The 132,024-nt window shown below is 41.4% G+C and overlaps 1 protein-coding gene and 10 non-coding genes across 18 annotated transcripts; 1 reads left to right on the forward strand and 10 right to left on the reverse strand.

Annotated features, from left to right (window-relative positions):
• Window positions 1–16,589: 16,589 nt before the first annotated feature.
• On the forward strand, window positions 16,590–85,182 carry chl1b (cell adhesion molecule L1-like b). 8 transcript variants are annotated; one of them, XM_037101972.1, is made up of 29 exons: window positions 16,602–16,742; window positions 22,204–22,308; window positions 52,923–53,115; window positions 54,748–54,765; window positions 57,124–57,232; window positions 57,433–57,623; window positions 58,219–58,341; window positions 59,046–59,216; window positions 59,526–59,552; window positions 59,723–59,834; window positions 60,008–60,189; window positions 61,614–61,745; window positions 63,536–63,676; window positions 64,581–64,692; window positions 64,984–65,150; window positions 65,232–65,397; window positions 65,506–65,630; window positions 65,992–66,093; window positions 66,418–66,615; window positions 66,834–66,904; window positions 67,701–67,923; window positions 69,877–69,992; window positions 70,238–70,442; window positions 70,575–70,697; window positions 73,786–73,965; window positions 76,096–76,167; window positions 79,421–79,552; window positions 80,501–80,573; window positions 82,858–85,182. In XM_037101972.1, the coding sequence occupies exons 3-29, from the start codon at window positions 53,016–53,018 to the stop codon at window positions 83,060–83,062; spliced, it is 3,576 nt and encodes a 1,191-aa protein (XP_036957867.1). In that variant the 5' UTR covers window positions 16,602–16,742; window positions 22,204–22,308; window positions 52,923–53,015; the 3' UTR covers window positions 83,063–85,182. The 8 variants fall into 8 exon arrangements, with proteins under 8 accessions (XP_036957866.1, XP_036957869.1, XP_036957874.1 ...); XM_037101971.1 differs by lacking the exon at window positions 22,204–22,308 and having other exon boundaries at window positions 16,590–16,742; XM_037101974.1 differs by lacking the exon at window positions 22,204–22,308 and having other exon boundaries at window positions 16,590–16,742; window positions 63,539–63,676.
• A 4,216-nt stretch (window positions 85,183–89,398) lies between these two features.
• On the reverse strand, window positions 89,399–89,471 carry trnak-uuu. Its single transcript has one exon. It is a non-coding gene; the product is annotated as a tRNA-Lys (tRNA).
• Window positions 89,472–89,733: 262 nt separating this feature from the next.
• trnav-gac lies at window positions 89,734–89,806 on the reverse strand. The gene has a single exon. It is a non-coding gene; the product is annotated as a tRNA-Val (tRNA).
• Window positions 89,807–90,417: 611 nt separating this feature from the next.
• trnaf-gaa lies at window positions 90,418–90,490 on the reverse strand. Its single transcript has one exon. It is a non-coding gene; the product is annotated as a tRNA-Phe (tRNA).
• Window positions 90,491–92,971: 2,481 nt separating this feature from the next.
• On the reverse strand, window positions 92,972–93,044 carry trnak-uuu. The gene has a single exon. It is a non-coding gene; the product is annotated as a tRNA-Lys (tRNA).
• A 405-nt stretch (window positions 93,045–93,449) lies between these two features.
• On the reverse strand, window positions 93,450–93,522 carry trnaf-gaa. Its single transcript has one exon. It is a non-coding gene; the product is annotated as a tRNA-Phe (tRNA).
• Window positions 93,523–93,842: 320 nt separating this feature from the next.
• On the reverse strand, window positions 93,843–93,915 carry trnak-uuu. Its single transcript has one exon. It is a non-coding gene; the product is annotated as a tRNA-Lys (tRNA).
• Window positions 93,916–94,728: 813 nt separating this feature from the next.
• trnaf-gaa lies at window positions 94,729–94,801 on the reverse strand. The gene has a single exon. It is a non-coding gene; the product is annotated as a tRNA-Phe (tRNA).
• A 360-nt stretch (window positions 94,802–95,161) lies between these two features.
• On the reverse strand, window positions 95,162–95,234 carry trnaf-gaa. The gene has a single exon. It is a non-coding gene; the product is annotated as a tRNA-Phe (tRNA).
• Window positions 95,235–95,549: 315 nt separating this feature from the next.
• On the reverse strand, window positions 95,550–95,622 carry trnak-uuu. Its single transcript has one exon. It is a non-coding gene; the product is annotated as a tRNA-Lys (tRNA).
• A 404-nt stretch (window positions 95,623–96,026) lies between these two features.
• Window positions 96,027–96,099, reverse strand: trnaf-gaa. The gene has a single exon. It is a non-coding gene; the product is annotated as a tRNA-Phe (tRNA).
• Between the last annotated feature and the right edge of the window lie 35,925 nt (window positions 96,100–132,024).

A 132,024-nucleotide genomic window follows, 5' to 3' on the forward strand; every position in this document is an offset into this window, starting at 1 on the left:
GAAGTTTATATATAACAGGATGAATTACTAAGTAATCACTGACCAGCCCTATTTTGCATACGGCTGCGCTGGGAAAAATAGACTTTTTTATGTTATTGCTACCATAAAGTAGGATGATACTGCTGCTGGAGTTCATTAATAACAATCCCAGCCTATAACTCTTTAAGAATTATGATGTGTTTTATACATTCAGGAGCACATTGCAACAACTGTATTTTTACTGGGGCAATTAAGGACAAGAACCTTGCTCAAGGGCGTGAATATGAGTGGCTCTCTGGATTCATCTCCCCGGTGTTAAATCACTCGTCTATTGACCCTGTGTAATACCCCCTGCTGACACAGTAAAAAAAAAGGGGGGGGGGATGTTAATTATATATTCAAGAGGAAATGGTGGGGGAAAATAATGGGATACCCCAATGGCAAGGGGATCTCAAAGTCGAGGGGAGCTTAAAAAGAATATTGAATTAAAAAACATCACTCTTTTTTTTTGATGGTGAGAGTACCCTCAACCCCAGGTGTTAAATTATGACGCTTGATCATTTTCGGGGATTTGACCAGATTGACACTGGGTGATGTACTTTTGCACAGTGAGACCTGGATGTCAGACAGAGCTGTAAAACAGCCGGTTCATCCATGTGCATACATATTGAATTAAATCCAGTGGGCTCCGAGGATGCCGTTAGTCCAAGAGGGATGATTCCTGCTGTGTAGGAACACATACAGCCAGAGGAGGGAGACTGAGACAACAGAACAGGAAAAGAGAAGCGGTGCTGGTTAAAAATTGTACTTCTCGGTACAACCAACAGAGGGGAGCAGAGCACAACTTTTACCAGCAGGTTCATGCTTTGGTTAAAAAGAAAAAAAAAAGGGACTGCATTTTGAAACCTTTGATGGTTTCAGTGGATGTTAGTCCATGAATCAATTTGTGTCAGGCTCTGAGCGCAGAGGGGACATCCGAGGTTATCTTTTCGCCACGATTCATCTTTAGATTCCCATTATCTTCCGAGGATTAAGATGGTGTTTGACAAAGTAGACTGCCAAACATTAATCCCTAAGCTCATCACTGATCTTACCACCGATGCAAGGTCACACTGTGACACAAATTATTAGCACAAATCTTCTAATCAAAGGCCACTTCTTGTTAGAGCAATCAACTCTTAGAACGCACCAGAGCAGTATGGAATTGAAAAGAGGGACAAAAAGAAGATTAATTGCTTGTTGGGGAAAGTAATTTTTCTCAGTGTGTTTTTTTTTTTTTTAAATGACTCCCATCCCAAAGCAAAGTTGAACAATAAGTTAGCTTTAAAAAAAAGACATGAGGAATTATTGAAATTATATCAACGAATACAAATATGTAGACAAATGAACAGCTTGTGAACTTTGCCTCATTAGTTTTGTTGAGCTTTATTGGAGTTGCATTTGATTGATTGATTGATTGATTGATTGTAGAGTTTTTATTATAATAAAACCTTTTTTTAAATGTTCTTTCATTCATGATGAGAGTCACCCAATGACACCTTCATTTCATGTCATGCCTCAAGCCATTTTTAAATCCCGCGTCATGACAGTGATGTCTCGACCCACTTTCACCTTTCACAAGGTCGCATAAAATTTAAGCTAGCTCTGCACCTCTTCGCTAGAACGAGAACAATACTAAAGTAATTAGCCCGTGAATGAGCCGCACAACACGCACAGCGGACAAACCTCACCCTTAATTGAACTTAACAAGGCTGCACATGCCATTAGGCTAGCTGTCTACCTAGCTCGGTGGGGTGTGGGAGTAGACACACCACATTTTGAAACTCAATAATGTATTTTTCCTCAAGAGAAATATTCAACAGCCCTCTGTAGTTGCTCAAACCAAAACGAAATAGCTAGGATTGCTAACACTGTCTCTTTACTTTGATGCTGAGTAGCCTAATAATCTAAACTCACTGTTCTGGCTAGCAAGTTAGCCTTGTAGGTAGTCCATATCCTTGCTAAGCTATAGATTTATAGACTTCCTGTGTGTTTACTGGTAACTGTAGCCTACTGTATTTACAGCAGCTGCTCAAAGTCCATTCGGAATTACTTTGACATTGTTGTAGCTTCAGCTAGAAGGAGCTAACAGGCTACATTTGGTAGCATTGTTGATCTTGCCATTTCTCTTAGAGGCTGGAGAATGTGATTGGCTGAAAGTTGGGATGGTGGACTAAATGATGTGTAGCATCTACACAAAGAGCCAACTGATAATCCAAATTGCTCCTTTGGCTGATAGAAACCTGTTAGTTACCGCCCCCTTCTTGTGAACGAAATAAACATTCTCTTTATTAATTAGCCCATTTAAAATATAAAATGAAACTATTACTGGAAAAAACTAGTTCAGTCAGCATTTCAATACGTGGGTTCGATCTGCTAATTTCTGTGATAAATATTCATTACGTGCACTGAAGTGGGAAATAAGTAGACGCAAACGCGGCGATGGGGTGGGTCTCTGTACAGAGCAGGGGGAGAAGGATTTGCGGAGGGGGCACTTCATCAGATCTTCATCCGAACACAAAGAAGCGAGACAGAAACTCGATTACTGGGAAATGGAAGTCTCCTGTCGTGTGACAGTGACAGTGTTGGGGGGGGGCGCGACTCCGAGATGATACCATCACAGTCCTCCTTTATTTCGCTTGATGAGGAGGAGATGCCGCCTCCCCCGGAGCCGCCCGAGGGCATGCTGATGTCATCTGCCTGTCAGACACAATGACAGGAAAGCCTCGCCGCTGCCGGAAACCGCGCGCAAATGGGCGAGCGAGCGACCGTGCTGGTGGATTCATCAGGCCCGACAATGAAGCTGGTCAAGGCGGCGAGAACAGACAGGGAGGGCATTAGCATTTCTTTCCGGGATACTCGAGACTTGATATGCGCCATGATATATCCTGTGCAGGAGATAAACTCTGCACCGCCTCTGGTGAATCCATACTGCTTTTCATTAGCGCTGGTGTGATGCTGTTTGGAATTCACATTGCGATATCAGATGCTGCTCTCCGGTGCATATGGGGGTTGTTTTTGTGGTGGTGGTGGTGGTGTTCTTCACTCATGCTCCACCCTTGATCCTCAGAGACACAAAAGCTCCTGCGAGACAAAAAAAGCAAACTTCTTCAGAGTATTTTCGGAGGCTCATGCAAATCGTGCCATGCTAACTGTGTGTGTGTGTGTGTGTGTGTGTGTGTGTGTGTGTGTGCGTGCTTCTGAGGACTTTGTTGCACAGACAGATTTATCAGCGGGGCCTTTTGTGACCCAGCCTCGTCTCCCGGCCTCCAGCAGCTAGAATGGAATCGAACACGTGGTCTATCCAGATTACACCTCATTTGAGACCTACAATAGCAGCATCAGAGCCTTTAAATGGAGCTCCGGGTCGTCAAACCGTCACACCGCTGACAGGTCACAGATGCACAGATTGTTAGCCGACCCCGCTGCCCGTTCAAGCAGACCGCGGGATGAGACACCCATGAATGCTTATGCGAGTGATTTCTTCCGTGATAAAAATAAATCTCAATCTCCAAACCTCGACCGCTCACCGCTGCCAGACAACATTTAATGAGATGCAGCCAGCTTGCTAATTGACTTCCTGAATTCCATGTAGCTTGTATCTCCATGGCAACGAAACCAGCCATCTCCTTTCATACGCTCGGGAAAAGTAGAGAAGTTTTTCAAAATCCGCCATTCACGGCGTCCCCTTTTCTTGTCTGAATAATGCGCCGACGATTACCGCTCAACTCTGCGCTCATTCCAAACTATTAAGCGCTAATGTTATTAGAGGAATAATGGGGTTTAATCAATGCAGCACATGATTACGCAGATTCTATCTGTTGGGAGCATGAGTATTAATGACTCAGATGTACAAAAGCGAGATTGTGAGAGGACGAGACTTGCGAGGTAAGGTCATTAAAAGAGAGACTGCAGCCGGCGGGGGGGAGGAGGAGGAGCGGGGCTTGTCGGAGTGTCTGGCTCCCCGCTGACACCAACATGGCCCTCTCTGTTCTCTGTCAAAGTGACATCAACCAGTCCCCGAGTCAGCGCTGCCGGCCTCCCGAAGGCACCTCTGTGGATCCCTCCGCACTGACACACTGACCCCCACATAGATCAGATCATGTGTCCACATCAGACGGGTAACAAGATCCAGGATGTCTCGTCCTGCTGCGGGGACACAGGAAGTAAGCTTTCGCAGGAACACGCTGTAAATTGCACGGGAACACGCTGCAGACACCGGCTCCTCCAAACAAGCTCCTGATTTGTATTTTGGTTTGCTAAGCTTGGCTTCCTCCGCTCAGGTTGGATTCTGACACCAGAGTAAACATACGGACTTCAACATTACGTGTGGTACTTCATGTGGAGTTTTTTCTCAGCTCTGGTGTCGGGAACCTATGGAGGGTCAAAAGATATAAGCGGCTGGGTTTCGACAATTTACTGTTGCACTTCATAAAGTCTGGGGTCTGCCACAGAATGAAATATAAGGAAGAATGATTGAATTTGAGGCAAAAGGTCAAGATATCCTGGCTTTGTGTGTTTGTCTTTGTGGATCCTATATTTTTCTCAGACTGATAATTGACAGAATTTTGTCATTAGATGTCCACATCTTTCAAACCCACATCTCCAGTTTGTAACACAGGCTTTCTGTTAAACATCTGAAGTCTCATGGCCAAAAGCGAGATAACCCTGGTGACATAACAATGACATGATCAGGGTAATTTTCTCAGACTTGATAAAGCTCCTTCAGAGCCACAGAAGACAGCGTACAACTGCTTTTACCAGTGTTCGCTTCAACAAGGAAAGGAATATAAAAACGAAAAAGGAAGATAAACAAAATATAAGTATATAAAGTATAAAAAAAGTAACCCTTCAAGAAACATTGTTATTCAGCAGACTGTATGCATCTGCAGTCACTCTGTAAACAAACAAGAATGGGCAGACACACAGCTAATTCATAAAAAGATAAGCTTACTATACCTTACAACTGTGCTCTGTATGTGGATGTACAGTTAACATCGCTCTCAGCCAGCTGTCTCTGGAGTTTATATGCTAACAGTAGGAATGATTGCAAGTCAGGAGTCGATATTTTCCCAGTCAATGGTCCCAACTTCAAATCTAATTGCGTCCCAGTGCATTGGCTTTGGAGAACATGGGCGTCTGCGGATTTTTGTATGGCAGGCCTGTGAACTTTTAACAACTGCAGCAGCTGATTTTTACAGATGGGGCACTTCAAAACAGACGGCAGGTTTTTACCGCATGCTCGCAAAAAGACTTCTACCAAGCATTAATCAGCTGAACAGAAATGAACGCGGCGACTGCAGATTTATTGTCGCGGCACGTTTCACAACACAAACACTGCATAAAGTAGAACGTAATTAAAAAAAGGTAATTGTTCACTGTGTGCACCGTCGCACCTCTCTGGGACGCCATCTGTGATTATGTCGGGGAAGTAGGGCTTCGTGGATCTTACTGAGTTTCCGACTTCTGACTTTTGGATTCCATCGCACTCATCTGTTTTGGAGGTTGTTACGGGCTTTCTAAAATAATAATTATAATGAGTGCTAGATAATGTAGGCTGTCTACCATCTACATCACTCCTACTGAAATGACTGCACTGTTTGTTGGTTAAGCTGGATGAAAAGCCAAACAGAAAGTTACCCAACAGAATAAAACATGACTAATACAAAAATGAGGTGTCAAAATGAACACTGTATTTAACAAGCTGAGAAGTAGTCCCAAAGGCTGGTAAACTGCTTTAATAGGTTTACAGTATGAACCCATGCTAATATACACTACAGTGAAATTAAGATCGCTCCATGCTCTTCTGAAAGGAGTTCACATTCTTAAATTTGCTTGACAACCCTTCAAACGCAGGGAATTTCGGGGAGCTGAAAACAGGGTCAGGGTCCAGAAAAGGTGGAGGAACACTGATGCGGTGTCTTCTAATTGCTAAAATTGTTTAGCCACCGTATGAAAATGTCACTTGTCATGCTTAATAATGTCACGTTGATACAGAGATCATCGTGTCACGTCGTGTCGGGCAGTATCTAATGCAAATGTCTGGGCATACCATACAGACAGCTGCTTGTAATTAAAGATGGGGGAGGAGTGAATACTTGAGCGAAGTGCATGACTGCGAGCACGTTCCATATTTAATTTTTATCATTATCTTAGCAGATAATCAGAGATGTGTGTGAATCTCCACTCTGATTAATGCTCCAGATATTAAAGGAAGAGTGTGAAGACACAGAAGCAAATGTGAAGGATTATTTCTATTGATTTCCATTGTTTGTTTTTAATCAGCTCCAGGGCTTTAGTCTTGATTAGATGGGGTTGTGGATCTAAAGTCATTGATTTGTTGCTAGACTCCTTTAAAGCCACTCTGCTGGTTATTACCAATCCCCCCCCCCCCCCCCCCCCCCCCCCCCCCCCCCCACCGCTCCCCTGCGGGCAGCATTTGCCCCCTCTTCCAAACATGTTGTCGCCCCCTCCGATGGCTTCTCAAGACATTTAATTGAAACAGACAGAATAACACCCCTGTTATCCCGTGGGCCCGATTCTATTACCTTCTTCTGCACCTCCCCTGAGAGCAGAGTGTTGCCGCAAAGCAAGTGTAACACCGGTGCGACGTTGACACCTTCAAATCTCATATTGGGAAGAGTGTACAGCCTGCAGTGCCGGTCAGAGCACTGAGAGCTGTTTTCCTTTTGTAATAAAGCTGCTGCATGACATCTTCCTTATCAGAAAACCTGATGATGTTGTTTATCCCCAGCATCCATTCACACAATAATGAATTAATATACAAACATCGCTGTGTGTAAATGTGTGTCCCCGAGATCTGATACGGCCATGCTTGTCAACCTATCTGCCCGAGTACAAGCGGAAAGGCAATTATTTGCATGATCACCCAGTCATTGTGTTGCATCCAACCACACCGAAATTTAATTATCTAATGGTAAATTCTTTCACACGAGAAGAGCCCTGACTCGGCCCCCGTCTTTTCTCGCCGCGGTGCTCGGCTGCTTTCACAACACAGCATGGTCAGTTGCATTTCAAAGTCTAAAGTTTAAAGTGTGACTAAAAACAAGCTGCTACACTTTGTCAGGTCAACAGGGGCAAAATGTGGCAGTTAACGTTACAGCAAAAACACCGATACATTCACATTTGAACGTATCATAGGCTACATACAAAATTGATATTTCCTTAAAAATGTGTCATGTCACGCTCACATGTCATGTTTATGACCTGACTCATGTCTGAAGGTGGGGGATGATGGTGGAGCCAACAGGGCTGGCAAGCCAGTGACCACTGTTCAAGATGACAATTTCAAGGTTTGTACGTGTGAAACCACTGGAAGCTTGACAGCATTTTTGGTGAGAAAAAAACAATGTTGAATTTTCAAGCGCAAATCAGATATTTTGTTGGGCAGTTAGGACATCTCCACTTGTGTTTGTGGCAACAAAACCAGATATTATGACAGGTCGTCAGGAATTGTTCGAACAATTTCCAGCCTTGTTCATGGCGACCAAAATCTGATGTTTTGACAGGAATGCAGGACTTCTCCACCTGTGTTTGTGGCAACACAATCGGGTGTTTTTGACAGGATGTCCAGATGATTGCCAGATGTGTACGTGGTGACAAATATTTCACTGGGTGAGTCAGTATTTAACAAGACCTCGGGCGGGCCACCTATGGCGACCAAAGTAGGTATTTTAAGCCAAAACATGTTGAGGATAAGCATTGTCACAAGATAAAAGTGAGAAGACTGAGCACAAAGAAACATAAAGTTGCATCAGACAGAAGTGTTGAGTTTTCTACATATTTGTGGTTTTACAGAAAAGGACATTGCCAGTATTCATTGTGGTGGCTGGGCTGGGTCTTTGCTTTAGAGCTTCGGTGCAGAAATGGCGTAATTTGTTTAGTGCAGAGTTTCTCCTCTGCTCATTTCTCTTCGATGATAATACATTTGATGATAGATTTGGAGGGTGGACCCTGAACTCCAGCAGAATCAATTGTCTCATCTCAGTGGTCGCGCAACAGAAAACCGAACTTGTGCTCGCTCATATACACACACGTGCTCGCATCTAATGATAACACTCTGTCTTTATCAAGTGTTCCAGCAGTTATATTACTGTAGGAAGAGAGGCAAAGCTTATTCCCCATTTCCTCCTTTGTTAAATGATTGACGGCCCTTTGGCACCAGTCTCCCATCTCAGCTCAAATTTCATAGCTGCAATATTTGGATTGCTATGGAAACAGCTTTCATACTGTGAGCCCCCACCTCCCTCTGCCTCCATCCAGACACAACGGTATCTCCCAGCCTTTATTGGGTGAGAGGATGCTCCTTGTCACTCTCATAAAGAGTAAGTGATTCCGCGAAGGCATATGATGAAGCTCTACAGGCAGAGCGATGCAGCGTCTCTGGGGAGAGCGCCTACGCGCAGAGCAATCTGCCACAGGAAAACGCCCTCTCCCAACCTGCTGCTGATATTAATTACGAATCGAAAAAGCTACGGCTGTGCCTCCGGCGCTTCCTGTGCGATGCCGGGAGGGGCTGCGAGACTGGCTCGACAGGAGCCACAGGGAGGCTACAGATGCTGCGCACACATTCTTATAGTCGACAGTAGGAGAGGCTCTTGCTTTATTCCTGTCTCGTCGCTGCAGGTGGACTGGTAAGAGCCCAGCCAAAGGAAGCCTGAGCAGAAAAGCCCTCATGCAGTAAATCACAGCTGCCCTCCATGATCAGACAGCATGTGATCAGCCAAAGATTCTCCCGTGTCGAGTCCCATTATGTATTCCTGTGATATAGCCTACAGCACACTGTAAATAAAAAAAAAATTGTCCAGAACCATCATCTGTTGTACAACTGCTTCCTATAGGAGCCTCTTTATGTGTGCTATAGCAATATTTCATTCAGCCTTCTAATGCCTACAAGGTAAGAAACGATACATTAATAAATAAACTGTATTTGCAAGAGCATACGCCCAAAGCAATGTAATCTATTCTCTGTATTCTCATCTGCGATGCAGGGACTCAGTGGAATCATGACGTTATATATTCAGTATCTCCTTATTACTACAACCATGGTTTTGGACTACAAAACAGGAGGAACACATGTTTTTGAGAGTGAGATGGTAAAATGAAGACCACCACCGCGTGTGTGTTGGTTATTTGTTGCAAGAGCCAGGAAATACTTAACACAAAGCCTGGTAGCATGGGAAAACAGCAGGATCCAAAGTTAAACCAATCATGCCAACAAACCATCCCTTAAAGGTCTTGCAAAAAACATTACACCCTTGAGCCAGCGATGTCATTCTGTTTGGTTTCCAGGAGAGAATACGGCAATAAAAATCATTTCTGCCAATATATCCCCAGAAGTCCTACACACTGCATGTTTAATTCACAACAGGTTAACCATCTGCTCATTACTTCTGCACAAATGATCAGAGAGCACAGGTTTTGGTCGTACTGGCACAATGGTGCCACACCCGTAACTGAAGGGAGATGACAAACCAGACGCTGGTAAGTAGTAAACGTTGAATGTTTTCGCTCGACTCATTTTGGAGAGATCCAGGCCCGCTGGTTCCCCCTGTTTCCAGTCTTCGTGCAAAATTAGAATTCGTCTGCCCTGACTACAGCAAATGTATCATTTTTGTAATGATTTTCATCCTGTCATAGTAGGGGAAACAAGTGACATTATTGATGGGTTTGTTGTATTCAAGTGTCCCAGTAAACCCTGACTGATTGTTAATAAGCCAGCAAAAATAGTCACATGTACATCTTGCAAACCACAGACATGTCACAACTTAACTTAAGTTCACTTTCCAGTTTTATCCAGTGGATCCACACTTGCAGATGTTCATACACTGTCTCAAACAGCTGTCTCTCACTTGGCAGCCGTCTCTGCCTTTTCCTCCTCATCTTGACATGAAAGTCTCTCGTACAGGTGATGCAATGTGATGTGACACATCATACCTACACGTATATGATACATATGAAACATATGAACATTTTCTACCTGTGGCTCCACTGATACAATACCGGGACACCAAAACTGAGGCAGCTAAATGGAATTCAGCCATTATTATTTTCAGTGTCACCACTTGCTCTTGTCCTTTTTCAACATGATAAAATGTGTTTTGTAAAAAGGAAGATTTCAGTGGTGGTCAGCATACGGCAGCGTCATCCATTTTCCATACAAACGAGTCAGGACATAATCATCATTAACTTCAATCTAATTAACCATTTGTAAACCGTTAAATATTTGTGATATCTCTGTGTTTATTTGATTGAACAAGTGTGTTATTTAGTATATATATTCTTATCAGTGCAGCACACACACACACACACACACATATATATCAGTGTTTGTGGACCTGAGGGTGAACTCACAGCTCCGAGCACACGCACATTTGATAACACACTCCTTCAAAAGGAGATTTTCTCCCCAGTGGCTGCAGAGCTGACAAGCGGCATTTTAATCCCTCCTGACAACTTATTGTTTGTTTACATCATGTGGCTTCTGAGTTGTTATTTTTTTCTGTTTTTTTCTTTTCTTTTTTTTTGTTTTGCCTGTGCTACAGTATGTCGCTGTGTTTTCATTTTTTATGGAAGAAGCTGAGAATTTATCTCGCGTTTGGAGCGAGACAAACAGAGGAACTCCATAACTCTTTACCCCGACTGGAGTTCAAGAATTTGTCAAGTGTGGGTTCTGTGTGTAGCATTTTGTGTATATTTTTTTTTGCCCCTCCTTGCGCCGCCTTCTGAGGAGAAATTGATGACTCTCCTGTGTGGCCTGCGTTACATATAATGAAGCCACCGACTGCGCTGCAAGAGGCTGGGGGGAGGAGCGACTGAAGGAGCGGGCTGATTCGCATCATTAGACCACCAGAGCTCCACCAGTTCCTCCTTGTGATAAAAAACACATGTTAGCTGTTTGTTAGTTTAAGTGTGAAATGACACCGCAAATGCAATTTCGCATATTGGATCGTCACCATCTCCTTCACTTGAAATAAATACCAGCATCGGGGATGAAAAGCGAATAAACAAAATGCTCCTAATGGGAATGAATGTACGTGTTAAATCTTTTGAAATGGCCTTTGAAATTCTGCTTTGGATAAATAAAACACAGCGCGGCATTGTTAGGGGCTTTTTCTGCGACACAATCCATCTTAATTTTTGATGAAAGCCTATAGGCTGACTGGTATAGAGCGGCAAACAGCACACAGCCTGCATATTTACTTCCAGCTCATTTATTCTCATTATGCAGCCTCGGAGACGTCAATGAGGGGATTTCTGCCCCACAGTGATATTCCGTGATACAGAAGGAGAGAGGAGGAGAGAAAGAGAGAGAGAGAGAAAGAGGAGGGGGGGGACGCATCAGGAAAAACAAGACGGAAGCTGGGCGATGGGGGGGGTGCGTTCATTCAATGCTCTGCCCGTGAACTTTGACACCTTTGACAACGTAGGGTCTGTTTTCCGAGCCTATATGTTGACGGCACCAGCTCATTCTTCTCCCCCTCGCTCAGTCTCTCTCTGAAATCTCACAATCGCTGTCACGTAATGAGGCCCTGCCCTGTCTAGCTGGGGAGCTGCCATGATTTCATATGTGGGGTTTACCTCCCTGCAGTAATTATGGGTTTTTATGGCCCAAAACACGGCACCTGAGAAATGATGAAGTCTGAACATCAATAATTTATAAAGGAAGGAACATTTCAGAGCGAAAAGCTGTGTGTGCAGGGTTCATTATAACATGCATTACAAACATGTGGGTGGTAAACTAATGTTAATATCTATACATAACAATCTTATAGATCGGTGAAGGTCTTTTTTATTTAATTGTTTTCATATAGAAATAGCATTTACAACTAAATACATCAGCTCACTGATCAGAAGTTACAAAATGTTTTAATGTAGTTTGAATTACAGCCCCTAAAATCCTTTATACTACAATTTTTTGTGTTTCTCCACTCATGACAACACCTGTGGGTTACATTACCTGCAGTTTATTACCACAGCACACAAGTACAGCAGTACACTCCTTGAGTTTCTCCTTTGTCAGAAACACAACAGAGGAGCAGGAGCAGCAGGTGTATTTATTTACATTCCAGCTAAACAAACTCACATTGTTGAAATAAAGAAGCCGGCCGATGCCAAGCGTGATCTGATTTCGGGCTGTGTGCAGCTTGAGCGGTTTTCCGGACAACAGCAGGGCACAGTCAAGTCGGTTCCCTTACTGAAGGGCTGGATGTCGGTCTGTCGCCTGCAGTTCTTCACCCAACAGCTCACTTTGGCTGCACTTTGAGGCCGCTGACTTGTTCATTACATTACAACCCAGATTGTAAACAGCAACAGATTGTAAAGTTGGGATACTGCGTAAAACATGAATCATAAATGTGATGTTGCACCTCATCATCTTTATTGATTCATCAGAAACATCTGTTTTGAACGTTCCACAGGTGAACAGAAATGGTATGAAAGCGGCATCCTGGAGAGGCATGTGACTGTATAAAGGAGAACACTACAGCACATGGGCTCAGGAACACTTTGTGAAACTGTCAGCACTGAACACAGTTAATTTGCAAATGATTGCAGTTCTGTTTCTGTTCATGTTTTGTCATCGAGGTTGTGTATAAGATCTGTAAAGTAACTTGTAAATCTGTCGGATGAACAAAGGGGAATACAGGTAGTAGCATAAAGTAAAAGTACCTAAAAGTACAGCTGAAACTGCAGTCGGTATACACAGTTTGTGCCTGCAGATGATTGCAAAGTGTTTTTTTATTTTTACATTATGACAAACTTTTTCAAAATCACGGTTGTGGACGGATTTGATGAACAATTGTTAATCTGTGTGACCAATGGATTGCATTTCTCGTAACTACCTCACAATAAAACAAGTCCCTTGTTTCACCAGTTGAACACTTTAAATGCAAAGCAATAGCAGGATGCACAGCTCTGAGAGCGAACAGTGACACTAACAACAATGAGAACCTAAAGGATCTGCTGGACTGTCGGCCTCAGTTCTTGTGAATCTCTTTTGTAGGTGAAAGCAATTTAACTGCAGCAGGTCAATGGCTCCCTCTGACAATAATGAAAACTGCTGTGTGGTTAAGCAACAACAGAATTTAGATACGCTCTATCGCTATTGCTTGAATGCTGATCAGACAAAAAAAATATACTTTTACTCTTGCAAAATCTTAAGGATTACCAGTTTAACTTGTTTCAAAGAACATCTTTAGGCATTGTTTATTCAGAGGTCAACATTCCAAACACTGAGCCAACTCACTAAAATATAGAAATGTCTGTTATGAAATAAATATGGCAGAAAAATAGTGTTTGTTGAGGTTCATAAATATCCCATCAAACTATGAGGCCGACTGAGAAAAAAAAAAGTTTTCGGAGCCATATGTTTTTTCAGGCTGAACCCGTCTGTAAAAGAGGAACATCGTGCATCCACCTTTTGACCCGGGCCTCTGCAGGGTCACTCGAGAAGTGTTCCTAAGCTACTGTATCACATTTGATTTACCGCTTATGGATGAGGCAGTTCCGGCTGAAAAAAAAGGAAGCAGATGTTCCACCAAATCTAATTTAACTTGATAAGAGCACTCACTATAACACGGAGCACCTCACAAAGGTATCTTGTTACACTTATTGCTCGGTCAAGCCATTGTGTAATCCATTCAGTGTGATAATGATACCCTAAATCGGGTTATTTGGATTCGAGTCAATCTGTTCATTTCCCTTCTTTGCGTAACAGAGAGGTCTTAGTCTTGCCTTTGTGGTGCCAGTTGGATGGAGATGAATCCGCCGTGGACAGAGCGAGAAGTGGAGCTGGCCCAGACCTCTGTATTATCTGACTCTAGTACCTCTAGCCTCTTATGACCTGCTTTCCTGAGTTTCTGTTCTGTTTGTCTTTGGTAGATGGAAGGAAAACTTTTTTTTACCTGGGCTGCAATATATTCAGCTCCGTGTTAAGCCATAGCTGTCATCAAGGACAGAGTGTTCATGCCCAATTTTATAGGAATTTATGTATGAATATGTCCATACTGGATGTTCCCTTAAAATCTAGTGCTACTTAACAGTAGAGTTCTCCATTTTAATTGTAGCTAGGTGGAATGTAAGGCAGAGGTCAACTGGGTGAACTGAAGTAATGAAGTAGTTACCTTGTTTTACTCAACAACATTTGCTTTCTTAACATTCATTTCCTAACCATGTAATGAGTTTGATATATCTTCAATAATTTTTACCCTCAGCTTAACCACACCTTAGTTATCATGAACAGATACCATGCAAAGCGATAATTTTCAGTGTCAGTGCCTATCTAGTGTTAGACAGATGACAAGATTCATCAAAATCATCGCAAAGTTTGTATTCCATAGACATTTTCCAGTATTTTTAGACACCATAAATCTGAATTTGACTTCTTGTATGCCAGCAAATCTAACTTAAACTTGTAATATGCATGTCCTGCTTCAATATATGCTTATGAAATACAGTAAATTGGACTTAGTAATGGATATAGAATACGGGAACCATTAGTGTTTACATTGTGCCCCTATAAATGTTGCTGTCACGATGTAGTTTTATCTGTCACTGGGCATGGAAACGATCCAGTTGTCTTTACAACAGCGGCGCCAACAATAACACCACTTGGGAACGCCGGGGGGGTAAAGCTGTCTGTTGCCACTTTAATAAAGGATTAGGTATAATCTCTACCAAAAGTTTGTTCCTGGCAGCTCGGAGAAGAATCACTGTTTCTAAAATCAGGGCTGGTTCATTCAAATTACAGGACACCAGTGAAGGCAAACTAACAGAAATGGCCCGATAACTAACAGTGGAATAAATCCCACCACATGGTCGGTCCGGGGGAAGGAAACAAGGCTAATAGGTTCCATATCCACACTGAAACCCATCACAGACCACAGCACTGGTGACAGCTGTCTCCTGACTCTGACATATGAGCGGAGGAGATGGATGCGAGCAGAGACAGGTAGAAGCTCGACACTTTATCTAGAGAAAAGAAAAGAGTCGCCATTCCTGCACTTTGTCATTATAATACAGCATCTTTTAATTTTTGACCTTAAAGCCAATCACTTGGTAGCATTGTTGGTGGACAGCAAAACCGATATAAATTCACCCACTGAGTCAGGGATGACAGAAAGTGAGGCTCGCCACATGACTGGAAATGGTGAGCGGCCCCTCCCTCCTCGTCATTTCCAGGTTGGAGATCCACTCCATTTCAGTCCGTGGGTCTGAGGGTTATTGGATAAATTGATTTCTAGCCGACCTTTACTGCCCCGCTCCTCTGATGCAAAGAGTTCTTAATGATCTTGTGCTGTCAGAGGTGCTGAAATCACAGATCCCTGCAGAGGCTATTAGACTACTACACACGGGCCGGCATTGTAATGACCGGAGCGAACACTGTTGATGGACAGCAGGTTAACACAACAGCATGAACACTTGTTCGTGAAACGCGAGCCGATACAACAGTTATGCGGTAAATGCAACGCTCGGGACACTCAAAATGTTCAGCTTTGAAGGGACCAGAGAGATGTTCAAACTTATGGTAAGTTTCGGAGCTGTAACGGTGCAATGACTTTACATTTAGGTTGTTTTTATCGTTCAAGGGCATCTTAATGGCGTCTTATACAACATCACCATAAACCATGACCCATAAAATTACCACAGAGAGGAAGACGCCAGACGATACATTAGCTGAGCTACAACAGGCAAGTCTCACTTTTCACAGGTTCTGTATATCGTTATGGCGAACGACACGGGCGTTCCTGCAGCTTTAATGATTTAAACTGCTTAAATGTCTCCTGTGGTTAAGGCTTCTAGGTCGTTAATTAAGAAGTACATCATTTGGGCCTGCTGTGGTTACAGAGGTGAGCGACCGAGGACGAAATGAATGAGGAGTGTTTCCCGTCTGCGATCAGTTTACCCTAAGTTTTAGTCGACTTTTACTGGTAAAGTAAATGACTAACTTTTAATACAATCAAACAAGTATACAACAGGGGGGCTGATATAAATTAAGAATTTAAATTAACAGTGAATTAAAACAGCAGAATGCAGGTAGCTGCTGCACCTCATGAGATAACGGATATCAATGGAGTATCTTAAGTTCACTACGTAGAGTAAACACCTGTCAACACACCTGGACCTGCACTACTCTGGGTTGTTGGGCTATTGTCCTGTCATCTATGTCAGAACACCATCCCCAGCAGCAGCAGCAGCAGCAGCAGTAGTAATAGTGGAGCAGTAGTTTGCTCCTCTCCTCTCCTGTCCTCCGCCTCCACCCATTAAAACCTGCTCATTCTGAAGCTTGGGAATAATGGCGCTGTCACTGTTTTGGGAGGGGGGGCGCTTTAACCGGGTCACAACGCGGGGAAGTTGCTCACGGTTTTTCTGCGTTGCCATGGGGTTCTTGTAAAAACCTATTGACTGCGATAGGGTCCCTTCTTTTCTTTGAGTCTGTCTTTGTGGAGGAGGAGGAAAAAAAAAACGCTATTACTTTTTTTTTTCTTCCTCCAGAGGGGAGGAGGTGGAGGTGGTGGTGGTGGGTGGGGGAGCGATAGTAGCATCCAGGGGAGGAGGAAGGAGGGAGGGATGAGGAGGCGCTCCGCTCCAGACCAACAGCGAGGCGAAGCGGCGTCACGTCAAAGCTCCCTCTGCCCCTCTTCCAGCGGTGGGAGAGAATTCAACTTTCTGAACGGCTGCCGCGGCATGAGTTGCAGATGAAGGTAAGTTTACACAGCTTTATTATTATTATTATTTTTATACTATCGTCTGAGAAAGAAAAAAACAAAACAACAAAAAAACCCCCGTCTGTTTACACATTTTCCCCCTGTTGAGTGTTGTTAGTTGTTGCACTTGTGACAAAACGTAAGCTAGCTCTGAACGCGGAGCTGTCAGTTGGTAGCGTGATGTGAGCAGGCACCTGCACCTGACTGCGTACTCGTGGCAGGTGGTTGAAAATGTAATTTAAAAAAGACAAGAAAAGAAAAAGAGGATAAAAATGGGGGAAATTCTGTCCGAGAGAATTTTGTCACGACTCCTGCTGTAATGTCTTCAGTTTTTACACGAGTGGAATGATAACAGGGCTCACAGTTTTAACCATAACCAGACGGGGGGCTAACCTAGCTTGACTAGGTTTACCTCCCTGCAGAGGCAGAAGTACCCCAGTTTATAGCAGAAAATGTGATCGTGGAGCTTTTTAAATGAACTACATGTTGCAAGAACAGTGAAGTTGATAGTGTGAATGGATGCCATTCTGAATAGTTAATTTCCTCCTCATATATATATATATATATATATATATATATATATATATATATATATATATATATATATATATATATATATGAGTGAATGTAATGCCCGATAGTTATCTATGACTGGGGAACACAGTCTGCCCCCCCCTTTTTTTTATTTGCCAGCACACTGTCCATTACACTGTAATGATCTCAGCCTGCTCATCAGCAGCTCCCATGCTGAAAGCTGAACCGCAGAACTGAATCATACCTTGTCATCCAGCGTGCTGAATAGCATTATCTCACTCTCTATTGGCATAAATTTCTTCCTGGATGTGATGTGTCAGACACAAGGATAGTTATGTTCAGTGGGGGTGAGAAAAAAAAAAAAAATGCATGAGCGCACATCTGTGCAGAAGCCCCGCTGATGGTTGAAGCACAGATTATGACAGAGAAACTGCATGCCATTTCAGCATATCTATTCTTCTAGAGTGAAAATGTAAGTGCTGTAACAGCGTTCAAAGTCAGTAAAAGGTCGTGATACTCTCTGAGTTCTTCCTCTTCAGTTGTAACATCTCACAATGCAAAAAAAGAAAAAAAGCAGTTGTTTTCACAGACAAATGATGTCCCCTTTCTTTAATTCTTTTCCACAGTTAAGGAAATTGGTTGTTATTGCATGCATTGCTGTTGCACAAGTGTAAAATACGCATGGTTAAAGATCAGGATGACTGATGAGGCTTCGATGAGTGCGATTAAAATCACATTACGGCGACATTTAAATAAGATTGGTGTTGTGGTTGTTACCTATAGCTCTGGTAATTGATGGGGACGTGGATGGAACTGTTGTGCGTTAGGCTTGTGCACTTGACGTGTTGCATTTATAGACCGGATATATCTCTCACGATTAACATAGTGATTCCCTCAAAATGAATATTTACAGGCTATGCAAATTTATCATTCAGGCTGAGGAAGTGCTGCAAATTCAAATGTTTGTTTCCTTGGTGCTGTTGTGCCGCGCCTCAGTACAGATTATGCCTTTGAGGGAATCCCAGGAAACAGAAGTGTTTCACAGTTTATCCATAATTTGATATTTGTATTCCTTTTGATGCTTCTCTTTCATTGTTCACAACACAATCAGCTTGGCCTATATTGTTTGTAACACAGTTTGTGGTTCATTTTGAAGATTAAATATTGCGGTAAACACAGTCCTTGTAGAAATAGAAGTGCTGCTTTTCCTTATATCAATTCTGTGGCTGCCTATGTTAAACACATAGACCTGCTGAAGGTCAGACTGCCATTAGTGGAAGTAATCATCTCAAGCTGCTCTTCAAGAAGAGCGGATCCTAATTATGCCGTCCCCTGCTCATCCTATCAGGACGAGCCATAAGCACATATGTTCTCCAGTGTTCATAGCCAGAATTATCCCACATCAGGTAAGTTGTCTGAATTTAATTTCTAGGCCAAAGACAAGAGCCTCTAATGGCACTTGTCATCACACGTGGTCCCCAGCCTCTCTGTATTCAGGGCAGTGGTGCTTTGTGTCCAGAAGTAGGTCGAATGCTTCTCACCAAACAATTTGAGCGAGAGCCAGTAATTGGACAAGCAAAGTGTCGACCATATCCCAGCCGGTCCATGTCAGCCAGCCCTCTCACCACTTAATATGCAGCTCCGACCTGACGCATTTCATGGACCTTTTTCATCCTTTTAATCATTTAGATTACAAAATGCAGGAAACAGAACATCCTTTGTAGCTGCTGGCCAACTCATTCTTTATATGTTAATGTCTGGCATCCTCAGCCACAAACAAATGTTTGCTCATATGTTGAGTAACACCCAGTTCCGGTTACTTTTAAGTCAAGTCAGTTTTATCATAGGAAAAATATTCCAAATATGTATTAATGGGATTCACGGTCTGCACAGCATATGCACCCTTTATTCTTTGACCCTCAATTTGGCTGAGGAATAACTCCCTAAAAAACCCTGGAGAGACATGAAACAGATGTCGTGTGTTGAATAGACCAACATAGTAACACTACAATCAAGACGACAACATTCTCTATATATGTAAATATGAAGAATATGAATCTGTGAGGAAGGCAGGGATCTTCCAGGTGCTACCAAACAGACCTGAGGTATATGACCTCTGGACAGACATAAGAGCCAAAGCTCAAAAACACAAGAAGGAGAAAAGAGAGAAACAGAGGGAGGGAGGGAGAGAGAGAGAGAGAGAGAGAGAGACAAGGAGAGAGGCTGAATATCCTGGAGGAAGAAGATAAAGATCCAAAACCATCCAGGTACAGACAGCCATGGTAGAGAGAGAGGTATGGGGATGGCCAATCGTCGAGCACAAGAAAGAAGAGGGAGGAAATCGGGAGAGAAAAAGAGAGGGATGGACACACAGCTGTGATGCACATGTACTTGTGGGACGAAAAAACAATAGAGAGTCAGCCAGATGCTGTGGTTATCAGAAATAATACAGCACAAGACAAACATGTTGTAGACGTTCATGGCGTACAAAAGATTAGATTCATTGAGAAATGAGACCGATCCATTCGGCGGAAAATGACAACAGGTACAAAGAAGAAGCAGCTAGCTGAATGATAGGGTACGGTGATGACTTTTAAGTTTGGATTCAAAGCCTCAGGTGTTTTGATTTCACAACATGCAGCCTGTAGAGTTCATTTTAAGTCTGGATACAGACAGGAGCCCAGTATTCTGACAGTTTAGGGATAGTATTGAAGAAGGTGTAATTGATACTTTATTAAACTTTTGTGTCTGTCGAGCAGGGCTGATGGTCAGCATCTCAGTTTTTTTTAAAATCATTATTTAGGCACGGAGTATTAAGTGATCTCTTGTTTCTCAATATGGAACCTATTATCTGTCTTCACAGGCACATACAGATGGGTATCATCAGTGAAGCCAAGTCAAGAAAATGTTATTTATATAGCCCAAAATAACAAATCACATTGCCTCAGTGGGCTTTGGAATCCAATCAGTGTACAACACCCTATTTCCTTGGATTCTCTGATCCAGTAAGGAAAAACAGTTTAAACTTGGAAACTAATTTCATAACTATGTAGAATTTGACTAAGAATATAAAAAGAGAAAAGCAGAGGGTCAAGAAAAGAGCCCTGAGGTGGCCCATATTTCATATCAGAATTGTTTGTTGTTTTATTTTAAGAAACACACTGTTCTTTCCGGTGAGTAAGGCTCAAAACATTTGAGAGGCAGACCAGAGACGACAATCTTCTTTTCCAGTCAGTCTAGGAGTTTACAGTGACCTGTAGTGTTCAAAGCCGTATCAGGTCCAGAGTAAGCCGAAGATCATTCACCACTTCAGTGGAGTGACAGGCTGTGAAAGAACAATTTAAAGGTTCAAAAACATTACTGTATGATCTATGAGCAAAATGTTGCTTGGACACTAAGAGCTTTTGAAAAGAATGGAGGGTTAGAGACTGATCAATTGTTATGCTGGATCAAAGTGCGGTTTCTTAAGTCACCGTGAAACCACAGCAGTCTTGAAGGTAGTGGGACAGTGCCTGTTGTAAGTGAAACATTAACAATAGTCAATATTATTTGCTGAATTTCAATGAGGCATTACGCAGTATGATATCTGACTCTTTGCTGCACAGAGATTGCAACTCAGTCACATAGAAGAGTGATAAAAACACAGGAGCTTACACCTTGCTGTGTTGTTTTTTTATCCTCAGCACCAGCATCACAAAACACATTTGGAGGCAGGAAGTGTTTTGAACATGTGATAGATAGAGACAGGCTGTGATTTCGTCTTTAGTTGTTCATATAGGCGTGTGTTTGCCTTGCAGCAGACATTTTGGACAATATGTTTGTGCACTCTATTATCCCGTATGGGAAAAGGCAAGGGTTGAAAGTGTAATGGAGAGACACAGACAGCCCTTTCTTTCTGCCCACAGTGTACGTACCTGGCCTTTAACAGAGCAGACTGAAAGCTGTATGTATCAAGATTCAGCGCGGCTGAGGCGCCAAGTCTCAGTGAAACATGAGAGGACGTTGAGCCATGAAACACTGGAACTGAATTCTCTGTATTTGATGTGAAGTAGTTAAGTATCTGATACATTCGGTCTACAAATTTCAAACCACTCTGAAATGTTGATCTGTGTCTTGTCCGTGCCCATTCTACAGTGGCTGCATCTCTTATCAGCATCAGCAATGTCATTTCAGGCTATAATTCAGTCTGTCAGATGGAATCTGGAGTATCAGATGGCTATTAGAGATTGGAAAAAGCAGCCTAATGACTGTGAGCACAAGTGAATTGCTGTATCAGACTAATTGTCCATTTAAGCTGCCCTGTTATCACCTTGTCTAGAATTTGCTGCTGGTGGTGATGGATAAAAATAATTTTCTAGGTATTTCTAAGTATGCTGATCCTGCGATACAAAGTGTAAACTTAAGCTGTGATAATGACAAGCATTATACTGATACCTGGCTATGTTGACACGGTAGAGAGTGCTTCCCGGAGTAGCTGGCCAGGATGAGGAGAAGGTGTGAAGTCTAGCAAGTAACCAGGCCCTAATTGAGGTTCAGCTCAGGCTCAAGCACTACAAGCAATTACAGTGACGACTTGTGCTCCCTGTGCTGCAGGCAGAGTTGAGAGTGCTGCAGCGTCGCCGTACCTGAGCCCTCCTCTTTCATGTTAGTCACCGATGACAGCTGGGAAGGCACATTCTAGCCAGTATGTTCTGGAAATGTGTTTGGTTACATGAAATATTCATTCCCTTGCCTGCTCTCTGGCAGTGTGCATATTTATTTGCCAGATCCTTTTATGATACCTGTGACCGGTTCAGAGGGGAGGTAGAGGAGTGTTGGAAATGATTCCTTCCACGTAGCCTCTGACGGGGGATGAAGGAAGAGTGGAGATGCAAGGATAAGAGGTGCTGATCATCCGAATCAAGGTTTATTTCTTATTTAACAGGGCACTGCATCATTGGGGCCACTGGGTGAACATGATCAATGGCTTCTCGCGCTGCATGGACAATTAATCAGTAAAGTTAATACTGAAGGACAATCGGGCAGTGAGGTCAGTGTTATCTCATATCTTCAGTTCTTCTTTTCCCAGCAGGAGGGTATAAGAGGTCAGTCGCCAACACTGGTGATGTGCTCTGCACACATCTAAGCCTGAAGGGATACTTTGGCTTGTAATTGTCCTTTCTCTATGAAGCCAAAATTGTTTTCTTAAATTTTTACCATAAAACATTGTATCCAGACATATTCGTATTTACTGCCAGCTACAGGACTTGCTGTATTTTCAAAATGTCTTGTGTTTACACGTCATCATTCAGAAAAAATAAGACTCATTATTGTTCTGCCCAGGCAACAGCATTTACCAACATCTTTCACTTGTGTTGTTATCCTTTCCTCCAGGCTGTTTGTGAATGTGCTTTTCATGGAAATTTTCCATCCTTTATTGGATTCACTGCACAGACAGTGATGTGTACTGTTATTCTCCCTCTTATGGCTTTAGAATAGTCATTTCTATGACTATGTTTTATGGGAAGAATTTAATCCCACTGTGCATTGCTGTCAGCTTCAAACTCATTTTCCATATCATATTGTCCCAATTCTTGCATGCCTGCTCAGATTTATAACGGCACTGTTGAATCACAGAGTACATATCTTCTAAATTCAATGTTTATGTTAAAAACCTTGGTGAAAAGGGCAACACAACCATAAGATTCTCCAAGGAACAACAAACATGACAGCTATGTCGCAAAGAGTAAGAAGTTATTGCCCTTAAGTCACTGGGATACAGGGATGATTTCCATTTCAATTGCTGGCTCAATTTGGGATAACTCATGCATACAGAGGTAAGGCGAACAAAGAACGTAGGAATAAAAGTGACAAATGTAGAGAATGGAACAGAGGAGCGCGGTATCACTGGCTTTGTGTCCCATGAAGGGTATTGTGTGGGCCTGCATGGATAAGGTTGCAAGGGGACCCCAGGGACTTGAAAGTGAAGGGCACCAAGGATGAGGGAGGACACATTTGACAGGCAAGGGGACACAGAGGACGAACCAGGGCAGAAGTAAAACACGCCTTACATTCGTTGCTGTGATGCTGGTGCAATTTACCAGTTAACTTGATGGAATTGTCTCCATTTCCCACACCCTGAATTGCTTGTTTTTTTTCCAAATGGTGGTCACTATTCTCATATTTGATAAGCTGGAACCAAATATTTAGCATTTTACCCAATCAATGGTAATCCATTCTTCTTTGAATTATTGTTTAATGGTGTGTCAGTTGACTAATTTAATTAAACAGAATTATTAGGGCTGCAAGTAATGATTTATATGATTTTTTTTAATCGATAAAACGCTTGGTATAAAATGTCAAAAAAATTGTCAAAGCATACAAAACCTGTAACAAATCTGTTCATTTTAGAGGACAAAGAGAAACAGTTCCTTCTGCGATGTTTGTGGAACTGTAACATCTTGTATTGAGTATCAAAAACTGTCAAGTACATTTTAGTTGATAAGACACAGTATCTCCTGATATCTCATTATTTTGATTATTTCATTGTTTTATTTATGCGCAGTTCTTTAATATCAGCTGTAGTCTATTTTTTGAAAATAGATAAAGGAATTTTGTAAAAAAAACAAGCTACAGCCAGAGTTTCAACCATGCCAGCTGTGTTTTGAGCTAAACAAGGACACTGCCACCATGCTGATGTATTTCAGGTATAGCCTAATGTTTACCATGCTCACCATCCCAGTCCATTTAGTGCTAATTAGTACAAAACACAACAAAGACAGTCATTGCCATCCATTGAGTTACACTGATAGCAAGGCTAAATCAGGTTTGTAAGGAAGGAATAGGTTTTGGATATTGGCACTGGTAAGGTACGATGGTTATGACTGGGAGACAACATGCACAATACAGTCTTAATGTTCACATAATCTTGATGTGAAAAAAGGTCATTTAAGTTCACCAAACCTCGTCGTAGTTCACAACCTTCGGAAACTTGCATGATTTAAAATTTCACACAGTTTTCTTTGCATAGCCAGAAAAAAACAATCACTGTCAAAAATGTGATATATATAGATCTGTACTTGATCATTTGTATTAGATAATGTATCCCCTAAGTACTGTCTGAGTAGAAGTAGGTGAGTAAAATATGTCAGTGTGACAGTGTACACGGAGAGGACAGCAGTGCTCGATGTCCAGAGGCTTCCCCAGGGACCTCATTACATAGTGCTGGGCTCCACTGGGTGCTGTAAGTGGACTGCTGGGAGCCCCCTGCCAGCACAGCTCCATGTATGATGATTTGGTGTGAACATGTAAGCCCAGTGTCTGCTTTGCATAGTAAGAGACTGTTTACTGGCCCATTGAGGCCTGGAGTCAAGCACAGCACTATCCTCCAAATGGAAGATTAGAGAGCAGATCAAGCATGATTAGAATCGTGAAACAAAGAGGATGTGCCGCTGAGTGGTCAATAGGCTAAGTGGGCTAACACACGAGGAAGAGGTGTAATCCTTTTTTGTTTTCTGTTGGAGCAGGTGCATCGAGTCACTTGTTCCAAATTGTCAGTAGGGTTTGATTGGAACTGGAGAAGCTGGTAACATGGATTTCATGATATTTTAATCTTAATGGGGATACAAGATTTATAGACCTTTATTCACATGTAAAAACAGACTGCCTGGTCCCTCTGCATGTACTATAATTGGCCATTAGGTACACTAATGCAGTATTTTGCTGCAAGAGCAGCCTGTGGCAGTCTTTTAATGTTCGTGTGCTTACCTGTCTTCCACCTAACTGAAATTATCAGTAGTTTTTAAATGTTGTGAGAGTTTGTTAGTCTTTGCAGTCATCCTTTAGGGTCATCTATAAAGAGCCAGAACGCAGCATGTCTGTTTCTTAACGTACTTCCCCCCCCCCCCCCCAACACACAGAGCAAATGTTGAGTGAAAGAATCTTGCCAAGCTGGTAAGAATCCAAATTAATTCATCAGCTTGGGGGAGCTCCACTCTCCATTTTTACAAGTGTGACCCGCAGACCACCAGCTATGAACTGCAGACCTTCTTGACCTCATTATTTTTACAGCTCCAGATTTTTGGAGTTGAAACCACGACTTCTTGCAGAGCTCGTTTTTATGGCCACATATTGGATTGCAAATGATCTCACCTTGTAACATTTTCTGCGGTTTACAGTGGAGTTCTAATGAGTGTCGTGGGATGGATGTTGCCCACAAAATGAGAGCAGTCAAGATGTCTCATTCCAGTTAGGTTGAGCATTAAAATGGTGAGGCTAAATTGCTAAAAATTTAAGTCACAATTTGACTCACTCAGACACACAAGAGGGCAGTGGTTGGGGTAAATACTGTTTAATTGCATTAGCTAATCAGTGTGATGCAGCCTTTCCTGGAAACAACTATAGTACTAGAGTATGGCTAATTCTGAGTGTAGTGCTCATTAGGAAATGCCATCAAGTTTTGCTTCCACTATAATTAGAATTATTTTCCCTTTGGAAATGATCATGCAAACGCTGTGATGTAGCAGCTTGGAACACATGATAGTACAGATGGTAGATTGAAATGAGGTTTAACCTCAGTAGTTTTTGTGCAAGTTGTATCTGCCTTTGTTTATTTGAACCTTGTTCCTCCTTTGTTGTACATTAGAAAATAGATTATAACTTAAAAAAGCTTAGTTTAACAGTTTTATTCACAAAGTTCTTCCTAGGAGTCTTGAAATAGCACCGGAGCTGTGTTTCATGGCAGAAATACAGCTGCAGGGTCTTTCTACAGGCCATGATCCCAAGAGTGTGAACAGATTGTATTTTTGTGCATTGTGTGAACTACTGTGTATCTCCAGAGCAGAAAGACAAATACAGAAACTAGTACAGTAAACTAAATGCACAATGGAATGTTAAAGGGAGCACTGTAGGAAAATAATGATGACATTGTTCTGTCACAGAGGCAATGTATGATTAACAGCCAAATGCTAATTTACTGTGTTGGAGAATTACAGATACTATATGTTCGGGAAAAGAAGCAGATATTTGTTTCAGATTAATCCAGTTGATATTAAAAGGAAAAGATAGCGTAAAGATAAAAATGATGCCCTGCAGGATGGTCTGCATACATTCATCAAATTAGAAGCCTCTGATCTAGGGATGTACATTGCATCATGTATTCTTCTTCTTTTAAATTTGTTTTAGGCAGGCTTTAAACAATATTTTATGCTCGAGGAACATTAAAAAGAGCCTGATGAAAATATTAGACAAACAAGAAAAGGATGGTGAGATACTTTGTCAGCAGAGAAAATAAAACTGTGTCTGGTTCCTGTAAAAAACAGCAGGCATCTGTAGGCTATTGTGAGAATCTGGGTTAAATCTGGTTTGAGTTCATTGTATTCTTCAGTATTTCAGGCTCTGGTCAGGTTCAAAAAGGTCCAACTCAGTCACAGCCAGAATTGTTGAGCTCTATCAAAAATTCTTGAGTCTGTATGAACAAACCCTGCACCATTTCAGTGTGAGAGCTTTGCCAATTTGAAATGGCTTAAAGGCTTGAAGAGATGGCTTTGAGAAACAAAAACAGATCAATAGCTGTGATCCTACTTTGATATCCTTGGCTTCGGCCTGGAAATGCTCCCATCAGTCTTCCTGTGACATGTAACACAGGCTTTTCTTGTCTGGATGGATGCTCACTTCTCTGTGGCTTTCTGCTGACCCTTCTGGTTTCCTGTGGTGAGTCAAAAGCCAGAGGCAGTGTGTCATCTTCCCGGTAAGGGCATCAGGGTGGTCTTCAACTTCAGCACCATAACTCTTTGAGATACGGTACTGTAGGCAGTTTGTTGTCTTAAACATTGACATTTGCATTTAAATTGACTTCATGCCACCGTGATTTATTTTCTTGGAGAGAGTGACAGAGTTTTGTCGGCAGCTTTGCTTCTAATTCTCTTGCATCTGCCAGAAGTATGATAACGGAGGCAGGATTATTATTCGGTGAAATTGTAGTCTAACTTTGTTTCATAGTGTGCTACAACCACACACCAGCCATAGACCACTTGTATCTCACAAATTCTGTCAAAATGACATACTAAATTCTAGTCAGTCATGCGTGATGGATTTTCTCATGAATTAATTGAGGTTAACAAAAAAAAAAGTTTCTTCCCTTTGGAAAGAAAATTAAACTCAAAGAAAGTACAGGAAAGGTGCTCCAATGAATATTGAACATTTTACATTTCTAGAACCCAAGTAAAGACCACACTAGAACACACCTTTGTTACTACATAGTATGGGTTTATTTTGACACGTCAATGCAGATTGACTTGTAATGCTGCCTGACATGTGTTCTTGCAAATTCTTACATGTGTGTCTAGACTAAAATTGGCCTCAATAACACCCGGTAACTCAAGTGTCACTAAAAGGGGGATAACACCTGTTTTGCGTCTATCTCCACTTGAAAAATGAATTTGTAATCCGAAGTTCTTTCAAGTCGTGCTGATGTCACTTCTGTGATTTATCCACCTTACACAAATAGAGGAACAAGAGACTGCCAGCTCTGCAGGGGTCATGATAATTTCGGGGGCCCTGGTGCTCATGGGATGACAGTTTGACACAGGATGTTGGCAGAGATCACGTCAGAAAGCACGTATAATTGACACCATCAGCCTTGAGGGTTGTCAGTTTTCTGACAGCTGACAAATTCACGTGTGCCTTCCTTCCACTATAGATAACAAATTCATACCTCCTGTTTTTAAACCATTTTACACCTCAGTAATCCCTTTCTAACAGCTACTTGCACCAGCTGAGGCACAGTTTGTGCCCTGTGTCATGGATTTGTGGTTATGCTTTTCCGAGTGTGAAGTGGTTGAGGCACCGGCCAACATGCCCTGGAGAAAGTCTGTCCACAGGTCTGATTCTCCCAGGGTGCGTATCCTAGTCTTCCTGTTGAACTGGTGCAGTATAGGCCCCTTGGCTCTGCCGTGTGGTGTAACTCACCTGCTGGTGATACATTTGGATCATATCCCTGAGCAGTGAGCAGTCCCTGGTTCACCATTTCCAGCCAAAGCAAAGTTACAGATGGCTTTGCTTCCTCCTGGGGTTCACCAGTGGAAGAGGTGTGGAGAGTGTGAAGGTTACAGGCAGGTCTTCCTCTGTTGGTCCGTGTCGAATGTCATTACTAACACACGGAGGCCTCTTTAATACTCAAGCCCTTTTTTCCTTTACCACCTGCAGTGTGATGGGGCTTTAGCTGGGGTCGAAAGTGTGCCAGAATCAGTGCTATTAACCCTGTGCATTGTGCCTTTCTATGAAGGGCAGTCCACTGGCAGACACTTCCCCTGTTCATAATAGACCAGGCTGCATTCCTTCCAGTGAGCATGGACATACTTTGCTGGCTCTCAAAGAACCTTCAGGCAGATTTTGTAACAGTGGACACTCTTTTCTTCCATACACCACCCTCATTTTTCAGCCCTGTTAGGAGAAAAGATTCTCATCCTTTGGGTTTGTTACAGTTGCCTTAGTCACGAAGGAAACGACATCCTTCACTCATTCGCTACACGATCACAGTGTAAAGAACTATTCAAACGGAGCGAAAAACAATGAGAATTCTTTAGGGTGTGTGGGAGTGTGTCTTAACTTCACAAAGAGAGACTGATGCTCAGTTTGTTAAGCTGACAGAGGCATGTTAGCATCACAGTGAAGTGAGGAGGATTTTCTGGCAATCACAGCTTTGGTATTTTGATCTGCAGCTTCAGGGAGATGTAAAGTACAACAAGGACGCTGTTTGTGCTGTTTGAGTGATAAGATTTTATACACACTGTGTTAGTGATTACATGTTCCAAAAAAAAAATCTGTACTACTAATATGTATTATGTTGGTGTCACTCAAACATGTTAAACACTTCCAGATCTAATTTTCTTCTAACATCTTTTCTTAACTTCGGGCTTTTTATGAGCTTAGTTAATTGCTTTGAGTGATATTGGTCTAATTTACGGGTGCACAGTGTTGTACATATTGCAATTATTTTGGCAGATAATCAGATATGATGCATGGTAAGTGGGAATGATAATTTTTGCATCACAATTTAATTTTCAATAAAAAAACCTATTAAAAATTCTAATGATGTGACATTTGTTAAGGTCTGAACCAAACAAACATGTTTTATTACAAGTTGAGAACGCGATTTGTAGGCCAGGACATCTCTGCAGCACTACAGTACTTCTTTACAATGCTGTTTTGTAACACATTCTACAGTTATCAAAAAAGTGCAGCTTCTGCATTTGAGATACAGTAATTGGCCATAATGTGATTTTGCTAATATTTTGATTAATTGTGCAACCCTAGTCTAATTTATGCACATTGATACTGTCTAGTGTTTGAGCAGTAATATAAATGATGTACATGCTTTTCTAACACAGATGGTAGAACAGCTGTGATTGAAAGAATTAGGCATTAACGGATACAATAATCTACCAGATCTGGACCCTGCTCTGTCATTCTGTGACTGCATGCTGACTGCCCCGGAGAGGTGGAAAAACGCTAAATATGTGATGTGAGAAATATTCATCTACTATATGGAGACAGTCTGCGAGGTGATTCATATTGTATGTAGCTGGAGAAGCGTACTGTTGCTGGGAGTGCGTATATTGCCAGTAGAGTCACGTCTGTGTGCCTGTCCCTTTTCTGTGAATTGTGAAATGGGGGCCAATACTGATCAAGCCAACCATAAGCATTGCTCTAGGTGGGGGTATCCATTATGTTGCTCTGACTGAAAAGGCCCCACACTGGCTCCAACAGGAACCAGAAGGGGATTTGTTTTGCTCAATAAGTGGTGAAAATGGTATCAAAATGTTTTTTCCCCCCACACAGCAGCTGATTTATAAGTCTGCATGTCTCCAGTTTCCTGCTGCTGCGTTAAAGCAGGAGGTGGGGTCATTAAACTGATGACATAGCTCTGCCTCTCTGTCACTGTCAGTAAAAAGCACCCAGTTGGAAGGCTTGGGTTGGTCACTGGAGACACTTGGTTCATTTGTAGATGCGTTTTCTTTGGACAGACTGCTTAATTTTCAACACAAATACATACCATTACAAGACTGAATATGTTGAGTCCCAATGATTCCCAAAACCACATATATCACAGGATCCACAAAGACCTGACTGTTGCAGGGCCAGTGACTGGTGTTCCAGACCTTCTTTGTATGGTTGCAGTGAGGTTTATGTAACAAAACTACTTGGCTAGGTGAACAGATCGCGGTTTGGGGTAAAAACATTCACATGAAAGGGAGAAACAGAAAAAATGAACAGGTTTGATCACAGCTGTACGTGCTTCAGTGCACTAAGGCGATGTTGTTCTGAGCCATTTGGTTCTTTTTGTGTAAATGCAGCGAGACTACTATCTACAGAAGAGCATGTTGGAGGACCGCTTCCCATCTGACCAGAGCCAGGAGCTCTGGTGCCCAGAATGCAGAGCACAGCAAGTCCACAGCCATCATCATTAGAGCTCTACATCCGTGGACACTAATGGCTGTCCCTGTTCTGCTGGCTCTGCACTTTCAGAGGGCTCATCTGAGACTTGAGGGTGTGAACACGTGAATTAATTCAAGAGCGATGAATTCACCATTCTTGTTCCTTGCTTTCGAGCAGGATGCAGGCTGCAAAAACCTTTGGTAGCAAAGAGCCACTACGAGTGCATAAGTGGTGACGTCCTCTTTCAACCACCCTTGAATCATCAAAGGAGGCTAATTGGGGAGTTTGTCCTCGTTTATCTTCATTTAAAGTCTGGCTAAGATGGCGTTGTTTACTCGTTTCAATATTGAGAACGGGGGAGCTGGGAGGAGAGACAAACAGTGGTGGCAGTGTTAAACTGGGGGATGGGGCTGGTAAAATTGATGTGCTGTGGATGTGCTATCCCTGGACTCCTAATTGCATTTTAAGATTTAAAATGACCACATTAGGATCTTCCAAAAGGAAATAATTCTAGCATCAAAAGGTCCGGTAGTAAACATCTGCATGCATATTTTTCAGTGGAATGAAGATTTATTACCTCTATTTCTCAAGAAAGTGTTAAATGCAATATTTGAAAATCAATACAGGGCCATGACAGGGCACATTCATCAAGTTTGTTTATTTCGTCTGTCATGGTGAGAAGCTTTACTTGGCCATCTTTTTCCAATTACATGCAAAGGCGGACATAGTCTAACCCCCTCTGTTGTTTCTGTGGTGGCAGTATAGATTTTCAGCCGTCCAAATGAACTCTTTACAGAAGAGCCTGCAGTCATTGTGCTTGGCCTTTTCACTGGTTTTAGGCACAATCATCCCCTCCTCCAAATGTACACTTTACAAATCAATAAACCTTCGCAGTAATTCCACTCTGTGTGCCCCTGAGAGCTTCACTGTATATCAGAAGTAGAATTAAATCGTTGCGGTTCCCTGTTGCCTTCACCACTGAACAGGCTGGTTAATTGATGTAATGGTAGAGATTGCATGTTTTGTTATGGCCTGATATATTTATATTATTCTGTGTCAGCCACTTGACCAAATAGGATGCAGAAAGGTTTAATCTTTTTTTCTGATGGGTTTGTGTAGATTTCCCAGGGTTTTCAGATGGTTGCACAATTTATGATTTGACTTCTGGATCGAGTGCAATCCTTGCAAATGTTGTTGATGATGATTAGCCCAATGGCTGTGCTCTATACTACCTGATGCTGATCAATACCTATATCGCAGGCAATCAATACCCTATATGGAGCAGAGGCTGGGATCCCAAGTGCAGGTCTCTGGTTGGAATCTGACCAAAACCGACATAGAGGGACAAATACTTATAATGATTTCCAGGGGAAAAAATACTCCAAAGACAATGTATCAGCTACATTTTTTTTACTTTGATCATCAGAGAGGAGTGGTTTAGACAGTTACAGAGTGGGATTTACAGCCTAAGAATAAACTCAGTCCTCATGCTCTCATCAGAAACAAGCTCCCCTGCCAACTAACATCTGTTGTGTTACACATCTGTCTTTGTTAAGCCAATATCTGCCAATAATATCAGCCCTGTGATATATCAGCCTGGCTCCAATTTTTGTTTTAAATCATATTAGCTTTGATTTGTGACAATAACGCATAATATGATTAGTTTCATGGAAATGGCAAAATGAAAAACACAATTGTGTATGCTGGCAGAAGACTCCATTCACTTGTCCAAGGCTGTGTAATTGTTGTTTAATCTCGTTAAATGGCCTTCACCAAACTTGTCCTTTGCTGGTACTGCTTTTTAAATATGCACACTCAGAGTAGTTGCCAGATAAAATTACATGTGTTATTTAGACAGATTTGTTGTCAGGGTATAGACATAAAGGTAGAGTGTTGTTCTACAGGAACATTATTCATCTCTTGATGCCACTTAAACAAGTCACTTGCATTTGATCAAATCTGTTTCTCAATAACTTCATTCTGGATCACCAGTTCAGCACTCAGGCACTGCAGCCAACTGGTGATAGAGACTCCAATTAAGAGGTGTATGCTGCTAAGATGCAGTGTACCAGCCATTGTTCATCATCATTAGACATGGCTGGGGAGTATGCATAATGTATGATGTAGTCATTCCAAATGTAACACATAAACTGTTAAAAGCTTTGAGATGAAAGCTAGGATGTCAGACAGTGAAGAGCCTCCCCCGGACTGACCACAGACCCTGCTGCGCCCACAGCATGAGATAGAATCAGAGATCAATCACCGGCTTCGTTAATGGAGCCAACAGCAGAGGGGAATTCTGCTTGATTCTATCACCAGGTTACTAAAAAGTTGCAAGGTGGAATCCAATAAGCACTTCTGTCTTTATGATATCTTACATTTATAGATATATGAAGAAAGACTGAGCGCTCATTGAAGTGTATTAGCTATTTAGGTTCTGTTAACAACCTTCCTCTGTCACAGCTAGAAACATTCATAAACGAGGCACAGTCTGCTCTTATTGATTTGTTCTATTTGTCACCCAGTCACCCTCTATTGAGGCAAATGTTATTAACCTACTGTACAGTATTTATATCTCTATTCCATGTTTCAAACTTGCAGCAAAAAGACATTACTGATTTTTTAAACCATATGAAGATGTTTAAAAGAGTGAAAAGGGTTTATATTTTGCTGTAGTTTGTATTTTATTAGTTGCATTTTATTTGTCTAAATACAAATTGTAAAAGTTAAGAATTGTGCACAATTACTGAATAGAAACAACATGTTTTCTAGGAAAATGTACTGTTAAAAACTCTGTGCTGTCCCAACTTCAATAAGTCCAAAACAGAGCAATTCCTAAACCTCCCTTTAATAGAGTCTTTCAGGGAGGCACAGGAAGAGGAACAAATGCCTCCATTCAGTAGCGTCCAAAATGCTAATGCCTCCGGCTCTTAACACGTTTATAAGGGTTCCCATGTCACGACATGGCATAGTCCTCACTAATGGGGGCTGTGGCTGGGGACCGCATGAAAAAGCCAGACACATTACAGAACATGACAAATATGACAACAAGACCAGTGGTTTCCTGGGGAACGGTTCTTCCGATTCCCCCTTTTTCCTTTTTGAATATACACGCAAGCGTGTTATGTCACACCGGACATTTATTCACGATGACTGCTGTTTTGAGCTAAGTGTGGACAGTGACATTTAAAATATAAAGTCACTGGTGTTGTGTGGTGTGACTATTAAAGCCCACACATCATGTCGTCATGGATTTTGTGGGCTTGTAGAGGTGAAAAAAAAAGTGGCAAAAATGTGGCCGATAACACATGTGCTGTCACTGGAACGGTTGGCCATTCCAGTGGGTAATATTGAATTCCAGTAACTATCTGCTCCTTTATGTAAATTATGGCAACACAAGGTTCTGTATTGGAGAAACTTTCTACAAGCAAATAAATGAAAGTCAGGCAGGGTTTAGTGATTGCTTGGGAAAGTAATTACTCCTTATCTGTATTGGTGCTGGCAGGCAGTATGCAGTGCCAGGCCGCGGCCTCCAGCCCTTTTGGATTGATGTTATGTCAACTGCTCAAAAGGTAATTCTTGAGTGACATTCTGGTCAACCTGTGGGACATGTCAATGTTGTATTGACCACTTTGAATGATTAGAGTTCATCAGGCCTTTTTCTTAACTCCATTTTCAATATGTCATTTCATGATTGAAAGAACACAGGTGTTCCAAAGAGACACAACATTGGATTTGTATGTTTGAACTATTTAGGGGATGAGATGGAATCTCTCAAGACTTTACTCTCAATAGCGCTATTGTTGTTCTAATGGAGAATACATGCTAAACATTAGAGGTGTGGAAATTTCTTATTTTGAGATGCATCGCGATGTGGACATGGAGCATGCAGCTTATGTTGATTGTTAATTGTTCGACAGCTGCACAATAAAGTTACACAGTGACCGAGCTTTGAATTGTGGGAAAACATTAGGCTAACGTTACTTATGTTACTTGTGTTATGTATGTGGCAGGGAGGCAGAGACCATCTGCAAGTGTTGTTTTAAATGGACATCTTGGGGCACTTGTTGGATTTTATGACCTCACTGGGAACCACAAACTGGATGAAACACACACTGAGCGTGACTTCTGCCTTGAAACAATTACCATTAATTTTAGCGATTTTCACCTGAAGCTAACCTCTGCAGCTAAAAATTAGCGAGCCCAGCTAAACTCCAGGATCTGAAGAAGCGCTGTCAACTTTGGTGTCCAACTCTGAGAGAGGCGTGTGCAGCAGAGTCAATGGATACCTTATGTATAAACTACCATTTGAAAAGAATATTATTGGATTAATGTTCTGTTTAATGTGTATGTATCGAAAATATGCAGCTTTTATGTTGTACACTGCTGTAGTCTGATTTCTAGAAGGACTTTCTGAATTAAGAACACATATTTAAATGATGAAAAAGTAGCCATGTGCACTAAATTAGATCATTAAAGATGCCATACCCTGAGATGCATGAGAATTCATTTGAATTGTGACAGCTGAATCATAATCCCATCAAACCATGAAGCCAGTAAAGAATCACCCCTCTACTAAACGTTGTGAATGTAAAAGTGCAAACGGACTGAGCAAAGCAAGGACAAAAGACGGACAGGCTGTCATCAATGCCCCTTTTTGACAGGAGTAAGTTTTTTTGCCATGTAATTTTTGAGAGCAGCCACTGTTGGATCATTTATGTGGTTCAAAACCCTTAATTACACCCACCAGTCCACATTTGTGCTCAGGTGTATCAAATTTCCACTATCAGTTACATTCATTCAGTCACAGCTGGCTGCCCTTTGTTTGTAGTGCCACAGTAATCCCTTGCCTCGTGTTACCATAAATAACTATGAGTCCAATGGGAGTAAGGTACACAGATTTAAAATTTAGATAAAACAGCTCTGGTATTGGATCAGTACTGAGTAAAGGCAGATACCACACATTGAGGTATTTGGTAAAGAGGTTGAGATAGAAAAGGTTGGATTGATGCAGTTTTAGATTTATATACTTTTAATTCCTCATTCTGAACATATTTTTTTCACTTTCAAACCTAGACATGATGAGTTATAGGCACTGAATGTGTAAGTCATTAAGGTGCAAGTTTCCCAGCATCTCTAAAGACTGCCATTCAAAGCACTCTTTAGAACAATTCAGTCAAATGTTTAAGCAAAGGGACTTATATTGTGTCGTGGCAAAACCCATTGCTTAATCAATGCTACATCCTTTTGATGACCCACCTTTGCTTTCAGTGTCCCACAGTTCTTTGCTTACATGACACACCACATCCTCACCATTACATCATTGACACTGCTTTTAATCTGTTGACATGTACAACAAAAGAAATGATAGAATTGAGGTTGCTGGTACCTTCTAGTCCAAAAGAGCCCTTCAGTCTTGTGTTGTTTGCTTTTGGATGGGCTGTCATGGAGCTCACAATGCTGTGTGTTCAATCATCAGTTAACCTGATTACCCAGACACCACATGGAGCTATGGGGAGGTCAGCTGCACGCCTGACTCACCATCAGCCACACTGTTACTAGGATTTCATCCAAACCGCAAAATAAATCCATATTCCAGCCGTGTTTGAAATAACATTCATGATTTGAGCACACCTTTCATTTTCAGGACTATAGATACAGATAGTATGCCAGCCCTAATGACTTTTAGCTCTATTCTCTTCCCTCACCCTGTCTCATTGTAAGTTCGATTTTATGATTAAGCAAATTAGATTTAATCCCACTGAGTGCAGACTGCAGCATGGCAGCTAAATGCTGCTCTGTCAGTGCTCGAACATACACTGAGAATCTGCGGACACCAGTCCCCTTTTGCTCTAACCACTTGATACCTCTTGAGACCTGAATTAACTCCCTCTCTGCTCATTGGAAATGTAGAGCTTTTACCTCTCAACCTCCCACTGCGTAACCCCTTTTGCAGCATGTAATATTGAATACTAAATGCATATTTTGCTTGGCTTTACTGGAGGCTGCATAGATTTTTGTATGCTTTGGATTTAAAGAACCTGCTTGAACAAAATGAATGTTTGCTAAAGGGGGACTGCAGCAAATGTCACCACTCATGACTAATCTAATCTGGACAAATTTTATTGATTGGCCTACAGAGGACTGCTATAATCGTCTCCTCCATAGCTATTTGTTATTGAGCTATGACATGTGTGGATATGCGTAGATAGGTCTGGAATGGCTGATGTTGTTTGCTAACAGGATGCTAATGTTATTTTAATTCATGAGGGTAAAAAATTCTATTGCTAATAGTGGTGTCCTAGACAGTAATTCTTGCCCCAAATTATGATCTGAAGAAAACATTGAAGAAATGAAACTTATACTATTTGTATGCATTTTCAATACAACAATGTGCAAAAAACAGAAAAAACGTCACCCGTATTATATCACCTGAATTGCTTTGGACTTTTTTGCATCCTGATTGTTCTCTTCTTTCTGTAGTGAAAAATTGTTAACATAAAGCTTTATATGGTGATATTGGAATTGAATACAAAAAAAAAAATATTGTCAAGCTAAGTCAGAAATGAGTATAACAATACATGCTAGGATATGGGAAAAATACAGCAGTTCTCCTCTATGTGACTTTGAGTACAACAAACAGCAGACCTCAACCCACACACAGAAGACACAAAGCTATATTCTGTCTTCAGGCAGAGCTTTTGATGTTAGCCTGACAAAAGCACCAACTCCAAAAGCCCCATTCACTGCATTTTTTTAATGCCCCATGTGTCCTTTCAAGTATTGAAAAGATAACTTTCTGGGTGTGCCTCGTGTTTCAGTTTGAGACAGGCATTTGTTTCATTTGTTCGAGCATCCTTTCAAGTGGCACTAGCTCTAAGAAACACTGAGAGCTTTGGGCTCTTGATTTGGCGAGACAGCCCACATCTGTCCTGATGGTTTGATGTTGAGTAGATATTTCAGCACACATATGATGTCCTGTGGTTACAGTTCTCATTTTATGAATTCTTCCACAGTTATATCATTCTACTTTAAAATTTTTGTACAGAAACAATAAGATAATGATGGAAACCAGCAACATTTCTTTACTAGCCCAGATGAGAAAATTACCTATTTTGCCCAAAGTCACCAGGTGCTCTTTTATGCTCATCCATAAATTTCTCAGGTACACTGTTGTTTTATTGAGCTGTCCATGTCATTCATGAGGTTGTAGGCAAATGTCAGGTGCACTTCCTCAACAGGCCCCTCCAGCAACAGTGAATAGTTTCTATTGATTTAAAATTTTATAAGCCACTGCTACTTTGAGACCCCAAGTATCCTGTGCTGTGCTTGATGTTCCTGTGACATATGTAGCATGAAAAACGTAACCAGGCACTGATAAGCACAATCCATCTAGTGAGGCCAGAAGGGATATTTGCATTGTAGCATGGTTCTTGGTGTACTTTATAGAATTGTGCCCGTGGGCATGGGCTAATTGGCTATCAAGAGAGGCTCTGAGAAAAATAGGGCTAAGGGTTTCCCACCACTCTGTGCTTCCCAGGTTCCAAAGTGAAGACAACAGAGAAATTTGTGGTGCTGCTGCATGGCACATTCTCCAAAACAGGGACATTTTAAGGATAAATATTGGAGAATCAAGGAGTTCCTGTGTTGCTAAGGCAAAGCAACACATTCAGCCCACACACACACTGAAGTAGACCAGCCCAGTGTTCTTTTTATGTGCTCAGTGAATGGCCATGAGGATGAGGCTTGAAAAGTTGTGCGGCCGGCCTATTGACGAGCACGTCTGTGTAAAAACACACACAGACAAGGCCTTGCCCTCAACACCCCCAACAGTCCACACACGCACTTTTAATTCGTCTCAAATATTGGTCTGCCTCCTCATCTCTTGCTGTGCATCCATGTGAGACAGATCCCACCAACATTTTCCACCGCAGGATTAACTGTGTAGCGCGACGGGCTGCTCTGCCTCAGTGCTCCTGAAGGGCTGACCCCGACATGTGTGTGAAGAGGTGGCCAGCAGGCCACTCCTTAAAAGGCTATTAGATCCTTACGGCTTATTATGAGTGGGCGTGCAACTGAATTATCTGCCCTGCTTTCCCTTGTCACGGGGCTATAGGTGGAAAAAAGCTTGTTTTCTGGAAATAATTAATACTGCTTGTTGTCATAATAATAGTGAGTTGAGCACATTGCTTGTGTCTGGATTGTTTCCTGATGAACCCTTTTCTCTGACAGGTGGGCTGCTGCTGATTGAGAGATTATCATCTTCTCATTTATCTTCCTGCATGCAGAACCGTTTCTGTTTCATTACAGCTGAGCCAGCCTCTCTCCAGAAAGGGATTTGATTCCGGCTAGAGTGAGACTTTGCATGAGACTGTGCATGTATGTGCCTGTGTGTGTGCTGATCCATTCAACCATTTGGAAGGCTGTGTGTCTATCCAGGGTGTATCTCAAAGCAGAGCCAAGTCTGGTTACCATGCCTACACATTTTAATAAGCGACACCGCATTTATCTTAATGAATTCATTTTCAAGCTTATGTTTGCCTCTGTAGTCTCTGTCAGCTGTGTACACACTCTAAATAGCTGTAGAGTGGAGGCCTTTTCCATTGCTAAAAGTGACCGGAGGGAAATAGCTTATTGATTCTTTGGGGGAAACATGATTAAATTGAGGTCTAAGTGGACACTTCATCTGAACTTGTCTACAGAAGAGAAGATAAGAAAGTAGAAAGGAGCCAGTCTGCTTTTGTCCAGGTTCTGATCTAATATTTCCTCTTTGATAGAGCTTAATTCAGTGCTTCTTTCTACTTTTTCAGAAAGAGGTTGGCACCAATATTTTGACTTTAAGTCTAAATATATATATGAAAAACAGTGCTACACTGTTTTGGTTAAACATATAGGACCCGATATAAACTGGGCTCAAAGTAAAGTGCAAGGTGCAAAAAGGTTATTAGTCATAAGTGTGTTTTGCACTTATTACAAATGAATAAGTGACCCATTCCCTTACAAACCTACCTGGTGCACCCAGCACATTGCTATTTAAATGTATTTCTCTGTCTCTCTACAATGTGTTCTCAAGTATCAAAATATGGCAATGATTGATTTATTGCAAATCAGTGCTCAGTAGCAGCAACGTTATTCAGTTAGTACCCTTGAAAGTCCTGAGTTCGGTATCCAACCCGATCCAGAAGATCACAATGCACCAGCAGTGCTCTGACCACACCTCATTTAAAGTCCTACATGTCTGCTGGTGCACAGTCGTCGCAAGTACATTTACACAACATGGACACTGGGTGTGAAAGTGAGAACTGTGTTGGTCTGAAATTAGCAATGCTTTGCACTGGGCATACGATAGAGCCCATAATCTTGAAACTCCTGTCTTAAGTGAAGCTTTTCTTGAAGACTAAAATATTTAAAACGCGTTCTTTGCGCCATTGTGAACTTGCATTGCGAGGACCTCATTTTACTGTCATGCTGCTAATATCAATCGTGGCAGTTCAATTCATAACATTTTACATGATGAGTATAGCCTTGTAAAAGTGGTGTTTGCTTGCTTACAGTAGGCATTGTGCAGCCAGAGATGGAACAGACGTTGTTGTGCACATTGTGTTCAGTAGGTGTGCTAATCAGGACTAGAGATCCCCTGATCGCTGCCATGATATCTGAGTGCACCATCTGTGATGCTCGGATGGCCGGCAGTCTGGCTGAGAGAGCCTGATGACAGTCTGATCCGGCCCTTGTCCTCACAGGTCGGCAGTCAGCTCTGCCTTCACTCCACTGTGAGTGAGCTGTTTCTCTAGTCTCAAAAGACCTGGAAGCATTTAACACTTGCTTTCAGACACTTCATAAGCTTTGCCGCTATTACAACTTTAAACATTTTGTAGCTCAGATTGACCACAGAATGTGTGCCGCCCCCCCCTGATGTTTTTGATGTCCTTGATTTTGGTGTTGTTAGATAACGGTTTTTGATCAGTTTCTCTGTAGTGTGCTGCGCTGAATAACTCAGCTGTCACCGCAGATCTGGAAATAATTGAGGGGACTGTTAAAGTGCCACGGATAATGGAGAATTACACATAAATGTGGGCAATTTCCTTGCTGGAATTTTGTCTGTTTTTCATTTACAGTCACAGGTCAGAAACAGTACCAGTCACATCTCTGGCAGTAAACCGTAGGCTCCAGCTGAGTTCAAATAGAGTTTGTGATGGAATTCTCCGACCTGAAATAAACACATAAACACACATGTAGCCTGCTGCAGTAAACAGCTGCACAATGTATCAACCCAGGACAACTTTTCATCAGTGCCTAAGTGATCTGTGTGACGATAGGGACACCTGTTACCATGACAACTTGTAAGAAAGTCATAGAGAATGCATTGGTTTCCATACTGATCTAGAGTGCAGACAATACCTCACTCTGTATCAGCCAAAGGCAGGTTTGCTTCTTCTATCTGCAAGTGCCAGGTTAGAGGCTTATTGACCGTTTTTGACAGACTGACTAACAGACGAGTTTTTGGTGAAATGGGCCGTATGCCCAAAGTTCAATTAAAAGCCTCACACTGTGTGTTGCCAGCATATTTGCCACATGATGGAAAAAGTGTACATCAGTCTTTACACAAGCTCAGCAATCTGAGCATCCTTGAGGGATATTGATGGCTCTGCATTAACGCATTTTCTAACTTTTTCTTTAATGCTTTAACATTTATCTCATCTGAACAGGTTGAAGGAGATTTTCAGGTGCTACTTGAGCACATGCTGCGGAAAAACGGCGCTACATTTGGGGATTTTAGTAGGGCCGTAAACTCACTGAGTAGCCACCTGCATTTTTCTTTCTCTGCTCTCAAAGCTGACAGTGGGGGAGCAGCATGGCTTTAGTTTCAAACAAGCCTGGTGCTGTTCGTGCTTTTCTCCCATTCGACCTGCTCTCTCCCAACGGGGGCAGCAGGTCAAGAGAGCATTATTTTGATTCCACTGACACGATACGGCTGCAGCCCTCCATCTTGTAGTGGTCCGATAACATTTAGTGATTGCTGCTTGAGGCAGATAAGAGATGTGTCATGAATTAAAGACACTGTAAACATTTGCTGTGAGAGCGCAACGGATTATCTCATTTTAAATTGAATTTCTGAATGAGTCCTAGCCAAGTGAAGTCAGAGTGTATGCTCCCAAACCATGTCAGAGTGGGCAATTAGACAAATGACACATCAGGTGGTGGTGAAATATGGGGACAGTAGAAATAAGCGGGTTGATTATGGGAGGGTTTTTTTTTTTAGTTGCATGATCTGCTTATACTTTCTTCCTGACTTCCTTTATGGCATTTTAACAATCGGTTCAAAGTGTGAATAAACGTTTGCCTTCTTGCCTCTGTTAGTCATGTCCAAATCAGTGAATCAACTGGGCTGGAAGTGTGAATGAGCCTGAGTGGCCGGAGAGAAACGGGAAGAGGCTTTCCCCGGGGCAGTGCCCAGGACAATGTCAGGTTTGTCTGGCCCGAGTGCATGAACACTAAGCTTTTCGGAACTGGCAGGCCGCCCCGGTACCTACCCATCTCCCCCGGCTTCCAGAGCTGTCCAGCCCCGGAGCACTAAGCATTTGTGCAAAGTTCATAAGGCTTCCCTCTGTTTGTGTGGCCATAATGGCAGCTCCATCCTGTTGTAGCTCAAAGAGTGCTTATGGGCTCTGAGGGCCTCGCGCTGGCGCTGCAGAGGCGTGTGAGTGTTCTCAGTTACTGACTTTGGCTGAATGCTCTCATTATGAAAAGACCAGTGTCCCCCCCCCCCAACCCACCCCACCCTCCACCGACAGCTCAGAATCTGAGCCTCCAGTATCAGCACTTTTTAATCATGTTCTCCGTCTGCTTTTTAAACCCAATTTGCCAAATGAAACCCTCAAGTTAGATAAAGATTAAAAGCCGGTATGTTCACTTCACCCCGTTCATTTACTGAAATAATGAGTAAGGAAAGCTGCATCTGCAAGTTAAATCAAGATGATTTATATGTAACATAACAGAAAAAGCAGGCAATTTGCTTTAAATGGTTGTATTTCGTTGAAATAAATGCTTTTTTCCAGTGAAATGAATCAGTCCAAATTGTTCATAACAAGCTGCTAAATGACTTCTTATATCGAACCAGTTGTATATCCTAGGTACACAATCTCACCTCCACTATTTCCCGAGTGTCAGCATTCGTGAGGCCGTGTGATAATAACCTTATTTGTGGCTGCAAGTTCCATCTAAGCCGCCATGCTTTTGGTTGGTTTTTCACTACGGTTACGACCCACATCAGCATAATTCAAGCATGACCCTCCTCCCCCCTTTCATTTTCTGCCTTTCTCCCGGTTAAAGCCCGAGTCTCAGACTAGGGTCCACACCATACATCATCCAGAGTGGGGGCGCTTCCTCCCTTCCCCCTCATGTGTCGTGGGAGAGAGACTGCAGGTTTTTTTTTTTTTTTTTTTGCCGGGCTGGTGGAAGGCTCTTATCGACAGTCTCAGCACTCTCTGTGCACTGAGCTTCCCCTGACACATCACCCAGCCTCCACTCAAGTCCATATGTATAGTCCTGGAGTCATGTCCCTGTTCACCAGCATGGAACCGTCAGGTCCTCTTGAATCTAGTGGCATACTAAGAAAAAAATCAAACGTTTTCCTTCAAATATCTTTTAACAGTCGGAGGACAGGCGTGAGCTTCAAAGCTCTGACAGCACTGGACTAATGCTGGCCGACAATCTTCAGCAGTATTAGCAATTAAGGAGATTTTCACTGGCTGACAGAAGAAGATTGCAGCAGGAGTAAAACTTAACAGATTTTCACTCAGCAGGTGATCTGTGCTCCCCCCTGCTGCACTGTCCATATTTTTTCTTCAATTGATCATTGCAAATAAATACTTTTCATTGAGCCTTCAGGTGCAGCAAGCATCTTTCATGACGCTGAAGGGAGGGGGGGCGAGATGGAACTTGCATTCCTCCACTCTCCTTTGTACACACCCGGTGAATAGCCTTTAGATTGGGCTTTGTGGGAATGATTGTCAGTGGCTTAATGAGCGTCTTTGCCAAGCTAGAGGCTTTGGCAACATATGTGACTACAGTGCCTCTGTTCCTCTCTGTCTGTATGACACAACGCACAACGGGCTCAGCACTCTCCATTTCTCTGCAAATCTGATTTTACCTAACCCGTGGTTTACTCTTCTCGTGGATGTTATTACCTGGATTGGAATAGTTTCACCTCTCATGGGGACCAGAGCTAAGAATGAAGTAAAATCTTGTAAGTATCCCACAATATCTAGGGATGTGTATAAAGCTGTGGCAGTAGATTTAGGTTAAGCGTGTTTTGGTCTTTCCATGTGCTGGAGACACTCTGGGAAACATTCAGTAGGTTTTCCTTCTAGAAAAGCCAAGATGAGAATTGTCGGCTTATGATTCACATTCTGAATGAATTGAATCGTCAGTTTCATAAGGTTGTTTTGTGGCTTTTTGTAAATGAAACAAACACACTTGAGTGCAAAAACAGAACTCTGCGGCATATTGGAGAAACATCTGCCAAAACAGTTTATTATTGATCATTAATTATTCTCCTATTTTAAGTTATAATGTTGTCATGCTTGCCTTGATTGTATGAGCCCACAACAGCCACGGTCATTTTTAGAGAGTTTTGATCAACCAAGCGAAGAGCCAAATCAGCTCTGTGACTAAACAAAGTACTCTTCAGAACTTCACAAATCCACATACTGCAGTCTGTTGTATTTGCAGTCATACATGTTGTATTTTACAGAATCAGGTCAATAAGGTAAAGGAAAAATAATGAGTATGCAAAGCTAAAGTTAAAATGATAGTTACTTTAATCAGTGTCAGTTATTATTCTGTTATTGACAAAACAAAGACACATTTGTGGTTATAAATATTACCACACAAAATAAATACATAATTAGACCAGCTGGTTTCTGTCTAGATTAAAGCTCATCTTTCGCTGCACAACATGAATCAGGGTTTAATGAGATTCTCAAAGAATCTGCAGTCATATGTTCAGGACAAAAAGCCTTTAACTTGATAAGGTTTTAAATGGATTGGTTGTGTTTTATTGTGCAACAGACAAAACATATAATACAGCGTGTCAAGATCAATTCCTGAACCCTCACTAAATAAATCCAGGCGGTATCTGTGTGCCCTGAATTTAATTTAGCCTAAATAAATTATATTAACTTGGCACTGTGTTATAGACTGAACAGAATTGGAACAATGATTTAAAATATGGAATATTTTTCAAAGATCACCAACATTTTATTTATATCTATTCTACAAGGTCAAAGATTCATGTTAATCTTTCTTGAAATGATTTCCTGTCATTAATAATGTTGAATTAGTGGATTATTTTGTTTTGACGCTCTAGTGTAGTGTGTGTTATGTAGCCAAACTCGTTGAAGAGATTATGTTAAAGGCAATATGAATCTGTTGCAGAAAGCATGTCTCCTTTTTGTAACAAAAACTGTGCGATAAGATCAAAACATTTATTCAATTTTGCGGTCATTTAGGAGGCTGCATTCTTGATTTGTGTTGTGTTAAGCAGAGAGGTGTCTCTGTTTTTTAGCTCGCCCACACTGCTATAAATGAGTGAACAAAATAACAGAAACACCTGTCAGTATAACACTAACAATTCAGCAGCGCTACAAATCACTCTGAAACAGATTCAACTCAAAACTGAACAGCATGACGTTCATTGCAGAACTTTTAGACTGAGTTAGTTTTTGCTAGGTGTGATAAACTGGTGAACTGGTCGTATCCTTACTGCAACTTAATAACTTTGAGTCATTGGTACTTATTTCAAGAAATTACCCTAAACAATAACCTTAACAATGCTGTTATTGAGAGAGATCCCATTCGGAAGAACTCATTGGTAGATCATGTAGAGATTCTGCCTTGTCATGTTGAAAATATCAAGCTCCTTCCAATCGATTTGTCTCAACACAAGCTCAGCTCAACCCCGTTAAGTGATGGAGAGCCACAGGAACTGGGCCACACATCCGACAGCTTTGTCAAACAGCTTAGCCAGAGCAACGCTGTCCAGATGCTCGGCTCGAGCATGGAACAGGAAATTCAAATGCGGAGAACCCCTCATTTCACAAGCTGAAATTATGATTTTGGCTGCATGTATATTGAACACCTGAAGGGATTAAAAATGGATGAAGCAGCAAAGGTATTTCTGTAAAAATGTGGGTCTGCTGCTGCTCCGTGTGTGCTGTAGGGACATCAGAAATCCTCGGTTGTTGGCAGAAATAAATTGCTTTGGGGTCTGATGGAGGTAAGGATTTGGGATATAAGAGCCATCGATCATGTCTTGCTGTGGCACAGTTTCGTCTGGGGAAATTGCCAGCATCAGTCAGACGAAGTGAATGAATGTGGAGAGGGGCACGCTGTGTTAGTTCTCACAAAATAATATTCCAGTCCCTGCAGTCCAACTTGTGAATTCATCTCTCTGCCGGCTACTCAGTGAGGATCACACACTAATGTGATTATTGTCCTGGGCAAGGGCCACTCCTGTGAGACTTCAAAGAGCACATCAGAGGGAAAAATGAAAAAAAAAAAAAAAGCTGTAAGCTGTGATGCACACAGGTGCAGAGCACCTTCTGAAACATTTTCTCTGGCTTTAAACATATTAACAGGTTCAAAGTGAGGACTCTGACAGCATCTGTTATGTAGCTTTAGCCTACACAGCACATACACTCACATACTGTACATGATATATTATCATGATATGTGACATGCCTTGGTGATCAGTTTAAGTGGTTTTATTCAGCATATAAATTATTCAAAAGATTAGAATTAAAAGTCATAATCCGAAGCAGAAATGGAGATGCTACTATAGATGTATTCAGTTCAGTTCTCATTCCTGGTTAAGCCTGAATATTTCAAGTAGAACTTCATATTTTACAGAGAGAAACAGCTTTCAGACACACAGAAGAGTAGCTAATTAGCAGCAGGGAAAAGCCTTCATACGCTTTGTTATGACAAAAAGTGGAAAGCTTTTAGTAAAATGCACATCGCTGACAAGATGAAACCACTTGAGTTGTTTGTTCTCTCTTTTTTTGCAAATGAACTACATCATATGTTTACTTGCTCCAGGATGTCCATTCCCAGCTGGTGACATGACCATCCTGCTGTAGTGCTGTATGTAGTTTCATGAGGCTCTGCAGGGTCACTGTAGGTTATACAACACTCTCTCTCCCTGGTGAGAAGAGTTCATGTAGGGTTGTAAGGATCATTCTTCATTAGTTCATATAGAATGCACGGGTCAAAAACCCTGCAGTTCATCAGAGCAGCAGCTCTATATCTTTGTTTAATCGAGCCCTCATTCCTCCACACCTGAGAGCCTCTCCTCATTCCTCCATCCTCCTCCTCCTCCTGTCATGCTTCTGCACGACTCTAGTCTTCAGTCCCCTTGTCCTGCAAAAGCTACAGACCCCTGAAATATTAATGTGGTGATAATTGAACTGTCATGCCTTCTGAAGTGCGGTAAAATCGAGCCAAATCTCAATTAGACAAGCATATTATCTAATATTGCTCCCACTGCCTAATCTCATTTAACATCCTGTTTCTGTTTTTTTCTCACGCTGTTAATATTTTAATAATAGATGAATTGCATGGCTAAGCTTGTAGTAGAATACTGATCATGCAAATCATTGCCAAAGGTCAGAAAATAGTCTCCTGCAAGGAAAAACAAAACCTCTAAACACAGAGGGAAATTAATGTCTGCATATAAACCTTTAACATCTTCTACATCTTGTTTTGCACTGAGATGCAGACAGAATGTCACATTTGCAAGCTAAATGATTGGATCAAAAAGAGGGGTGAAAAACCTGCATTACAAATATCAGATGAAACGTGAGTCAGTTGGGGCTTAGTGTTAATCAGCTCGGCCGCTGTTTTAATTGTTCTTGAATGATCAAATGCGAATCAGCGTGGAGGCATTATAAGGACTGTGAGAGGGGCGTGTGGAGCTGCTGTCTTCCTGTCTCAGGTCTTTAGCAAAGAGAATATTTTAATCCAGCCTGACAAGACGAGGATCTGCTTAATCCTATTACAAGCTCTCACATTAAACTACAGTAGGCCCACACTTCTCTGCCTGTTGTCTTTGTGTGAGAAAGAGGCAGATGGTGCCAGCTCAAGAGCCTACTGTAGTGAACTCTGAATGGCTGCGCTTGGACCCCACCCCGTTACTAAACAACACATCCACAAGTGCGGAGAATGCTCAAGGACAGACACTTGTTGTTGTTTTTGCCCGTATCCTCCTTTATTTGTGTATTTATTTATGTTCCCTTTATATTTGTTATTTTCTTTCCTTTTGTAAATGTGTGTCTGGGTCTGAGTTAAGGTGTAATGGTAGAGCAGATGGCTGAACTGTAAGAGTCAAGAAACACACAGAGCTTGCCAGCTTCACTGCAGAAGTGTGCCAAAGTCAGTGGAAGCTGCACATTGATCAGGCATACAATATACAGTTGGAGGAAAGCTTAGACACTCTTGGACAAAAACCCAAGAGAACTGAACAGAAATAGGGCTGGGTGATGAAAAAAAAAAAAAAGTACAAAGTCTTGTCACTGGCAAGAATTTACCTGATAAGAAAACTGTATAATATATTGTCGAAATGTAACAGAATTAACAACCTCAGTAACCGAGCTATTTATAGTCAATTATATGGTATTTTCTTTTTTAAAATAAGCACAGGGGGTTGGTTGGGTATCAAGTCAGACCTTTTAGAGATCAGAGCTTTCAGAGTACATTTCCTCAGAGGAAACTATGACGAAATGTAAAGAACTGTGAAATACAAGGTAACTAAAAAGACAGTACTTCCATGACTTCATGGCCTCATTAGTAATAACTATACATTCAGTAGACAAGACTGTTACAAACAGGGCTAGGCAACAAAAGTCCTTTATGAAAAGACACTGTAGCTGGAATGTGAATCTGCACCAACGGGAAACACCACAAATGTATCCCCTGAAGCATCGCCATCCAGTAAAGCACTGGGTTAAAACTCATGGTCTGGACTCCCATGGGGGTCATGAGTTACTTTCCAGGGGTCCAAAGATGGATGTGGCGAAGAAATAAAGTTACTTATTTTAGACTGGGGAGACAATCTAGAACTATACTGCATGCTTTCACCTCTTTAATAGATACATCATATACATTTTTACTATTAGAATGGAAAATAACATGGTGCAGACCCAAGACATGAGTGAATGTTGTAGTCTAATAATCATGTGAAAAGTGTTTTCATTTATGTGATTTATCTAGGATGATTATGAAGTTGAAAGTTTGGAAGCTGTCTGGGTTCGCTTTTTATGGCGACAAAGACATTAATTATGATGAGAAAAATTGGGTTACAATGTCTTTGCATCCAATTGGTCTACATTCAAAGTCATTTGGTGTTGTTGACAAGGAAAAAGTTGTCATGGAGTGCTCTACATCTGTCACTCAGAGGGAGCTTTTAAGGCACGGAGGCAGACTTTTCTTGGCCCGCATCGCTTAATTTTCCTCTCCGTGCCCCCTCTGCCGCAGAGCTTCTGTCCCCTCTGAGCCTTGGCTAAGTCAGGTTAGGGTTCATATTGGCCTTCCCACAGTGAGCAGCTTTTAACCTCCTGCCAGCTACATCAATCTCAGACCGGTGTGATTGCTGCTGAGAGGGGCGGGGATTAAGAACAGCCTGCGGTCTGTAAATCAGGCGAGTCTGTGGGGGCCTCACTTGTGTTCATCATATATGTCCAATAGGCACTATACCCTATGACTTCAATGTAGACATCACCACTCGCAGCCATTAAACCCTAAGAGCGGACCTCCCTCAACCAGATGGCCGACTTGGTTCTCAATAAATGTTTGACGAGGGGAGAACAAATTAAATCAGAAGGCACATAATCAAGCACAGTGTGAATAAAGTGTAATCCATCTAAGGTGGTGTTAGGTTGGTAAAGGATTTTGACCACCACAATAGGACAATGAGAACACAGTGTCTTGTGGGGATTGTAACCCCCCTCACTCTGCTCTTAACCAGGCCAATCTTACCAACAAAGCACAAGCCAATTAGCACAAAGCCCTTACCTTTTGATTTTAATCTGAGTTTAGCAACATAAATCACCATGTCTGGGAACGACTGAAACAAAACAAAGCCGGAGGCATTTTCTAGATGACTTATGAGTCTGAGACACCAATCTTCAGTTTGAAATAAAGTCAATAGGCCTGAATTGTGATTGAGTGGGGCTGATGTGTATTATGTATAGCACACTCGCAGAGTCTGGAGCCGCGATGGTGACGCTGTAGGTGGGTGGGGTAGGGGTCACGAGTTGCTTCAGAAAGGCCAGCATTGAGTCACAGACAGAGTTAATACCATTAACATGAGACACGGTTGAAAAGTTCAGAGTGCACGTTCGTCTGAAAACAGACCTGCACCGAATGAGTGAAATCGACTCTTTTGTTCCCTGGTCAATTATTCAATTACATCTCTTGAACAGGAGTTTGACCTCAGTGTTTCCTATTGAATTTGTAAAAGACAGAGAGAAGATTAGAAAAGATTCGGAGCTTGAGTGAAACACCAGTGTGAAGAGGGAGTTCTGTTCTAGTCACTGCACAGCTGGATGAGCATGCACTAGTTAGAGTACATCTCATGTCCTGGGCACTACTTTTAACTAGTATTGGAGTCCTAGTGTGATTTAGAAATTACCACCCCACAACTGTGTTTCACCAGGGCCATTTGTACAGGATAAGTGAAGTCTGTATTTTACTCAGATTTACTGACATTATCTCCTGGATATGTATCAAGGCTGCGACTAACATCAGCTTTCACAAGCTAAGCATCTGTTCTTCAGCAGCCACAGCATCAGTATAGTTTAGAGTTGATTTTGCCACTCTGCATGTGTTACAAACACGTGGCTGTACTTGAATATACCTTCCGCTGTTCCTGACCTTCCCTGTCATCACTTTGAAACATCATTGAAGCCGATCTAACAGCACAGCTGTTGACTGCTGCTCAACATATTATGAGCCTCGATCAAATTTCTTACTTGTTCAGTTTTCTGAGAACAGAAAACAGATGTTTCAGAAACGAAATACAACCCCAAATCACTGACATGCCAATTCACACAGGACTAATGTCATTACATGACCTCTGTGTTTGGTGAAATATGGTACGTATTATGTGGTTGAATTTTACTTGACAAATTCCGGACATGGCAGATTCACACAGGATTAAGATCACAGACGTCTACTGAGATTATTACAAATAACTAGAAGTCTCCATGTAATACCAGTCCTGTGGAGATAGAGCATTGACATCAATTGAGAGGCAAAGTCCATTCTTGCCACTTTCCCTCATGCAATCTTGACCATGTTAGAAATGAATACAGTATTAACTACTGTATTTATTTGCTATAAATTAAACATATGCTCTTTGTCAATTTAAAAGATAATTTTGCAAGTTTGCAGTATGTTGTAAGGATAGTTAAAAACATTTTTTTTCTTGTGATCCCTACTTTCTCTTTAGAAACAAAGAGTTGATAGTAATATAGCACTGATCCTCTGAGTTTGAAAAAAAATCAGCCCTCTCTGTTGGAATGACTCAGAAGAAGAAAGTTATAATAGACATTGCTGCATCTTTACTGATTGACTGATTGAAATTTAAGATGAAATCATGGTTAAAAACAATCATGTACCCATCATGCATATATGAAAACAATTAATCTCAGGAAATCGTGTTGTTATTGGTGTAGTGTTTTGATGAATTAATATCTTGTTGGGATTGCTGATTTTGTTGTTGTGTAGTGAATATGCATTGTCTTCTGTGTTTTCTATAGTGTTGATCATTTTAGTAGAGCTCTTATACCTGTATCCTTCCCATGGAGTGATGATGTAAATGGGCTTTTAGCAAAATGCACTGCAAATTGAAGCTGTGTTCTGTCCCTGCCAAAAAAATTAAAATACAATAAAATAAATATTGACAGCCGCAGTTCGCTAACTGTTAGATGTGTAGTCTTACTAATGTATTTTCAACAGTCTCAACTTATGACAAACCGACTTTCTCAAGTTTCTCAAGTTCATTTCTGTCGTGCCATTTACTTCTATACATATTAATTCTGGAATAAAGTCCCATGGCGGACTTAGCCTCTATATTGGATGCCCCCTCAACACTGACACTTTAATTGCAATTACTAGACTCAATCAGTGTGATGCTCCTCGCATGTTAAACAAGTTCTGTTTAGTATGAACACCAGAAACTACCTGTCTGAATACTGATAGCCTCACAATTTCGCATTTCTCTAAAGCACTAACATTTTTTATATTATTTTTTCTTTTTGTTATTACGGTGTGTGTTAGCAGCTTCAGCTAATTACCCCGGCATGACCCACCGAGCTGGGTCACAGCCAACACGAGCAAGACTAATGAACTGACACCCCAGAGGGTTTACAGAGCCCCGCTGCAGACACTAAGATTCCCATACATCGCTCTCTTCTATCCTCCTCCTCCTGCACTCTGGACTGATCATGTGCTCATTAGAGTCCAGACTCTGGTCTGTTAGCTGGAAAATGATCCAGCGCTCTGTACTCTGCAGCCTGTCAGTGTGTAAGTGCAGACGGCTTACTCTCTCTGACTGTTAACTATGTATGCTATTTATGCCTAACACCCCTCAGGCAGCGATATCTCTGCAATAATAGATAAATGTGTAGCTGCATTGTTAATCTCTTTGAGTCATTGTTATCAGGAGCATGCAGGAACAGATTCAAACAGCACTGTGATTAAATCGGCTCAGTCTGAACTTTGATGGTAATTTTGATTTCAGTCTTGGCTTGCTTTTGGAGTTAAAGCCTTTTCTTTCTGTAATGCTGAACATCTGCCATGCATTAATAAATCCACAGGCGCTGTCATTAATTTATTTATTTATTTCTGTTGTCGCATAGGAAATATGCTTTCTGCAACAGACTCCCACCGACATCATACTACAAAACAATTTGAGTCCCACGGGAAGGGGGTGATAGCAAGCTTTAATGTGAATATTTCTTTGTCACAGCAAAATTTAAACTAGCAGAGAACAGAGTCCCTGTTGATGCAAATGAAAAACGTGCGGTGTGCCTGGTTATGCCTGGCTGAGCAGAGAGCAGTCGGGCTTCCAGTCATGGGGGATTTGTTGTGTTTGGGGTTTGCCTTTCTGTGTGCCAGCGCGTGGGTGGATTCATGGGGCCTTCTCCGTCTGTGCTGCTCTCACAGGTACCGCATCTTCAGCGCACCAGAGAAATGAACTGAGGACGCAGGAGAGAGAACACTCGTTTCTTGCGGACATCCAAGATTCACCGTGAAAACATGAGGTCGCAGAGGAGTCTGGGATTCGTCGCTGCGCTGGGTGTGATCACCTGTATTTGTGCCTTTCATACGACTGCAGCCATCGACATCCCACTGGAGGGTGAGTGCTCATTTGTCTTTGTCTCAGTGAGTGTTAAAGTAAGGGCGGTTCACTTAATTAACAAAAAAGATTCTCAATATGATATCTTTCAATCAAATAAATAGGAAATTACTTTGTCACCAGACAAATAGGGCTGTTGTTTCTTGGAGGACCACCTTCCTGTTAAATTTTTGAATGCACATTTTTAACACTGTTAGCAACACAAACAAAAGAAACCTTCAGAGCTATGTGAGACAATCTGTTTTTTGTATATTTGATGGACTGACCCTTTAAACCTTTACTTGTACGCTGTTAAACTTTGTAACGCTGTTCGGCTGTCTTCAAAATGCGAGTAAACTGAATAAACTTAAATAATTTGTTCCGTTTGCTCATTTGCTGAACTTGAGCAAAAAAGTGACATCAATTTGACATGTCTTTTAGTATGTTTACTATACTTAGAGGTGGGTGATCTTTTCACAAGTTTGAAATGCCCTGTAGACTATGGTCAGACTTGAAATAGCCCATGAATATCTACATTTGCACCATTAAAACAATATGTTGCATAAAGATCATTTTGCTTTAGGGACCATGTTGTTAGCTATAACTCACATTGTATTATTTATAAGGAATTGCCATGCGAAGCAGAGAATTAAAGGGGACATTAGATATTGCAGTCTCTATAATTTACTGAAAATTATGTTGTGGATTTCTTAAAGATCAATCACAATCTAAAATGTTCATATCAACCAAACCTACATGTACTTGATTTCCATTAAAAGACACACTAAGTGTACATCTTTTACTGAATGTTTCTTTTAACATACAAGAGAAACAAAAGAAAGTTTTCTAGAGAGTCTTAACCTGCAAACAATGCATGCTTCAAAATGACATGCTGGGTAGTGAACACTAGTAACACTACTTCTGAAATAGCTGAATGAATTTGAAATTAGTAACAACTTGTACCAATATGATATGAGGTTAATGTTTGATGTTTTACACTGTAACATTTCAGTTTGAGTCTGTTGATGCTGATATGATAGGCACTTAACTGTACTTCAACGCACATTATGAGCCTCAAGACAGTCATTGAATGAGCAAGAAGGTACAGTCAAGTGTATAAACAAGAAAAGGTTACGTACAAGGAGTCTCGTCTACAGACAACTTGTCCTTGGTTTAACTTGAAGTGCTTTTATCAGAGAAGCACTTCTGAATAATTTAGAAGAGAATAAATCGCACCATAGAGAACTGTTACACTCATCAAGTATTCTGTGAATGGAATATATTTACAGCTATTATCTTGTTTGAATCAGGTTTCTTGTTTCCATTGTGATGAGCTGCATGCATCCCAGTTTCCTTGGAAACACATATCAAACCTCTCCCTCTAAATTATTCAGAAACATCTCTTAGGGGCTTGATAAAGAACAGTTCAAACAGGTTTTCTGAAAATGCAAGAGCATTTTGGGGCTCACTGGTGTCAGAATATCTTTTTAATTCAGTCTTGTGTTTCGCATTCCTTTGTGTGTGTGTGTGCCTGTGTGTATGTCTGTGTTTAAAAGGGTTCATACAGAGAATCCGTGTGACATGAATGGATTATTCCCAAACTGCTGACTGTTTTTGTTTTGTTTATTCCCCCGGCTGCCGTGGATTTTGTAGTTTTAGGTCATGTAAACAGTAAGTTCACTCTGCCATACTGTAGCTGGTATTAGTGACATCCTCGACTGTTCTGTTAATCTCCTGGATCACTGTTGAGCACAGCAGCAGCTTTACTTACTGCCATATGTGTTTAGATCTGCATCTCATGTGTCATCAGTCATGACTCTGTATTGCTGCTTCTCTAGCTATTAGGACTCATGGCATGTCCTTGTTTCCTTTACACTTGGTCACACTCCTCTTAATGTTCATTGTGTACATTCCATGCTTGTCCCAGCTCTGTCATCATAAGATCATAGCATCAACATGGGAAAGAGTTTCATGCCAAAATAAGACGACTGATTCATTTAAGTGGCAAACCATCAACTGTATTGACACAATAATACATTTTTTACTTATGTTGAGTAAAGTTATTGTAACAATTCTATTACTCAAAATGTTTTGGTATAAAACTCTGGATATAGAGACATAACATAATTAACATCATTGTACAGTGGTTTTACTTATGTTGAGTAAAGTTATTGTAACAATTCTATTACTCAAAATGTTTTGGTATAAAACTCTGGATATAGAGACATAACATAATTAACATCATTGTACAGTGGTTCCAAACCTGAATGTCAAGATCATCAAAGGGTCCCTAGAATAATCTAAGTGGTCACACAATGATTTCTGACAGATAAATATGTATGTATGTATTTATGTGTAGTTATTTTTCCTCATTTATGTGTTGTACTGAAATATTGGAGACTTTCAATAACTTTGACTTTCTTAAAACCCTTCAATTTGAACAATCTGAGAAAACTATGCCCTTTTATATTAAGCCACATATACAGTATATCAACATGAAGTAGTTAGCTCTTAGTCATTATAAAGCACTTAATGCAATATATTGCATTACCATATCCTACAACTACTTAGCCATTAACAAAGCCCCTAAATCACCTCCTAATTACTGATTATTGATCGTGAGGAAGGAAGTCGTTGATGACATGAATTACGACCATGCTTTTCTTAGAATGGGCCTTTAAAGGGTGGTAATTAGATTTGTTGTTCTCCCTTAATAACACTTAAATATATATGTTAAATATGGCTTCTTCTTTAGTAACAAAGCACAAAATTCCATGTGTTAATATTGTCCAAATACTTGTAGCTGGAATCTTTCTAACTCAGATTATGTTCCCCATTCTAAAGTGAAGTCTTTCCCATGACTAATTCACGAGTAGAACCTGTCTGGGTTGATAAGTGTCAAAACAACTAGTGAATTAGTTATGAGTGAGACTTCACTTTAGTTCTGAGTAAGCCAGGCTTATTTCAGTGTTATTTTGACACTGTTAACACTTGTAATTTGTGTTTTATAACATGGTAAAAGATTTATGAATCCGAGATTGATTTTAACCTTTGTTTTTAACATCAAAACATTTTTGATGCAACTTTTTTTTCAGCACTGACAACACTGTTGTTAAACAATCAAATCTAGATTTGTAAAGGATATTAGGATATGGATATGGATATTAGCATGGATATAAGCAGGAAGTAGCGGCAGTGGTCACTCCAACACAAGTGCTTCTTGGTTATTCAGAAGCTACCGAGTGTATTCATGGCCAAACTATAATCTGTACTGTGCTTTTACTGCCACTAGAAAACTTCACTGCTAAACATTCCCTCTGCTCTGACCATCGACACCTGTCTGCTAGGAGCACAGCGCATGCAACTCTCTATTGCACTCAACCACAAATGCTACACTCTGCCCCATTTGTTAAAGGAGTCTTGCTAGTCCTTAAACACCAATGAACTCATAGGTCGCATTTTTGGAGACACTACTGGTGCCACTAAGACTTGTCAGTGTGCCTGCCTGAGCTTGTTTTCCTACAGGCATATGTCATTGTTCCATTGAGGCACAGGTTGGAGCAAAACTGTTTGATTTTTGTCAGAGCAAATTTGGCCACGAATGTGCTAGTCACATTGTCAGTAAATTTGAAAGGTCAAAGAACACTGGAATGGTGCTTTAATGGCCTAGAGGTTGTAGAATACTGTCATGCAGAATGAGGCATTGATAAGTGCTTTATTATTAGTGATAAAAAAATTAAATTATTTGTTATATGCATGCTAATAAGCAACTAGTTAATGGTGAAAAGGTGTAACCTAAATAAGGTCTTAATGTAAAAATAACTGTTAAATTGAAACCACAGATATGTCATAGGGGTCTTTTGACCCACAATGAGGGGTCACAAGAAGACATTGCTCTGCTTAAAGCCAAAACGGTTGGAAGCCACTGCCTTAGTACCATGTTACATTTGATATACTTCTGAATACAGCTCTGTATCGAAGCTTGTGTTGTGTCTCTCACATTTTCATGCTTGTTTGTTTGTCGCCCAGTTGAGCAGCTGCCCACCATCACAGCTCAGTCGCCCAGCTCTCTCATCGCCTTCCCTTTTGACGAGAGCTTCCCCATGACGTGTGAAGCCAAAGGGAATCCCGAGCCAGAGTGAGTACAGAGCCTCGCTTCACATCAGATGGGAGGAGAAGAGAAGAGTTTGTTAGCAGCCCGACACGCTCAGATAACAAACAACAACAAGAGTTTACTATCAACATGTGTTTGGGTGCTCTGGTTTGGAACTTTAAAAAATGAGCGTCATGTAGTCGTAGCTGAAAGACTTGATGTTTCTATTGCCTTTCTTTATGTAGATTCAGATGGACGAAGAATGGCCAGGAATTTGACCCTTTTCTAGACCCCCGGCTGATGAAAGAGGAGGATTCTGGGACCTTTGTGATACCCAATAATGGGAACCTCACAGAGTACCAGGGAATCTATCGCTGTTACGCCTCAAACAGACTGGGGACGGCCATATCCAAGGAGATTGAGTTCATTGTGCCCCGTGAGTAACATACATCTGAGAATGTGTGTATGTGGGGTGCTCTGTTACAGTTCTTTCAGAGTGATTCAGGGCCAGCAGCCATGTGTAATGACTGCACCTCTCTATTGAGAGCTTTTCATTGTATTGAACGTGGCAGAAAGTCATTGAGGCTCCCGAGTGCCCCACCCCTCGCAGCACCTCATCTACAGCTCTGTAGTGGAGAAAACACTGAAAACGATCCAGGCTCTCCATCATTTCCTTCGCTACATTTTTTTCATTTTGTTCCCAAGCACAGAACGTAACGTTTTCAAAGAAAATTCACTCCAAAGGGCGACTTTGACTAAATTTGGCCGGGCTTCAAGCACTCAGCAGTCGTGACAAGCCACACACAATGGTAGTAGTGATGTCTGTTTTGTTTCTGCAGGCCAAGAACTGAAAAAAAAACCCCATAGAATTCAATCTAGTGAATGATACAGAGCTCAGAGATGCTTTGCCTCACTCTACATTAAAGAATGATATTACTGCCACCTTGTGGAGAGGTAGAGAAATGCAAGGCATATTTTATTCATTCATGTCTGGATTCATTGACTCACTATAGGTTCTGTCTTTTTTCTAGATGTTCCAAAGTTTCCTAAAGAGACACTTGATCCTGTTGAGGTGGAGGAAGGTCAGGCCTTTGTTTTACAATGTAACCCACCGCAAGGAATACCTCCTCTGCAGATTTACTGGATGACTATAAGTAAGTGGTCCTTCATTATTTAATTGTGGTGTATTCTGTTCAAAATACTAAATGATGCAGCTTTTATTACCACCCATTATATGCTGTTATTAGGCATATTTAAACAGCAATATTCTTGTAACTGATCTGAAATGTTAAGCCCCTTAAACCTCACTGATCTTAAGGTTTCCATGGATACAAAATCATTGATATGCTGAATTAGGTAGAAATGTGTATAAAATGATTTAAAAAATCCTCATGCAGCATGTTCCCTGAAAGAAAGAACATGGAGTTTGGAATAGTTCACTCTTAGACAGCATATAGCTTAAATTGAGGAGCTGGAGAAATGTCTCCATACATACCATATAATTACCATATAATTTATGATATTGTTAAATTCATACTGATGCATCAATGCCTAACCAGCATTTTAGGTTGAAGATTTAAGGTTGGATGATTCATTTGTCATTTTATAACATGGAGTTGTATAATAAAATGAACATTTGTACACAAACATAGAAAATAGAACATAGAACATGTGACAAGGAGCCCAGAATACACACTGCTATTTCAGCAACAGTCTCAAACCATTCATTTTGTGGACCCCTGCTTGGATATATAAATGCACTTACCTGAAAATTGTACCTTAGTACAGTATTTGTTTGAATTAAAGACAGTCGACTTGAAATATAACATAAAATCCATCATCCTCTATGTGTGCTCAGGTCTTCAGCACATTGAGCAGGACGAGCGGGTGTCGATGGGCTTGAATGGAGACCTTTATTTCTCTCACGCGGTGGAGAAGGACAGCAGGAGAGACTATTGCTGCTTTGCTGCCTTCCCTAGAATACGAACCATTGTTCAGAAGACGGCCATGTCTGTCATTGTCAAGACAAGTAGGTGTCACTCAAGGTTGTCTGAAGATAGCACTTCACTTGAGTGCTATCTTCCTCTCAAAGCAGCATGATGCAATCTTTGAATTGTCTTCAGAGGACTGATCATTCCCAACATGTTCACTGATGTCCATATTCATAGCTGCACTCCAAAAGCCATCCAAGTGTCACCTGTCTTGTTTATGTACATCTCCTTGATTTTATGTTGTGAATTTGATTCTGGTGATGTTTGTCATGATGTTTCCACGCTGTCCTCATGTTCACTGTGATTTCTTTTTGTGTGTGTGTGTGTCTCATCCACCTCCATTTCAGAAAAAACAGACATGAGTCCTGAAACTGGTAAGTTAGAAGCTTTAAGCGTAAAACACCCTTCCTCTGTGCTTCCTCTCTAAACATATGTGTGCACATGGCAGGTGTGTGAATAGAAATACAGACATGTAGCCTTTGTGAAACTGCATCACATGACAGATTTTTGCTATATGGCCTAATTCTCTGCTGTGCTTCTTTAGCTAATGCAATCCTTCAGAGAAGACCCTCTCTTCTGATGCCCTCTGGTGTCAAAACAGAGACACTGCTGGTCAAAGGAGAGGATTTGAAATTGGAGTGTATTGCTGAAGGATTGTAAGTAATACTGCCGTTTAAAGTTTTTAAACATTTTAGAAATGTATTTTTGTTTTTAAAACTGAATCTGCTACAAAACTGATTTGATTCAAAATTGTCGATTTTAGAGTTACTGTATTTGAATATCATCACATGCAGAGACAACATCTAACTCGCTGTCAACTTTCCATTAGTCCAACTCCACAGGTTGAGTGGGTGAAGATGGGTCATCAACTTCCCAGTAAAGTGAAACTGGAGAATCATGGGAAGTTGCTGATTGTGCCAAGAGTTGAACTGGAAGATGGTGGAAAGTACATGTGCAAAGCGAAGAACACGCTTGGAGAAGCTGTCCATTACTTCCCAGTGACAGTAGAAGGTAACTGCAGCATGTTGTGACTTTACAGTGGTGTTGGTGGAGTCGCTCTAATGAAACAGTGTTTGATGGTCCTTTAAAAGGAGCAAGATTAAGTGGTGGAGAAGTACTCAGATCCAAAAGTACAAATACAATAACGTAAAAACCTTTCTTAACCCTTCTCACTTATTCAACATACTCAGGCCATATTCACCAACATTCTGATAATTACCGTAGAGACCTCCTAACTTATAATATAAACTATAAACTTCTAGAAATGAGTCCTAGCTTATGAGAGATTTAGGAAACTTCTGAGGAAAGGACAAAAACTTAGTGAGGAGTTAGGGTTGATATTCTTTTAAAAGCTGTTATTGGTTGATCAGAAAAGGATATAAAAATGCACTTTTAATTATAACAGGCAGTAATAGGACGGCGAAATTGATATGCCTAATCATTTAATTCCTCTTTTAAAGATTAAGATTAAAGATATTGTTTTAATGTAGAATATCTGTTGAATACTGTTAAAAGGAGCACACCAGTAAGGAGTGGTACATAAGAGCTGTCATTGCTTGTAAGTTAACATAACACTATTCCTAACAGATTTTCAGCCCAGGAGCTGTCTAATGGGCTAAGACGTTTGTGTGGGTGCCAGACTCCTCATCCTGAGTTCCCTGCCTGCACATAGTTAGCCACTCACAGATTTTCACCGGCCTCTTTTGGCACCCCCAGCAACACATTTCGGGGGGCACCCCTTAGGTTGATCTGGCTGGTGATAAGATTATCTATACTAATTATACAGAAATAGCCAGTCCTCTCACTGATGATCTTGCTTGCTTATGCACTGTAGTTCATACAAAGGATTCATATTAAACATTTTGATAAGCAGTTAAAAGTTTCTTGTAGTGCATTGAATTATAATGTGCTTCAGTGATCTAATAGTTATCAAATGTGTTTTACTTTCCACTGCTAATTGACTTAGGACCTTGTATGTGTGCAGTAGCTGAAGTCTGTAAAATGAAAGAAAGGTGCATGGTTACAGGCACATCACTATAGATGCAAAGCTCAGATAAATCATGATTTGATGGAAATCATTCCTAGTACACACCTACAGTGCCAGATAATGATGCAGATAAGACTGAAACATTTTCCCCTGACTAATTTTGAACTCATTGTGCAGGTGTTAACCTTTTTATGACAAAATCACCAGAATAACCACAATGGTATATGGATGTGTACAGAGGGCCGACAAAGATAGTGGTGAGAGAGTACGCAGCTGAAGTGTCCTCTGCGTGTCTGTCGAGGATAACCCTGTCAATGTAGCATTTATGGACTTTTGTATCAAATAAAATAAATTGCATAACTGTTCCTGTGAATGTGAAAATGCTCAGTCTCGTTCTTGTAATGACACTCATCACTTGGATGATATTGTGTGCTTTGTGTGTTCCCAGAGCCTCCTGAGTGGGTGTCTGAGCCTGAGAGTCAGCTCAGTATGATTGGCTCAGACGTGCTCATCAAGTGCTCTGCCACTGGGACTCCTCAACCGATTATAACATGGAGGGTGAATGGTGTACCTCTGCAGGGTCAGTCCCATGACTGGATTCACTTCATTATTTTGAAACCCTTTTGAACAGAGGGCTTGTTCTGATGACTGTTTCAAAAGAGCAAAAGGGTTAAATGTTGATGTTGTCTTACCTGTTCTCCTTTTTAAACACAACATATTATATAATATAAAACATGGGGAGAGAGAGTTTAACAGTTGGCAGGAGAGACAGCCTTAGCTTGTTCAACAAGGGGTATGATTCTTCAGCTATGAGCGGTCCCCGATTCGCATTCTGGAGGCGGAGTGTGAATTCTCCCACTAGTGATACATTTGATCTTGAAAGTAAATTTCTATGTAAAATTATGAAAGATAAAGTACTCCAGCATTTAAGTGGAACTACAGAGTCTGTTAACATGTATTTGGGAGTACTAGTGCATAAGTGAAAAAAGTTACATAAATCCTTTTGTGGCTCCAAATAAATGTCTTAAAATCAGCATCGATGGGGACTGAAGACTAGAAGTCTTGAAATGAAACAAATCTGTGTGAAGGTACAAAGGAGTGATCTTTCCAGACCTCTGTGGTCTGCTTTCACCTCTGCTTGAGGCCAGCAGTTCCTGAATGTGCTGCTACTAGCACAACACACCTGAATCTCTGACCAAAATGTCTGTGCCTGATGTGCATTATGGGTAATATAGGTGTCAGCATTTATCAAAGACGATGAGAGTGCATCTTCAGTGAGGCGAAACACTATTAACTGATTTTTTAAACCACTAACAGGATAAATAGTCAGACTGTATAATTCTATGAAAACATCATTCAGCAAGGTTAACCAGTGTTGTCACAATACATACATTTGTAACTTTGATACATGTAATATGATATGAAATATTCAATAATACATTGTTTGATACCACGATAGAAAAAATGAATATTGAGCATTTAATTTGTCAAGTATTTATCTATGAACTGAAACTAAGCTGCTGAGATGCCTGATAGTTCTCAGGGGGATTAGCTTGGCTTTGAGAATTATAAACCACTGTTGGGCTAGCAACAGGACAACACACTTATCAACAACGGTTTACTGGGCTTAATACAGTACTTCAGTGATGGTGAAATGAGAGTGAATTTGTTGTGTTAGCGCCTTTCCTTAGCATTTTGTTTTTATCCTCTGACATTCCTTCTTCATTTGCCTAAGATCTAATGTATTTCCTAACAGCACCCCTGCGGTCGTGGAGGCTCTGAACTTGCCATCTTGAATGAGCAATAACATCAAAACAAAACAGAGCAAATGAGCAAAGAGCCAGAGAGTAAAGCTGGTACCTGTGTATTGACACTGCAGAAAATGAGTGTTGAAACTATTTCAGATATGCACAATGGTATATTTATTAATAAATCAACATTTTCGTCAACTCTAAAATTAGCCATAATATACTATAGCAACAACCCAGACAGTTGCTTTTATTATGCGTGCTTACAAATCATTTAGGGTTCAGCTTCACTACAGATAAAAAGTCTGCAGAGGTTGGAAAAGTTCAGCACACCAGACACTTTGCAGTCCTGCCTGAGTCACAACAATCATTCCACCATGGTTGTGACAGGAGGGAGTCAGTGCTGGGCAGAAAGGTGGCCAAGTTAATGCAGGGAAGGAAGTGACAGTTAACCCACCACTGGTAGCCAGTGAAGTGTAGATACAGACGAGGGTAAATAAGCTGAGGTTTTCAGGCAAGTTCAGGCAGTTATTACCTGTGTTAAATCCACTTTCTGTATTGCAGCATCAGTGGTGATCATCCAAATCTTTTCCGTTACTGATGTTTCTTTGGTCTGTTACAGAAGCCCCTCTAGCGAACAGGAATGTGTTGGATGACACCATAGTTCTACACAACGCCAAATCATCTGACAGTGCAGTCTATCAGTGTGAGGCCTCCAACAGACATGGAACCCTTCTGTCCAATGCAAACATTATGATAATGAGTAAGTCAGACAGCTTTTAGTTCACACTTTTCATCACTTCTGTTGCACCATCATGTTTTTTATCAAGTACAAGTTTGTGACTAAGTGTCAGACTGTGCAGTGAGTCATTTAGAGGCTGCTGACTGATGTGTCAAGCGAGAGAGCTGGTGCTGATGTTGGCATATGCCCATAAAGCAGCGAGGAGCCCAGGGACGGAGGGCTGTCTACAAGCTGTACTCCTTCATTCAGGCTAGCGGCTCTCCCTGTGGAGCAAAACGCCCAGTTCCCTGCCATTTATATGCTAACAAGTTCCCCCTCAATTCCATATTAATACCAGGGCCATAAGACAAACATGTGCTGCTTTACAAGCACCGATAAAAACATATAAAAGACAAAATGTTGCCTTCCGTCGCTCTGCACAAACGTGGGGGGGTTGTTCTCGGTGACACAGGAGTTAATAAAGCTGGACAGTCTCTGAATGCTAAGTCCCAGTTGCTGCCTTTGTAAACAATTAGAAAAGACAGTCCATTTTAATGGGAGGCTTTGGCTACAACCGATAAGGTGCTCGTGCTTGGCTAACTCATTAATCCATTGTTTCCTCTTTGATTTCATTTTCTCATTGACGCATTTCTGACAACCTGACAGCTGAATTATTTCTTGACACAAAGGAGCGACAATTAATGCACAGGGAAGAGAACAGTGTTGACGCCTTACTTGGCCCACCATTATCGGCCACAGTCCGTCCTGTTTTAAAAACTGCTATACTACAAACCGGATCTCACTCGGTTTCATTTTTATCCCCTAAAAGTCCTGCGAGCACAGTAGTCAAGGGCCAGACCTGGGTTCATCCATGGTAGAACACCTGCACTCTGTTTTTCCTATAAGCCAAAATTGATGATTGGACTCTCCTGCCTGGTGTTTACAGATCTGCCCCCTATGGTTCTGACCTCTGAGGGGGAGGAATACTCTGCTGTGGAGGGGAAGGCAGTGATGATGCACTGCAAGGTCTTCAGCTCTCCTCCTTCTGTTATCACTTGGTAAGTCTGCACTTTGTTCCTGTCGCTCACACACCAGCAGAGAGCAGTAGATCTCAGCTGGTCGATGCATACACTCCCTCTTTATACTGTGTGTATCTTTACTGGTGACCTGCGGTTTCTTTAAAACAAACTAAAGTAACCCTGTCGCTCAAAACTAATGTTCTGTTCAGCAACTTTTGTATATTTTTTTTTTGCTTCTACTCTGTACCGTTTAAACTCCCATTGTGTTCATATTTAATTTGACCTGAGGGGAGTTTGAATTTACGCACAATTGTTCTGAATGTTTTCCAGGAGCAAAGACGACTCCTCTGAATCTGTGGAGGGTCCGAGGGTTACTGTTCATGACAACGGCTCGCTGGAGATTTACAGAGTAGAGAAAGACGACGCAGGGCTGTACACATGTTTAGCTAAAAACACAGAAGGATCGGCCGCCATCGATGCCATGCTGAATGTGAAAGGTAAACAGCTTTACCTGTAAAAGTCTTAGCAGTGGCTCCCACGTCTTTGCAATTTAACTAATACAGCTGTACCTATGGTAGATCCTACTAGAATAGCCGTGCCCCCGGAGAACCTGCAGATCCTAATAGGTACCACTGCCCAGCTCTCATGCCTCGCAGAGTACGACAAGTCCTTCAGTAATGACTTTGAGCTCCTGTGGGAAAAAGATGATATGGAGATATCCCTCAACTATACAGAGAATTCAAGGTATTTTATTATATATTTTACAGCATTGCAGACTTAATCAGAGCAGGAAACTCATTTTACTTTTCAGTTTTGACAATCAATAATGTGTCGCCGTCGCTCTGTCAACAGATACTTTGTGGAGGATGGTATTCTTCAGATCATCAATGTAAGCCATGGGGACCAGGGTGTGTACACATGTGTGGCAAGAACTCCAGTGGACCAAGACACGGCCTCAGCGCTGCTCATGGTGCAAGGTGAGCTAACATATGAGCTATATTTCTACCATGAGCCGAAGGATCAGTGACCCCTGGTGCTGCATTAATGTATGACACATTTACAAATGGATCAATATGTCAGGAAACCAAAGCAGAGCATGAACACGCAGACTGTGGTTTTATTAGTGCAGCAGTGTGCCTGACAATCACCCTTTTGAGATATTTTTGACATTTTAAAGTATAAAAGAAATAGTGGCAGCCTTATTCAGTGATGCAGCTCGTTCCACATCCTCTGGCACTCTGGATGATGTGATTGAACATTTGTTCCCTTGGCCTTTTTTGGTGCAGAGATTGATGTGTCTGTGATTTTCCAAAGCCATGTTGTTGTGATGGTTTTCAGACGTCCCAGATGCACCTGAGTACTTGGTACTGTCTGAACACAAGAGCAAAAGTGTGAAACTGAAATGGATCCCAGGGGACGATCACAACAGCACAACCACAGGTAAAAGGAGCATCTGTGTGCGCAGGTGTCAGTACATACAGTACAGTACTTCCTGAATCTCTCAGTGATTGGTATGACTATGATATACACACATTTCTGGGCATCATTCTGCATGTTAATAGATTTGTTTGATACCAACTTGTACAATATGAATCTATTATTGATTCATCCGTGCATGAATTATGATTAGTTTCCCTGAGGAATATACAAGCCCAGAGCAGGGTTTGAGGAGTTTTCTGCACAGCTGGTGGTTAGATAAGCAATCCTCTGGCAAGAACCATAGCAGTGAGGGATTGTTCTGATTGTCTTTCTGCCTGTCAACAGAGTTTATTATCGAATACGAGGAAAGCCAGTGGGAGCCAGGAAACTGGAAGGAACTGCTCCGAGTGCCCGGCAACCACAACTCGGCCGTCCTCAAGCTCCACGGCCACGTCGACTATTGCTTCCGTGTGTCTGGTGTTAACACTGTAGGGAGGGGTCCTTCCAGCAAGCCCACAGAGAGATACAAAACCCCCCCGGCAGGTCTGAGGCATCTCCCTTTCATTGTTTATTGTACTTTTTGATAAGGTCCTTCAGGCCACTTGAGCTGCCAACACTGCTGTTGTGTGAACTATAAAACACTCAGACCTGCCACATAATTGATTCCATTTTTGTTGAAAGTCTGCTCTCTTGTGTGTCTATTCACTGGAGATTTCTTCCACTAACAATGTCGACAAATCTATATTCCTTCTTTTGTACAGCTCCCGACAAGAACCCTGAAAATATCAAAATCGAAGGTCATTTGCCACATGAAATGGATATCAACTGGGAGGTAAGAAATAGGGTTTGGTCTTGTATTATCCTCTTACGGTGAATTTGGTAAAGTCAGCCACCTTTACATAGTTAATTAATCACATCTGCTGTAGTTTTTGGAAGTCAAAGATTTTCTGTAAGAGAGCTGAAATTAGGTTTTAGGCAATTACCAACAGAAATAGGAAATAGAAAAGGTCCACTTCTGATATTTCATTCTGTGGTTCAGATCTATAGAAACACCTTTTTCTGGGGTCACTCTGATTGAGTTTTCCATTGAAAGCCGCTCCTTCTCTTTGATTAGAAAGAGAAAGAGACCTATGAAAGGGAAATTTTTCCTTTAATGCATACAGTAATATATTCAGGTTTATTGTAAAAAGATAAATCTTTCCCTCACTTATTATCCGGTCGCCCTGTCATAGTAACACAAGCCGCCGAATCCTGGATTCATGAGCTCTCCCACCGTTAATGATTTGCTTTTGTGGATAATGGTATCTCATTCTATTTCTCACGGCCCAACTTCTGCGAGGAGATAAATCTTTTCATCTGTGATGTCCTAGCAAGCTCTGTATCAAAGGAGAGCAATGCTGCCAGGCCAGGTCAATTGTTCCATTGTTTTATTAGATAGTGGCATAAAACACTGCCAGCATTCCAAGCACAGTTCACTGGGCTAGCTTGTCATTTTAATCCCACAGAGGCAGTGACATTGAGCGGTGAAATACAAGAAACGTCTTATGCAACTGTGAAAGTCTCTATGAAACTATTCACACTGTTGTTCTTCCTTTTCATCTGTGCTTTCTTATCTTCACGTTATTCAGCCTTTGTTACCCATTGAGCACAATGGCCCTGGTCTGGAGTACAAGGTGAGTTACAGGAGGCAGGATGTGGAGGAGGACTGGAAGGAACACATGGTGAAGAGACACTCGTTCCTGGTGAAGAGCACTCCTACCTTTGTGCCCTATGAGATCAAGATCCAAGCCAGGAACCATCAGGGCTGGGGCCCGGAACCCAAAATAGTGACCGGCTACTCAGGAGAGGATGGTGAGTAGTCATCATTGTACTATAATATTTTATAATATTTTGATATTGGATCAAATGACTATTTAATGTAAATCGTCACTTGTAGTGATTAAGCCACAGGGAAATATAACCCAACTCTGCACTTCCCCGTAGGTTTTAAGATAGTTTCAGGTTCTTTTAACGTGTTTTGTTTTCCTGCAACTCTTCTCTCACCTTTCTTCCAGCCAAAGCAAGCAACTATTTTCAGGGAAAAAAAGCTCTGATAAACCCACTACCTGCCTAGTAGCAGACTGCTGGCAAATTTAGCAACGGGCTGGTGAACATAGTGCAGCATTTAGGTGCCAAACAGCTATTTCAGATATTTCCCTTTGGAGGAGAAACAGTCCTCAAAAGAGTGAAAGTTGAAGTTAGTGAAACCTTGCCACAAAAAAAACAACTTTCTTTTTCAAATAAAACTTGAGTTCATAAGCAATGAACACACTCGTACTAAATTCATTACAAGCAATGGTTTTGTTGCTCTGGAATGACCTGTAGTCTCTGCTGAGGAATATTATCTAATGTAAGAAAACACAAGTTAGATATTGCAGAGTAACCAACATTACTCTTGTTCACTTATTGTACATTTTTACTACATTTTGGCATGTAAAATTTGATCAACCTACATTTTTGACTTGTGTCCAAAGTGGCCAGGACAAAATACATTTAGTTTTGAGATGTAGCTAAGGCCTAATCGAAAAAATGCAATATAATGTCACACACTAATCTTTGATATCTGTGTTCACTGAGTTACTATTTCCATATAAGCAGGATTCAAAAACAATTAGTCAAGCTAACTGGCAGCTTGACTAGCTTGTTTCAAATTACCAAAAGTTGTGATGCCAGCTTTTATGTAGTCATGAATAGAGAGAATCCACAGACCGGTGCAAACTCATTCTTGTTAAACTTTTTAATTTTGAGGAAGAAAATGAAACTTGACTCAAGGTCTGTTGCAAAAGTCAGGTGCTATAAAAGAAAAGCTTCTCAACTTTAGGTTAAGATTCTAGCAAGAAAGTTTTCTGGTCACGAATCAAATTGAAATAGAAAATATTTCCTGACAAATAAGACGCCATCCAGTGAAAGTCAGACCTTTTTAATATTCGCATCGGTTTTGTTATTGCTAGTTTCGGTGAAAAGCCATGACAGATAGTCCCGGTGGAAAAAAATTGATTATGCGTCTGGAGTTCACTGGCTTAAACTTGTATGGTTTCTGGGTATTAAAGTTCACAACACTTACCTCTTGCTGCTATTTGGATCTGCCAAGTGCAAAGCAGCCAGTGTAGCTTTAGGATATGTGATTTTATGGAGAAAGATGTGGTTTAATTAAAAACATCTTTCTTTTAACAACCCCTTTCTGCTCAACTCTGATATTTTCAGCTGCAGTTTTCAGGTGGACTTCGTGAAATGATTTATTTATAAGTTTTGTGATTTTGTTGAAATATTCTACACTTGGGGTTTGACATAGACTTTCAGTTTCAAGGTTATGTACCTCAGCAGTATGAGCTTGTTAAGTTGATACAGGAGTTTACTGTATTTCCTTTGTTTAGCTTTCTTCTGGACTTGCCCCCAGGAAGTCACTTCAGGTCATGACTCTTCCCCTTGTTGTGTCCTCACTCCGATGTGATGTTGTTAAATGTAGTATTTACACCTCTTAGGCCAATGGTTTTATCTTTTATGTTAGTGTCTGTCACTGTATTACAGTGATATTAGTACCTAATAGGTATTCCTGTAAATAGATGGCCACAATATAGTTAGTTGTGTAGTATTTCAGGTATTTTTGTCTTTTGTTCATTTGTTTATTTCTGATGCAGCTTTAATATGAAATCCTTTGAGTTGTTTTCAGGATAACTCAAACTGGTTTATCCTTGTCTCGTCTCTTGTGTTTCCTTGACTTACTTTCAGCTTACTGTAGATTCTAATGTGTGTTTGCCTTTGCAGTTCCCTCTGCTGCACCTGATGATGTAGCTGTGGAGGTGATGAACAGCTCAGTGGTCAAGGTTAGCTGGACGCGTGTACACAAGGACAAGTTACATGGACATCTGGGAGGCTACAGGGTAATACCTCAAAAACAGACCTTTGCTTTTAGACAGAGCTTAAAAGGAATGGCCCTGACCTTGCTCTAAACGTTTGCTTCTCTCACCCCTTGCTGTCTCCTTTACTCGGCCAACTCAATGCACTGACCACCAGAATGAAACGCAATAATTTATTTAGCATTCTCTTACACATATACAAATATAGGAAGTGTGATGTCTTGTGGCTATTGCTGAGGACTCTGCTCTGTGTTTCTTACTGAATGTAGATAAGCTGGTGGCGTCTGCGCAGTCTGGTGAACTCAAAGAAGAGCCACGGAGACAAACACACGCTAACGTTCCCCGGGGACCGGAACCATGCTGTGATACCGGGCCTAACGCCCTTCTCCGAGTACAGCCTCATCGTCATGACCTTCAACGGGCGGGGCAACGGCCCGGGCAGTCATCCCGTCAACTTCAAAACCCCAGAGGGAGGTAGGATTGTTGAAAAACAGCATGGAGTGTATTGATTCACAACTACTGAAGGGAAAATCTAATAATAGCCAAGAAAACTGGGTTGCAGAATTCGACTGCTTATTGTGTGTATTACCTTCTTTGCTCCCACAGTCCCAGAGAAAAATCCTGTTTTCAGGGTCGCAGAGGTACAAAAGCACAGTATCTCTCTGGTCTGGGCCCCGCCATTGGAGCCTAATGGGGTTCTCACTGGTTATCTTCTCGAGTATCAGCTAGGTACGTATCCTCAACCCACATGCTTGTACTTAACTAACTCAGATATAATGATCATGCCCCCACTGGGAGGTTATGTTTTTCCTCTTGTTTTCAGTGGCGTTTACATTCCTCTGTTTACAGTGTATACAACAACACACAGGCCATATATTTCAATTTAGAAACAGTGACTCTATATCAGCCTCACTGCTTTAAATTCAAAGCCTCGACCTCCATATTAAATTGTATTGTGTTGATACAGACAAGTGCATACAGTGCATGAGTATATTGGTAAAAGAGAGGTGAGGATCTTTGGCTTGCTGGTGATTGTCTAACCCATGATCCTCAGCAAGGAAAGGAAAATCATTTTGCGACTCTAATAGGGCCAGGGTCATGGTGAGATCAGAGTGTGTGTATAGGAAACATGTCAGGGTGATGTCGGCTGGCCTGTGTGTCATGATTGTGGCTCAGCCAGTGCTGACCAAGGCCACTGTGTCACAGTCTGTTAAGGTCTAGCTTTACTGACCTGATCCTGTCCAGAGGGGACATCCTTACCATAGCTCAAAGTCCTTGGGGATACCATCACTGAACACATCCAATGTGTGCACACTTTGCTGTCCTTAAACAAAAGTCATAACCGAGCTAATGACTAACTTCCAACAACGTCTTAGCGCCGCATTTCCCGGCTAATTGAGTTTGATTTGGCGGCTGCACAAGAGGGCTGAGTGTCATACAGTCTTCCAGGAGAGGACATTTTCATTGGGCCACAGTAATAAAGCTGATGGACTCTATGAAGTGTGACTTTTGTTGAAGTCCCCTTGAAGGAAGTCATGTGTGAAATGTTGAGGATAATGTAGCCAGCTGTCAGTGGATCATCAGTGGCACAAGTGAAATCTGAAGTTGCAACGTAGCTGTTTAAGGTCTACGCCCATCTTCACAGCAGCCTTTTATAGCTTCACATCTCGCAGGTTTCACAGGATTTGTAACAACACACTGAGCAAGCAGGAATACCAGCATGTTTAAACTCTTTAACTAACTTGTTTTTTTTGTTGTTGAAGTTGTCACCAAAAAAGGTCTGTGACTTTATCAATACAATGGCAGAAGTGAGGCAATATGTCCAGAAGATATGGACATGATAGGACCTCTACCAGTACACTTTTTAGTGATATTAACAGCTGTTCATTTACTGTGTAAAGAAAGTATAAGTCCGAAATAAATTCCTGAATGTAAATGCTGAATGTTCCCGTCAGCATTGAGTGGGTGGTATGGTCACACTGCCTTAAAGAGCTGCTATCTACACCAAAGCCTCAGGGAGAGTAGGCCAGTGCAGGCTGAACAACTATTCGACTGCCTCTCAAGAAGGTATTCACACCACTTGACAAGGAAAAGATAAGTGTGTCACAAAGGTGAAGCTGAGAGCTCACACTCGATCCATTCTGTCAAAATATGTCTCCTATGTTGACATTCTGTGTGGCATAGTAGCTACAGTTTACATTTACACTGCAAATGTATTTATGGAATGTTTTAACACTTCTTTATTTGAGTTACTGTAGAGCAACTAGTCCAGAGTGGACTAAGTGAAGCTTACGCTGCACTGATCCGCTCCTACACGAGTGGGAGTTACAAATGACCTTTGCTTCAGTTAAAGTCTGTTTTTCTTTCAATTTGAGTTCAACTCATACTTAGAGTCGGGTCATTCTCGGATTTCAGTGCTGCTGACTCTTGGTCTGTTTTCCACTCCACAAGGTCAACCATATTTGGCCCAGCAGGGCTGAAGAATATTTGGAGATGTTATTGTCTGAAGTCAGCAGCCTTCGGCCAGTTCACTCTATAACATCATGTACACCAGCTGTCAGGCCTAAGAGTCTCCGGATTAGTGAGAAATTGTCCATCCATGGGGTAGAAACATGACGCTTGTGGGTCTTCTCTGTAGCAGCCTGGATTGCATAATTTACCAAAAATGGACCATTTGTCCCTAGAGATAAAGCAAAACAAAACAAAAGGAAGTCGTGATGTCTGATAACAGTGGGTGGTGTCCAGGCAAAAGAGAAGCAGGCCAATACATTCTCGCCATTGTTTCTGTTACCTCCTACCAGAGAGACGCTGAACCTCTCTCACAGCAAAGGTCACCTCAACACCTGCTGTGTTTGTTTTTGTTACAAAGAACATAAATGCCACCTCCCTACCTACTGGGCTGCTTTACGTAGTGAAAAATGAGATCCCATCAAAATGTAGACAGAGGCAACACCAACAAGTTCAATTTGAAAATGTGCAGGACACAAACTGTGTATTCGTTATATACAAAATAACAACTTAGTGGGGTATAAAGCCAAGTTATCTTTTGCTGAAGCCAAAAATCCAAAATGGAAGCCAAAATGAGAATTGACATTTGCTTTCTTTGGCATTGCTGAAATGTCTTGTGATTGTCCGCTGGACGTATTCTGAAATGCCAGTGGCTGGTGACAGTGCAAGCTGCAGCTTTAACAAGTGTGGGTAAAGGAACTACGGGGATCACTCAGTGACTAGTAAAAGATAAATTGCAACTTTGTGGTTTTCTCTATTTTTATTCATTTTTTAGAAAGCATGCAAGAGTAATCCCTGCTGAGCTTAAAGAGCTGAGCAATAGCACAATACCAGCAGGCTAAATAATGAAAAAACATGGGAGATCCTCCCTTATTCAAGTGTAAGTAGAGAGCATGTGGGCTGTAGAATATAAAAGGCACTTTTTCACCACATTGTCACTGAAATTACAATCTAGTTACAGGGATAGGAGCTAACAAGCACCCCGGTTCAGGAATACAATACCATCAAGGCAAAGAACTGAAAATGAGCAAGAAGGCTCCCTTATTAACTTTATTATTAATTAATAAATAGTGTATACAGATGATTAAACGGTTCTTATTTACCTACTTTTTCAGTGTAATTACAGAGTAATCTCCTGGACCCTCCTAAATGTTCTTTGTTTGCCCTGTATGCCCTGCACATCCTCCTATACCAACTGGTAGATTCCCAGGATGAAACCCTTTCATGCAAAATATTTGCACTGTGATTTTGCAGCACGTAAGCTAAAGCATTCACTGTTTTTTTTGTGTGTGCATATTTCTACATCCAGTCAATGACACAGAGGAAATGGGGCCACTGCAGACAGTAGACATCAGCAACCCCGACACCACCAAGTGGATCCTGCGCGACTTGGAGCCTGTGAGCAAATACAAGTTCTACCTACGCTCCTGCACCACGATGGGCTGCGGGCCTGTTGTCAGCGAGGAGAGCATCACTACCCTAGAAACAAGTGAGTGACAGAGGGTGTAGAAAGCGCTCTACTAGGCTCTGTACATGTGCATAAGCTTGTGGGTGTGGGTGGGTTGGTGGGGCTGAGTATGTCGCTTCCTGGTGGAGACAACGAGAAAACGCAGACGGGCAGAAGTGAAGTGGGTGCCGAAGCCTTGTCACTACTTCAAAATGGCATTGAACTAGTAGAATATGATATATGCCTGGGCAGCCAAGCTTTTCATATCTCCATGTAAGTAATTTTTGTGGGTAAACAATTTCATATGGGTGTAGTGGAGGTTTTCATTTGTCATTGTCATGAGAGAGCAAGTGCTTATTGATTGGACAGAGTGTGTGAGCTATGAAACAATCAGAGAAGAAAGAAAATTGCTTTGAGCAGGAGGGAAACTGAAGGTTTTGATATTGAAATTGTGTAATCATGAAAGAGTTGATGGGTAAGTAATCATAATGAGCCGGCTTGTAACATGTAATCTTTTCTTTTCAATTACATATCATTTGTTGAGGACTGCACACTATACTTCAGCTGGCTCAGACTCAAGTCAAGCTTCTGTGAGATTGCGGTCGGTGTTATGAATGATTGGATGGGAAATGAAACAGGAAAGTGTGTGTGGACTCACCTAGGTGTCAGTGATGAAATGAACTGCAGCAACAGATACTGTCAGCAGCATAAATAATTGGGTGGCACTTTTAATACAAATGCACCCTGAAGAAATTTAGCATGTCATTCAAGTTGTGTTTTGCAAGAACAACAAGCTCAACTTAATGTTGGAACACACTGCAGGTGTTGAATATGTGAGCGATTACTTAGTGTTTACTGGAAGAATCCTTACAATCACAGAAAGAAACTTAATTGGCTCTTAGGGGTTGTTTATTTGCATGCTGAAAAGCCAGCGAAAATGATTACAGGGAGAGGGACTCATTTCTTATTTTGAATTGCAATTTTGCGGAGCCCTTACGTGTGTGGGACACTCTTAAGATTCGAGCATTTAAGTTATTCATGGCAGCTGTACTATCTGTGTGTGTATATGTGTCAGTGTCCTGTTAATTGTCCTCTGCCTTGCTTTCTCGTGTGCCACTAAAAAGTGTACTGCTTTCAGCATTACCTTTGATCATACAGTGTGTATTGGTAATGTGTGTGTGTAAATGTCTGCTTAGCAATGCATTGTTTGTCTGTCTTTTTCTTTCTTGCTTTTCTTTATTTTCCCCACAGCTTCCATTCTGGCTTCCACTGTTGGCATCAGTATGTAGATTTGTTCTCATGTAGACACTGTGGCATGTCATACCTACACATACAATCTCAAATTGCCCTGAAAAAATGTTGATAACATATGGAATGGATTATGGATTATTCATCTCTAAATGTGCTGTATGTTGGTATGGCATGTTTAACAGTCACAGTTATTACTGAAGGTAGCTCATGCATGCTTTAGATTTAGAAAATGTAGACAGGTGTAGATGCTACAGGCCTGAATAAATTATCAGGTGTCCCATTATCAAGCAGTTCAACACATTTTATTTTGCTTGCACTGAATCAAAAAGCTCCAAACACTCGGCTCCTCTGCAGATAATTGACCTTGTCTGCTGTTTGCCCTTGCCATCAGCAGAGAGCACTCTGATGCCTCCTTTCATTAGAAAAATGTCAACTTTTTCTAAGATGAAGTCTTAGGCTTCCTCTCAAATAGCAATGATAATGAGTAACCCAATTATAAATTCATATTAATCTTGGCTCATTAGTGACTGTAAACGAATATTGACTTTTATCCTAGCAACAGCAGACTCAGTGCAGCTTGTCTAACTCAAGCTGAGGAATTAAATGGTGCTTTAAGAGCCAAACCCAGGAAGAACATCAGACACGCCACACACATCTGCCCTTCTTCCTCTTAATGATGTGTAAAAGGAAAACTTATTCAAGATCAAGTGAAATTTATTACCATAACACCTCACCTTGTGTATGAATAAAATGCAGTTTTTGTTTTCTTAGATTATGTTTCAATGAAACATGTAGTCCTCATGATTAGTTACTAATTTAGTTGAGTTTGAGCTTAGCCAAAAGCATGTGTGCTAACAGTAGACTGTAGTTCCCCAAGCTCTATTCCAATTGATAACCACAAGCTCTGTCTTTCTTTTTTAGGAAAGTCAGCTTCCCCCTCACCTCCAAGCACTCGAAAGTCCCCAGTGACCAAACCTACTCGTTCCACTATAGGTAGAGCTGCAGCACATTCTGACACGTCGAGCATCAAACCAGAGAAAAACAGAAACAGTGAAAAGAGTATGGATGTTGCTAGGTGGCATGATGACCTGCCAAAATAGATCTGAAAATTATGTAGCCTAAACTCTATTCCGTGTATTATTTACAAAATAATCTCCAATGGAAACAAGGGTGTGAATGTGCAGTAACAGCTCAATGTTATTGTTTGACAAGTGCATGCTCATGAAAAGGCAGGTTTTAATTTCTCTGCTGCACCACGGGGGAAATCTAGGATACAAGATCTATATCCCGAGCCGACAGTGTTGCTGCAGAGTGCAGTCACTGGAAGGGGACAAATATGTCTAATTGTCAGTGATTGATTTGTTGGGCCCCGGTCCCTCCTGTACACGTCAGTATATTGACCAGAACAGTCACCTGACATTTCCATGTAATCTTCAACTGGGTAAACAGCAACACCGCTCTGGGACAAGCGGTTGTCTGGGCCAGCAGAGAAAATACAGAGAGGAGGAATGTCCTCCTGGACTATGCTGGGGATGTGTGAGCTCATACTGGGAGGGTGATATTCACAGAACTCTTGAGATAAGTGGATAAGTGGAAGCTTCTGAAAGCTCCTATATGAGAATATTTCCTTGCCTCTCCTTATGAAAAAAGCCACCTGACTTTGAAGGGGCGTCTTCCAGGGCACCAGCTTCCTGCTGGGTGAGCAGCTGCTTTCTACAGCATTTAATAGCAAGCTGAGAAGCACGACCGGTGACAAACCACGGCAGCCAGCCTTGGGATATTTTTAGTTCTGGGGCCCATGTCAGTGGAAGTCATCATACAGTTCCAATGATTAGAATTACCGTAGTTGCAGACTAATCCATCAACATTAGTCAGAGAATATCATTTGCAGTGGTTGGGATGGACATCACAGACGCAGGTGTCCTTGTGTGCTGAATTATCACCTGAGCAAATAATGCACCTGAGCTGGGACACAGCAGAAGATTTGCATGTTTGCCATGGGGAAATGAAGTGGATTGTGCTTTGTTGACTGGCCGAGACAGCTGCTGTCAAAGCTTACTTTTCCCATATTAATGATGCACATCATTCACCACATTATTAGATTTTTCTTTTTTCCCAGTTGGGTATCAGAATGCTTTATTGTATACTTCTGAGGTATCTGAAGCTTTGCACAGATGAAATTTACTCTTGTTTGATAGTGAATGATGTAAAGAATAGGATTATTAAAGCCAACTAATAATTGGATACATAAGGGACGTAAAGAGAGTATAATCAGAGCTGTGGCTGCCATTGAGTCACTTTTAGTTGATCCACCAAGGGGTTTTTGTTTTCACTCATGTCTGTTGGTTGGCTGGTTTGTCAGCAGGATTGCAGAAAATCTGCAGAACAAATTTCCACAAAACTTGGATGTATGTTGGGTCTCAGCCCACAATAGACCCCATTAACTTTAGGTGCAGCATTTTTTTCTTCTCATTTCTTTAACATTGTGATAGGGCATTTTTCAACATTTTTGTCAATTTCTCAGGGAATAATGTATGGACCTTAATGAAAAAAAAGCAGGAACATTAAGGCGGCTGGTATGAATGACTGCAAATGGGGACTGTAGGGCCTTGGCAGAGGTATGCACCATTCTAGTAGTGCCATTCTAGTTCACTTAATGAATTTAACTAATCCAAAGATTTTAATAGATTTATAATTAAAATAAAAGAGTTGGATGTTATTATTTTAAAGAAAAAATAATATTAAACATAAGTATGTGTTTTTTTTTATTATTGGAATTATTTAAATCATCATGGAAAAAGATAAACAGTTTTTATAATTGAACAGTAAATTTAATGAAAATTATACGAAAAACAGAAGTAATCTGAATGTTTTCATAGGGTCTCCTCTGACCAACAAATACTCTGTAGGGGTTAAGTGACCTCAACACTGTTTTTCTAAAATCTCCAGACCTGAGTTTTACTGTCGAAATCTGAACGAGAGTTGACCAGTTTGGGTGTGTAAAATATATTTCTATGATGTGATGACGTAACAAACTCTATAGCACATTCAGAACACTTCACACAATGCTGACGGCACGTCTCCCATAAGATTTCTGTAGATCTCCATTTAGCTTTGCAGGCTCCATATAGCGATTTCATTTCCATATCCACATTACTCTTGTCATTTTTATTGTTGAGGGACTCACCCGATGTCCCCCTCCATCAGACATAATTGATGCCTCCTTACGCTAGTGTTAGGAAACAAAAAAGCATGCTCGCCTCTTTTATGGAAGGTGAAGTGCAGTATCGCATAATGGCAATGCTCCCAACCTCTTCATGATAGCTTTGATCTGCTTTGTCCTTTACTAAACCATCTCTGCCATTTCTCTCCTCTCTCATCTTCTCTCATTTCTCCGTCAGTCCCAGTCCTGTTGAATGTTAGCTCAGCTGTCAGCGACAGGTTTGCTAATATCAGCTGGATATCTGGAGGAGAGCACACAGAGTTTTACATTGCATATATGAAGAAGCGTAAGCTCATATGTTTTGCTGTTCGTTTGAGTGATTTTATGTAGAATGTGTAGGTGAAACAGCTCACTACATTAGATGTGTTGTGTCTGAAATGGCCCATCGTGTGTCTTCATCCATATCTGCACTAGATTTAGAGTGTAGTGTTCTCATCCTGATCATTCACCCTCTGCACAGGTGAGGGTCTCTGGAAGATATCAGAGGCCTTAAACACCTCTAAGACTTTCCACATCATTGACGGGCTGGAACCTGGGACAGAATACACTGTGCGGCTTATTCCTAACAGCCGGGTTGATAATTCTAGTATATTTGAAGACGTTATCTCGACAAGGTCCGCAGGTGAGGAGGGAAGCCCAAAATAGCTCCAGTTAAAACAAGAAAAAAGAAAGAAAAGCAGGCAAAACTAATTGACCTCTCATTGAACAGAGTTCAGGCGCACCAAGCGTGTCCTTGAGCAGTGACTCAAGCCGCGGCGTGTGGTGCTTTGCGGTGTCACTAGGATTTAATTTAGCCACGCAGACTCGCTAGCAGGAATTACATTTGTACAGCGTTCCTTACTTGATTAATTAGACAAGCAGGATTAGCTGTTTAATATTAATATTGGAGCGTTTCCAGCAGCAGCGCGCCCTGCCACCTCCCGCCTTTGCATCAGATAGGCTTTGTCGATTGTAAACATTCAATCAAGTGTCGTGATGAAAAGGCCAAGGCGTGTCAAAGTCACGGGCTTTTGTTCTCCTCAGGTCTGGCCAGCATCCATGGAGGGATATCCACCCAGGGCTGGTTCATCGGCCTGATGTGTGCCATCGCTCTCCTCACACTCATTGTGTTAATCGCCTGCTTTGTCAACAGAAATAAAGGAGGGAAATATTCAGGTAGGTGCACACTTAGAAGCACACACACACCCCTAACATGCGTGAATACTAATAGCTGCTCCGATCATTTCATTATATTTCCATTTCTCTGTTTGTTGCTATGAAAGAATTAATCAGTCACCCTTACAAGCCTTTACAGGAGTATGTAAGCTGATATGTTTTATTTATTTCAGGCCACAGAATAATTTTAACGCAAATGTTTATTAAAAAAAAGGCTTGTGTATTGATAGGAAAATGAGTGTTTCTACCTTATGTCCAGCATTTGAATTTTACATTATTTAGACACGCAGCTTTTTCCAGCAGCAATCTAAACAAAGTGCAGCCCACAGCGAGACAAAATGCAAATGCTGCACACGGGGCCGCTGCACAGGGAATGATGACATAAGCTCTGTGGTATCTCAATGTTATTCCTGCTGTTGGGGACATGAGAGTCCTTATCGGCTTTATTATTCACAGCTAATGGCCATCAGGTTGTCGTCTGGGCAGCGATCGCTCCACTCGTCAGCAGAAAAAATAGCGAGGCGCAGCGCTGTCCTTTGTTTTCTCATTAACTTCTCATTATCACCCGGAGCCCCAACAAGCTTTTCTTTCATTTGCCTGAGCCATTTTTTTTCTTTTTTTCTTTTCTGTTACACCACATATAGAATCGTATATTTTCACTTGCTCTATATTAAATATTTTTGACATTAATGTAACATTTGTATAAAAAGAATGCATATAAAAGCTTGTTTTTTATATATAATTAGATGTATGTTTCAAAATATCACAAGAAAATGTATCTGAACATCATTTGTTTGACATATTGCAGTCTTTTGAAGCTTGCACTGACATTCGTTGAGTGAGTGCATTGGATCAGGGGCAGACGCAACAGTCAGGGGAGAAAATGATCTTCATTGGCTGCCGTCTCTTGTGGAAATCACTGATATCTTCTCCTCATTTTATGAGCAGTAAAAGAAAAAGAGGACCTTCACCCAGACGTGGAGTCCCAGGGCATGAATGATGACACATTTTGTGAATACAGGTAAGCATAACCCCCTGAGCAGTATTTCACCACCTCACTGCAATTCACGCGCAATATTGTATGAATTCTTCTTGTGCTAGCGGTCGTTTCCATCCTCTTCTCTCAGTGATTCTCTCTGCTTTCCTCCTCTGGCTGAAACCCAGCATGCGCGAGGTTCACGGGGAGCCTTGCACTTCTTCTGTTCAAGACATTTGATGGACCGAGTAACTGTAAAGTATGTGATAAACAGTAGCAGCATCCCTGAGCTGTTTACACACGAGTGTAGTCAGAGTGGTAGCATCCCTTTATAGGACACTGTGAGCTTTGATAGCGTTGTGTTGGTGTTTGTGATAGACATTGCATCATAAAGGGAGCCGCCGGGCCGTTCAGATGTGGCACTTTCTGACCGGGTGGAGCTAAATGCAGGCTGCCCAGTGCACTGCGGGGGGCTAAAACCAATCAGTGTAATTGAAAGCAGCTCATCTCCAGGGCAGTAATATCTGGGCACGTTTCATTAATCCTTTAGTGGTCCAATTCATAACAGTCTACCGCAGTATGAGTCCCAGTGTAATTCTCCAATCAGTGGGATCTGCACAGCACAACAAATGCTGATGTGATGAAGTCAAAAAGTGGCTCAGTGTGATAGGATTTAGACTCATGTTGTCTCCCAAGAGCTGTTTGTACTAGCTATTAATAAATCATAAAGTTTTGTTTTTTGGTGAATCATAAAACTTTAACCTGTTGCTAGGAAACATCTGTATTCAAAAATAGTCAGTATCATAAAGAGGAAGTCACCACAGCTTGTGACATAATATCCAGAACTAATATTTTTAAGGGGGAAACAATATTTTGAACTTAAAGGAATAATTCAACATTTTGGGAAATACACATATCCACCAGAATAAACACAACATGTTAAAAAGTGAATACAATATGTAATATTAATATTAATTAATTTGGAGGCTTTAATGCTGGAGGGTGGATTTTGGCTAGCTGTTTCCCTGTTTCCCCTGAAGCTAAGCCGCTGCAGGTCATAGCTTAATAGTTACTGTATAGATATGAGAATGTATCATCTCCTACAATTCTCTGGAAGTATTAAAAGGGCTCTCTGTGTATCAATTTATAGTAATTTTATACCTATTGTTCACTTTTATTGGCCATATGTGAGTGGATTGTGATATGAGGTGAAAATTGAGACCTTCCTTGTCTGCATATAGGAGGATTTGTTCAAAGGTGCAATATGTCAGATTTTAATTTAAAACATACAAAAATTAACTTGAATTATTAACAGAATGTGAAGGAAGAACAGATTTCATATTATGTTGAAGACGTCTATGTATTGTGCTGTAGAGATATCTATTGAATTATGCATGCTAATCACACTGCCAATGCCCCCCTGGTGCTCAGAACCAGTCCAGGCAGAGCCAGCTAATATCCTGCAAACTGCACAGTCAACTGGGTTTACTAGCCAGCGGCAGCTAAAATTAGCGGCAGTTAGTGGTTACTCTGGTGATATGCTGCCCCCTGTTTGTCGTGAGCTTGAATTTGAGAGGTTGCCAATTCTTACATACTGTACTTTCAAGTTGTTTAACGCTGCTGGACTGTGGATTTCTTTACGATGGAATCATGTTGAAATTTTCTGCGACAGTCCAAAGAACAGGTTCCTGGTCTCTGTGCCTCTCACGGCTTACTAACATAGAGCAACAGTTGCTAGCTTTGGAGTCTGCAAAGAAAAACTACGACCGCTTTCCACTAAAACAGTTTAATGTGCTATTTTTGTCATTTTAAGAAGTTTACAGGAATATATATTGGCAAACTAATTTTGGGTCTCTCAATTTCATCAGAGTGACTGATGCCTAAATCTCCACTTAGCAAATACTTATGATTTAACTAGACAGGTTTGACTTCTAGCATGCGGCTTCAAGGTTAGGGTCCACAAAGTTACTTATGAAGCTCATCATTTAAAAGCACTTAATGTTTAGTAGTGTGGCAGTTAAAATGTGTTACAGGACCACAGCATGAGCAGCCTCAATAATCAACACCCATTTAATGACCCCCTAATTTTTTATCAAGTCATTACTTTGTCTATGTATTGATGCATAATGATTAATATTGCCTCAACATATGCGTCTCTGTGATTACGTCCCATCGGTCAGCCAGAGGTAAATGCTAATTTGAGTCACAGAGGCTCATCGTAGTGGCAGTGGTAGCTGGAGCATGCACCCTTCCCTCCTCTCCAGTAAGCCATAGAGTGAAGCCATGGGTGAAATGAGGTGGTTCTAAATCCACTGTTCCTCTTTTGCAGCGACAACGATGAGAAGCCACTGAAGGGCAGCCAACACTCGCTGAGCAGAGAGATCAAAGCGGGGGACAGCGGTGACAGTCTAGTGGACTACGGCGACGAGGATGTTCAGTTCAACGAGGACGGTTCTTTTATCGGCGAGTACGCCGGGCGAAAGGAGAAGAGGGTGTCCGCTGAGATCAAAGCCACCGCTCAGACCCCGGCATGAGGAGCAGAACCGTCAGCCATCGTCCCCTGGACGCCGTTTTCATCAAACCTGCTGGGAGGAACAAATGAAAGAGGAATCAGACATTATCCATACCGAGCACAAGTTTTGTGTCAAATGTAATGCGTCATTGCCAACTGCACACTGCCACTCTCATTTTATAAAGCTCTGTTTTGTCAAGTTGCAACAGAATGACCATTACTAAATACTGTGTATATATAGTGTATATTGTATGTGTGGAGTGTCTTTTTTTTTATAATTATTATCACACAAAAGATTTAGAGGGCTTGGATTTTCTTTTTTTTTTTGTATCTCCATTTCTTCAGCTGCAGTACTGTTTATACAAATGTTTCACTCTCCATTGCACATCATTACATGCAGCATTGCCTCCAATGTCATCTTGTAGAAGACCACATATAAGTGGAGATATCAAGTTGATATTTTTGAATTGGAGCAAATATTACTGACCTTTTTATATTTGAAATGGATTCATTAAATATGTTGTAAGATGTGTATAAAAGTTGCCTATTAACTTATTTTTTTTTCCCCAGTGGTTTTATACCTGACAAAATAACAAGGACATTTACATATCCTTACATATCATAAACAATGATTTTTTTTGAGTCATGAATCTCCCTGTAATGTTATGAGAAAATATGATTTACTTATGTCTTGTTTAGCCTTTATATTCTCTGAACAGTATAAATCACAGTCCTCAGTGTGTGCTTACTGTAACAGCCCATTACCCATTCACTTAAAAACAGATTATGATTAGAACATGTGTCAGTTTCTTATCTGAATTTGTAAAACTACGAGTAAAATTACAATTCAATCCAGTTTATAGATGAAATTTTTACCAATAGCTGTTATAAACTAAATTAATTTTCTGTAAAAAAAACCAAAACCAAAACACAAAAATACATTTGAGTCACACAAGCAGCTACATGGTCTTTAAAGGAACAGTTTGACATTTTGGAAAAAGTGTATTTGCTTTCCTTCCGAGCAATAAATTACAGAATTGATACTACTTCCCTGTCCATACGGTAGAAATGAAACTTTGGCCAGCAGCTGGTTGGCACAGCCTAGCATGAAGACTGTGAACTGGTAAATTGTATATGTATGCATATATATATATATATATATATATATATATATATAAAAATAACATTTACAGACAAGAAATAACCTTGGGAAAATGGATGTTGTTATAACAAACAGTTTTTTTGCACACAATAAACAAACAAGGTATAACAGGTATCGGTGAATTCAGAGCTGATCTGCACGTTGTTACCTGTGAACAGTGAAAAGCTCGCTGTTTCCCTGCTTCCATGTGAGGCTAAGCCACCTGACTGCTAGCTGTGGTTTCTATTAAGTTGATAGACCGTCTTATAGGTTATTAAGCACATTTGCCAAAACATCAGACTATTCCTTTAATGCAGTTCTCCAGTGATTTAGGGTTGTTTATCCATTATGATGGAGGACTACTACTGACACCCTGTAAAAAAAAAAAATTAAAAAATAAAAATAATTCATCTTTCTTTCATTAGAAAGATACTACAAGTTAAATGCCCAAGTTTTTAAAAATTCCATGCCCCCTTTTTCAAATGTGTTATCTCAACGTCATGTTGAGATTACCCCTGTGACATCACAGTGGTGTCATCGGGTTTTCTTTTCCAGACTTGACAATGTACCTGAGACACAGAACATTAGCCTATACAACAGTACTTGTACCTAAGCAGTACTTTCCACGGTCAGTAAACACAATGACTTTCTTGCATAAAGTGACAGACTGCCCCTTTTGAGAAGGAAGTGTGTAGAACCTGTAGAACCTCAGATTAGTGTCATCTGGTTGCATGGCATTCCACATCTCCCTACCCTGCTGAGATACTATTCACTGTAGTCACTGTTCCATCAGTCCTAACAAGCCTTACTCTCTACATTCATGTATACAGCTGTTCAAAACACAACCACCATGTTGTTCTGCATTAACGTTAGCACCATATTCAGAAAAATTGCAATGTTTTGTAAAAACAAAAAAACAAAAACAAAAAAAAAACAGTCATTGCATGTTAAGAATGTTAATTGGTGTTTTTTGATGTCATTAAATTGCTTTACTTTCTTACCTCCTGGTAAAGGTCTGACTACCTGTTTGGTCACAACCATCACATCATTTATGTCTCGATATCCACAGAACTGTTTGTATTGCCCCCATGGCTGAATACACGACTGAATAAATCTCTGTCTTTACCTCCAGTCAGCGGTAAAGTTTGACCTGAGAGAAAGCACTTCCTATCGAAACATCCTCATTCCCTCTGACTGAAATTGGAGATGTTTGACAAATAGTTACACGTTTTGCGGCGCGACTTTAACAGATGTCACGCCAGGGTCAAGTCTCCGTCTGAGTTGAGCATCTTGTTTGATTACCTCGGCTGCAGGAGAGAATCATGAGAAATCAAAGGAGTGGGCTCAGGCGGGCACTGGATCATGGAGCGAGAGCTGTAATCATGTCTGATGCTTGATGGCAGGGAGTGGAATGTGTCAGCGTGAGGGTTCTCGCTGCGCGGGTCACATGCGCCTCAGACACTCTGTCATCACACAGCCCAGGTTTGCCGTCGCTGCGGCGGTTTGAGGCTTCAGATTTCACTAAAAATGACCTTCAGGTGTTGATAACGGACCCTGTGGTAGCTGCAGCGAAGGTCCTTAGCTCTTTTGCAACAATATCAACAGCTGGATGTGTCGCTGTACATGCAATTAGTGGTGCGGGAAGCTACTTAGAGCTTAATTCTGCAATATAACAATTATTGCTCTCTGGAGAGAAGCTGAATTACGGCACAGCTGGTGGAGTGCAGTTTGGACAAAGCCTCTTAGAATAAACACTGTGAAAAAAGACAATATGATACAACACATGCATTTGTTGGATTTGAAAGTCGATCTTAAAGTAACGCAGCGCACACATGTGTACTTTGAAAGAGTTGTTGGTCGCTGTAATAATTCCTGCTGTCCACGCTGTCATTAAGTGCTTGCTTCCTTGTACGACTTGAGCTGGAGGACACAATCCACAATTGTTCTTTACTAAAATAAATTCTGAAGTTCAGCTGGAACTATATGGGCCTTCAACTGGTTGAGTTAGTGAAGCTAAATTGTGACCATATCCTCCAGACTTGCCGTCTTCTATCAATCAGTAGCCGTTCAACATTCACATGGGCGTTTAAGTGCACTTTCAATCAAATCAAAACATTTTCTACTGTTACATTTGGTTAGATTTTGAATGATTACCTTGGCCAGTTGGCTTGAATCTACACATTGGCAACAATCTGCACATATCCCTGAGAATATGTAACACGTAACAGAGAACTGGAGCCTTCAGTGACTGTTTAGTGCGTGTGGTTTTTTGTTGTGTTTTTTAGCTATTTAACACAGCTAAAGGGAGGATTCTAGAGACAGCTTAACTGTATACAATGTCTTAATTGGGTACAAAAATTTGCTGGGGTGGCATGACTCGTCATGAAGATGAATCCGCTTCATAAGCATTCAGAGAATAGAGGGGAAAAAAGGAAACAAACTGGAGGTTAACAGTGAGGAAGTGAGTCAGTGGTGGCTCCTGAGTTGAGTCGCTGGCTGAGCTTCTATGAATCCAGCATGGACATAATAACAACTCTGATTTATGTAAGGGATAATGTATAGAACGGCAGTCATTATCGGGAAAATAAGTCCCGACAGGACAAACCGGATTCATCCTGAAGGGACTTATTTTCCCGATAATGACCGCCAGAGACCATTCTTTAGAACACAAGTGATCAATCGTCTGCTGAAATTCAAGTCCACTAACCAGCCTTTTACAACTGAAATGGCCCAAACCGTGCTCTTCTTGGTGTTCACTTCATATCGATCCTCTGTTTTATCAACGTCTCTGTCATCCAAAACTTAGTGCCATTTCACTTCTCCCTCTTCGCTGCTTTCCTCTCTTTTTCTTTTCTTGACCGGTGATGACAACTCAGCCCTTTGCCAAGAGTCGAAATCACCGTATTTTCCAAAAATATTAAAGTCAATGTGGAATTCATCCATACTAGTGGGCTAGGAGTACGTTTTTTCCAATATGAAGTAGGCTACAGATCAGCTGACGTCACTTAGCGACCAAATGTGCTGGGGTGATAAGTGACCGGACTACTTGTGGAGCAAAGTTTCTATAGCGCATAGTGCTACGAAATACATGAATCAGAGGCAAAAAGGCCACTTAAGAGCACCAAGCAACTGTATACATTCAGTAAAAAGTGCCAGGCTAAGTAATTGGGGATGCATTTAAGTTATTTGAATATATGACTGATGTTATACGTTGCTGCTTCATTTACAGCAGGCGACCACAGTGGCTCAGGATGTGAGGCATATCTTCACAATGGTGCAAAAGACCAAACTGAGTGATGAAGTGATACCTGTGTAAGAGTCGTCCTACTCTGCGACTGATCGTGCCTTCGCCATAGAACGATTTGTATTTTTGCGTGACGATCCTACAGCGACTGCTGCATCGACAGACAAAACAAGGTGCTGGTACACACTGCTATACAAAGTCAAACTGAGCTGATACACACGAAATATTATGTTCAACTCGGTTGTGTTTTTGGACATTCATGCTGCTAGACTTATTATTAATAGTAGTACTTTGGCATCCGGAGCACCACAACATGAACGCAAGACCCCCATTCAAATTTGTGTTAACGGGCCCTTACAACCAAAGTTGGTCCCTTGGGCTGCAGTGCTATAGGCATAATAGCTAGGATGGGTCAAATGCACTATGATAAAACTTGTATACTGCAAATGGCGTGCAGACAGATTTTGAAAATGGAAAAAAGAAAAGAAAAAAAACCTTGATTTTGTCAATGCAACACTCAAAAATGTAGAAATGCTGCACAGCCGTGGGGATGCTTCCTAAAGTGATCAGGGAGGTCAGGGCATCATTTACACGGAAGGTCACACAGTGGTTCTCCATTACCAGCAATCCTCACATGCAAAATTGAATCTCGTGCATGCTCATGACACTTGTTGACAGTTGCGTGAACCTGTAAAAATTCTAAGGGGTAGCTGAAACTAGTTCAGGTCCAACTCTGTCTTAGAATTGTTGTCCATATGCAAAATCAACAAATATCACTATCAATTCATTATCCAGCATTCAACCTTTGTAGGCCTCCTGTTAAAATGTGTCGGCATGGTATGCGTTGCTTAATGACACAGAGAACAGCTTCAGCGGATTCAAGCAGCAAGAAGATTTCACAGAGAAGCAATATATCCATAGACAGCTTAAAAAAAAAAAGAGTATTCCTGCAGCACACTCCACCTGTTAGCACAGCATGGTTCTCACACATCTTCAACAATATATTGCTTCCATTTTTAGCTTTGACTTCTTTAATTACAGGCCCCTTTTTTCTTTATTCTTTTTAAAGTTAATGTGAAGCACAGAGTTCTCTGTAATGTATAAAATGAGCTCAGTGAATTACATTTATGCCTTTCGAGCACTTAACACCAACCTTTAAAGTCTACAGAAGATGTTCACGTAGATGGGAAACACATATTAATTTTGTATCTAATCATTACAGAAATATACGTCATGTGTCGCAATGATTCCACCAGTTCCTTTACTATTGATTTTTATTCATGCATTTACACTGCATACATTTTGAATCAAGTCATAATTACCTACTTTTCTTTTACTCTTTCTAAAACGTACCTGCTTTTTCCCATTTCAAAGCATTTAAACTTTTACAACTCTAAACATTTTGAAAGTAGGCTTGACGAATGATTGGTAATGCTCAAGCAAGGTAAAGCAAAGTTTTTCAGTGGCAAATATGCTGACATTGTTTTACCTTCCACCATGTACACAAATCGCGCTGCTTGTTTGTGTTCTTTCTTTCTTTTCTTGATCTTTTTTCTGGTAAATTTGGACCACGAACCAAATCCAGCTGTAATGTGGAAGAAATGTGGAAGCTCCCAAACACAGAAGAGGCAGCTCTAAAAAGTGAAGTTGAAGTGAAGTGAAGCTGTTCTGAACTAAGCAACATCAAAACAGAGTCGAGCGGGCCTGTACCGCTCTTACCTTACTTCAGCACTAAGAGCAGCTAATACGCAATAAAGAAAAAAAACTAAAATAAAATACTAACAGCTGCGGTGCAATAATGAGTCTTGGGGAAAATAATTTCACCTGCCCTGATTATTATAGCTGTAAGCCTCAATGCTTCTCAGTGTTGGTGGATCAGCAATTGAGCCAAAGGTTCAATCTGCAAGAGCATTCACGTGAGCAATGCCTTGGCGAAATGCTAAATCAAGGAGCCATTGGAAGGATCCTTGTTGTGCCTGAACAGGGACTTGAACCCTGGACCCTCAGATTAAAAGTCTGATGCTCTGCCGTCTGAGCTATCCAGGCTCTTGAAAAGGAACTCAAGTATTTTTGCCAAGATCAACACTGTTCCACGGTCAACTGATGAAATTTCCATTACGCTTCATGTTGTTCTCTCGAGTACATGTTGCATGTGGAGCCAGGATCCCACACTGCAGCTGCTCCAGAAGGAGAACGGAATTTGCTTTGGCTGCAAAAAATGGTGTGCTTCCAAGCCTGGACAAGTCCTGCTAGTCCATTGTCTTGTTAAAGGTGCAGTGCCTTTGCTTTCACTAGTGCAGGTAGCATGTGTCGAAACCCAGGATCGAACCAGCGACCTTCTGATCGTCAGTCTGACGCTCTCCCAGCTGAGCTATTTCGGCGAGCACAGCTGTAAAAATCTGCAGTTTTCAGCGTTCCATTACATGACGAAACAAAGTCTTATCATGTTGCACGTGGTAGTGTGACAGTCAAAGGCCAGTATTCGCAGAGACAATTGTGAGCAGATTAAGGGGTTGCAGAAATCATGTTTCAGGCTAAATTTGTTCAATAATCAGCAGCCACACGCATACAAGGACAAGCGATTTGTAAAACATGGACCAGAATGTGCAACATCCAGCCAACCTTCCACAAAAAACGGTGGGGTTCCAAGCCTGGACAAGTCCTGCCAGTTCTGGTAGTCCATTGTCTTGTTGAAGTCACACATGTATGGGTTGTGTGGCTTTCATTCTTCGAATGTTTGAAAACAGTGATATTGGCCTGTTCCTGTGTGGCGCCATATGCACCTTTTAAATTTGTTAAATAGTCAGCAGCCACACGCATACAAGGACAAGCGATATGTAAAGAGTGGACCAGTATGTGCAACATCCAGCCAACCTCCAAAACTGATCTACTGCTGGGTAAAAGGCCTTAAAGTTGGCTTTGAAAGCTCTATCACAAGAGTGGTACAGCAGCTGACAAACATGCGGTCCTTTCCACTAGCGCAGTTAGCATGTGCCGAAACCCGGGATTGAACCAGGGACCTTCAGATCTTCAGTCTGACGCTCTCCCAGCTGAGCTATTTCGGCGAGCACAGCTGTAAAAATCTGCAGTTTTCAGCGTTCCATTACATGATGAAAGTGCTCTGAAAACAAAGTCTTATCATGTTGCGCTTGGTAGTGTGACAGTCAAAGGCCAGTATTCTCAGGGACAATTGTGGGCAGAGGCGGGTCCAGGGGGAGCTTAAGGAGAGGATCCAACAGGGTAAAGACAGCTACAGGAGGAAGCTGGAACGCAAACTCCAGCAGAACAACTTGCAGGAAGTGTGGAACGGCATGAGCAGCATCACTGGCTACAAACCACCTGGAAGCCAGACAACAGGGGGGGGTATTGAACGTGCCAACGAGCTGAATCTGTTCTTCAATAGATTTGACGAGAGGGCTCCGAACTACCCCTCCCCCAGCTTCTCCACATCCACCCACCTCCAAACCTCTGGCCCTGCTGTCCCCCCTCCCACACAGCTCTTTCCGGACTTCACCCTACCTGTCCTCTCTACCCCACCATCATCTCCCCCCACCCCCACCAACACACATGGCACACTGACGTTCACTGCAGAGCAGGTGAGGAAGGAGCTGTGCAGACTCCGCCCAGGCAAGGCAGCAGGTCCTGACGGTGTCAGCCCGAGGGTCCTCAAAGCGTGTGCATCCCAGCTGAGTGGAGTCCTGCAGCACATCTTCAACCTGAGCCTGAGTCTGCAGAGGGTCCCTGTGCTGTGGAAGACATCTTGCCTGGTTCCGGTACCGAAGAAGACGCGTCCCAGCACCCCCAACGACTAAAGACCGGTGGCACTGACGTCCCACCTGATGAAGTCTCTGGAGAGGCTGATCCTCTCACTTCTTTGGCCCCTGGTCAGCTCGTCACTGGACCCTCTTCAATTCGCCTACCAGCAGAAACTAGGAGTGGAGGACGCCATCATCTTCCTGCTCCACTGTGCCAGCACCTATCTGGACAGATCAGGAAGGACTGTGAGAATCATGTTTTTTGACTTCTCCAGTGCGTTCAACACCATCCGGCCTGCCCTGCTCGGGAGCAAACTGATGGCGATGCGGGTGGACCCTCACCTGGTTTCTTGGATCACGGACTATTTGACAGGTGGACCACAGTATGTCAGACTGCAGGACGGTGTGTCTGACACTGTGGTCAGCAGCACCGGGGCACCACAGGGAACTGTTCTCTCACCATTTCTGTTCACCCTGTACACCTCGGACTTTCAGTTCTGAGACCTGCCACCTGCAGAAGTTCTCGGACGACTCTGCAATTGTTGACTGTATCAGTGAGGAGAAGGAGGAGGAGTACAGGGGCGTTGTGGACTCCTTCGTCAATTGGTGTGAGAATAACCATCTGCATCTTAACACCACTAAGACAAAGGAGCTGGTGGTGGACTTCCGCGGGAGGAAAGCTGCACACACACCTGTCTCCATCAAAGGTGTGACTGTTGAGGTGGTCCAGGATTACAAATACCTTGGAGTCCACCTGGATAACAAACTGGACTGGGCCAAGAACACAGAGGCTGTGTAGAAGAAGGGCCAGAGCCGACTCCATTTCCTGAGGAGACTCAGGTCCTTCAATGTCTGCAACATCATGCTGAGGATGTTCTACCAGTCGGTGGTAGCCAGTGCCATCTTTTTTGGGGTTGTGTGCTGGGGCAGCAGGCTGAGGGCAGCAGATGCCAACAAGATCAGTAGGATCATCAGGAAGGCTGGCTCCGTCCTGGGGGTCCAACTGGACTCTTTGGTGGTGGTGTCTGAAAGGAGGATGCTGTGCAAACTGCATAGTATCCTGGACAACAACATTCACCCTCTCAATCAGGTGCTAAACTCACACAGCAGCACCTTCATCAGCAGACTCATCCCACCCCGATGTAACACGGAGCGCCTGAGGAAGTCTTTTCTCCCTCAGGCCATCAGACTGTTTAATGCATCCACCTCTGGTCGCGGGAGGGACAGTGGAGACACTGTCACCTGAGCCAAATCAAATCAATATCATTTCCTATCACTTCCATCACTTATTGAGTGTGCACTGGACCTTGTAAATCTCCTGCACTGGACTTAGTAAATTGCTGCTATTTCATGCTGCTGCTAAATTTACTAATTTTTTTTCACTTTATACCACTTGTCACTTTATTCAATCTTATTGTGTTCTTTTATTTCAGTTTTATGCTGCTCACGATTGGATTGCATTCTGTGTACTTAGTAACTAGTTTATTTATTACTTTACCATTATTTATTACTTTTGTATTCCTTTCTCACTTTGTTTTACTACTGTTGCAAGACAATTTCCCTCGGGATAAATAAAGTCTTCTTGAATCTTGAATCTTGAATTAAGGGGTTGCAGAAATCATGTTTCAGCCTAAATTCTAGTGGGTGTCAGAAGGGCAACGATTCCAGAGAATGCAGTGTTCTCAATGTTGGTGGATCAACGGTCAGCAGTAGGGCCGAAGGTTCAATCTGCAAGAGCATTCACACTGAGCAGCACGCTAAATGGAGGAGCCATTGGAAGAATCCTTGTTGCGCCTGAACAGGGACTTGAACCCTGGACCCTCAGATTAAAAGTCTGATGCTCTACCGTCTGAGCTATCCAGGCTCTTGAAAAGGACCTCAAGTATTTTTGCCAAGACCAACACTGTTCCACGGTCAACTGATGAAATTTCCATTACGCTTCATGTTGTTCTGTCGAGTACATGTTGCACGTGGAGCCAGGATCCCACACTGCAGCTGCTCCAGAAGGAGAACGGAATTTGCTTTGGCTGCAAAAAAACGGTGGGGTTCCAAGCCTGGACAAGTCCTGCTAGTTCTGGTAGTCCATTGTCTTTTTGAAGGGGTGGGTTGTGTGGCTTTCATTCTTGAAATGTTTTAAAACAGTTATATTGGCCTGTTCCGGTGTGGCGCCATATGCACCTTTTAAATTTGTTGAATAATCAGGAGCAACATGCATACAAGGACAGCAGCTGACAAACATGCGGTCCTTTCCACTAGCGCAGTTAGCATGTGCCGAAACCCGGGATTGAACCAGGGACCTTCAGATCTTCAGTCTGACGCTCTCCCAGCTGAGCTATCTCGGCAAGCACAACTGTAAAAATCTGCAGTTTTCAGCGTTCCAATACATGATGAAAGTGCTCTGAAAACAAAGTCTTATCATGTTGCGCTTGGTAGTGTGACAGTCAAAGGCCAGTATTCTCAGGGACAATTGTGGGTGGATTTAGGGGTTGCAGAAATCATGTTTCAGCCTAAATTCTAATGGGTGTCAGAGAATGCAGTGTTCTCAATGTTGGTGGATCAACGGTCAGCAGTAGGGCCAAAGGTTCAATCTGCAAGAGCATTCACACTGAGCAGCACCTTAGCAAAACGCTAAATTGAGGAGCCATTGGAAGAATCCTTGTTGTGCCTGAACAGGGACTTGAACCCTGGACCCTCAGATTAAAAGTCTGATGCTCTACCGTCTGAGCTATCCAGGCTCTTGCAAACTGGGTCAACTATATTTGCCAAGATCAACACTGTTCCACGGTCAACTGATGAAATTTCCATTACGCTTCATGTTGTTCTATCAAGAACATGTTACACGTGGAGCCAGGATCCCACACTGCAGCTGCTCCAGAAGGAGAACGGAATTTGCTTTGGCTGCAAAAAATGGTGTGCTTCCAAGCCTGGACAAGTCCTGCTAGTCCATTGTCTTGTTAAAGGTGCAGTGCCTTTGCTTTCACTAGTGCAGGTAGCATGTGTCAAAACCCAGGATCGAACCAGCGACCTTCTGATCTTCAGTCTGACGCTCTGCCAGCTGAGCTATTTCAGCGAGCACAGCTGTAAAAATCTGCAGTTTTCAGCATTCCATTACATGACAAAACAAAGTCTTATCATGTTGCACGTGGTAGTGTGACAGTCAAAGGCCAGTATTCGCAGAGACAATTGTGAGCAGATTAAGGGATTGCAGAAATCATGTTTGGTTGTTTCTGGTAGTCCATTGTCTTGTTGAAGTCACACATGTATGGGTTGTGTGGCTTTCATTCTTCGAATGTTTGAAAACAGTGATATTGGCCTGTTCCTGTGTGGCGCCATATGCACCTTTTAAATTTGTTAAATAGTCAGCAGCCACACGCATACAAGGACAAGCGATATGTAAAGAGTGGACCAGTATGTGCAACATCCAGCCAACCTCCAAAATTGATCTACTGCTGGGTAAAAGGCCTTAAAGTTGGCTTTGAAAGCTCTATAACAAGAGTGGTACAGCAGCTGACAAACATGCAGTGCTTTCCACTAGCGCAGTTAGCATGTGCCAAAACCCAGGATTGAACCAGGGACCTTCAGATCTTCAGTCTGACGCTCTCCCAGCTGAGCTATTTCGGCAAGCACAACTGTAAAAATCTGCAGTTTTCAGCGTTCCAATACATGATGAAAGTGCTCTGAAAACAAAGTCTTATCATGTTGCGCTTGGTAGTGTGACAGTCAAAGGCCAGTATTCTCAGGGACAATTGTGGGCGGATTGAGGGGTTGCAGAAATCATGTTTCAGCCTAAATTCTAATGGGTGTCAGAAGGGCAACGATTCAAGAGAATGCAGTGTTCTCAATGTTGGTGGATCAACAGTCAGCAGTAGGGCCGATCTACTGCTGGGTAAAAGGCCTTAAAGTTGGCTTTGAAAGCTCTATCACAAGAGTGGTACAGCAGCTGACAAACAGGCGGTCCTTTCCACTAGCGCAGTTAGCATGTGCCAAAACCCGGGATTGAACCAGGGACCTTCAGATCTTCAGTCTGACGCTCTCCAAACTGAGCTATTTCGGCGAGCACAGCTGTAAAAATCTGCAGTTTTCAGCGTTCCATTACATGATGAAAGTGCTCTGAAAACAAAGTCTTATCATGTTGCACTTGGTAGCGTGACAGTCAAAGGCCAGTATTCTCAGGGACAATTGTGATTAAGGGGTTGCAGAAATAATGTTTCAGCCTAAATTCTAAAGGGTGTCAGAGAATGCAATGTTCTCAATTTTGGTGGATCAACGGTCAGCAGTAGGGCCAAAGGTTCAATCTGCAAGAGCATTCACACTGAGCAGCACCTTAGCAAAATGCTAAATGGAGGAGCCATTGGAAGAATTCTTGTTGCGCCTGAACAGGGACTTGAACCCTGGACCCTCAGATTAAAAGTCTGATGCTCTACCGTCTGAGCTATCCAGGCTCTTGACAAGGAATTCAAGTATTTTTGCCAAGACCAACACTCTTCCACGGTCAACTGATGAAATTTCCATTACGCTTCATGTTGTTCTGTCGAGTACATGTTGCACGTGGAGCCAGGATCCCACACTGCAGCTGCTCCAGAAGGAGAACGGAATTTGCTTTGGCTGCAAAAAACGGTGGGGTTCCAAGCCTGGACAAGTCCTGCTAGTTCTGGTAGTCCATTGTCTTTTTGAAGGGGTGGGTTGTGTGGCTTTCATTATTCAAATGTTTTAAAACAGTGATATTGGCCTGTTCCGGTGTGGCGCCATATGCACCTTTTAAATTTGTTCAATAATCAGCAGCAACATGCATACAAGGACAGCAGCTGACAAACGTGCGGTCCCTTCCACTAGTGCAGGTAACATGTGCCGAAACCCGGGATTGAACCAGGGACCTTCAGATCTTCAGTCTGACGCTCTCCCAACTGAGCTATTTCGGCAAGCACAGCTGCATCTGCAGTTTTCAGCGTTCCATTACATGATGAAAGTGCTCTGAAAACAAAGTCTTATCATGTTGCGCTTGGTAGTGTGACAGTCAAAGGCCAGTATTCTCAGGGACAATTGTGAGCAGATTAAGGGGTTGCAGAAATCATGTTTCAGCCTAAATTCTAATGGGTGTCAGAGAATGCACTGTTCTCAATGTTGGTGGATCAACGGTCAGCAGTAGGGCCGAAGGTTCAATCTGCAAGAGCCTTCACGTGAGCAATACCTTGGTGAAATGCTAAATCGAGGAGCCATTGGAAGGATCCTTGTTGTGCCTGAACAGGGACTTGGACCCTCACCCTCTACCGTCTGAGCTATCCAGGCTCTTGAAAAGGAACTCAAGTATTTTTGCCAAGACCAACACTGTTCCACGGTCAACTGATGAAATTTCCATTACGCTTCATGTTGTTCTATCGAGAACATGTTGCTCTATCGAGAACATGTTGCACGTGGAGCCAGGATCCCACACTGCAGCTGCTCCAGAAGGAGAACGGAATTTGCTTTGGCTGCAAAAAACAGTGGGGTTCCAAGCCTGGACAAGTCCTGCTAGTTCTGGTAGTCCATTGTCTTGTTGAAGGTGCAGTGCCTTTGCTTTCAGGGAGCATGTGCTGAAACCCGGGATCAAACCAGGGACCTTCAGATCTTCAGTCTGATGCTCTCCCAGCTGTAAAAATCTGCAGTTTTCAGCGTTCCATTACATGACCAAAGTGCCAAGGTGTCAGGAGGGCAACCGTTCAAGAAAATTTCATAGACTGTTACTTCTCGTAATGATTGATCAAATTTACAGACATTCTAGCCTAAACCGCATATAAGCTATGTCCTCTAGCAACATCAAAGGAGCGATTGTATGATGAGACACAGCTATTATGCACGACCACAGATGTATAGTACCTGCTACACCTGAAATAATATAATCTTTAATTATATCAATATAATTTATTCATTTGTTTATTCACATAAAGATCAATACCATCATCATTATCATTATGCACACTAACTAACTAAAGAACACAGTAAAAATAAGGGTAACAGGGATAACAACATTTTTAATGATAAAATGTAACCATAATTCAATTGTAATCTTTCACCAATTTGCAACATCACACTTATCAGACTGAAAAGACTGCGTGCATTATGATACACATGGTGTAAAAGAAGTAGCCAGTACGCAAAGTCACTGCCAGTGGATTTCTATGCATTTGGAAACCTGCATTGAAAGTGGTATAAGTGAAATTCTTTTCATACGAACACAAGGTTAATACATTTGGCCTCCTGTGTTTTCGCTCCAGGCTCTGGCTACATGCTGGTGTCTGCCGGTTAAAGTCCATCAGCACTCGCTCGTTTAATCGAAACATAGGCCTCCGTACCTCCACGCTGGTCCTGTAGTCCAGTTAACTACAATCAAGCTATTAAGGCTGAGAAGACATCGTAGCTCCTGGCTACCCGTCACTCAAAGTGGCCACAACTCTAATCATGCATAACTTTAAGCTTTGTTATAATTTAAATAATTGAGGCATATACAAATGTACCCCTATACAGTTGTCATGAAGTGATCAGTTATGTATAAGACCCAAACCATTATTTGCACAAGGCAATACGTGTTTATTCTTGCTGTAAAGTCGGGCATGTTACCATTGGCTCATGTAGGGATTGACTTGCTTGTGGACTCAGCCTCATGCCATTTGAGGAGCTGCAGTATTTGGTTCTTCTGTGACGGCTCCAATTATAAGACAAGGAGACTGCTGCTCGAGCTCAAGCTACCGTGCTGCAATAATTGTGATAGTGGACTAAGGGAGTTGCTATTAGCTGAAATTGTTGTGGCTCGTGGTGTATCATTTGAGGCCTTTGTCCAAATGCATCATTTAAACAGCGTGAGGTCAGGCTCAAAGTAGCACAATATGGCCAACTAATATTGACGCTATCAGGAAGATTTTGAATACCTTATGTCATGTACGAGCAGAAAGAAATGACACAAAGTGTCTGTTTCTCTCACAATAAGCTACAGTTATTGTCCATGTGAGAGTTCTGAACGTGACAGGCTGCTTTGTGTGAGCTTTTACCGGCTAATTATCAAACCCCCTAATTAAGTTCCCTTTTTTTTTTTTTTTTTTTAACGTTTTATTTTAAGGGAGTAATCTTCGGTATCATTTTCACATCCATTTACTTTTTCAATGGCGGAAAATCAAGAGGAAGCTTTTAGTTTGTAATTACACTGTATTGCTTAGAATGGCACTTGTCATTTTTAAAAAATTAATTTGATACTACATGACATAATTAGATGTAATATTAAAGCCTTCCATAGAAAATACTAATTATTGCCTTCTAAAAATATGCAGTAATTAACTAGGCTTACTGACTCTGAATCAAGCTCTGTGACTGGTGGGTTTGCAGTTGTTACATCACCTGATACCACAAATCTTTTGGACAAGTCTGTGGCAAACAGTACGAACTAATAAAGGAAAAAAAAATAATCAACAAATCCATATCCAATATGAAGTCCTTACGGCACCAAAGACAGTTTTTCCTGTAATTAATTAAAGTATTGATCATGCTTAAGACCGAGTATAATTCATTGGTTAGGGTTTAAGGACAACACTGGTTTTCTGTCCTTGCAGGACCAGGAGAACCTCGATTGATTTGAAATGAAAATATCAAACAAACACACAAGCACAGTCTCAGTTTTTTTGTGCACAGTGGGTCACATAATTAACCCTAAGATAATGTATTCAGGTAAATGCCCCATGCAACACACCTGGAGCAGCACTCTCACAGAGGTTCAAGGGTTTTCCTGTGATATAAAAGCCATGGACAGCAGTAACATATCATACATTTATTCAGTATTTTGCATATTATATCCTACATATCATGCCACGTCCACAGTCCATTACCATGGCAATGTCAAAGAGTTAAAAAATACTCCATTGTGTGTCCGTACATCTAATGGAATTCACAGCAGGGAATAGAGTCGAGCCTTTCTATGGGCATTGCCATTTGTTAAATGATGAATAGAACAAAGGGAAGGTCAATGACTTAAAGCACAAGGTGGACTTTTAAGAGCTCCAGTGACGGGAAAGAGCTTTTTTTTCCAGACAAAGTGCTTCAACAGTGTTTTATCAAAATCAGAGGTATAAATAATACAAGACTCAAATGAATGTCAAAATTGCCCCGAAGGTCTCGGACTGGAAAAAAAAAAAATAACTGCATTAAATAAAGAGGAAAACTTGACTTCTTCCCTGCCATGTAATTTTCTTCCCATGTTGTCAAAAAACGCTGTAAGGCCGTCATCCCAAGAGCAAAGGAAACAGTGCATCCAATTACCATGTCACAGTGCAGGAGTCTCCATGCTATTGCCTCATGCTGGATGACTTCATATACCTTGATGAAGCAAGACATATTACCATCTATTTCTTCAATAGACCGATATGTAAAGCCACTTCTGGCCTACTGTAGTCTACATCAGAAATTATAAGTGGAAACTCAACTGGTGGAGGTCTGATTCATACAGTCAGGTAATGAGAAAACCTGCAAAGGCTGTGCGCTCCAAAGCATTGATTCATTTGGAGCACTGCTGAATTTCCAGTGCCAGCGCGGGCCTGCGACTCTTTTAAAGTGCTCAGGCGTCTGGGACATCTGAGGGACTGATCTCAACATATCGCACTAGCGCTGCAAATGAATTGGTCCCCCAGGTCTGCAGAGCTGTCAGCAACTCACATTGTATGAGAGCTTCATTCATCAACACATTTCTCCCTGTGAGCAGCAACTTCTGCAAGAAAAAAAAAAAAAAATGTAGCAAAACTTCTTTCTTAAGACTTTGGCATGATGAATATCCATGTGGTATTGTAGAACGGTTTGCGGAGCTGAATTCATGAAATGGTACCTGTCAGGGTGCTGTATTTTTTTAGGTCAGGTGTAATACCAGTTTTCTTGAGAAACATCATTTTCCTCTTGAAATGAACTAAATATTGTACTAAATTGTACTAAATAAAGATGTTCGTTATTTCTAACCAAGTAAATATTAATTGATAAATAATCCTTTTGGAAAATTTACGACCAAAAAGTAACTTCTTGTCAGGAGGAGTGTTGTTGGCCAACCGAACCACACAAAAGCTTGAGAGTATTTTTATTTATTTATTTATTTATTTTTCTAAATATGAATGTAAACATTTTTTACAAATCTATATCGTAATACATCTTTACCCTTCAAGTGGAGAAATTATTGGGCAGTGAAAGCCACAAACAACTAACCAATATTGTTTGTGAAACTTCACCAAGCCAATAAAACACAAAAAGATAAATAAATAAATAAATAAATAGAATAAATTAAAAAAAACAGTATGTAATCAGAATCAGTATGTACTCTGTATCACCATTTTCCTCTCCATCATCTGCACAGTGCTGAATACTTAGGAACATATTAATCTGAGAACACCCTGTCAAGGTAGGATTGACCCATTCAGGAGGGTCCTTGTATAACCCCCATACTGGAGACTTGGATTGGCCAAGACTTTGACTGTCCTGCCAGAAATCATTCATCAAGTAAACTTTTAAATGAAATAAAATCACAAGTTACGCTGGAAAAAGTCCAACAAATGATCCCGTAAAGTTTTTCAAACAGGTAGTGAAGGGAAAGTAAGTAAGATTACTTCCAAAGCAAGTTAACTCGCTCGAGAAACGTTTTGTAAGAACGAGCCAGTTTCTTGAAAGAAATGACACAAATTGCTCCACTAGAGTAAAGAAATATTACTTTTGATTCCCAAAAGTTATCGAAATTATTGCAACCAGGCAGTGTTTTTCTCATCTCACATACATATTTGACTTTTCAAAGAAAGTTAGAGCATTAGGACTCAATAGAATCATAAGACGAGATGAAGGTTTCTGCCGTGCAGGGTTACAGGTTATGCATAGACTTGGCGTCATGGGTAAATATTTATACAATGGATTAACAGACACATCATTTCAGGGTCAAACACACTCTTTCTATTTCCCTAAATTGAATTAAAATAAATGTGATTACATCCTGTAGATCTTTCTCCTCTCAGTGTCGCTGCTTTTATCACTGCAATCTCTCGGGGCTCAGATAAACAGCCACTTACACAAACACTTCTTCAGACAAGGAGCAGTTTGAAGATTCGAGCATTTACATGGCATTTATTGTATGATACTTGAGCGCTGCCGTCCTTGTGACCCTATTGAGAAGCAGCTGTGAGGGTAATGATGATTACACAGCAATGTCAACTGTCTGGGCCCAGCACTCAACGCTGTGTAATCCAAACTCTCCGGCAGCGCAGTGCTTTCTTTCTGGGGAGGTGATAATTTACTGTAGAAGTGTGGGAAGCCTGGAGTAGGTGAATATCCTCTGAGTATTAGTGAAGGGGCTGTGAGAGGGCCGGTACAGACTGACGTATCTAGCACAGACAGATGCTGAATGCGGACTCGGCTGCCGCCGATTTGGGAATGTAGGCTACGGGGGAACACGTGGCGGGGCAAGGTAGCAGGGGCACCCAGGGGAGGCAGGCAGATGGGCCTATATTAGACATCTCAGATCGCTCTGCCTCTCCCTGGACGCAGCCCAACACTGTCAGGTCAGAGAGAGAGAAGCGTCGGCCTCCTCAGATCCAGGTGGCTCCGCGTCTGACCTCACTTCTCCATTCAGCTGCAGCCACGTGTTCGCGCCTCGTTCTGATGAAAGAGCAGCCTGAAGAACAGAGGAGATGAACGCTTTTTTTCTTCTTGCACGCGAGCCAAGTAATACTTCTCTGTTCCCAGTTAGAAAATGTGTTCATTAAAGAACTCTCCACCCGAAAAGCTATAAACAGGAGATTAATGGCAGAAATCTCAGAAAGAGCACCAGAGGAGGAAACCGCCGCTCAGGACAGATAGAAATGCTAAACATGTTCTGTATGAAAAATAGAGAAAAATAGATAGAATACACATCTTACGTTCACATTTTTTGTATTTTAAAAGAAATTTCTGAATACCTGACGGTGAGAAAGTGTTATGTCTCCTCAGGCTAACATCATGTCTTTTCTGTTTCCTGTTTTATTGAGGCACACCATCCAAAGACTCAGATCAGGATATCACCTATTGTTTCCTGAGTAATATACAGACGAGCAGAGAAAAGTGTAAACTAGCTATACGTGGTGAACAAAGTGGCAGCATTTTGTTCTATGGAAACCGTTAAAACACATCTACTTACTGTTTCCAAGTGTGTGCATCCTGTGCTTTTTGTGTCAATGAAGTTTCCCAGAAATAAGTAGGTCCGCTCTGGCTCTCGCCTCTTTCAAATCAAGGCTGAAAACCTTTTTGTTTGGCACTGCCTGTCACTGAAGCAGCTGTAACGGCTTGATGCGTAAATAAGCAACTGTTTGCTCACAACTTCACCATATCAGTAGGTCAATATTTGTTCACAACTTGCTGAAGGCATAATGCCAAAAAATAAATAAATATATAAATAAATAAAAAGTTACATATTTCAGGTTTAGGTATCAGGATTGTCACTACTTAAAAGATTAACCCCCGCTGGAACTGTAGGGCAGATGCACACAAAATCCTAAAACCTCTGTCACAGCACTTACTACATGTAATGGATAGATTAGTGGATAATTAGATAAAGTCAAAAGTTCAAATGATGATTAAATCCCATAAAGCTTCTCCACAGTAAATACTTCCCATCTCTGTGCAATGTGAATTGATACATGGGGGGGGAAGGGTAATCCGGGAATCACCCGCAGCTTGTATTCAATAACAATGCAATTTCAGAGCGGCTTGTATTATTTATTGAAGTGCTGTTGAGGGCACTGAACAAATTTACTTTATTGTCCAAATGGCTTCTTGCAAAACCTGCTTCACTGTATTTTGGTGTGGCAATTATTACCCAGGATGCAGCGTGCTCTGCAGAGGACAAATAGACTTCTCGGTGTGAGTGTATGCCATCAAATATGTTAATACACTGTATCTGTTGTCATAAGATTTTCAGAGCATTTGCAGTTTAATTTACAGGCCATCTGGGGAAGCGTGGCGCAGATAGCCAGATTAGAAATGTGGGGTTTTGATGCGCACCACACATGGTCGAACGATACTTATCCTGTGCTAGACTTTATTTTCAAAGCCGGGCAAGTACAGGAGGAAAATGCACTTTTTGCTGAAACTCAAAACAGTGCATCAAATGTGCAAGCAAAGCAGGCGGAAGTATTGATGTTCAAATGCAAAACAGTCTTTCGCTTTTCGAACGAGAAATCAATCCAGCGTACCCAGTACACAGACAATTTTGGTGAATCTGATCTGATGAATATAGGTTATGAAATGATCCTTTTGATTTCAGTAACGCATGTTATCCTACAAAAACCTGCTCTTGTGTAATCAATCAGGCAAAGCCTCCTTCTGACACACACTGCTGGGTATGAGGTGAGGTGTTTCCCCCCCGGGCCGCGGTCTTAGCCCAGGGTAAGACTAATGACTCTCTGGCTTGAGTGGCCTGAGCCTGGCTCCTCTGGTTCCCGGGAAAGGCTCCTCCGCTCCCATCCAATCAGGTGAGGGCTGGCGTTATCTGCAGCTTGTTCTCCTGCACTTCCGTCCGACTGCACGGCCGGCCCCGCCCCCGATGGCTGCGCCTCCAGAGGCAGGAACGGGTCGTTCAAAGATTGGGCCCACATTTTTCACGCCAGCAACAGCGGGATAAGCTGTGAGCCGAGCTCCTAACACGACGCTTTGAAACACCCTCCTACTTCGAGAGGATCAGGATCAGTCATAGACATTCAGGGCTCTGTTGATTCTGACCTTCAGGAGGAAAAGAAAGTGATAGAGAAACACTGAGCAAATAGATAATAAGGAAGATTTTGCTTTTGCTGACACATGCGACAAAATGACCATGATAAATCTTTAGAGAACATAAAGGGGACTGAGCCCACAAATTCAACTCAGAAAGGGAGGGTTTTTTTTTTTTTTTTGAAATTTATTTTTTGACAAAACTCACTTTCTGTCCTTTCCTCTCGCTCTGTTTCAGAGTAAAATGTCCTCAGGCGGTGGCACCCTTTCCACCTGACATTAACATGCCGCTCTGGCTTTAGTTCATCTCTGGCATACACATTAAAATCCAATTCTCTCTCCCTCACCAACAATTTGTCATGCACAGCATGCCCTCCTCCAATATTTCGCTCCATTCTGCCAGAGCCAACGGCGCATCCATCTTTACAAATGCATGTTGAGCATATAAGCATTGTTCAAACTTACAGGACTTTATTTAAAATTCCAAACAGCTGCCAAGGCCTTATAAAGAAACCACATATGTCGCGCTGAGCTACTGGGGGAATATGCATCCAATACGACATGGGGGGGGGCATTTTCATAATAAGATGATCCTGTGCATGAATATTAAAGTTGCTGTCAGCATTATCCGTCTCCACTTGTATGTTGGAGCAAGCAGACACAGAATAGAAATGTGAATGTTAAATTTAAGAGGCTATTTTAAGAGCTATGTTGTAATGACATAGTAGATCAAACTGCTATGTGTAGCGTCCCTCCTGGTGATTACAGAAACCTCTTTTGGCTTCCCAGATCAAAAACTTGACTCAGCAGGAAGCTCCAAGTGAGTAGTGGACTTACTGTACATTCCTCCGCTGGCTGGAAACCAACAGGTTCTCCATATTAAACAACAGCACTCATAATTTGTCAGAGTTCTGTGGAACGACCCATTGAAGCGTTTCCTGATCCAGAAAAAGAATGCTAAAGTGGTGAAAGCTGCGTGCGTAGCAGCTGAAGAAACAACAACGGTAGAATTGTGTTTCTTCTTAGTCAGGTCCCTCAATCCGCAACAAAACATTGAGTTTGGGTTGTTTGTTGTCGTCACTGATAAACAACTGCCATCACTACAGAAAATCCCTTTTAAGGTTTTAGTCAGGTTATGTCTGGTCACGTTCGCTGACTTCCTCTCTCATTCTCAGACTCTCCCTGGCAGCCGACGATCAAATGTAATAAAACATGGAGTGAACTAGCAGATTTCTCTGGGTTTGAACATTAGAAGAAATTTAGAACAAAGGTCTAAAAATTTTAGTCATCAACTACTGTGTTTATGGAATCAACCAAAGAAAATGGAATACTCCCAAAAAAGCTATTAACTAAATAACCAAAATGACAATTTTAAAGTTGAACATTTGAGCATGAAACCTTTTCTTCTGAGATAGAGGCGTCCCTAAGAAGAGGACAGGTGCTGTCCTTTGGGATGGAACAAAGACACTGAGACGTTTCGACTCAGTGTCCTCACATTCAGTCTTTCCTGTCCTCTTCGAAAGCAGTCCTCCCATTTCATGCTGCAGATTAAACCGCAGCAGCCCTGAATGAGAGCATGGCTTGCACAAGTGTGAACACAGAGGGGATCATGTGTGGCCACACAGACCCTAATGGAGCCATTATGACCCACTGCATGTGAACAAATTGTGCATCATCACCTACACCACTTTTCTCTTCTTGCTGCGCGTGTGTGTGTGTCATGGGTGAAAGCCAGCTAGAGGCTTGTTTGTGGAAGACACATAAAAACACGTTCAGAGAATTTGGTGATTCCAACTCGGATCACTCTTAGGAACAGAGGTTTAGTTCAAGAATGTCACGACCCTCTAAAAGCAGCTCGTCCGCAGAAGGCCCGACATAATTAACGAGTCAGGATATCACAATTATTAATCAATTTATTAATGCAAACAGAAGTCACTAACAAAAGCTGGTGAGCCGGCCAAAAGAAACAAAAAAGAAGAGGAGGCGACACCCAGACCAACCCACAGCAGGCCGTAGGATCTGCGCTCTCCTCTCCAACCTAAATCCACATATGTCTATACCTCGGAAATAAAGCCACGAAAAGAGGACAAACAGACTCGCCAACTAAAGCAAGAAATAACAAAAGCTAAAGCTGAAACATAACAGAACAAACACAAGAAGTAAACTGCTGCTGCTTAGGCTGGACTAAGGAGAAGCAAGAGAGGGGTACAAGCCACCTTCCTTCTTCTTTATAGGTCCTCCTCTCAGTCACCTGGGAGAAAGCACAAACAAATGGTCAAGAGAATCTCTGGTTACACATATCCCATCCAGCAGGGGGGGAGTATGTAACAAAAGAACAAAAATGTATAATTACATCTGTATTGTATAAAGTGGATGAATACATTTTTGTAGCATGAAATGGCCTGGCAGAGATACCTGTTCTCCTGCTTTTGTCGGTGAGTTAAAATCCCAAAATTGTAGCCACAGAGTTAGACAGGAAATCAGTGGAAAGAGAAGAAATTACTTTTGAATAGAGCGTTAATTACATAGCACAAATACAAACAGCTATAGTTGTAAAAATGTCTACAACAAGTAGTATCAATAACAGGATGTGATGTCATGAACAAATTATAGGTTCTAACTTTAATATAAAAAACAGAAATCTCAAAATCTGGGCTAACAGCCGCTTCAATCTGTCCATGGATAAGACTTTACACCATCTGACTAGAGGTTGAGAACATGGATTGGTCAAACCGACAGAGGACGTTCACCCAGGAGACTGATGTTGAAAGGTTAAAAGTTGTGTTTTGTCTTTCTATATAAGCTTTTGCTTTGTTGAGTCAAGATTTCTCCCAGATAATCTTGATTTTATTTTACCATCCTCTCCCACGAGGGCAGAGCTCAGAGTTCATGTGTCCACCACGAGCCTCGCTTTTGCAACTCAGTGGACGGCTAAAAAGAAACGACACGATGTCTCAAAAGAAGGCGCACCAACAAGGCCACGGGGAAGGTTATTTTCAGGAATGATGACCTCGTTGACATTGATCTGCTCTGCATGAGAGGAGATGAAAAAAGCCAACAGGTGAAGCTTGTCTGACGTTCGGAGCAGATTATCTGATTTCAGTGTCGAACTGACCGGAATCCTGCGGCTACTGTTTTGCTTCTGCGGAGCTCACGTATCTTAACTTGATCTCAGTCTATAAATCAATTTGAGGGCTCTGTGTTTATTTTTGTGGGTTGAGAATGTTCAAGAAAATGTCCTTAAAGCTTAATCCATAAAAGCCTTAGTTGCACTTAAGACATGACTTTACAGCCTCATTAGATCAACAACATATGACTGGTGCGCCGTCTCGGTCCAAAAATATCGGGGAGATTGGATGTGAGAAAATCGTGGCACAAGACAAAATATTACAACGGCTGCTTTGTTGTGAAAATCAAATAAAACTCTTCCCTCCAAGAAAGATGAAGTTCCATCTCATTGCTAAAGTAATGATGTATGCCACGGGTCAGGCAGGGAGAGGTGATAATGATGATAGTCATTTAACATATTTACTGGCGCACGCTGGATTACCATCTGCAATTTTATGGTTGATTTAGAATCACTTTATCCTCTCTTTTATAGCAGAGATTTCACAATCAAATGTGCATCAGCCACCCTTTTATCATCCCGTGTTTGCTGAGCCAGCGAAGGCCGGTTTATTGTTGCGGAGAAAAAAACAAAAAAAAAAACAGAGTCTTTCATTACGTCTTCATATAGATGCCTTTTATCTAAGTCTCTTTTCAAAGGGAGGCCTCCATGTTCCGCTGGCTTCATGACCAGCGCTCATCATTACTGAGCCTTTTACTGTACAGCGCACAGACTTCTTTGCAAGGGCTGTAAAGTCAGTTAATGATTTTAGGGATGGTGGGCTGCAAAATCACCTCCTTTATTATTTCTCACAGTCTCTGTCTGAAGTGTGCACAAGGAAATGTGCATGGGCTTCTGGTGTTAATGCGGTGCGCAGAATAACACAGCCACTGGACTGGACCGTCTAATGCACCTAAGGGATGTCTTGATCGAGCTAGTAAGTGACTCTGGGGAAAGATGGTTGATTGTCGAGTCTTATTCCCAAGTTGTCTAATACCGATGCTTTGGATTGGTATACAGTTTTTTTTTTGTTAGTGGTCAGACCCAGTGACTGGTTGTTGGTGGCATCTTTACCATCAAATTCTCCTTTACAGCATTCAACAGATGAATGAGGGAGCAACGACTGAGAGCGGGGTGGTAGCAATGCAGAGCTGGTAATCAGAGCTAATCAGGTTCTCTGTGTATTTTCTGTGAAAACTGGTAGTCTCTTGGTGCTTTGACAGTCATCAGCAGGATGTTTACAGCCCTTTAAGAGAGTCACTATCTGGGTGAAGTGGAGCTCCTGCTGTGTGTGTGTGTCTGTGGTGGGTGGGGTAGTCAGTTCCTAGTTGTAGCTGAGCTGTTTACAACAGTTAACACTCTTATTATCTGCCGTAAATTTCTTGTTAAGCTCGTAATACAGCACAGTCAACACCAGGCACGAGCGCTGTTTACTGTTACAGAAGTAGGAATAAATCTTGTTTTGCACGAGACTGCTTCTTCACTGTCAGTAATGCTCATGCAACCAGCAGCTATGTGTGAGAGGTCACCAGAATTGGAGCAGTAGGCAACTAGCCTTTCACTCGAAGAGGTTACATTAAAATCTGAATACAGCTTTGGAGGCAGAGACCCATTCATTCCTTTGAAAGCTGCTCAGTGGCGCATGAGCCCATAAGGGCTTGACTTCCTGACGATACAATCGCATAAATCTCCACGTTTGTTGGGCCCGCGCTAGAGATTTCCCCCGGCTAACTTCTGGTTTTGTGCCCGGCTAACTCGAATAGAGATGCAAATGATCTAATCTTCGATTCTTCTAGAGTTTCTGAAGTGTATTGGATGTAATAGCTCAAATTATGATCAAAGAGGTGTGATGCTCTAAAAAAGTATCCACCCTTTTACAGCTGCTTTGTTTAAAATGTAAGCTTATGGGGAAAAAAAACCAATTTTTTTGCCCCAGTGGATCACGTGGTGTTGTAATTACATGGTTTGTAGTAGAACTTGAGGTCTTGCCTATCTTGGTAATGGTTATGGAATTGCACTGATAAGACCATTTATAAGACCACTTATAAGCAATTTTAATGTACAGTATGCACCCAGTGACCTTTGTTCTCTTGTATTTGTAAAGTCATATGCCAACAAGAATTTATGCAATTATGTGTAAGTAAAGGAAAAAAAAAGAAAACGTCTGAGACACTTAATAGATTTACATCTTCAGTAAAGGAACCAATGGGTTTAATGCTCCTGAAGACAGTTTAGAGGAAGTCAGGAAGTTACCAGATGGTGGAGCCTTTGAGATATTAAGAACAAAATGTCACGACACTGAACTGCCACTCGTTTTTTAACAACCAACCATGAGCTCACATGAGTCTCGTACGTCAGAGGGCAAGATGAGGTTAAATCTTCTGGAAATCACTAGTGAGTGAACCTTTTTAGCTGAGAATATTTTTAAATGCTTATTCGAAAAAAAAAAAAAGTTCTAACTAGTTACCTCTGACACCAATCATATTGACTATAATTATCATCCAATAGCTTCTGTCTACAGTAAAATATTGCAGACTATGGTACAAAGAAGCAACTGGCCTGCTGGCTGTGATGATGTGGCACCCTGCCAACTTCACACCTCTCCCACCTGTCAAGTTGTAAGTAGTGGGCACCCTGGTTGTCTTTGAAATTAACAAAAAAATAAATTTGAGCAAACAGATGGGCAGTGGGAACTGTGTTTACCCAGATGGTGTCTGGACTGACAAAAGAGCAAACACCTTAAGCGACGCGTAATACAGTGTTTGCCACGAGATAAAGAATTCTTATATGGGAAAATGTGTTCCCTTTATCCTCGGGTTTACACGGGAGCCTAATGCAATCAGTCGAAACAAGGGGGCATAATGAAGATGCTAAATTGTATTAAAGGCTTACCAGCATTCTAAAAAGGTGATGCCAGCCCGGTCACAACAACGCAACGGCACGCAAACTTGATATATTCGCAATATCACACTCTCCGCAGTGCAGTGCATTCCTGCTGTGCCAACACATGGCATTCTCTCTTGGAATTTAGACACCTTAGCTGTTCCTGGTAAGTAACTTTTTACTTTGCCAGTGAGTGAAAATTGAGTTTGGGGGGTGTTACAATGGAAAATGGATGCATCTGAGTTTTCTTTGTGCAGGACTTCGGCTGCATCCTTTGTAGGATTTAGATTCATGTGGCAAAGACACTCATGCTCATGTAACTGAAGCAGACGTAGCTGATGAATTCAGGCATATGCGGTGGATGATTAGACCAGACTATTGAGTTTAAAGTTGCAATGCTTAGGATTGCTCGCAACGGCAATGTCTACTTCACAGTCAAAGCCACTTCAGGTTTCACCAGTTGAATGCTTTTAAAGTGAAGCAGCAGCAAGAAGTGGTTGGTTTGCATTAGTAGTAACTTAATATTGCTTGTACATGAGGTTAAGAGAGCCAACAATAAACATCAAGGCTACTAGGTAAATAAAATCAAATGAATTTCCTTTAAATCCTTGTGTTTGAATGCTATCGAATACAGTGCTACGATAAAACAGAACTACTAAATAGAGATGATATGAAATAGCACAAATACATTGAACAGCTGTAGTTGTACTAATGTCAACCAACATCTGTACAAATAACAAGGGTTGGATATCATGAAACTCTTACAGATAATAACTTATAATAACTTCACACTCATGCGATCCAAATAGTATACCATCATAGAGGAAAAAGGGTTCATCTTCACTCTCAGACGTATTAAGTCTAATAAATGTGAGTCCTCATGAGTTTTCTCTGTGTGCAGTATTCTGATTGGAATTTTATCTACAATATTAAACCCCCCCAAACTGACGCTGTCCCAGCCTCGCCGGACAAGCATTGAGAGGTGATGGTAATCATGAGGAGCATAAGATTAGAAGTTGATCCAGAAGCTTAACAGCAGCAGGACCCGCCATTATAAAATCCTCAGTGAGACTTGAGGAATGGAAGTCTGCGAATTAACAGCTAATAAGCCACCGATGTCCGATCATCTCCATTTGCTTCTGTTTTAGGTTCCAGTTTTGTGCTGAGAACTTCATTTAAGCACTTTTTGCAAGAGGCACAACTTGTGGCGTAGAAATGAATCAAGTGTAATTACTGTGAATCATAACATAAACATGTAGACAGTCATGTACACACCCCTCCAGTCTTATTTATGTTTATTTGTTCCCTTATTTGTTCCCTCTTATCCTTTTCACCTTATTGCTTTCCAGTGTATTCCTTATGTAACAGTGGCGCCTTGTGCCTCCTATGCATTGTACCAGACTGACACACCAAATCCCCTTTTGGGATTATTACAGTATCCTGTCCTGTCCTGTCCTGTCCAAGCTTGCGTTGTCCTGTCCTACAGAAGGTCCGTAGTCACCTTAGGGGGTTGGTGTAAAAGAATAAAGCAAAACGTCTCTAAAAGCACTAAAATATTGTCGTGTTCAGCTGATTGTCTATTTTCATCCACTTTTGGTTGTGTTAGCTGCAATTTTGGGTTCACATGAACTGTGGCCTAACAATCTGGACTTGCAGTTTTCATTTTGCCTCTCGATGCCTTCATGACTGTATGCAACACCTCTTCTCATCATCCCATACAAAACTTCAGTCTTCATGGAAAAATCAGACCTTGAGATACTTTATTGTAACAGATAAAAGTGTAGATACAGAACATCTGTATATTTTTAGTAGTTATGTCCCTCGTCATGCATCACACCAACATGTCACAAAATGCTTGCATGTTGAGTACTAAAATGTTTGATGAACATTTTGTGGGTTTGTTCACTCAGAGCAAGTCAGAACTTACTTGCCAAGATAGAACCTTGTCTGCAGTATCTTGTATTGCAATGCTGTATTAAATCAACCATTTGGTATGAATTAATACTGGAGCAGGCAAGGACTGAATTCTCATGTTTTTTTCCTCTTTAAACATTGTGACTTTTAAAGCTACTTTCTGGGTTTTGTTTTGATTGGAAGCCTGCAACTTTAGTTTGCACACCAACCTTATTCACAACAGCAGCAGCTGTTTTTAACACAAAGGTCTCTGTTAAAGCCACTGTACTCGAAGTGGGCAGCGTTTACAAGTGAGAATAACAAAGTTAGCGACAGGCTTGTGAACATGGTAGAGCGACTAGCAAGATAAAGTCTGCGTATTGTTCCTTTATAGAGTGGATGGAGACCAAAGAGACACTCAAGGTTTGTTTACAATTTAGCCATATCAGATGTGGAATGCAACAACAACAATAAACTAAATAAAACAAGCTAACAAACAGAAGATTACGCAACTTAAAATTCCCCCCATGTGGAGAGAAACATATAATAGCATGCTAAGCACTGTGGCACACATGGCAACCATTTATTATTTTGCATATCATATAGATTACTATTGTATATTTATTAAACCCAATAAAAGGCTAATCTTTGTCTGTTGAGAAAATGAGCAGTGTAATTTTAAAATGGCTCCAGGCTTCAGAGGCTGCCTTTGAATACCATATTAGTCACCGTAATGAAGCTCTTTGAATGCAAGCACAGAAAAACTTATCACATATGTTGACAAGGGTTGTAAACAGAATACATTGTCTAGTCTTGTGGCTGCTTTGCACTGTGTTCGATTATGGCGACTGTCTGCGGGAAGAACTCTATTTCTGTCCCCTGAATTGAGCAGCACTCCAGTAACCCATCTCCTGACACTCACTGTAATTTTACCTGCAGTAAAATTTGCATTTGAGCACAATTTGCATATGTAACATATTTTCTTGAGCCAAACTTTAATCGGAGCGAGCTTAAACATCGTAATTGTCTTGTTTGGAATTATAGTTGCAGGAAACCTCTCAGCATTCTCCTACACAAGTGCATTGTGGTTATTGTGCTGCCAGTTGTCACTCTGTGGTCGTGCTATTGTTTGTGCTGTTTTGTTCTTCATGTGGAAACATTTTATTTTATTTTTTTCTCAAACACTTCATGCAATCCCCAGCCTTGACTCAAACTGAGGCAGGCTCCTATCAGTGTCATGCTAATTAGTTTAAATTATAATTTCAGGGAGAATCATCATAATGCAATTTTTACGCCTGCCGTAATTGAAGATAAAGATATTATTAAAAATACCGGTAACACAACTACTTCTCATTTAAATGATAATTTGGTGTCATTGTGTTATTTTGTGTGTGTGTGTGTGTGTGTGTGTGTGTGTGTGTGACTGCGCGGAGCTGGGACAGCAATGTGGGTCAAATGAAATTAGGCATTTAAATGACAAAGCGCGCTCACGCTACGAGAACGCAGCGGCTCCGTTCAGATTTGTCAAAAGTCTTTCATCAGCTTCCGATTTGATTTATGAGGGAGCGGCCGGGGCCCTGTGCTCTACTGTATGCCGATGCACCAATAGTGTGACAAATGGCTGTGGGCCCCGTGACTACAAAGCACAGTAAACAGAGCCGGAGCTGCCGCCGCTTCACACAGTCGAACTTTCCACAGGGCTTCCTCACACATCATTCATCTCCTTCATGGCTTGATGAAACTGTAGAGAACGTACAATAAGGATGGCGTTATAGTTCATACTGTACGCCGGAAGACAGAGTTGTTGTTTTTTTGTTTTTTTTTGGCTCAGCTGTGAAATATGGCCCTCGTGCATAGCGGTTTCCTGCCTTAGATCAAAATGGAGAGGTTCATATTATGTAATGTGGATTTTAAGCAAGTAAACAGTTAGCAGGAGACTTTTATTAAGATTTCTACCCAACACTGGAGCAGAGAAAACACATATTTTTGGCACTCTATGTGCAGTAATACCTCAGGCAAGATGTTTTACTAACATGATCTTTTTATCATTAAACTCAGCTTAGATGAAGTCAAACCAGCCAGACAAAACAGGGCCGGGGTGCATGCAACAGCCAGCCTGTTCTCATTCCCAGTGCTCCAAATACGGCAGCCTGGTCAGTGAGGCGTCAAAGTTCGGCGCTGCACTGGGGCCCCTTCAGTGTCACTTCTCGATGTGCCCCTCAGGTGCAGAGGAAAAAAGCAAGAATAGCCTCAAATGAGGGGTGGATGAAATGCTAATACACTGGAGATGAACAGTCAAGAGTTAAGTTCTATTCCTTGAGTAAATGACGTTGCGTCACATGAGTGACACATTTCCGTTGATTGCTGTATGTGATGTGAGTCATGTCTCTCGTTCTTTTCCTAAAACTTACCAAGAAGTTTTGGTGCTTAAAACTAACCAAGCTGATGCAGCTTGACAATATCAATAACAACATCAATAATAAAGTCATAATATGTGTGTCAGCACCCTTATTGTTGAAGTCTAACCAGGTGTTGCATGTTGTGTATTCACGCTAACCTGACTGTGAAGCCCTTCATATGAAAAAATGATCCTTGAGGGGATAGTTAGAGCCCCATAGTTTGAAGATTAAAGGTGCTATTTGTAAGAAAAATTGATCTTTGAAATGACGCTCAGGGTTTCCAAACTTGTCAAAATCTGACGCTTTGGGATTGGAAACCTACCCATCCTACAATCCCAAAGCATAGTTTCTTTTGGAAACCCAGTGTGTCATAATTTGATGGGCTGGGAATGAGACGCAAAAATCTACTTTTCTCACAAATAGCAGCTTTTATCTTCAAGGCTTTAAGGCTACAGACCAAACTGCTGTATTTAGTTCAGAGTAAGAGTGTGTTCTGCTTCTTTAATGTAGTTCTTTGTTTTCAAAGTTTAGCATTGAAAAAAAAACAGTGATTTCCTTTTTCATTGTGCAGTAATCATTAGCTTAAAGGCTGAGTCTTTTTAACCTTTAGAAAAAAAAAAATCAGCCCTAAGACCTGTGTCCTGTCATTCATTCTTTTCATTTGAGATAAAGCAAACATTCTGCCTCTCAGCGCCAGTGTTTTGGAAAAGAAAGTGAGCAAACCGCACACCAGTGGTTATCAAGACAGGCTACTATCTCCATGTTAAGATGAAATGCAACTTGAGTTCATTAAAATGCTATATTGTAATGTCCTGTCACAACTATATTTTTCTTATAGTATACGCCTGCCACACAGATGTGTCAGTTTTAGTTATAGATTTGTACGGCTCATATTAATATTGGTTTCTTTGCCTGTATAATCTGTTTATACTATACATTTGTGAATGTATGTAAACTTTTGGTTGATGGATGGGGATGGGGAGGGGGGCAATGAGGCAACATCTCATATTTTGTGAATGGTTGAGAAGATTCTAAATGACTCTGAACTATAAAATTTCAAGATTGGTCTGAAACTAACACAGGGGTGGGTGCCTCTTTGTCCACCAAAAGTGTTCTTCACAATTGATCTCCAAAGCAGGTCTGGCAAACTTTGAAAAACACACCATATAAATAAATTTGACTTGACCGCAGACATTGTTGCTAAGCAACACATTTCCAAAGACCTCCAACATTGTACAACTTGCCCAAAAAGGACAAACAGAGAGAAGTTTGACTGAAGTAAACCATGTAATACAAAAACAAACACGGAAAAGTGTTGTGTTCCCTCCACTGCAGCTGCTCTCCAAATGAAACGCTTGCCAGGAGGCTTAAGTCAACTCAGCTGGTAGCACAGATGCTGTCCGTTCCCTTCAACACGGAAGGGAGCACCAAACTCTCTGTGACGCCAATTTCAAATTGGAGAGCTGTGATTCCAGCTCAGGCTCCTGCTCGATGGGTGAGAGGCCCCGAATGTAGCTCCACACAAACTCAGCAGAGCCCATACGATCAAAACTACTGAGGTTTTATCCTTTCCATTTTGCAACTTTTATTTCAGTCTCTCCGTACCTTTAGAATGGACTCAGCCGCGTCGTGTATAACATACAAAACACAATTCAACACATCTCATGACATGTGGAATATCTCTGCAAGAGCAATACGTAATTACAAGCATAATTGCATCACTGCCTCAAGATGAGGCATAAAACAAAATAATACTTGTAGGAAACATCCATAAAACGGGTGTATTCACAGATAATCACTGCCAGCAGGTGGAATTAAATGAGGTTAATTAGAAGGCCACAGAAAAATGGAAATATAATAATAATGAAAAAAAAACTTGAGAAAAGTCATGATGTATTGTGCAAATTGGGGGTAGTAGAAAGTTGACTAACTTTGGACAAGCATAGGACTTAATCATGTCCATTGTTGGACTGCAGCTGTAATCTAATAAAAAAAAATTGATGCATTGTTGAATGGCAGCAGTCTCCTGCTGCTTACAGGTGAGCAGCTGTTCCGACCTTTCCAACAAGTCGTCATACCCGAGGGACAAAATCAGTCTTCCTTTGTTTACTCAAGTGGCCAAATTGGGCACCTGCGGATTTAGTACAACCAGTAGGACAAAAAAAACCTCTAAACTGCTTTGCTAGAGTGAGGGGCAAGGTCCATCATGACATTATGGTTCAAATGTGGTGAGATTTAAACAACTAAAACTACTTTGTTTAGCTTTGAAACATCTAAAGGAAATTGTATATTCTATGATTATTGAATCTGAAACCAGCATGAAAAAAACAGGATAAACTGGGATTTCTGTATGATCGAGGATATTCAAACCTGCATCAAGCTCAGCAAGAGTACTCAGTGCCCAACTTTGTACTGTTGTGAGATGCTATCACGCTGACAACAATCTGTTTAGTAATCTTTTTCCTTGTTATTCATGAGAAATGATGATATCAGCCCAACAATTTTAGAGTTGAATCATTGAAAGAAAATGTCAATGAATTTCAGAATGTGTGGTATTATAAAGCGGTCAGGCTTTACACTTACTTGTGGAGTACATGCCGGCTACAGTGCATGCTGTCCGTACTCTAAATATTAAGATATTCTGATATCCATGCACATTTTTTCAGAGATTTAACCTTTGACTCGAATTGTTAAACTGATATTATCATTTGTAATGGGAAAAAAATAGTTGGACAATCTAACAAACACAAAATAGAAGTATTTTGTCTTGTGGTTTAAAACTTATTGACTCTACTGTAGGTACAAGCTTGACTTATGGAGTGATTACCATTTATTGTTTTATTGATAGATGTAGATGTCAAGTACTTTCAGCACTTTCTCTGCAGAGCGTTTAAATATCTTTACCTCAGTAGGTTGAAGGTGGGTAAGTTGTCGGTCTTTTTTGCGTAAGAGGATGCTGATATGCCTTTTAGATAAAAGAGGAAAACACTGGATGAACAGAAGTGCCCCTGTGGATGTGTAGAAAACGTGAAGCCTCACACTCACTACTGGACACTGTGACCCCGTTTGGTTTGGGACTATTTGAAATGAAGAAATATGGCTCAGTTAAAGTTATTTTCTGCACCATTAATTTGTTGCAGCCACTTCTTTTCAGCAGCTCCTCTAACCTTCTATCTGAGGAGAAAACATGTAGAGGAAAAAAATTAATAAATATAGATCATTGTCCAGTCTATAAACATTAAGGATATCACATTCCCAAAATAAGAAAAAAAAGACAGTGTAGACACTGAATGTTCTGCATCCGTTACATTTCCTCCAGAAGGCATTTAGAAAAGCACAGAAATAGAAAATGCAGAAACGCTTTCTCACACATAAATAGGACATGTGAGCTTAAAGAGCCCTTCATTGTAAATAGCGTTGCAAGATATCACTGAGAGTATAAAAGACAGCGTTCCCAAAGAAAAAAAGTCTAAATAAACAATGCTTCGGAGAAAGCAGGTCTATTCTTTCACAACAAGAGCGCTCGGCTTCCCCACAGTGTCATTTTTCATTTTTCTTATCTTCTGCACCTTGAAGGCTGCCACAGAGGAGAAGTCTGCAGCGCTGCGCTCCAGGAAGGCTTCAGTGGTCTCAAGAGAAAAAGTCTTCGTTTAGTATTGAACAGTCCAGTAACCATGTCTTTGAGCTATGTCTGAGGCCATTGCCTCCTCTCTCAAACTTCCAATTGCACGTTTTCTGTTGTGGGGAAATGTGATAGCATTCTCTCGGAATCTCTGCGGATATCAATGCCTTTCCTTGACCGCAAATGTCATGGAATTGAAATTCTTGAGGATGTGTTGACAGTCGATTTCGGGGAATAGAAAAAAAAAATGGAGAGGAGAAAGATTCGTCAGGGCGCTTCACTGTTTTTATGTGACTGACACTGGGGAAATGGGAAACACAATTTTTTTTTATGTTGTGGGGTGGGATTTTTGCTTTTCCTGACAATTTTCACAGTTTTGCGTTCTGCACATCTAAGTGAGCCTGAACCACTTGATAAAAGCAGAAAAAGCAAATGCCACTGTCATCTGCAAAATGGGATTCGTGATGTATAGGCAGCTGTATCTTATCCACTATCTCTCTTAACTTACAGCACGTTGACTGTTACAGCGCAGTACGAGCTCAATTTACACACATGGCTTTATCCTGTAAACGCGCTTCTTCTTTCCCCCCTGATCATCTCTGACCATTTATATAGGGAGTGGATGCATTGCGCAGTTTTTATAACTCAGCTGTGTATTGGAAAAAGCCCCAGTGGCTGTCTGCATTTTAATGTTTTCTCATGTTTTAATCTCTGACTCTCTTTAAGATGGCAGAGGGTAAAGGGCGGTAGACAGTTGCTCGCAGACATTTAACCTCAATATACACTGTCAATTCTTTTCAGCATGTGGAGGAAAATGTTTTTTTTAATTTTTCATATGAAAGGGCGGGAGCAAGGAGCAATGTCAGATCTATTGAAGATCACATTCTTTGAAAGGAGGGGACACTGAGGAGCAACCCAGTTTCTTTTTATCCAACCTTAATCTTTGTTTCATCAATCTGAAACATTTCATTTCCTGTGCACCACAAGCTATTTCCTGGGAAACTGCCATGATGTTTACAACACAAGTCGTCTGAAAGCTTCGGTGTACAATCAAAGGAGCAATAACAATCGCAGGTTGATTAACCAAGAGCCACACGGTCCCTGGGCACTCATGTCAGACCTCGCATTCAGTCGGCATGAAACCTGAACATCACTGTCCTTGACCCCATTCAGCAAATTCTTACTCACCGCTCATGATGTTGTCAGTCGGAAATGTTTCTTGATGGGGTCCCTGGTGATCAGAGGGCTCTCTGCCGCCGCTGTGTCACTCACTGACAATTATTCACCCCCTGCCGAATCGCACATATCCTGAATGATTCGGAAGCTATTGATGGATGGCGTGCTCTTTGCATCCTTCTCATTGAATATTAGCCCACGGTTTTAAAAGCTAAACTAATCGATATGTTCATATCCACAATGGATCAAATTACTGTAAATGTAAAGGGGGTTGTGATACTCACAAGTGAATTACCGGCCAACTTTGCGCTTCTCCTCGGCTTTATGAAGCATGCAAGCTTCTCTGTTCCACCGTATGGCCTGCAGCTCGCCTGTTTTGGTTCACTCTAACGGCTCTCCTCAACCTCCTTTACAGCCTCACCAGACGGTTTTAATACCACTTGGATGCTACCACACAAGAGCTGACAACGTTAGCATCTAGCTGGTGTGGCATGTAGGAGCTCAAGAGTGGCACACATTATGTAAGTAATGGGGCGAGATGTGTCCTTTGGCCAGTGTTTGCTAATAGTACAAAAAGCTGCAACAACTTTATAAGCTGATAAAATGTAATATTGATAAGTGTAATACTGAAAGTATATAAATGATTCAGTGCTAGTTAAGAGACACATTGCATGGTTAATTTTCCAGCTTCAGATCCAGACAGGAAACAGAGAGAGGGGTTCTGACATGCAAGAGGTGTATGGTACACATCTTCAACTCCAGGGTTAATTCATGATATACTGGATATTACTTGTTAACCACTCCTGAAAGGATCTTTATAGCCATTAAAAGCATCATAGATCATATTTGAAACTGTTCTATGTGAGTTCTTCTGTTCTTGAGTCTTTTGCGGAAGATGGCAAGTGACTCTGCTGTCCTGACATTGGAGACAGTATCATAGTCTTGAATACGTTTTCAGGTGTTGCTGAATAGTACTGCATATGTAGCAGCATATGAAAGCAGTATAAAGCTGTTTGTTTGCTCCAGAGGAAGATGCATTTAATATGATAAATTGCCTCAAGTGAATTTCCTCAGTGGCTAAATTGCATTGTGGGTAATGTAGTTGCCAGGTTTTGAAAAGCAGTGCTCTGATGTAGCATTGCACACCTATAACACTGCTGGAGGCGTTATGGAAAGTTTAAAAATCAATCCATCAAAACCAGAGACATCGGCTTTTATCACTCTTCATCCCTCTCAAAACATGGTGCCTACATTACCCACAATGCAACTAAGCCACTGAGTCACATGACTGGAGGCAATTAACTAATGACATTTTCCTCTGGAGCCACAAAAACTATTTATACTACCTTCTGTCATATATGTATTCGTACCCCCCACGACCTGCAAATGCACTTCAATGGGTACAATTGGTGATATTACCCTTTAAGGTAAGTCTTAAAATGTGTATCACCACAGATTGTTTATGACTACACAGATTATATGCACAGTTCTCACTGCCTCAGCTGCATCTGCCAGGTGTTGATTGGATCTGATCCCCTAATGATTCCCTTGTACAATAACCGGAGCCAAGAGGAGCACAGGGTTCATATGAGTCTTGACAACGAGAAGAATGAGTCTCTGTGATAAATAAAATATTACTCATGTGACAATTTACTGAGAGGATTCATTTATTTGATGGCTTGTTTCATTTAAGGGCTTTTCATTTTGCCTTGAATAACCATTAAGTCAAGTTGATACTTTGGTATGATTGCCGTTAACAATTTGTACCATTGCCGAGATGATTGTTGCATCGTCTGAATCAGCTGTGAACACTGTTAAATGCAGCGAACATTGTTTTTTGAGAATGAAAATGCATTTCTTTATATTTAATTTATACCTGAATTGTTTAATCAAAAAAGAGCCAATATGTATCCCTTTTGTGGGCCGAATAGCAGAATAAACCCTTATGCATAACTCCCACAAATGAATTTTTATTTGCATAAAAGAAAACAATGGACACAAAAAAGAATATTCCAAACCTCACTTATCTGGTTGAAAAATATTGTATCTGCCTGTATGGTTCTCTGAGAATAAAATGATTAAACAGTTCTTCCTAAATAACTTATGATGCATGCTGTCCACTGTAGAAGACATTCATGTAACTCGTTCAAATAACACTTTATGGAAAATAGTTATTGGCATGATTATTCATTTGCTCAAGAGTGAACAGCCAATAAAATATTCTTGTGATTTAATAAAATTAAAAAAAAATAAAAGGTTAAGTGAAAATATAATATATATATATATCATATGCTGTTTATAATGGTTTGATGGAGACATCTAACAACTAATTTAAAAAAAATACATTAAAGTTACAATAACAATACTGTAATATATGAATGTATATAATGTATATGTAATGTGAAGATGTGCAGTATATATTTTTATAATGCATGCACATTTCTTCAATTTCTGTACATAATAAGCTCTTTAGAAAATAAATGAATGGGGTGTCATTGCAAATGAAAGGCAAAGTTAGCTGCTCAGAAAAAAAAAAATCATGAGTCTCTAGTGGACGGGCAACTTTAAAAAATAATATTTGTTCGCCAAGTGCAATCAGATCATCCAGCTGGAGCACTAATCTACGGTGTGTGTCTGGCACATGCTAATTTCAAATGCTCATACTGCAACCAATTTTGAACACACCATATGGGCCTTGAAATGGCAATAGAATGTGTTTCTTTTTGTTGGCATTTGTGTTGCTGAAACTGTCAAATTCACACCTCCACCAGTGGTGGTAACACCGAAGCCACCTGGGACACGTTTTTGGAATAGCTCAAACAACTGTTTATAGCTTTCCGAGTGTGTGCAGGGACTAGCTGTCAAAACACAACACTCACTATCGCATCATGTCGACTCAACTTTTTGCAGATGGCATGAAAAAGTCATTATTATACAGAAAAGGCCATAGAAAAGGTGGGTATGAGAATTTTGCATGAAGGTTTTTGAATATTGCCATTGAAACATGAACGTGATGGAAATCACGTATACCATGAACCCTACCCACATACAAGGGCTGTTAGTGATTTGATGTAAAAAAAAAAAAAAAAATGCCTGCAGTTTTGCTTGGACTGATGCTGCTGTTGTTTTTCTTTTCTTCTGTTTGCAAGTTCCACCCGGACCTCACATACAACCCAACAAAACAGAAATAAACTAAGCTTGCCCCTCCCCTTAGGTATCACTGTTTTTATATTTAAAGGGTAATACTGCCAATTGTATACATTAAAGTGTGTTTACACGTTTGGCGGAGTACTGCTGCCTATGTGAAAAAAAGTAGTATAAAGCCTTCAGAGGAAGCTGCATGTAATCTTTTAAACCGCCACCAGTGATGTCACTCAGTGGCTTAGTTGCATTGTGGGTAATGTCATCCCAAGCTGTAAAAGGCTTTACACTACTTCTTCCACATCTGCAGTAGTACTCCCCAGCCCCTGTGAACACACTTCTGTGGAAAATTGGAATAGTTACACAAAGGTTGTTTGGTAAAGAGTTTTATTTCTGTCATTTTGGCCATTGTTGCTATCGGTTCTGATAACATTTTACCCACCAAAGTAAATGCTGATGTCTGTGAACATGGTGCCATCCAAACTACAAAGTCCAGCCAGCAAAGAAACAATGAGTCAGATGATTAGACAAACTGTTAGCAAAATAATTGAAACAGATTTTTAAATCTAATCTGCTTTAAACAATTCCACATAGCCACCACTGAAATCTCATTCCAAATTCTAATATTTGCTTAGAATTCAAAAGTTAGTGTTATTTAAATTTTTTTTTTGGGGGGGGGGGGCGTTTTAGACTCAACTTTATTGTCATTGTGCACAGTACAAGTACAGAGACAATGAAATGCATGAAGCTTAGAATGTATTCAGTTAACTATTAACCACAAGATGCCAACCTGCTTATCAGAAGCAATTTGGGCTTCAGCATCTTGCTGAAGGATACTTTTACGCACAGCCGGGGAACTGGGGGAAACAGTGACCTTCTGATTAGTGGACGACCGACCGAATGTGGCCATACACTTACACATTAAAATCTGACGCAGGCAAAGGCTTCCACTTTAACAGGTTACCAAACCTCCTGCCAGTCATTGCAATGAAAGTATTGTGGCCTTACACAGTGTCACAGACTAGCTCAGCAGTATGTAACAAAGTTTAGCTTGCTTGGTGGTGGTGGCCGTGTGTTTCATGGTTTCCCCTTGGGTAGCTGGATGTGCTTGCAACTGGGACTGCTCAGGAACACAAACGTGTACACTGAATGCAACACTTGCAGTACATACTGAGCTGCTACCTGTATAGCGCAGAGATCTTTTTGTGGCTTGCTATGTTTTTGCACCAGAATGAGTGCATAGTTAGTGCCTTGGTACTTTAATTGTCTCCAGGTCACGTATTATTTCTGGTGCTGAAATACACTCATATGCGTTTGGGCCGGGAACTTCAAGCTTAAAGTTGGAATGATTCAGTGTTAGAATAACAGGACATTTTTCTATTCCTCTCGTGTACTGACCGCAGCATGGTCAGGTGTTAACAATGACACGGTGGGTAAAAATTATGGGCTCTTAGATCGCAGCAGTTGACTTAGTGAATAATGAGCGCGATGAAAAACAAAAGAATACAAGTTATACCAAACCAGAATCACTTTTCAGATGCCTTCAAACTTCAATATATGATTCAAAACCTGCTCAGGTTTTGTGAAATTGACTTTCGGTGATGGACTACAATTTTTACAGAATTCTTCTTGAAACATTCATGTCTTTACAGCGGCTGAAGTTTTCCATTAAATTTGCATGGATATGACAGGATTAGTGGCTTTGCTTTTTACCCAAAAGCATGTTGGGTTTATACTATCACATGTGATATATTTTTAATAACCTTCATCACCCTCATATTTGTTTTAAAAACAATCTGTATTAGAGTCCTGTGTTTCTGCAGCCGGTTGACTCTCCTCTTTGCAATCACGATGACAGATACACCCATTTAAAGTTAGCCATGGAGCCATGAAATAAAAGAGCGAACTATGTACTAAGTAGTGAGCGTTTCGACAAACACTTTTAAAGCATCATTAGCACCCTCATTAGACAACACATAAACACAGTCAAGCCACAGCTCCATCTAGTTTAATTAGCATGATCGACCTCGTCATATCAGCGCCGGCTACGCACACAGTGCAGCGAGTGATAATGGAAAACCCACTGAATGTTCCTCTCATTTGTAAAAATATGTGCTCCTAGTATGCGAGCCTGCGGCGATTTAAAACAACCTTATCATGGCCAAACAATGCAGCAATTCCCTTCTGTTTTGTTGCAGTCCATCCATCAGAGAGCACAACCGACTTCATTTATAGGGCTGCAAGAAGCCGAGCCCAAGGTGAGTTCTCACAGTTTGAGACAGTCTGACCCTCATCAATGATTTGTGGCTGCTGCACAGGCCACCATTTTCCCTCCTCACCCCCTGCTTTGTTTAGAGGCCTTGGGTTGGCGTGTGGTGGCTGGAGGATCTTATGGGTGGTGACAGCACAAGTGATGGGCCACTCGGCCATGACAGGAATTAATGAGACATGCATGGGTAATGAGAACACAAAGCGGTTGCAGGGAACAAAGCATAAAGGAGGATTACCAGGTACGCGCTTTCACAGGCTCACTTCCGCACCTGAACGTGCAACCCGACCGACATTCGCAACAACGGCCAGCACGGATGGTGACATGGCAGCTGTGCGATCTCATTTGTGGTGTCTGGGACACCCAGTACTCCCAGTGGCGTCAGGTTCAGGGCAAGAAACGACATCTGCCGAGTTGTTTCTTCATCTCCTGTGGGGTTTCACTGAAAAGACAGAGTTCCAATCTGTAGGAAACACCTTTTTTTTCCATATACTGAGATTTTGAAGAGTTATATTCATGAATGATTTCTGAATAAAAATGTCTGCTAAGTATCTCAAATGGAAATTCAGCGCCAATCACGGATATCATCGCACACTACCGTATATGATGAATGACTGCGTGCAGACACTGTTGCCTTGACCTTAACATATTGCATCATCAACACATTAATAATGCATTCTGTAGCACTTTGCTCGGTGCCATTACTATGTTTCATATTGTGAGTCGGACAAAAAACAAAAAAAAACCCAACAACAGTTCATTCTCCTGCTTGTGCTTTCCAGCTTTGTCTGTCAACCAGTCCTTAAGGGCCTGTTTAAAAATTAATGAGCAGTGCTTACACTGTAAATAACTGCTGGTAATGCACCGTGGGTTATTTGAAATGTAAAACCTGCTGTCATGCTTTGATTATCTATGTATCTGCCCTGAGCACGGATTCGAGCGCAGGAGCAGTGTTCCATGCAGTCTGGTTGCTGGCTGACTTATTAAGGCTCGCTGTCACTTGTGAGCATGTTGAACAGCTCCCTTGAGTTGAGAGGCGATGAGGTTACTGCGGCAGCGTTTTGAGGGCACTCCATGTATATACATGATGTGATGTAATATGGGAGAGGTAATTATTTTTTGGACTCGGAGGATTTACTCAAGCAACGCCGTGCCGCTGGAAAAAAAAAATGTCACAGGGAGATTGTCTTTAAGGAATCTCAAACACTATGGCTACGGCTGCATTCACGCTTTCCTACTTGTGTTGCTAGAAGTGGAAAAAGCCCCATCCAGACACAAGCAGAGAACAGACAAATAGCTCCAAGACTCTACCATCAATCAGTGCATCAGTCCTCATTAGTTTTGTTCTGGATGTACTCTTAAACAAGCCCGACCTCGTGTCTTTGTAATTGTGTGTCTAGCTACTGATACCAGCTCCTGCCCAGTGAATAATTAATTGGGGTAAATTGTGCTGCTATAATTTGGACTCCTCATGCGCTAGTCTCACGGTCAGCCTTATTCTATATCGGACTGGAAGTCTATTTTCTGCCCCATATCAATTTTTCATACACAACCATTTGTCCTTAGGGGACGAATGTCATCCCAACACTGGATACTGGGTTTTCACCTGTCCCCACGGCATTCCACTGACATTTCCTGGACAGTGACCGACATGGGGGAAAAGACTTGGTTGTACTTATTCTTATTTAAAAAAAAAAAAAAAAAAACTTGTCCTACTTCTATCTGACAGGGTCCTGTTTCTTTGAACAATAGGGCTCCTATGAAATCTCAAAAATATTTCACCCACACTGGGGCTTTTGGAGCACACCCAGCCTGCATAACAATCATCATTTTTTCTTTCCATTTCTTCCAGTTTCACCGGCGGCCACAATTGACCCTACACACAGCGACATGAATGAGTTCTGATGACACCTGATTATCAACCTGTTTGATGAGTCTGGGCTCTGCCTCCCAACCGTATGCAGTTGAAAAAAAACAAAAAAAACCGAGTGAGGCTTGCTCCAGATGGTCGTGCCCTTTAGAAGTCTCTCTCTTCCCTGTAATGGAGCGAGTTGGCTCTTACTCCCCAGACTGAGTGCTGGGATCAGTCCAGGCGGCTGCTGTTAATGAGGTGTTCCCTCCTCTGTCATGCTGGGGTTTCTGGCTCCGTGTATACCTTGCTTCTGTTTTATCTGCCCATGTTTTAGCATGGGATCGGACAGGGGAATATGGGAAGGAGGCTGGTCCCATGAAACCAGTGGATTCAGTCCGTAGCATACACACTGTAGAAATGGCTGACATGGTAACCTGATTATTGATACCCATCTCTACTTTAATTTTTTTTTTATTTCATTGGACGAGCAGCCGATCTGCAGAGTGTGCACACTGCGAAATGTTCACCCTGGAATAATTGTGACTGCAGATTTCCTCCATATTAACATTACTCTTGTTTCTACTCAGCTCATCATCACTAGGAGACGACCATATGGGTCAGCTGTGAAAGCAGATTATTACGACCCAATATTTCTTTTTCCTGTGAGGCTGTGACCTCTAGTGGCTAATCAAGTAATTACTATGCTGATGTTTGTCGTTATGAGCGTCACTGTTAATCAACCTATTCAGTCTGTCAGGTGTGAGGATGTGTTGTTCCTACCAATTAGACAATGTGATTTGCTTGCTTTGATTTAATTCAGACTAGTGGTGAGAATGGAAGCTTTTAAAATATGTAGCTTAGTTGACACACACAGCTGTTTTACTACTTCTTCTACCTCTTCCACTAGCCCTTCTACAGTTTCTACCAATTCTAATGTTAATGTAAGTTACGCCATTCGGTTAGTGCTTGTTGGAAAATTTAATTATCCTGGATGATTTGTGTTGGCTTGTGAAAACTGCTGCTCTTTCCTTTGTATTCAGTATTGCTTTACATGTATTAAGCAGTTGCCAAATGTCACAGAGTGTCAAATTCTACACTTTTTGTTTATTTCCAGGCATGTTACCAGATATTTTTACAAGTAAAATGTTCTGTCTGTCTCTTCATCCGATCAATTGCTCCTGATTCACGTTGCACAATCACACCTGTACACACAAATATGGCGTCACTATGTGACATGACCACTCCCTCTATCTCTTTTTAAGATCTGATATAAAATGCCTGCAAAACAGGCAGACAAGATGTTTTTGAGAAACTTTGGTTGGAAGTAAATGAAGGACAGGATAGATAACATTAAATATTACAGAGAATGTATTTGATAGTGACAAATTAAGCCGTGGTTTTAATCAGAAATCAGTGCCTGAAAAAAAATAATAATAAAGTTTTGGGCTGAAGAACTGAAGCAATAGAGTGCTGAGGGGTGCATCTCTATACAATACACAGTCATTTAATTCCATGTTACTATAAAACTACTGATTTATTAGTACAGCTTTAAATTACAACATTGTAAAACTAAAAGGTTAAACAATCACCTTAACAGCACCATCTGTATTCTGCACAGGCTGTATTCTCCTATAGAACCTGAAACGAGGAAGTGTTTTTTAGCTTCTTGGCCTCAAACTGTTTCTCCATCAGCTACATGCTGTGGTTGTATTAACAGGTTGGGTTTGATACACAGCGTGGGTCTCTTATGTCTCTCCCTGGGTTTAAGACTTTGAAGAAGCCCGTATCACTTGAGATAACTGCTATATCTCATAATGCCATGAGTTTCCTGTCATCACCAAATGTAAACTTGCGTGACATGGGATTATGGCGATCATTATTTTATTTCTTTTGGAGCCAGAAGTGACCATGTGTGGACGAGAAGGTGGAGCTTGGAGGGATATTCATTGGAACACGTCTATCCTAATTGAATCCGACTGAGAACCTGAGATATTGACTTGTCAATCACCATTCCCATCATCTGTTTTACTCTACATGGGACCAAAAGGTACAAAAGAAATCAATGCAGTGATGAAGAGATTGAGACCATAAATCAATTAGGAAACTTTATTAAAGGGGGCAAAGAAAGAAAGTGAAAAGTAGAGTCATTTTCTCATAAGCTTACACACATTGGGACTTATTTTTGAAACCAGTGGAGTCACTCTCTGCTGCTCAATAGAACAAATGCAGGTTTGGCATCAATTTTCAGACCAAGATGCTCTATCCATATTTTATACTGTCAATGGTCTTTATGTCTTAATCATTACCTTTCTGACCAGTCTGCCATACTTGAGACTAAAATGTGTCTGGTGTTGTATTCTGGAGACCAAATGGGCACCTCCATTCTTGTGTGAAAGAATTACTTTTGGTTTCAATGTCCATCCATTGTAGTGTCATGTTTGTGTTATGGCAGAGGGTCCAACAGTCAATGTCCAAGGGAGTACAAATTTCAGTTTTCTGCTATGTAGTAGTGAACAGACCATATTGACACGGTGGCCATTTGTTTTTTCGTCGCACTCAGGATGGGAAACTCAACTGTCATACTGCCATGCTCCAGGCTGCAGGTGGTTTAAATGTGGGGTGTCGGACAAACTGTCTTCATTTGATCGCTTCTTTATTGATCAGCAACTGAAAAGACAAAAGATGGTAGAAATCTGGGTAGACATAAAGACATACTTTAAGTAAAACATCATACTTGATTAAACATTAGGGATTTTATCCAGTGGATTTGATTTCCAAGCTTCAATAGATCTGTCCAAGATGTGTGTTTATATTTCACAATACATTTTTTAATTGTATCATGTAACATCATCTAAAGGAAACGTTAGTTAGGAAGTGGTTGAACGCTAATGTTAGCTGCTGTTGCTCATAGCTAACGGGTTATCGAATGTGCGTTTTTCCCCTTGACATATGGCTTGATGTACCTCCGGATTTTTATTGTCTTTTCAGCTGATGATTCTATATGACTTGTAACCTGAACCACAACATTTGTGCTTCCCACCTTGAGCATCAAAGAAAATGGCTACCGTGTGAATACAGTCTATGATTAATGTCTACAGGCTAATTTGCTGGTCTACACGCAGTTTTGCTGACAGTAAAAACATGAGTGTTTGGTTTAAAGTCAATAAACACACATTTTGAGAGATGACAAATGACCTGGGTAGATGATAATCTGTATTAAACCATGAGACTGTAATTGGTTATGACAAGGGCTTTAGAAGAATTAATACTCATGTAAAAAAAAAGTGCCAAAGCAACAGCGTATGTGCATGTCATTTTATGTGGAATAATGTCTCTTACTGGCAGGCTTTTGACTCTCCTCAATGGGGGCTTAAATATTAGGCAGATATGGCATATGACTTATTAACACTATTAGGAAAAATATACACAGAAAAGATGCATTGAAACAAATCTATTATGAGCTTAAGTCCACTCAAAAGTTCTCAGGAGTGATGTCTACAGACCACCTGCGAATCAAACCATACTGCTGGTAAGTAACAGCCCACACACAGCCAATTCAGAATCCATTTTGAAAAATCCGCATAACCATTACTGCCCATTTAGAGCAATCACGTGTTGTCAATTCAAGGTTACAAAAAAAAAAAATCTTTCAAGTTGTGATGTGTCTTTCTTTCTTAGGCTAGAAGTCTGAGTACTGACTCTCAGTCACCTGCTGTATTTAATGTAAAAGCAGGAGAGGAGATCAGTCTGAGGATCTATTGCAATGCTTCTTAGAGGAACACTTAAAGAAAGTCTTCCTCTCCCATCGTGCTGTCTCTCCTGCCCCGGAGATGCCTCACCGATACTCTGGGGTTGGAATGTCAGACGAGATAGCAGAGACACGTCACTAAGACAGCTTTTCATGAAAAAAAAAAAGATACAATGTTCCTCATCTCTGAATCTGGAGGAGGACATAATGCATATGCCTAGGACGCCGGGGACTGCTTCTTGTGTCCCTCTGCCCCTCGACTGGCTTGATCCACTTAAAACAAGGTGTGAGTGTAAATGTATAGTGTGCATGTAGTGTGTACTGTATGTGGCACTGGAATTTTGAATCAAAGCAATTATATTTCAGCTTCATTTTCATATTAATTAACAGTGTGTTTGGATTTTTTTCTAGTAAATTGAGATTCAATGCAAAAAAAAAATATACCCCGTACAACAGTATTATCAGCAAAATGTATTAAAAGTCAGAATACAGAGTGGTTCCTTTAACAGTGTTTAACAGCATTATTAACACTGTTCTGGCATTTTACCAAACCATTGGTTGTGACCATGTGGCTAACACTGGCCTCTTACAGTGTTAGCCTGTGTTATTATAAAACACAATGCTGTTCTGTTTTTAGCACTAAAACAACATATGAGCATCTTTTGTTGCAGTAGTTTGCTAACGTGGAGCCAATTTTAGACACCTTCTAAACAGATTTGTCATATGGAATCAAATATGTTGTATTATATACGTTAGGAGAATAAGTAAAATGTCTTCATTAGTGTTGTAATATTTTACAACAAAAAACAGGCTAACTAAAATGGGACTGTGCTAGCTTGTCTCATCTTAATTCCAGTAAGATATTTTAGAGGTCATATGTAATACAGTTTTGAAAAGTGATTTCTCTTAAGATGAACATTGAAAGATCTATTTGCATGGTAGCTTCTGCCATTGGTGTATGACTGAGTGAATCTGACAAGCATTTGGGTCATGAAGATTAAAAAAAGTGTTGTGTAAATGCAACTCGATTTTCCATTTTAATGTCACAGTACAGCCTATGTTATTTCCCTCGCCACTGTGTTTCTGCATTCAAGAGCACTATTTAGATGGTCCATAGCGCGGTGCATTAGTGCATTAAGGGCGTGTCCAAGTTCATTTTGCCAGTTAAGCGGCAGATAATCTGGGCCTAGTGTGGCGCACGGTGCAAAAAGCTGGTGTTTAGACTAGTTATGGGTGTGTTCTGGGTGGAACATGGACTAGAACAAACAGTGCCACTCGTTGTCAGTGATGGCGACGGATGTGATACTCAGCTGCTGGGACCCCCTGTCCCCCAGTGCCCCACCATTTCACATCATCATCTGACCCATCAACAACTCTGTTTGACTGCATATGAAAAAACAAACTGAGGAGGGGGAGGAGTGCTGATGCGTACTTCTGTGTGTGTGTCCAGATCTCAGTCAGTGGATCAGACGGGACGGGTCATATGATCACATGTCCTGATCAGTAAAGTCGGGATGAGAGGCGAGAAATATCGCCTTAATGAAGAAAATATCATTACCTGCATCGCTCCTCCAGCAGCTGAAACAATGTGTGTCTCTCTACATTAACTTGTGCATTTGCGCACGAGGAACAGTTGATGAACTTCATTTTTTAAGACTCCTGACCAGCTTCCTTTGGAGAGTACATAGCTAAAGCTTTTAGTTTAGTTGACTGAATGTGTCATAATATTTGTTTCAGTGATACAACTGCGTTCATGGACATTTTTTTAAACAACTGAAATTTGCCTCTCATATCATAAAATCAGAACGTGTGAACAGAGTGAACCCGAGTGTGAAGGAGCATCTAATCCTTTAAACAGCAGGAAACAGACTGCGCTTTTGACTGGTCTGTGGTGTGGTTACTTTCTGCTGCCTCAAGACAGCAATCCACCATCAGTGCGCCTCACCATAACTGATATAAAGACCAACATGTCCAGGGGCGCACAGGTGGGCACAAGCACATTTGCTATTTATACACCATGAAAATACTC

This window comes from Acanthopagrus latus, chromosome 6, assembly GCF_904848185.1.
Source record: "Acanthopagrus latus isolate v.2019 chromosome 6, fAcaLat1.1, whole genome shotgun sequence".
Lineage (NCBI taxonomy): Eukaryota > Metazoa > Chordata > Actinopteri > Spariformes > Sparidae > Acanthopagrus > Acanthopagrus latus.

What these genes read in the sequence shown, in the direction of transcription:
- chl1b (XM_037101971.1), top strand. Translation starts at nt 53,016, where the DNA reads ATGAGGTCGCAGAGGAGTCTGGGATTCGTCGCTGCGCTGGGTGTGATC. An exon ending in GTCTGTCATTGTCAAGACAA is followed by an intron (nt 59,217 to 59,525) that starts GTAGGTGTCACT and finishes CCTCCATTTCAG; the next exon opens with AAAAAACAGACATGAGTCCT. An exon ending in ATACAAAACCCCCCCGGCAG is followed by an intron (nt 66,616 to 66,833) that starts GTCTGAGGCATC and finishes TCTTTTGTACAG; the next exon opens with CTCCCGACAAGAACCCTGAA.